This window comes from Gastrolobium bilobum, unplaced genomic scaffold (genome assembly GCF_033153095.1).
Source record: "Gastrolobium bilobum isolate Gb01-03AN ecotype WA unplaced genomic scaffold, APGP_CSIRO_Gbil_v1 utg33098, whole genome shotgun sequence".
NCBI classification, from domain to species: Eukaryota; Viridiplantae; Streptophyta; class Magnoliopsida; order Fabales; family Fabaceae; genus Gastrolobium; species Gastrolobium bilobum.
This window is the reverse complement of record NW_026896300.1, coordinates 1-144,179: the sequence shown is the minus strand read 5'-3', so window position 1 is coordinate 144,179 and position 144,179 is coordinate 1. Positions and strand designations below refer to the sequence as shown.

Genomic DNA, 144,179 nt, shown 5'->3' with positions numbered 1-144,179 from the left:
CCACTACCATCATCGTTACCACCATTATCACTGCCATCGTCACCAACCACCACCATCATCGTAGCCACTGCCATCACCTTCACCACCACGCCACCACTACTACTGTCATCGTCGCCACCACCATTACTACCGTCATCGCCGCCACCACCATGTCATCTCTATCACCATTGTCATAAACACTGCTGTCATCACCACCACCACTATCATCGTCGCCACCGCCACCACTACCATTATCATGCCACTACCACTGCCACCACCACTACACCACCGCCATCACCGTGTCATCATCGCAGCCACTACTGTCACCACCACCACCCACCACAGTCGTCACCACTATGCCACCATTACCACCATTATCGCTGCCACCACTACCATTATCACGACATTATCACCGCCACCACCACTACACCATTGCCACCGCCATCACCACTATGTCATCAACATCATCGTTGCGGCTACTGCTGTCACCACCACCACCTCTACTTCACCGCCACCACCACCATCACTATCATCACCGTCACCACCATTATCACTACCACCTTCGCCGCAACTACTACCTTCACAACCACCACACCACTACCACCATCGTCGTTGTCACCATTACCATCGTCGTTGTCGCCGCTACAGTGCCATCAACACCATCACCACTATTACCACTATCGTCGCCACCACCATGATGCCACCGCTACCGCCACCACCACCACCATACCATGTGAAAGGAAAGTGGTGATCCGAAAAAAAATTATGCTTAATAGGGATATTTTTTATTATATTATTTGTTGCTTTATCAAACACAATTCTCATTCTCGGAATAAAAATAAAACATATTATCAAACACATTTTTTTCTCAGAAATTGTTACATGGCATAGAAATAGAAAAGAATTGTTTCTTTTCAGAAACAGTTGAGGGAACAGAATAGTTGTCATGCACACCCATATATGTCTTTTGAATACATGTTCGATCGGAAATAAAATTAGAATTGTAACTACTTTAAAAAGTATTAAGTATATTTTTTGGAAAAATTTAGGTAGGATTAGACATCGGTATCCCACCGGTATCAAACACTTGCGATTTATTTAACTTTTATATTTTTAATTTCTTTATTAAACATTAAGAACGCTACTTAATAAATTCCTTAAAATTATTTGAAATGATGTTATATTTATTCTCATGCCTTAATTTTTCCCATGTTTTATTATGATTTTTAAAAATTTTACTTTAATAAATGCTTGGTATGTAATTTTCATATTATTATTTAATTATATAATTACATTATTTAATGAGTTTAATTATTTATTTTTTTAAAACATTATAGAAGAAAAAATAACTGCAATAAAAAATCAGTTTTATTAAAAGTAAGTGTAATTTTTTTGTTAATATCAATAATGAATTAAAATAAATTAAATTTTTAAATTATTATCAACCGTATATTTCAAAATTTGCCTTGAATTAAAAAATTATTTTGTTGTGGATATTTAAAGATTATAATTAAAATAATTCATATATATGACATTCATGTACGTACTGATCTTATCCTTTTATATATGAGAATTTTTCGGTTTATAAAAGTCATTTCGGGTATAACGTAAGGATATCAACACCAGCTAACTCAAAAAAAAAATGAAAAAAATGAAAAGACCCATCCATATATCCTTTTTGGGGATAATTAAGATGAAGGAAATTATTTATACATATCAAAGACAATAACGTATCCATGGAAAAATCCATGCTACTTTGTGCGGGAACGTATGTTACAATATCAACGACTTTAAGTCGTTAACGTCAATACACATCTTCATAACTCAAGAAAATGAGAGGGAACATGGTTTTGCAACGTGCTTTTATAACAAATAAAAAACAAAGTGGATGAAAATGACATTAAAATATAATTACATTGATAAATATCTAGTGTACTGAATGAGATATTTTAAATTTAGATAAAACTTGAAAAATATAAAATCAAAAGAGATATATATATAATTAATCAATGCAAGATATAGATTCAAAAAAACTATAAAAATGCATAATTAATTCAAACAAATTCAAATTAAAAAAAAATTATTATTAAATTGTCATTTTTTAAGGAAGAATAAAATAAGAAATTAAATCACTTTTAAATGGGCATATATATTATAATTTAAGATATAACGATTAATAATACATCATTTTTATCTTAATTTGTCCTTGAAAACAATTTTATTCTTTGTAATGTGTATGTTTGTTAGGATAATTGACACTAGTGATCTAGTTACACCCTTATACTTAGATTTATTAATTTGATAAAGAAAAAATAGTAAAGTCTGAAGAAATCAACAAGAGGACTTGAGTTAATTTTAATAAAGAGATAATAATGCTTTATCGTTAACTCTAATTATTATTATTTAATTTTTGATTAGTAGCTTGTATATTAAAATCATGTAATAATATTTGACATATATGATTTTATTTATTAAATAAAAAATGATAAAAAAATTAAATAAAAATAATTCATATATACATGATAATTATGTATTTAACAACGTACTTTTTTGTTTGTTTTCAATAAACTTTTGATCGAATTGTTCTTGAATATTATTTTTTATTTTGAAGTCATTATTTTATATCTTTTAGATAAAACTCAGGTGTATTGTGAATCTCTTGTATTAGGATTGAATCAATTGTATACTAAAATTTAAATAATGTTAACTGCTTCAAAAAAAAATTAAAAAAAAAAGCTTCTTCGTTTTTTTTTTTTTTTTGAGATATTCCAATTGACTCATCACTTCACGACTAGTTCGATTTTGGACAGATCCCAGGATCAAGGTGTTACGATGCGAAAGTCTCATAGAATTAAGAGAAGCTCCACTTGGTTGGATGACTTTGTAGCATAGGGTCATATGATGTAATTAGTTGGTTAGACAGCTGTTAGGAAGTTAGTTGTTATAAAAGACAGATTTTATACATATAGGAATGTACGATTGTTTTTGCATGCATTGAATAATAAACCAGAAATTTTCCTTTCACTTTCGTTCTGTTCTTTTGTTTTCTCTCGTTCCTCTGCCACATTAGGACCTATATTCCTAATATTGGTGCTTTCATCTTGGAACACCCAAGGCTTGGAGATTCATATCGATCGACAATGAGGATTCAGGAGTTAGCAGAGGAAGTCACTTTGTTCCAACAGCGCATGGACAACAACATTACAGGGATTCATCTTCAAGCTACTGATACCCAAAACCATATATCCTTGCTGGTCACCCAAATGCAGCAGATCCAAGAAGCATTCTTAGCACGACCACCGTCGGAAACGAATTCTCTGCCGGTTCCACCAGTGTTTCACAATGAGTCAACGTCCTCACAACAACACACAAATTCGAATAACTTGTTTGAGCATCGTTCATTACTTGAGGAGGTGCATATGAAGATACCCATTTTTAATGGCACAGAACCAAATGTCTAGATTTTTAAGGCTGAGCTTTTCTTTCATCTACAACACATTCCCGAAGAATCCAAAGTCCCTTTGGCTGGAATTCGAATGGAAGGCATGGCAACGACATGGTTCCAATGGATGTATAAGGGTGGTACGATGAACTCTTGGACAACATTCACAATGGCCTTGTGTCAAAGATTCGGCACGTCAGCCTTTGTTAATTTGAAGGGTACACTATCCAAGTTAACCCAGACGTCAACGCTCAGAGATTATGTTCAACGTTTTGAATCCTTGGTTAACCAAGTTCCGGAATTGGATGACGACTTGCTTATGAATTTTTTCATATCGGGTTTGCAAGCAGAATTGAGGAGCGCAGTCCAATTGAGGACACCCACAACCCTTCATCAGGCTGTACAATTGGCTATGGCTTACGATGATCACCATGGGGAACTTAGAGCTTCTTTTTCTGGGGGCTCTGTAATGACCCTCACATTTATTATGAATTTAATATCGAAGGATAATTATAAAGAAAAATAAATAAAGTTACCTTTGGTGAAAAAGGAGTTAAAATTACAGTTAAGGGGTAAAAATGCGGGTAAACAAAGTTACCCGAAAAGTGAAAGTAAAGTTAGAAATATGACTAGAAAAATATTCTAGTCTAGTGGGTAAAGTTTGGTAATGAATGGAAGTGTGTAGATAGATAAACTGTTACCCAGTTAAAGTAACTTAAATTTACACACCGTCAATTCCTTTATATTTCTTTCCTTCCTACGCTGTCTTCCTCGTCTCTCTCTCTCGTGGCAGCGTTGAACTCCATGGAAGAAGCTTAAGAGTTTCATTCCTTTTCCTTTGATATCTCCCTCCACAATCAACCAAATCCATAAGTGCATTACATGAAATTCATAGGAAATCACCCAAGGAATCCATTCCACTATCTATTTTAGGCTGAAATTACTTGCAGAAAGAGCTATCCTCTTCCCCCAATTCGGATTACTATTCATCAAAGAGAAAAATGGTGGTTTTTCATGGAGCTCTGCTTGGAGGTTGTTATCTAGGCTTGGTATAAGGGATTAGAGGTGAGCAATATCTATTTCCATGGTTTAAATTTTGTGATTTATGTTTTGAAATTTTGAAGTATGTTTGGTGGAAATTTTGAGTTTGAAATTGGAAATTTGTGATGAATTAGTGTTGTGTAGTAAGTTGTAATGTAAAATAACCATGAACATGTGTTTAAAAAAATTAAGAAAAATTCCCCTTGAAGCACCCTAGAATTCAGCCATAATAGGGGCTTAGGCTTGATGTGCAAAAAATTTAATTGCATAAATTGTGAAGGTTTGAATATTGGTGTATGTTGAGATTAAGTGTGAAAGTGAGATTACTTTGTGGAAAATCCCTTGGAAACCTACCCTATGCATTTCGGCCTTTAGGGTATTATTGGGAAAATTATGTTAAAATTATTTTAGTGATGCATTTAAGTCCTAATGCATGATTTAAGTATGATTTGGTAGTTAAATGGTTTAAGGCAAAATGAGAGGCACCTTAGCTCCCTTGTATGAGTTGCCATGACTTTGTGAACAAAAATTAAGCAAAGTTAAACTTAAAAAAAATGTTATGAGAATATATGAATAATTTAGGGGCTAAGTGTGGATTCTACGAACCAATGGTTGTGTAAAAAGAGTTGATGAAAATTCCTAGTCTTTCTTGGTATTGGTTTCGGCCATTGCATGAATTGTGGAACTAGGAAATGTTAAAAATTGTAAAGATTATGTTAGAAGCTTGGTTAGGTCATCTAAGGACCCTAGGTAATTATGAAATCGGTGGTTGCTTGTGTTACGAGTAATCATCCGTAAATGTGTTAAATAATGATCTTAAGAAAGGATGGTCTTGACTTGTAGATTGGCATAATGTGAAGAAATGAAAGTAAGCAATAAGATGTATGCCTTGTGTAAATTTCATGACATAGTAACATTTTATTGATTTTGTTTTGAATTCTTTCTCTAGGTGTGCCTAGGGACTGAGCGTGTTTGGATTCCTTTGGAGCTAAATAGATAACTTGTGTTACAAGTGAGCAAATTCGTAAAACTTCAAAAGGTAAGCTCTATGTTTATGGGATTCGTTCCTACTTTGTGTTCCGCCATAGTGTACGGATTGTGGTCAGGTTGTATGATATGTATGAGATATATGATATAGATGCATTCATATAGAGCTATATGATGATGTGATATGATATGTTTTGATGTGTTTAATTTGATATCTTTTGATGTGTTTACTTTGCTATGTTTCGATATGATTTCTGTAATGATTTCTGGACATTGATTTGTTTATACACTGATGTCTGGTTGGGGTCCTCCTTTGGGACTGACTGTGTACATATCTGTTATATGTTGAGTTCCGCTTGGGTCCTCCCTTGGGAACATGTGCACTGATTTTCGCTTGGGGTCCTCCCTTGGAATTGATTGTGTACGCTCTGTTATGTGATGATCTTTGGCCGTTGATCCTATGTGCACTAATGTCTGCTTGGGGTCATCCTTTAGGACTGATAGTGTACATCTCTAATAGGTTTTTGGTTTCGCTTGGGGTCCTCCCTCGGGAACATGTACGTTGATTTCTGCTTGGGGTCATCCCTTGGGAATGACTACGTACATCTCTGACATAATATGCTTTGTTCTGATGTGATTATAGTGATGATTTTTGTATATGATATTTGTTACGTGCGTTGATTTTCGTTTGGGGTCATCCCTTGGGAATGACTGCGTACGTCTCTGATAAGATTTGTGTATATGCTTTGCTTAGTTATGATATTTGATTATATGATATGTTATACGAGATATTTTCAGTATAGTATGATATATGATGTTTTGTATATTATGTATCTAATTGTCATGCAGGAAGTGAGCCCAGGGTATGGAGAGTTCTCTATAAACCTGGAGCTTACTAGAGATTCGTCTCTGACCCCGTTTGGGGATATGATTTCAGGAACACAGTTAATTGAAGAGCCCTTATGGGACAAGGACACTACCCGTGGCTAGAGGTACTAGTATGAGGATATGGAGTTCTGGGTAGCCGGAGGCTACTATTTATTATAGATGTTATTTTTGGAGAACATGTACTATTGTATAGTGTTCTATTCATTTGGTGATCATGATGTCTAATCCTTTATTTTGTATATGGCATGTATATGTTTTGTACATGTCTTTCAGTTAGATGCATGTACATTTAAGTATTCAGGCATGTTGATATGATGATGTAGTATTCAGTTTATGTTTTTGTGTTGGATTGCATGCTGTTAGACATAGTGGCACGGAGCCAAGTTATGCATGCGCCCATGGATGGGTATATGATCCTATATGGATATCTGGTATGTCTGAAAGTATATACTGTATAAATTGTCTATCAGGGTACCTTAAGAGTGGGATTTGCAAATCCCCAATTGTCCGATTTACAGAGGTTACTCTGTCCGATTTTCGTCTCCGTCAAATAAGAATTAAATTAGAAGAAGTATGCAATGGGATATGTCATGTGAAAAAGGATTAAAGAAAAAGAAAAAGTTAGCTCGTATTTTAGTAAGTTAAGTTTTTCGCTGTTTCTGTTTGTATCATATGTATGTTAATTGAACTAGCTCGAGACGGGGATGTTACATTATTTATGGTATCAGAGCAGTTGCTCTAGGGAGTTTCCATGCTATATAGCATAAGATGTTGGAAGTTCTTGAGTGTTTTCTTGAAGTGCTGTATAATGCATGTGTGATCACTAAGTGTGAGCGTAGCTAACTCATTCCTTAGTGTAATATATGCAGAGATATGGTTCCTCCAACGAGGACTCGTAGGACATTTAACAATGATGATCCACCACCGGATCATGTTGTAGCAATTTTGGCTGCACTACAGCAGACTTTGACTGCAACTAGGCACAAAGAGCTTGAATTAATAATGAAGCATTCAATTTGACTGTGTTAAGGATGAAATTCGAATTTTCCGTCAGAGAGAGAAATTGAATTTTCAATTGACTAGTTGACTGGAGTGAGGCCCATGTCTCTAGCTCCATATGAAATGTCACCTCTGGACTTATCTGAGTTAAAGAAGTAGTTTGAAGACTTGTCCAGTAAGGATTTTATTAGACTGAGTGTGTCTCCATGGAGAGTTCTGGTGGTCTTTGTTAAGAAGAAGAATGAGTCTATGAGATTGTGTACAGATTACCGACAGTTGAACAAGGTTACTGTCAAGAATAAGTATCAATTGTCGCGTATAGATGATTTGTTGGATCAGTTGCGTGGTGCAACTTTATTTTCTAAGATTGATCTCCGATCTAGGTATCATCAGATCCGGATAAAGCCGGATGATGTTCCAAAGACAGCTTTCAGGTCCCGATATGGACACTATGAGTACCTGGTTATTCCTTTTGGGCTTACAAATGCACCAGCCATTTTCATGTGTTATATGAATCAGATCTTTAAAGCCTATCTGAATCAGTTTGTGGTTGTCTTTATTGATGACATACTAATATATCCAAAGAGCAAATAAGATCATTCTGAGCATTTGAGAGTTGTTCTGCAGATTCTGAAAAAGCATCAATTGTATGCTAAGCCATCCAAGTGTGATTTATGGCTTTTTGATATACAAGTTCTAGGCCATGCCATCTCATCTGAAGGAGTGGCAGTGGACCCGAGTAAGATTGAAGCAGTGTTAGATTGGGAACGTCCTAAAAATATTACAGAGATCATGATTTTTCTTGGTTTGGCTGGGTATTATAGGCGTTTTATTGAGGGATTCTCACGGATGGTACTACCTTTGACCCGGTTAACCCGTAAAGGAAACCCATTTGCGTGGACTCAAGAATGTGAAGTGAGTTTTCAGGAGTTAAAAAGGAAGTTAACTACCGCTCCGGTATTGATATTGCCTGATCCTACAAGTGAATTTGTGGTATACTGCGATGCTTCTAAGTTTGGGTTAGGTTGTGTATTAATGCAGTTTCGTCAGGTGGTTGCCTATGCTTCTTGGCAGTTAAAACCGCATGAGGAGAATTATCCAACACATGATCTTGAGTTGGCAGCCGTTGTGTTCGTATTAAAAATCTGGCAACACTTTCTATATGGGGTCGATTTCATTGTCTACAGTGACCACACAAGTTTGAAATATCTGTTTGATCAGAAAGAGTTCAATATGAGGCAAAGCAGATTGGTGAAATTTCTGAAGGATTATAATTTTGAATTACAATATCACCTTGGTAAGACCAATGTGGTGGCCGATGCTTTAAGCTGAAAGGCGCTTTGTATAGCTAATATAATGATTTTTCGAGTATGATTTAATTGAGAAGTTTAGGGATTTCAACATTCCTGTGAATGCAGAGGATGTGATTGCAGAGAATAGCCCATATTTGTTGACTACTACGTAGTCCAGAACTCGTTAGTTGAGCGGCTTAAAGAGGCTTAATTGCTTGATAAAGAGATTCAGTCTATGAAAGAACATGACTTTGTGTCCACGGATAAGCTCGGTGTTAAGTATAATAAGATCAGATCATTGTTCTGAAATGTCAGATAGTAGATGAGGTGTTAACTGATGCCCATATGGGTAAGTACACTATCCATCCTATTGCTACCAAGATGTATCAGGCCATGAAACTAAATTTCTGGTGGTCTGGTATGAAGAAAGATATTGCTCAGTTTATGAATAAGTGTTTGATATGATGTATATGTGCATTCATTCATATTCAAATAAATATTATATGATTTTTGATGTTATAATGATGCACTGATGATGTATGTTATGAGAATCATGACCAGTGATCTTAGTATGTAGACTGCCTATGGCTTGACCCTGGGAGTTATTTTCATACTACAGTTTGTGTTGACTGCCTATGGCTTTGACCCTGGGAGTTATTTTCAAACTACAGTTGTGTTGATTGCCTATGGCTTGACCCTGGGAGTCACACTAGGCATGCGAGACATGTCAGTTAGCTATTCTTGGGGAAAGCCCTTGAATAGTTAACCAGAGTATGAGTTATGATGCTATATTTTGCATTTAGTATGTATCAAGGAGATTCCTTGTGTAATTCTTAGAGTGCAGTTTCTTTGGCCAGTAGAATTTGTAAATGGTATTATCAGTGTAAGGACTGATATACAATAAATTGTAAGCTGTATTACCAGTTTAAAGACTTATGTACAATAAATTGTGAATTAGATTATCAGAAAAAGGGCTGATACATTGCTGTTTCAGTGGAATTATATTTTCAGTGAGAAGACTGATATGCAATTAAAAAGGAAAGAGTATTATCAGTAAGAAGATTTATGTAATAAGTATATGGAAGTCCATTATATGCTAAACAAGTCATGTTTAGACCAAAAATGATAAGTTTAGAAGTTTTACAATTTTGCGTGCAAACAGTGCACAGTTTGTAATTCACAGGGCATTTCATTAAAAACGATGCAGAAACCCAACTGTGAATTGTTATTACTGTTCCTTAGGGAATAAAAGTGAACTTAAATGAGCTCAGAGAAATAAAATGACGAATATAAGTTTGAGAATGAGAAGTCCTCTGGATTACTGCACCCTTGAATATTCCGGAATGGAAATTAGTCAGTATTTCTATGGATCTTGTAGTAGCATTGCCGAGAAATCAGGCTGATTTTGATTTCATATGAGTTATGGAAGACAGATTGATTAAGTCTGCACATTTCATTCCAGTCAAGATGAGTTTCTCTATTTAGCAGTTGGCTCGATTATAGGTGAAGGAGATTGTGAAACTTCATGGTGTTCCAGAAAGCGCAAAGCCGCCAAAAGAGTTATTATAATGTAAAACATAAATCCATTGAATTTTGTGAAGGAGATAATGTGTTTATTAGTTTGTCCTTGACTACAAGTGTTGAGTGTGCTCTTGGAATAAGGAAGTTGAGTCCTAGGTTCATTGGGCCCTACCAGATAATAAAGAGGGTCGGACCTGTGGCGTATCAGCTTGCCATATCTCCACATTTGTCTAATTTGCATGATGTTTTTCGCATCAGTTAGTTTCACAGATATGTATCTGATGTGTCCCACATTGTCAAGCAGAACGATAATGAGGTAAATTAAGATTTGAAGTTTGTTGTGGGATCACTGAAAGTTCTTGTTCGTGATGAGAAAGTATTGAGGAACATGGTTATTCTTATGGTTAAGATACAATGGGAAAGTTTGACTTCTGAGGACGCTACTTGAGAGCGAGAGAATGATATTCTCCAGCGTTATCCTGAGTTTGACGTCAGGTATGTGTTATGTTATATGTGTGATTTTGGGGGCAAAATCCTTAAAAGGTGGGGCTCTATAATGACCCTCACATTTATTATGGATTTAATATTGAAGGATAATTATAAAGAAAAAGAAATAAAGTCACATTTGGTGAAAAAAGAGTTAGAATGATAGTTAAGAGGTAAAAATGCGAGTAAACAAAGTTACCTGAAAAGTGAAAGTAAAGTTAGAAATATGACTAGAAAAATATTCTAGTCTAGTGGGTAAAGTTTGTTAATGAATGGAAGTGTGTAGATAGATAAAATGTTACCCAGTTAAAGTAACTTAAATTTACACACCGTCGATTCCTTTATATTTCTTTCCTTCCTACGTTGTCTTCCTCGTCTCTCTCTCTCTCGTGGCAGCGTTGAACTCCATGTAAGAAGCTTAAGGGTTTCATTCCTTTTCCTTTGATATCTCCCTCCACAATCAACCAAATCCATAAGTGTATTACATGAAATTCATAGGAAATCACCAAAGGAATCCATTCCACTATCTATTTTGGGCTAAAATTACTTGCAGAAAGAGCTATCCTCTTCCCCCAATTCAGATTACTATTCATCAAAGAGAAAAATGGTCATTTTTCATGGAGCACCCTAGAACACGTGTTTAAAAAAATTAAGAAAAATTCCCCTTAAAGCACCCTAGAATTCAGCCATAATAGGGACTTAGGCTTGATGTGCAAAACTTTAATTGCATAAATTGTGAAGGTTTGAATATTGATGTATATTGAGATTAAGTGTGAAAGTGAGATTACTTTATGGAAAATCCCTTGGAAACCTACCCTATGCATTTCGACCTTTAGGGTATTATTGGGAAAATTATGTTAAAATTATTTTAGTGATGCATTTAAGTCCTAATGCATGATTTAAGTATGATTTGGTAGTTAAATGGTTTAAGGCAAAATGAGAGGCATCTTAGCTCCCTTGTATGAGTTGCCATGACTTTGTGAACAAAAATTAGGCAAAGTTAAACTTAAAAAAAATGTTATGAGAATATATGAATAATTTAGGGGCTAAGTGTGGATTCTACGAACCAATGATTGTGTAAAAAGAGTTGATGAAAATTCCTAGTCTTTCTTGGTATTGGTTTCGGCCATTGCATGAATTGTGGAACTAGGAAATGTTAAAAATTGTAAAGATTATGTTAGAAGCTTGGTTAGGTCATCTAAGGACCCTAGGTAATTATGAAATTGGGTGGTTGCTTGTGTTACGAGTAATCATCCGTAAATGTGTTAAATAATGATCTTAAGAAAGGATGGTCTTGACTTGTAGATTGGCATAATGTGAAGAAATGAAAGTAAGCAATAAGATGTATGCCTTGTGTAAATTTCATGGCATAGTAACATTTTATTGATTTTGTTTTGAATTCTTTCTCTAGGTGTGCCTAGGGACTGAGCGTGTTTGGATTCCTTTGGAGCTAAATAGGTAACTTGTGTTACAAGTGAGCAAATTTGTAAAGCTTCAAAAGAGAAGCTCTATGTTTATGGGGTTCGCTCCTACTTTGTGTTCCGCCATAGTGTACGGACTGTGGTCCGGTTGTATGATATGTATGAGATATATGATATAGTTGCATTCATATAGAACTATATGATGATGTGATACGATATGTTTTGATGTGTTTAATTTAATATGTTTTGATGTGTTTAATTTGATATCTTTTGATGTGTTTACTTTGATATGTTTCGATATGATTTCTATAATGATTTCTGGACATTGATTTGTTTATACACTGATGTCCGCTTGGGGTCCTCCTTTGGGACTGACTGTGTATATATCTGTTATATGTTGAGTTCCGCTTGGGGTCCTCCCTTGGGAACATGTGCACTGATTTTCCCTTGGGATTGATTGTGTACACTCTGTTATGTGATGATCTTTGGCCATTGATCTTATGTGCACTGATGTCTGCTTGGGGTCATCCCTCAGGACTGATAGTGTACATCTCTGATGTGTTTTTGGTTCCGTTTGGGGTCCTCCCTCGGGAACATGTACGTTGATTTCTGCTTGGGGTCATCCCTTAGGAATGACTACGTACATCTCTGATATAATATGCTTTGTTCTGATGTGATTATTATGATGATTTTTGTATATGATATTTATTACGTGCGTTGATTTTCGCTTGGGGTCATCCCTTGGGAATGACTGTGTACGTCTCTGATAAGATTTGTGTATATGCTTTGCTTAGTTATGATATTTGATTTTATGATATGTTATACGAGATATGTTCAATATAGTATGATATATGATGTTTTGTATATTATGTATCTGACTGTCATGCAGGAAGTGAGCCCAGGGTATGGAGAGTTCTCGATAAACCTGGAGCTTACTAGAGATTTGTCTCAAACTCCGTTTGGGGATATGATTTCAGGAACACAGTTAATTGAAGAGCCCTCATAGGACAAGGACACTACCCGTGGCTAGAGGTACTGTATGAGGATATGGAGTTCTGGGTAGCCGGAGGCTACTATTTATTATAGATGTTATTTTTGGAAAACATGTACTGTTGTATAGTGTTCTATTCATTTGGTGATCATGATGTCTGATCCTTTATTTTGTATATGGCCTGTATATGTTTTGTACATGTCTTTCAGTTAGATGCATGTACATTTGAGTATTCAGGCATGTTGATATGATGATGTAGTATTCAGTTTATGTTTATGTGTTAGATTGCATGCTGTTAGACATAGTGGCACGGAGCCAAGTTATGCATGCGCCCATGGATGGGTATATGATCCTATATGGATATCTGGTAGGTCTGAAAGTATATACTGTATAAATTGTCTATCAGGGTACCTTGAGAGTGGGATTTGCAAATCCCCAGTTGTCCAATTTACAGAGGTTACTCTGTCCGATTTTCGTCTCCGTCAAATAAGAATTAAATTAGAAGAAGTATGCAATGGGATATGTCATGTGAAAAAGGATTAAAGAAAAAGAAAAAGTTAGCTCGTATTTTCGTAAGTTAAGTCTTTCGCTCTTTCTGTTTGTATCATATGTATGTTAATTGAACCGGCTCGAAACGGGGATATTACAGGCTCGAAGAAATTTGTACCTCGCACTTCAATTGCTCTGGAAAATGCCCCTCAAACTGTTCCTCCTGTTACCCACAGTCAACCTTTGGCTTTACCATCTAATGCAAACATCAAGCGTTTCTCCCACGTTGAATTGGCAAAAAAGAGGGAATTGGGTTAGTGTTACACCTGAGATGAGAAGTGGACTAAGCAACATAGGCGCAAAGCCAAGTTTATGTTGCTGATAGATGAAGAATAATTCTTGGAGTCAGACCCTGATGAGGAACAGATTCTTTGGCAAACTGATCAACCTACTACTACACCAAATGATGCCTTCTCTCATTCTTTATGTGCGAAAAAGCATCAACATGCTTTAACATTTTTGACAAAATTAGAAGGTAATCTTGTCTTTGTTTTTGTAGATTCCAAAAGTACTCATAATTTTTTGCAGAAAAGTTTAGCATTGCAACTTAATCTGCCTATGACTCGCACACACAAGCTAAGAGTTTTCTTAGGAAATGGTGAATGTCTCCTCTCTGACCGTAAGTGCCTGCAAGTCCCTATTCAATTACAAGATATTATTTTTCTAGTTGATTTTTGGGTAATTGAATTAGCTGAGCTTAATGTGGTGCTTGGCATGCCGTGGCTTGAATTACTGGGTAGAGTTACTCATGATTATAGCAAACTGACCATGGAGTTTACTTGGAAAGGCTGTGATATTTTGTTGCAAGGGATGCAACCGAAATCTATGGAAGATTCTAAACTAAATTGTGTTCAGGTTGATTATGCTACATGTTGTTCCATGCAAATTTCGAATGATACATTCCACCAACCCAAAATAGATTCTGAAGTTGCATCTCTAGAAAACAAGCTCCATCCAAACCTATGGCAAGTCATTCTAAAGCATCAAGAGGTATTTGTTATTCTTTCTGTCCTTCCTCCTTTTCATGGGTGGGACCATTCCATTCACCTGATGGAAAACAACAAACCTATAAACGTGAAGCCTTACCGTTATGCTTATGCCCAAAAGACAAAAATAGAACGCCAAGTTGCTAAATTGCTCAAAACAGGATTTATTCAACATTCACAGAGTCCCTATTTGTCTCCAGTTTTCTTAGTCAGGAAGCAAGATAACATATGGAGGCTTTGTATTGATTATAGGGCCTTAAATGTAGCTACCATCAAAGATAGGTTTCCAATACCTACAATTGACGAGTTGCTAGATGAATTGGGAGGCTCTTCCATATATTCCAAGCTAGACTTAAGAGCCGGTTACCATCAAATAAGGATGTTGCCTGTTGATGTGCCAAAAACAGCCTTTAGGACTCATGGAGGCCATTATGAGTTCCTAGTTATGCCTTTTGTCTTAACAAACGCACCAGCCACGTTTCAGGCTGTCATGAATCACATTTTCAAGCTTTACCTTCGAAAATTTATAAAAAAATTTTATTACATTCTGATTTTTAGTAGGTCTTATTGGAGCATGTTAACCATGTGGCATTAGCTCTAGAGTGCCTAAAACATAATCAATTCTTTGTGAAGGCTAGTAAGTGTATTTTTGGGGTGGATACTGTTGATTACTTGGGGCATGTGGTTTCCAAGGAAGGTGTCTTTGCTGATCCAAGGAAGATTGATGCCATGTTGCAGTGGCCAGTACCTAAGAATCTCAAACAACTTCGTGATTTCCTTGGCTTAACAGGGTACTACCGTAGGTTTGTGAAGGGGTATGCATCCTTAGAATTACCTTTGACAGATTTGCTTAAAGGATCATAGGCTTTTTGTTGGTCTGAAGCTGCAATGGAGGCGTTCCAAAATCTCAAGAAGACCATGACTTCTACACCTATCATAGCTCTTCCTGATTTTGCACAAAGATTTATAATAGAAACATATGCGCCTAAGACTGGAATTGGTGCAGTGCTGATGCAGAATGACAAGCCCCTGTCATTTTTTAGCAGGAAATTGGGTATCCGGATGTCAAATGCTTCCACACACGTACGTGAACTATTTTCCATTACAGCTGCTGTCAAACGCTGGAGGCAATACTTGCTAGGTTCGAATTTCACCATTCGAACTGATCATCCAAGTATAAAAGAAAATTTGACTCAAACCATACACACTTCAGAACAGCAGAAATATTTGAGTAAACTCATTGGGTACAGTTTTAAAGTTGAGTATAAGGCTGGGCGTTCCAATGTTGTTGCTGATGCACTCTCAAGGGTTTATGAGGAAGGATCCTTTCATGCTATACTATCACTACCCTTTTTTGATATTGTGACAGAAATACAACAACTAAACAAAACTGATCCTTACTTGTTGCAGCTACATCAACAGGTTCGTGATAATACAATTGTTGATAAAGACATATCAGTTAGGGGAGGGATCCTGTTCCATAAAAATAGGTATTTCTTGAGTCTATCTTCATCTCTTATTCCAAATCTGATTCATGAAGCTCACAGCTCTCCCATTCGGGTATACTACGCACTTTTCTAAGATTGTCTTCCACATTTTATTGCCACTCTATGAGAGGGGATGTCAAGAAAATGGTAAGTGAATGTGCCATCTGCCAACAGGTAAAACCCGAGACTACAAAGGCTTCACGACTTCTTCAACCTCTACTTGTTCCAGAATGAGTCTTTGAAGAATTAACCATGGACTTCATTTCTGGTTTGTCTTCATCTAAAAGTTTCACTACAATTATGGTAGTCATTAATAGACTTTCAAAGTTTGCCTATTTTGGTGGCCTTCCTACCCACTATACAGCTGCATCAGTAGCAGCTTTATTTTGTGATTTTACCGTGAGAAATCATGGTTTCCCTCGCTCCATCCTCTCTGATCGTGACAGTATTTTTTAAGCCATTTTTGGACTCAACTATTCACTTTGAGTGGCACCAAACTCCGGACATCATCTTATTTCCATCCACAAACGGACGGCCAAACGGAGGTAACCAATAGATATTTAGAAATATCTTTACGCTCATTTTGTCACAATCGTCCTCATTCTTGGTCCAGTTTTCTTTGTTGGGCTCAATTTCACTATAACTCAGCAGTCCATTCCTCTATTGGCATCACACCATATCAAGCGGTGTTTGGCAAGCCCCCTTTGATGATTCTTTTTTATCCTAAGGGTTTAGTAAAGCTGGAGGCTATAGATTCTCAATTGCAGCAACGAAATGAGGTGCTAACTGAGTTAAAAGTGCAACTGGAACGTGCTAAGAACCGAATGAAGGTTCAACATGATAAAAGTCACAAGGAAAGGTCATTTGTTGTGGGAGATCAGGTGCTAGTCAAGTTACAACCTTATCGTCAAGTGTCAGTAGCCAGACGTTCCAATCATAAGCTAGCTCGAAGATTTTTTGGCCCATTTCCTGTTTCCAAGGTTCTTGGCCCTGTAGCTTATCAGTTGGAGCTGCCTCAAGGGTGTCAGATACATCCTGTATTTCACGTTTCTTTACCGAAACCCTTCAAAGGATCAGCTACATCATTGGGTACTTCCTTACCATTAACTGCTATGGATAACAGACCAATCCAGGATCCTTTGGCAGTTTTAGCGGTTAGACATATTGAGGATGGTGATCAGCAAAAATGGGAATTTCTGATACAATAGTCTGATGTTTTTCCTGAAGATGCATCTTGGGAACCTGAATAACAGTTGTTGTGTGCTTACCCATACCTGAACCTTGAGGACAAGGTTCCTTGTCAAGGAGGAGGGAATGTTACGGTGCGAAAGTCTCATAGAATTAGGAGAAGCTCCACTCGGTTGGATGACTTTGTAGCATAGGGTCATATGATGTAATTAGTTGGTTAGACAGTTGTTAGGAAGTTAGTAGTTAAGGGACAGGTGATATACCAATATTGTGGTAAAAGACATATGTTATACATATAGGAATGTACAATTGTTTTTGCATGCATTAAATAATAAACCAGAAATTTACCTTTCACTTTCGTTCTGTTCTTTCGTTTTCTCTCATTCCTTTGCCACATTAGTGAAAGTAAAATGACCTTGAAGGTCGAGGCATGTGATAGGGAAAAACAAAATTTTTCGCTAGCGGAACACACATGCACATCAAGATACGTTCTTTAAGACGTATATTATACCTTGTTCGTGAAACTTCAGGATGATCAAGGTCAGGTCTGAAGGGTTCAAACCCTCTAACGTTGATCCACACCACCCGCGTCTAGATGCAAGAACTCTTTCTTGTAGAACCACCAATTGATCACCACAATGAGGCTTGCTATGCGCTCAATGTATGAAAGAGGAGGCTAGGCAAATGTGTTTAGAAGAGTGATGTTTTCAGAGAGAAAACCTCACAAGGTGGCGCATGGAAGGAGGAGAGAATGGCTAGGTCTTTTTTTTCTTTTAAAAAAAAACCTAAGGAGGAACACACTTATATATTGCACAAGAGAGTGAAGGAATAAATAAGTGAAATCAGATTTTTCACTTCAAAATCCCATGAAAGTGGCGCACAACAAATGAGGAGATAAATTAGTTGTTGCAATTCAAAACTCCCAACAACCTCTCCATTGAATCCTTATGAGATAAGGTCTTTATCTAATCAAGATTCTGACCTGATGGTCATCACATGACCACTCATACTGTGCGCCTCATTCAGTCCCAAAAGGAGTCCAGATATGTTTGAGTAGTTGCATTCAAACTTGAATCAACTCACTCAAATATTCTCCCAACAGACCGTATCTTTTGGAGCTGATTTTGATGACTAAATGACACTTACCAACAGCCAAAATCAGCGCCCCAATCTTCTTGGATCATGTCCAAAAGATCTCCTCTTGATACTAGTGATTTGTTCCAACAAGATCTTATCTTATCCATTTGTTATGAAACAACTTTTCATAGCCAATTCAAATTTGAATTCAAATATTTAAATTCGAATATTCAAACATTCAAATTCAAACTTTCAAACATTCAAATTCAAAATTCAAATTTCAAAATTCAAATTTCAAAATTCAAATTCAAAATTCAAATTTCAAAATTCAAATTTCAAATTTCAAATTCAAAATTCGAATTTCAAAATTCAAATTCAAATTCCAAATTTCAAAATTTAAATGTTTGATAATAAATTTAACCAATTAAATTAATTAGTAGTATCTTGGACTATCCAAGTCCATTATCCATGCGCCCTCCACCCTCAAGGTGGGCTTCCAAACTACTTCTTGGACTAATGACCATTATTAGGCCCAATACCTTTAATGCTAATTCATCTAGACAATTAGGTGTTAGCGTGTGACCCATTAGGTCCAACATAGCCACTGACATAAATGGGTTTTGGCCCAATAAGCCCACAACCCATCTAATGACAACACAGAGCACTAGCAATGCTTTGTTGCCCCAGAACTAGTTAGATTAATGACTTGATCATCCTATTACACATATTTGGTTGCCGTATGTATTTCCTTTCGTCTCGGTTACCTTCCCATAAAACCTAGGGTAAGGAAACGTATCAACCCTTGCGGTTTAGGGTAAGCTTTATTCGAAATAGGGAATCTTCAATTTACTGACTCTAAAGGCAGATCATCTCATGATCTCTTTTACTATGCATAGATTCCCGAGTCCCTGTAAATGTCATCCCGATTTCTCCGGTTTACAGATAACCTAATCTCTCACAGAGATTTGACGAATTCCTTCAGCTTATCACCCTAGCCCTGTGCTCTTTCAGGACAAGCCGAACAATATACCTATGAGTCTCCATGTTTCAGGCAGACGAGGTATACAGTCAAAGCATGCCTTCTAGAACACAGTCTAGGAAATAACTTCAAGTCTAAGGAAAGACATACCCAAATATAAAGAGACTACTCTAATGATACTCTCTGTGAGATTTCCTCATAGAGTCTCTTTTGTGGGTCTGTTCAGTGCGAGCTATACCCTTATAGGTCCACCCACGACTTAAGCTAAGACATCTCCATATCTGTAGCTCATGAGGTCTTTACCTTGCATCCGAATACAAGTAGATAAGTCGTGCTAGTCTTACCCGAGATCACTGATCCCCATTCTCAGTGTCTCTAGACTAGGAACATAAAATTAGGAATAAACATCCAGTATCCTTGAATCCTCATGATCGTGATCTCATCACAGATACTCAAGAGATACCTATTTTATTCCAAGGGGTTTATCCAGTTACTCATATATAATATTAACAGTAATATCGAGACAAAATATGAAACAGATAAAGAATGCTTTTATTTATTTGCGACAATACAAAGTCCACTTATGTCCTAATCTAATCAAAAGATTGTCTCTAGGACATCCATATACTAACAATTAGGACCCATATTTTTAATACAAGGCTTTAAACTTCTCCCAAAGATAGTATTGGAGAGGATCGAACACATACTCTCACTCTCACCTGCTCGAATAAATCTTGGTGCTACTATTGCACCAAAGATTCAGTGCATCCCATCAATGGAAACATTACATGTCAGCCAAAATTCTCTTTTTTCTGCCAAATTCTTTCTCTCTCCTCTGATGTGTAATACTTCAATTGATGGGATGCACTGAATCTAGATACAACAGATGCACCTAAGATTTATTCCACCTGATCAGTTTCCTGACACCAAGGGAGCTATCATTGGTTGGTTGCTTCTTCGTTCTGTGTGCATACTGCTCTCTACCTCAACTTTATTTAGTGGGCTATCTAGACAGAAAGGCCTAAAATCAACATTTGCTATAAAATGAGGTTAGAAAACATCTTATTACTTAAAAAAAACAATAACAAAAACAAAACAAAAAAAGAAGAAGAAAAACTCTTCATTTTATGCCATGTTTGGTCGTGGAACATTAATATAGTGTATTTAAATTTAGGACACAGTAAAGAATTTGTATTTGTTATTCTCTGCCCACCCATTTGGAAGTAAACTTAAACATGAAGGTAGTAGCTAAGGCGATAGATCCCATTTACTTGCCCTTAATCAACTCATCTTATACCCACCTAGCTAGAGGTGTTGCTGCATTTATGATATCAAAACAATTGATCCATATTGTTCTAATGTTCCACGTCTCAACAAGCAAGTCCATATATACTTAGTAAAAATTTCGGCAACCAGGCCACGTGAAGCTGCGTTCACCCTTCATCCTCTCCTCAAGATTCCTATCAGCTATAACTCATTAACTATTAACTAATATTTAAAACTTTATGAGCAGTAGAACCCTTTAATTTTAACAACACTTACTTTTCTACTTTTTTTTGTATATATTCTACTTTTTTTTACTTTTAGAAATAATAGTTAGTATAAAGTAGGTACATTATTTCTTTTTATTCATAGTTTAAGGAGAAATCTTTGGTAACACATTGTTTGAGACTCTTTTTTCAATGCATTCTTTATATATAATTGGATAAAATTTCATATTAACTCCAATAATTAATCTAGACTCAGTTTCTATTTGGCAGTTCGTGCTGTATGACCCCGGACGCTTTTATAACACTTAAACAAGGTTAATCAATAACATATATGAATAATTTGAATTAAATTTAATTGTTAGAATAGTAATGTATCCAAAAAAATGTTAGAATAGTACAAATCAAGTTTAAAGAATAAATACCTTCGAATAAATAAAGGTTCTATATATTAACTTGTGATTAAGAGTACAGTTAAAGATAAAAATAGAATTTATTATTTTTTATTAAATTATTTTTGTTACTTAAAAAAGAAATTATCAAATAATTTTTAATTATTTTAAAAAATTACTTCCATTTTGAATTTAATATAGTTTTAAGTCTTAAAAGACACACCTTAAAAAACCCAATAAATAACTATTTAAATGGTTGATATTTTCATATATCTAAAAATCTGACGTACTTTAATTTTAAGGTAATTTGGTAGAGTAGAAAATAGTTTTCAATTTATGTAAACCTTAAAAAAAATATGATAAACCCACTTTACAAAGAAAAATAGGAGATCTTAACCATTGTTAAGAAAATCAATGGAATAAATGATAATATACTCATAAATTATCTAAAGTAACATTAGATACTTTATTTTCACTAACCAATAACCATTGATAATTTTTTTATCAACTATTATGAATTTATGATCTCTCACTTTGGCATGAATTGCTCACTTTTTTTTTTGTGTGGATACATGAATTGCTCACTTTAATTTGTTTCAAGCGAACATTGAATTTTATATATGGAAAAATGTTTATTTTTTTAAAGAATATATAATTGGGTCATTTTAAGTGAGAGAAAGATAAAATTTAGTATTTTTTATTTAGGTTTTAAATTTTAAAAAAAATTACTCACTTTCTTTCTTATAATTTTCATTAGTTATATTTTTCTGTCATTTAAAATGACATAATTTTATATTCTTTAAAAACACCAACACTAAACCTTTTATATAATGTTCATTACTTGGGGGAACGAAGGTGGAAAAGAAGAGGCCCAATTGGATTTGGAAGCCCAATAGCCCCCTTAACTAGAAAAACCAATTATCATCGTTAGAAGTTTCAACGAGCCCAATACTAATTAATAGCTTTCGATGAAGATGAGTAGTATCTGACTCTGACTCGGAGTTCGGATCGTCAACATTGCCATGGAGAAGGAAGAGAGTAGCACGAGTAGCATCGATCCTTCTTCCTTCAAGCTTCTAGTGTCGTGTCCTTCTGGTCTTTCACCCGCACAGGTTCTCTCAACTTTGAACTCTTCACGATTCGTTTGAAATGTGCCTCGCTTTAGCGTAATCTAACCAATCATTTTTCGCTTTTTGAAGGTTTCCGTGGCATTTAGCGACGCCTACGATCGGATCCCTCACTCTGACGTCAGCTTAGAGAACACGATCATTGAGGTGGATCGCATTCATTAACATTCGTTTTGTAGTGATATCAATTTATATATATATTCTAGGCGTTAGGTACTTGGATTTATGATTATGTTTATGCTTATCTTCTGTTCCTGTTGTGTAGATATGGGAGCAGAGGAGTCTGAAAAACAAATCGCTGTTCAATGGAAAGAAGTTCAGGGTATGTGAGTCTTATTAATGATATATTCTTACGTAGTCTGAGAATACTATAAAATGTAAAAACATAACAAATGTCAACTCATAACCATATTGTCGTTGAATTGAATATATATTAATATTTAATTAGATATGTCTGGTTGCTGAATTGAATATATGAGTATTTTTCCTTATTGATGTGTGTTTGATTATTTGTTTTCTATAATACTGTTATGGTATGGATCAGATGAACAATTGAGGTTTATTAATCCATAATACTATATGCACAGAGCATATGGGCTTTGGGATCATGACATGTTTTTTTTATCCATAAAACTAATGCAGTGACCTTCAATCTCTTTTTGTAAGTCCTTTCTGTTTTTCTGTAATATCATGCTTCTGGCATATGGGTACTTTGTCAAGGACTATTCCTTACTGAGTGTGTCTATTTTTTTTTTTTTTTGTTGCTGCAAATATCACAGTATGGAGGGTGTGTTTTGCACTCTGGAGGTGGATCTGACCATGAACCCCATTTGTGCCTCCACCTGGGTTTGACAGATTATAGGTCTCTTCTCAATGCCCTTCTTGTAAGTGTTACATTCTGATTTAGCATGGTTAGTGATATTGATAGGATGATAATAATTCTGTAATCTTCAATGATAAATTGTAATTTCACTTTTCACGTGGATGGTTTGGTGATCTTAGTCTGTATCTATTTCAACGTTCATGTTCATGACTTCTAATGTGCATTCATCATTGGTAGGTAAATAAGAATTAAAAAGTCATGTGTGGTAAATTAGTTGGAAACTTTTGAATTTCCAAATTAAATCTTAACATAACAGTGGTCTTTGGCTGAAAAGGCATGTACATGATACATTACAACATTTTTTTAGCAATATATAAATGAGCAATCACCTAACATATCAATTATTTGCTTCAATTTCCATCCATGCTGTATAGCTATCTTTAATGTTTGTCTGAAACCAGTAGAGGATATTTCTCCAATGCCATCTTTAAGCATAGTTTAATCTTATTGCTATTCTTTCCTTTTATTTTTACTTATCAATTCTTCTTTCCCTCTATTTAATAATCATTGGTTAAACTTGCTTCCAGGACTTTTGTGGGTACAAATTTAAGTCCATTGTGGGAAAGGTTCCTAGTTCCATCAGAAGGTAAATCATTACTATTTTTGCACTCTTTTAACTCAAATACTACTATCATGGTGATTCTGTGATCTTATACTGTTATCAGCTGAACACAGGGTAATGTGGCACCTGACTTCCAAACTGAAATTGTATTATATCGCTGTCCAATAATAAATAATGAGGAAGGGAACAAGGGGATTGAGGTTGAGTTAATAAAAATCCGGAGGCAGCAGTAGGGTATCGCTTTCTGTGTTGCCCTGCTTGTAAACAATGGACTTTCCCTTTATGTTTGAAAATATGGTGGTCTCTTCCTCCACTATGTTCCTAAAGTAGATGTGGTATCACTGGATCTAGAAATCATTAGCCAATTGGGTATTGAACTATGGATTGATGAACTTAGCATCAACCTGAACATTTCATCACTGTTTAGCTGTCAAATTCCATAACTACTGTTACTATGATAAGTTGATGACCCAATATCAGATATGTGTCCAAAGTCATATTGCTCCCTCAAACATTGGATTACTGTAGAAATTACAATATTTATCCAAGTCATATCAATTGTAGGTCCTACCCTCCTCCTTTGTGTCTTGTTTGAATTTGATTGTGTTCCATTTGGTCATTATAGAATTGAATAAAAAAGGGAAAAGGATTAGTTGTTGTGTTTTTTCTTTCCTCCTCAATTGTCATATAAGTACATAGAATCATTAAACAAGGGGATGAGAAAGAAGGAGCAATATTACATAATTGTTGCTTCATGAGTTGTTTGTGTTCTGGTGGCCTATAGGCTGACAGAGAAGGAATGAGTAAATTAGTTAGTAGTTAGTTAGGGAACTATTCTAGAAGGTTCTTAGTTGATAGGATAAAAGAGAGGGGAGTGTGTAGTGAGGGAGGGAGGTATTCAGAGAAATAGGAGTGGGAATTTGGGGAAGATCTCTTGAGGCCTAGGTCTTTGGCTTTGAGGGTGAGTTAAGGTCTTGGTTTATCTTGTCTGCGTTGTCAATTAATTAATGTTAATTGTCCTGTTGTTGGAGTCTGTAATTAGCACAAGAGTCAGTGTCTCTGTTTCATTTTCTGCCATGGTTATGTTACTAGCCACTGTTATTGTATTTCTGCTACTAGGATTGTAAGGGGATTGTAAGGAGCGAGTTGCCAATTCCATTTGTCAATACAAAATGTCTTTGCATTCAGAGTTATTTGCTGTGGAAATTTTGGGTTCCATCAATTTGGTATCAAAGCACTATAATCCTAGGAGTGTTCTTTGATCCACAAATCTGAAGAAAAAATAATAATAATAATAATAATAATAATAAAAATATGGGAGGAATCAGTGATTTAGAGCAACATCAACATCTCCTTTATTCTGGTTTGGGATAGGCCATGCATGCAAGCACGCATAGGCGGAGTTAATCAGTGATTTAGGGCGTATGGAAAAATTGAAAAAAAATCTTAAAGGTCTTCGAAGAGGCAATGGAGAACATGGAGAGACAGAAGCTTGAATACAAGAAGAGGAATTCTGAGAGTTTTAAAAAAAAAAATCGAAGGAAAAGAGGAAGAAAAAACAAAAACTGCAGCAGATGAAGGGAATGAAGAAGAAGACGTAGACGTAAATCAAAAAACAGAAAAAGAAGAAGAAGATGGAAGTGCAACAAAAATCAGAAGAAGAAACAGATCAAAAATCAGAAGAAGTCGAAAGTGACGAAGAAGAAGTAGCAAATGAAGAAAAAAAGGGGGAAGAAGAGGCAACAGCAGACCGAGAGAAAAACAATGTGAAAAAGGCTAAACAGAGGGTGGAGGAGAAAGAAACGTTTTCGGTAAGAAACATGTCATATGTGGATAAGATGGGAGCCGGGTCAAGATTTGGATTTGGGTTTTTAGGTTGTCCAGCTCTCACCATCAGAGAGGCCATTAATGGGAGCACAACAAGGATGTAATGGGCCACAGGTATCAACCCAACGCTCAGTGGCAAAAGTGAACCCTAATTGATTCTTTGGGGGAACAGCCGACAAAAGCATTCCCACCTAAGGCAGCGTAACGGCAGCGAGCGGGGCTTGGAACATCGATGGGGAACGCGATGCAGACAGTTGACACGAGGAGTTGGAAAACTGCCGAAGATGCAACCTTCATTTTCGCTGCTACACTCCGTTTGATCGAGGACACGTAGTCCGCATTTGAGTGTGATGCTCCTAAGGGAAGGTGGTGACGAGATTTCAGAAGAAGAGGTGATGCACGAAGTGGGAGGAGCAAAAGCAGAGGTGGTACAGCTGAGGACCTATAGCATGAGGTTTCACTTCTAACAGGTCACTGAAATTGTGAGGAAGGGTTTGTGGACACCACGTGGTCGTTCTAATAGACACAGGGGCCTCACATAACTTTATTGCAGAAGGGGTGGTGCGAGCTTTGGAGTTACCAATGGATGATAGTAGGCAATTTAATGTAGAAGTTGCTTTGGCTGCGTTTGTTGAATGAGCAAAAAGATGAATTCTCTCAATCCATCTTTTGTAAGTGATTCATTGGCTAATTTTGGTAATGGTAAATCATTTGAGAGGTGGATTTGTCTGTTAGTGTACTCACTCACTGTCTACTGCAACGATGTGATACTAAGAGTGGGTCAAGATACGTTGAAGGAGCATATATTTACTGAGTTTGTTGAACTGCATTACGAGTTCTTGGGTGGGCATTCCAATGGTGGTTCTTTTGCTTCAAGTATAACTTGGTCAATAGGCTTTAGACAGTGGGATCCGAGTGGAAGAGTCTCTCACACCTGTGGCTGGATTTGACCTCTTCCTTCACCTTGAGGACAAGGTGAATTTTGGAGGGGGAGTATTGATGGGCCTATGGGCTGAAAGAGAAGGAATGGGTGAATTAGTTAGTTAGTTAGTTAGGAAAATATTCTAGAAGGTTCTTAGTTGATAGGATAAAAGAGAGGGGAATGTGTAGTGAGGGAGGGATGTCTTAAGAGAAATAGGAATGGGAATTTGGGGAAGATCTCTTGGGATCTCCTGAGGCCTAGGCCTTTGGCTTTGAAGGTGAGTTGAGTTCTTGGTTTATCTTATCTGCATTGTCAATTAATTACTGTTAATTGTCTTGTTGTTGGAGTCTGTAATTAGCACAAGAGTCGGTGTCTCTGTTTCATTTTTTTCCATTGTTATGTTACTAGCCACTGTTATTGTATTTCTGTTACTAGGATTGTAAGGAGCGAGTTGCCAATTTCATTTGTCAATACAAAATATCTTTGCATTCAGAGTTATTTGCTGTGGAATTTTTGGGTTCCAACATGTTCATTAAAAGAATAACTTGGTATTTCACAGTTGGCCGATAGAGAAGTTCATTTATAATTAGTAGAAGTTGGCAATAGAGAAGTTCATATATTTACATTTTATCACCACTTTAACGTTTGCATTCTACAAGGACAAAGTAGGCAATGCTTTTGTCAAATATTGTTTAAAAATGTTGACTTCGTCCAAGGGTTAGGTGTATTGATTATTTGATTGATTTAATATCTTTAATTAAAAGTTCTTGAACAATATGGATGGAATCATAACGACCAAAATTTTAAAGCCTTTATGTTCCCTCTGCCTCCTCCACCTTCCTTCTTTTCCTTTGAATTGGTATTGTAATTGATTTGCTTTAATCTTTTGCCCACATATTTCTTTCTCCTCAGATGATTCCGTTCTTTGTCAGCGTACCTCCAGTCCACTAGGAAATGGTGCAGTGGTGGAGACAATTGACAAAAAGATACTTGTATTACAACGAAGTGATAATGTTGGTGAATTTCCTGGACATTTTGTTTTCCCCGGAGGCCATCCTGAGGTATTCAATGGTGAAATTAAAGTTTCGAATACTTTCTATTGCTGCTATATTAGTAGTGCTGTTGTAGATTTTCTATAATAGATATTAAATGGGAATTTAGTTCTGAAAATTGAAATTAGTCTTTGACTTTTTTTGGGGTGCGTGTTGTATTTCTTTGTTTTTATATCTGCTCCTTTCTGCCGTAATGTATTGTCTTCTATTTAATGATTACTAATGAGAAGCAAACAAATTTTCCTGTCTGTATTTTTAGACTCAAAATTTCTGTGTAGACTTGACTATACGTTGAATTTTTAATTTTTAATTTTTAATTTTTGATGATTGACAGCCTCAAGAAATTGGTATAGCGTCCCATCAATACGACAAGGAGTCAATGGAGTCTATTAACATTGAGGTTTCACGGGAGATGTTTGACAGCATTGTTCGTGAAGTAGTTGAAGAAATTGGAGTGCCAGCTTCATCCCTTGTGAGTTTCATTGCAACTTTAATATGACTATGAACACAATATACGTGGTTTTTACCTTTTCGAGAGAGTGAACTTCAGAGCCACCTAGTATAATAACTTTGGTAGATATTGTGATTTATATGTTTTGTTTTTGTTATATACCTTCTGTTGTTTGAGTGGATTGATTGCGGATAATTTTTCTGTTTGGGTTGCTAAACCCCCGTCTTTTTCTCTTTTTAAATTAGGGGTTGGATGGGTTCAAAGACTGAATATTTAATTTTGATCTTTTGTCTTGCAGAGCATCCCGGCTTTCATTGGTATATCTCGCAGGGATTTGAATGTGAGACCGGCTGCCTTTTTCTTTATCAAATGTAGTCTTGACTCAAAGGAGGTTCAACAGTTTTATTCTAGCGCACAAGATGGCTATGAATCAACTCAGCTATATGCTGTTCCAATGGTAATTCTAAAGCTTGTTTTTAATGTGTTCGCATGAAATAAACTCATGATAATAATGTGATTATTTTTATTTTTGGGTATTTCCATTTAAGAATATTTGCATTATTTTGGTAGTGGCATTAATAAGAGGCATGAATGTGGCACCTGGTTGTGGTGGTCTTTTTTTGTTGTGATGTGACAGACGGTCTATCAAAATGATTATGAGTTCAGCCCTTTGTAGAAAATATTTTCGATATTACAGAAATACTAATCACTCGGTACTTCTTTTATCAAATATAGAAAGAAAAAAAAAACATATTTACGCTACCCTTATTATTGTAGTTATTTCCTTCCATGTCCCTTTTTTTTTTCATTTTTGGTAAGGTAGTACCTTCTCCCCTTGCACTAAAATTCTACTCCTCTTGGTGGGTGTGGCTGCAGCGTGATGAATTGGTGATATGATGATATAGCTACTTGTATAGCGCTGAATGCTTAGTGATATTTTTTTCTCTAGGTTACGGTGGGATTTATTGGGGCTCTTAAGCTTTTTATTTCAAAAGCTTAAAAGCTAGCTTATTGTTACTAAAATTTTAAAATCGATCATTTTAATGCCTATTACAACGACGACCAACCTCTAACCTTGAAACCATTACTTATTGATTTTGTACTTTTCAGGTTGAATTAGAAAACATGACTTCTAAGATGCCTGGCTGTCATCGAGGTGGATTTGCTCTGTACAAATTGATGGTTGACACCAGGAAGATTACTTGATGGAAGTTTATAGAGCTCACAGTTGTCAAGCATGGTGTTGTATTACATGGCTTCAAGTCTCTTTCCTGTGTAATGTAGTTTGATGTTGACATTGCTGAGTTGAACCTCGATTTCCCCACCCAATGAAAAGAATCGAGACAGAATTTAACCGAGCTCAAATCTTTCACAGGAATTTTATATAGATGTTCTTTAAAATACATTATAGTAATGCTTCAGTTCAATTCATGCCCAAATAAAATGAATAAGCCAATCCAATGCTGTATTTTTGTTCTATATGCAGTATACCTGGTAAATATTGAATAGCATGACTTTAATTTCTGAGCTCTGACCACTGTTATATATTCGTTAATATCATATTCATATTTGATGTGTGTGTGTGTGAGACTGTGAGTGTGCGTTTTAGGTGGGAGGGGGGGTGTTTGCAAGGAATTGAATCTATGTCCTCTGCCCAAAGTCCACCTATCCTAACAACTTGAGCTAAAGTGGCTCAAACTGCATCTTGATTTCTCCGTTGGGCGTGACGTTTTGTTCATATGTATTTTGGGCATTAGTTTGCAACATTTTCGAGTATTTTGAACCTAATTAAATATCAACTTTCTTCGAATAGTACATGTATTTATGGAAATTCAACTAGGAGCCTATTACGGAATGTGAAAGCAATTATGAAGTTATGTGTCTCTCTAAGTAGTTAGTTGGAAATTGCATAGGTCACATGCTAGAGGAAATACAGTTAGGAGTTGTGGCATGAAATAAGGACGGTTGTTAGGGAGTTGGTTGAGCCTATTATGTTAGGAGTTAGTTACTCAGAAGCCTGGGTAGTGTGTAGGCAGACTTGTGTGTAGTCTGATATAAAGGGGAGCTTGATGTACAAAGAAGAATATCTGAATAATAATACAGTTCTTTGGTTCGTTACTTTCATTTTGTCCTCTCTCTATTAGGTTAACCTAACAATTGGTACTTTCATTCTTGGACACCAATCACGATACCATGATGCAAGTTCAAGATCTCGCTACTGAGTTATCTACGTTCCAGCGGATAGTTGATGCTCGTTTTGAAGCTAATCTCGCTCAGATGTCTCGCATAGAAAAACGATTCAATGATTATCAGAATCAGCTGGCATTGATTGTGACTTAGTTGCAACAGCTTAACACTACTGTTATGGCAATTGCTGCACGCACTTGTGTGCCTCATCTTCATGATCCTAATTTTCGTGGACCTTTGTTTCACTCAAATGTTGATGCTGCATCGTCTCAGAATCCTCAATTGTTGTAGTCCAATTTCATTGTTCAAGATCCAACCTCTTGTTCATTTTCTTTTTCCAAAATAACAGAGCATAGCTCTAACGTTGCACACACTCAACCGATTCATCAGCATGTTGACACCACTTTTTTTAATAATATGTTGTCCATTGAGAGCGTTCCATGCCCAAACATTCATAGGAGAACTGAATCCGCAGATCCGCGTTCTGCATTCATGTTCATTTCCATGGAGATTTCTCCTCTCAAGTGCGACACTGGATCAGCTGCACACAAGGCTGCTAAGCAAAGCTTGGACCTCATTGTTGACATTAAGGGGGTGTTTGGTTCAAGTTTCTGGAGAGGATTACCGGTAATCCTTCTTTGGTAAATGTAATTACCACGTTTGGTAGAAGGAATAAATTACGATTCCCGTATATCCAAGGATTACCGGTAATTTGATTTATAAAGAAAAGTCACTATTCAGATTACCAAAAATAATATGGTAATTCGGAATACCAATCAAAATACCAAGTAAAGGGAAAGTACAATAATAAATTTTGAGACAAAAATACCCCAATACACATAAAAATCTAGACTCAATCTATCAATTACAAAAGTAAAAATAGTTTGGGGTTATTTTTGTAAAATAACCTCATATTCCAAGTCATATTTCGTTCTAAACCAAATATGGAATCAGTAATTTTTACCCAGTATTCCCGGTAATATTTTGGCGAACCAAACACATCTTTCGTAAGATTCCAAGTAAACTCAATTTCTACTGAATTCCCATTAATCATGATTCCCGGTCACCAAAAAATTTCTCCTGTACCAAACACATCGGGAATTGTGGCCGTAAATTTGATTTTTGGTGCATCAACTCAACCAAGAGGTATCCCTGTTTGTGGTGCTATTAGCACCTTTGTTTTTCATTTGTCACAAAGTGCAATTGTAGACTGCTTTTTGCTATCAATGCAACATGCATTTGAGAGTAATTTGAATGTCATTCACCATGTTCTTCTGAGTTTTACTTGGGACCGAGGAGGCGCTGACCATTTAGATTTCCGTATGTTCAGTTACTGGTGCTTCAACACAGGGCTTGACATGCTACCTCCGCTGTGTGGGTATGGCTGAGAGAGTTTTCATTGTTTGGACCTTGAGGACAAGGTCCCTTTTGAAGGGGTGAGTGATGTTACGGAATGGGAAAGCAATTATGGAGTTATATGTCTCTGGAAGTAGTTAGTTGGAAATTGCATAGGTCACATGCTAGAGGAAATACATTTAGAGCTGTGGCATGAAATAAGGAGTGTTGTTAGGGAGTTGGTTGAGCCTATTATGTCAGGAGTTAGTTACTCAGAAGCCTGGGTAGTGTGTAGGTAGACTTGTGTGTAGTCTGATATAAAGAGGAGCTTGATGTACAAAGAAGGATAAATAAATAATAATACAGTTCTTTGGTTCGTTTCTTTCATTTTGTCCTCTCTCTGTTAGGTTAACTTAACAGAGAGCCTCGCTTGAGCCAAAGTCATGTTCTGAGGCATACCATTGTCTGGATTCTGCAATATCATTGTTATTGTTAACCATGGAGAGAATAACGGAACAATAACATTCTACAATATTTATTTGGTTCAGTCCCAGAGTGATTGCCTTGATTGTTAGGGCCAGCGTCTAAAATGCCAGAGGAAGAGTTGCCAGAGTGTCCCGAAGAATGATGTTGCTGAAGAGCATGGAGACGAGAGAGTGCTTCTTGCATTTGGGATTGGGACTCTTGAAGATTGAGATATTGTTGTTCTATTAGTAATTTAGTGGCATCAAATCGCTGTTGCTGTTGTAAGGCATGGAATTTGTCACGCTGATTTAGTGGCATCCACGCGATTTGTCACGTCCTTTAAGCGTGTATTTTCTGCCATGAAATTTGGGAGGAAAGGAGTAGAATGAAAGCACCATAATGTTAGGACAGATTTGAATATTTAGTAGGGGAGCAGAGGAGAAAGAAAGGTAGGGAAGGAAGAGACAAGAAAGAGACAGAATTGTTAAACTTTTCCATGTCTTTCTTCATTACTAACGGTGCTTTAAATATATATCACAATATTCCCAAACCGTTTTCAGGGCTATACTATCCCCTGTGCATACCCACCTTACATAGTATAGATTAGCAACAGCTCACAAAACAGAAAATAAACGGGTCACATAAATGGACCTTTCTTTCAACATTTGTACTGATCCAAATAGGAGGGCCACTTACTAATTTACTTGGGCCTGGTATAGGAACAGTTTGTGACATTGACATTTTTCCATGCCTATTCCATCGAATAACTTGATGACGTTTATGGCTGATCGTTCAAAATTGTAGCTGGGGTGATTGATCTTAATTATTAGTCGGATCACCCACAAGGTACGGCAAATTCTGTTTCATAGCTGGGCCAAATAATCTCGTTTTGTAATTTAATACGTACAATAAGCCTTTCACCTTATGCAAGGGTGGACCTAGCTGTAGGGCTAGGCAAGGGACGCGGTGGCCTCTCAGAGCAATAAAAATTCCTCTGTAAATTGTATTGTTATTTGATTTAATTTAATTTAACTCTTTTCATAGGCTTTCATAAAGTTTAAATTTACCTCACTTAATTTTTTTTTTAAAAATGTAATCTCACCTAATACTTTGTAATTTATGCCTCCCTCTTGAGTAAATTGTCACCGTGACATGGCATGAAACACAGTAACTGACTTACTGCCAAAAGGGATTGTGCGAATGACATGTGCTTGATATGATCATATTCTTAGCAATATTTTCACTACAAAATCCATGGAGCTTCTTTCGTAGGCTTACATAAACCAGAACCTAATCTTGTATATACTGGCACTATAGCAGCATAAAACATATATGTCAGACCGTGTCTAATATTTGTCGAGACGTTATCAATATATTCTTTTTAACATTTTTTTCAATATTTTTTGTTATTGAATAAGATTCCATCATGGTTCCACTAATAGAAAATTAATTTTAGTTATTTAATGAAATTCAAGTGAAATTTTACTTGATAATAAAAAATAATTAAAAATAAAAAACGTTGCTTATATTTTTTATAAAGAATATGTTTTTCTTATATTGCAGGAAACAAATTGTCTCATGCAACACAAAAAAAAAAAGGAAATGATCCATTTGCTTTCTCTCTTTCTTTTTTAGTGAGTTTCACTCGTTTTTTTATATGTTGCATGAGACAATTTATCTCATACAACATAAAAAAACATTTCTCCTTTTATAATTGGTTCAGTCAATGGTCAATAACCGGAAACATAAAAATTGGTCATCTACCAATTGTCAACTTTAATTTCACTGTCAAACCAAATTTTTAATATGCTCTTTTGGACTATACTAAGTATGGTATATACTACTAATGCTGTAAAGCACAATGTGAATGTTTAGTATAATATGCGGCTTGCTACTGTAACTTTGGACTACGGAGTGACAGCAACGTTGTTCAGGAACGACACGATGACCAATGGGTAGACTTCCAAAGTTGTTAATTCACGTGCAGTTGCAGTGCCACGTGCACCGATTGAAATGCTACTGACTCGTTATTTCACTTACCTATTTTGTCTTTGTTTTTTTTATACATTCATTATTTACCTAGGTTCCAAAAAAGAGGTTAACGTTAACTACTTTAAAAAGAGTTATTCGGCGGTTTTTGTTTGGATCCTTGCGCACCATGTCCATGTGGGTTCCCTCCCTGGCTGTAAGGTTTCTTGTTTTCTCAGTTATTTTTTATGACTTTGTTGATTCGTTCTTTTGTTTTTTGTGTTATATTTATGCCTTTCAACTTTCTTGATTTTGTTGATAAGATCGAAATCTAGGCTTCAATTATCGCTTTTTTTGTTTCTTCTCCATTGTTCGTAGTAAGCATATGCTTGTACGCCAAAATGACATGTTTCTCTTTCTTTTCCTTTCCTGTGAGTAACCATGAGTTGACTCTAGCGCGCTGTGCGTGGTTCAGGTCGGGTCAGGTTTTTGTCCAACTCGACCCAACTTGATTTTTATGGATCAGGTTTTTGTCCGACTCGACCCAACTTGATTTTTATAGGTCAGGTATTTTGACCCGACCCGCTTTAATTTAATCCAAGTCAGGTCTGCCTTGGTTTGGATTTTGTTGAACTAGTTCAGAACTGGATCGGATATGACCTGACTTGGTTTCTGAAGTGGGTCAAATCAGACCTGACCCGTTTTTGACTTGGTTTCCTCACAAAATTTCGTCGAAATTTCTACATTGCAAATGACGAGAATTTCGTCACAAAATTATTTTTTCGTCGGAATACTTTTTGACGAAAAGCAACGAAATTTTTTCTCTAATGAAAATTTTTACAAACAAAAATTTTCTATCGAAATTTAGTTTCTGTTAAAAGTTTTGACGAAAATGATTTCTTCCATCAAATGTTTTAAACGAAAAAAAATTCTATCAAAAATTTTGACAATTTTTTCGTTCAAAATTTCGATGGGAATGTGTTCTGACGAAAATTTCAACGGAAATTGTTTCGAGAAAAATGTTTCATTCGAAACTTTCGACGAAATTTAGATTCTCTAAAGAATTTTGACAGAATATTTTTTTCGTCAAAATTTTTTATCGAATTTTTTATTTTACAGAAATGTGTTTCGTAGAAATTTTTGATGGAAATATTTGTTATCAAAAAACTTGACGAAAATATTTAGTTGAAAATTTTCGATGGAAATGTGTTTCGCTAAAAATTTCGACAAAATTTTTTTTTTTGTCAAAAAAATTAACGAAATTTTTTTCGTCGAAAACTTTCGCCGAAACTTGAAATCTATAAAGAATTTTGATGAAATTTTTTTTCGTTAAAATTTTTTGATAGAAATGTGTTTCATCCAAATTTTCGATGGAAATTGTTTTGAGGGAAATGTTTCTTTCGAAACTTTGGACAAAATTTAGATTCTCTAAAGAATTTTGACAGAATATTTTTTCCATCAAAATTTTTTATCGAAATTTTTTTTTGCAGAAATGTGTTCCGTAGAAATTTTTGATGAAAATATTTTTTATCAAAAAACTTGACGAAAATATTTAGTTGAAAATTTTCGATGGAAATGTGTTTTGCTAAAAATTTCGACAAAAATTTTTTTTTTGTCTAAACGTTTAACGAAAATTTTTCCGTCTAAAACTTTCGCCGAAATTTGGAATCTGTAAAGAATTTTGATGAAATTTTTTTCCGTCAAAACTTTTTGATAGAAATGTGTTTCGTCCAAATTTTTGATGGAAATTGTTTTGAGGAAAATGTTTCATTCGAAACTTTCGACGAAATTTAGATTCTCTAAAGAATTTTGACAGAATATTTTTTCCGTCAAAATTTTTATCAAAATATTTTTTGTCAAAAATTTTTACGAAATTATTTTACAGAAATGTGTTCCGTTGAAAATTTTGATAGAAATATTTTTTGACCTTAATTCCAATTGGAGCCTAGCTCCACCACTGATTTAACTTGGGATGGGGAGCGCAATATGCAGGAAAGAGCTACACTATTTTTTTCACGAACCAATACTTGAAATAAATTAAGCATGTGTAATTTTTTAAATAAAAAATGTATCCATATATATGAAGAGAAAAAGATATATTTAAAATAATGATAATAATTAATGTCTTTTTATTTTATTAAAAGTGAAAATAATTTGAAATGAGTTGAAATTTTTAAAATGATAATTATATCAAAGCAAATAATAATAATAAAGGGTATGTTATGTTTATAACTTTTTTATTTACAACTTTTATAACATCAACTATGTACTTCGAGGAGTCCATTCTCAAGTATTTGAAACATAGTTGAAGTTATAAACAAAAAAAAATTGTAAACGTAATCCTTCGCTAATAATAATAATATAATTATAATAATAACAATAGTAGTACTACGTAGTAATTAATTGTCATTATCATTATTATTATTTCGTTTTAGTGTATTTTAGCTTTACTAACTATTTATAATATTTTGGTGCCAACCATGTTAATCCATGGATGGAAGGTGCAAGAAGTAACAACGCTCAAAGTCTGAGTTTACTTTACAGTAATTCACTAGAGATGAAGTTAACCTACATACCAAAACGATGTATTGTTATATAGTTTTTTTGTAAGAGTAAATACTTTTTTTTTGTCCCTGACAATAGCCACGAAGTCCTTATTGGTCCCTAGCAATAAAAAAGGGACATAGTGGTCCCTTAAATTACAAAAAACAGGCCACGTTAGTCCTTCTATTAAATCTCATCCAACGGCCCAACTAACGGTGCACACTTGGCACGTTAGTTTGCTGACGCGAATTTGAGTGGTCCACCGTGGATGTTGAGACAACGATGTTTTGATAATCAGTTGCATCTCCATGGTCGTGTGGACACCTGACCTAGCATCAGTTGCATCTCCAACGCCCTTATTGGTCCCTGACAAAAACTACGAGGCCTTTTTTGGTCCCTAACTAAAGAAAAACAGGGACATGAAATTAGAAGATTTCTATGCAATCAAATTTGTTAAAACTTTGTTGTATACCAAACATAGAAGTATGTCTCTAGCTTAAATGATAAGTCAGCTTAAACAATGCATACAACATTGCTTCTCTACTTTAGACTTCAGAGAAATAGAACTGACTAACATGCATATCTTCTCTATTCACTTTTACTGCCATATTTTTACCAACAAACACATTACTTGTCAATGAGGAGAGTCTGCAACAGTGCAGATACACTAAATAACATAGATGGTTACAATTTTGCAAAAATATCCCCTTCTTTCTTCAACAGAAAAATTTAAAAGTTATTCTATGAGTAGGATAGATAAAGGAGGATATAAAAATGAAACTTACAGAAAGCCAAGAACAAAAAAATAATACCATGAAACCCTCAATTTCTCAGTCAATTCATAATAAAAAAAACCTTCAAGAGCTAAGTCAAGTGAACACTTTCATTTTCACCCCAAATTAAATGTAAATTTAAAATTTAATTTTTAAAAATACTAGCATCCTCTTAAACTTACATATACCCAGATCCAGAAAGCATAGAGCATAGCAACAAAGTTTTGTGTTTATTATTACCACTAACCTCTAATATCAATCAATCATAAAAAGATCCTCAAGACTAGAAGGACAAAGCAAAACCCCTCCTCCCCAGTCCTCACAAATATCAAGCAGTGCATATCATTGCATATATTCAACGGGTGAACCTTTTACCAAAATTGTCTTTACTTCAATAGTTTCATAATTGGCATACAGTAAATAAACAAGAGGAAAGACCCAAGAAAAAGTGAAAGAGGTTTATAAATTAAATTAACCAAAGCAAAATTGAGAACTAGATTACCAATGTCTACTATCTTCAAAACACGTTTTTGGGACAACATAAAAAGCTATCACCCCAGAATCAAACTTCAACTTTCAGTACCCAAAGCAAGTAAAAAATAAAAAATTATATTCCAAATTTCACAAAGGACCAAGTCAAAATTTACCCCGAAAACTAAAATTATAAAAATATTTATGTAGCAAGAAATTAAAAACAAAACCAAAAAATTGGCACTCCAAACTCCAGGAAAAAAAAGAGTGCTTTAAGTTGAAGTGTCACCCAAAACTTCAAAACAAATCCACATCACAGTATAACAGTTAAACGATGACGAATCACTCAAAAGAGTGAAACAATTAAAACAAAAACAACCAAGTCGTGGATGTTCCAACAATGATGTTTCATAGGGTTGATGAATGTTTAACTTTACCTTTTCTGGTTGCATTTAACATATATAGTTGTTTCATACAATAATTTCATAATTTAGAAAGTTGAACTTCATATTGTTGAAGTTCTCTGATTGCATAGAAATCCTCTGATTTCATGTCTCTGTTTTTCTTTAGTTATGGACCAAAAAAGGCCCCGTGATTTTTGTCAGGGACCAATAAGGGCGTTGGAGATGCAATTGATGCTAGGTCAGGTGTCCACACGACCATGGAGATGCAACTGATTATCAAAACATCGTCGTCTCAACATCCACGGTGGACCACTGAAATCCGCGTCAGCAAACTAATGTGCCAAGTGAGCACCGTTAGTTGGGCCGTTGGATGGGATTTAACAGAAAGACTAACATGGCCTATTTTTTGTAATTTAAGGGACCACTATGTCCCTTTTTTATTGCTAAGGACCAATAAGGGCTTCGTGGATACTGTCAGGGACCAAAAAGGGTATTTACTCATTTTATAATTAATTGACGATGCAATTTTAAGTTAGAAGTGATAATATAAAAAATCGATTCATCCCAAAAGCTTAAATTGATAGGTAAGGTTACATTAATGGTTTTATACTTCTCTAACACACCCCTCACATGAAAGTCCAATGGAATTGAAGGGTTAACAATGCACAGACTCACTTATATATGCTTTACAAATTTCACGAGACTTAATTAATTATTAATTAAATAAAGGACGGTGAAGATCAAACTTGTGACATCGAAGCTCTGATATACCATGTAAATAATTGATTCATCCCAAAAGCTTAAATTGGTAGGTGAGATTACATTAATGATTTGATACTGCTCTAACATATAGTTAGATAAATCTTTCATTAAATACTAAATAGTGACCTAATATTTAAAGGGGAAAAAGTATATAATGTTACTTTAGACAATTTTTTCTAATGTTCATCGAAACGATGTCATGTTAGTGTTAGAAAATTAAAAATTAGAATGATAAAGATTATTTTAACCCTGAAATAAATTAAAATTACAAATATATCATAATTTTTGCCCCAAAATAACGTCGTTTCGGTGAACATTAGACAAAATTATTTCAAGTAAATTTAGAAAAAACTAACCCAATATTTAAACTTTTTAACATTTAAAAAAAAAATATTACTTGGAATCCTCTTGTACTGCGCGCGGCCATCTACTATTGAGATAGATGTCTTATACTCTTATTGAATGATGATAGTTGTTTTTTACACAATTGATATAACTACACTTTTATTGGTACATATATAACTACATTTTAATATTACTAATTTAGTGCAACTTTACAATTTTTTATGAAAATCCATAAATTAACATTTTCGCTCACGATTTTCATAGCGAGTTTATTCTTTTAATATAGATTTTACTAAGTCATTACATTTGCACAAGACTTGAGACAATTTAATTTTTTATAAGTGAAAATATGGACAATGACTTATCCTCAAGTCGTGGCCATGGCATTAAGATAGATAACATGTGGTTTAAAGTCGTAATTGCCATTTGATATGTGGGACAAGCCACAACTTCATTGGCTCAAAGCCACAAAATATATATCGTGATCACATGATAAATTTTCGGATAAATTAGAAGAGGAAGATTATATTTATGGGATAGGATATTGTGACAACCAAATAATGTTACTACCAATGTTACTACAACATCTTAACCGTTGATTTCCACCAATCAACGGTTATCATTTATTGCGAATTAATAATTAATTAATGAGTTTGATTGAAAAAATGATAACCATTGATTGGCAGAAATCAACGGTTAAGATGTGGTAGTAACATTATTTGGTTGTCACAATATCCTATCCCTATATTTATAACATGTTTTCATTTACAATATTTTACAATCATATCTTAATCGTTGATTTTTGCCAATCAATAGTTATTATTTTTTCAAATCAAACTCATTAATTAATTATTAATTCATAATAAATGTTAATCGTTGATCGGCAGAAATCAGCGATTAAGATATGATTATAAGAGGTTGTAAACGAAAATATGATATAAGTATAATCTTCCTCAAATTAGAATGTGTCTGACAATTATTTTACTTTCTAGCCCCATTTTTGTATAAAAATATTTATTTATCTTTTGCTTAGAAAGAGTTTCTCGTTATAAATTTGTATATAATAACACATGTTGTATGACGTATCTATTTAATAAATAGTATGCTCGGAAAAAAAAAATATTACCATTTTATGTTCTGAAACAGAAAAATAAATTAATTTTATCAAACAAAATTTCTAATTATTTTTGTTCTCCAGATTAAAAGTTGAAAAAATAAAATAAAATTTTGAACACATTGCCATCCACACTTTTATTGTCCTCATCCACGCCTTTATTAAAATAAATTTAGCTTGACAGGCAATATAATAAAACTAATATTAAAAAATTATATCTTATATTTATGTCGTGTTTGATGTCTATGATTTAGTAAAACAAAAACAAAATAGTTACAATGTCATGGAAAAATATTTACGACTTTTTTTTAAATTAATACCACTTGATAAATGAATTTAAAATTAAGGCACCACTAGGGTTAGCCTAGTGGTGTGGAGTGTGTGTGTTAGGAGTGTGTAGTGTAGGGTGTTGTGTTCAATTCCTTGTAAACCTTCACACAAAAAAATGAATTTAAAATTATAGTAAATTGATAGTAATGTGACATAATTACACGCACACCGATTGAGTCAAAAAAATAGTGATGATAATTGTGTAAATGTATTATCATATATTTTATCTATTCTTATGCAAATTATCAGATAAAAGTAACACCATGATCGTATTGTAATTTTTTTTTGTAAATAATAAAAAAAATTTAAATGGTTTAGATTCGCATATACCTCGCATCGTTCATGTAAATATATTTTTCCGTAACTTATAGGCAATATTAATATAAATATTTGTCATAAAAAGAAGAAGAAGAAGATTTAAAAGAATTCTTCATTCTTATCAGTTGACAGAGTTTTTCTTGCTTTTCTAAAATTAGCAAAAATTTGCTGGGTTAGGGGTTGAAAAAGAGAGGCTGCGATGCACGTTTGTAAGTATTCCATCAGTGAAAATGACCAGTATTTGAGGAATATACTATTGAAATTTTAAACGCATCGTTCATGAAGAAATTAACATAACCCTCCTTTATTAATGTCAACGTTAATAATTTGAGTTGTTGAAAATTTTTCTGGAAAAGAAAATCGATGGTCCAGAGGAAAAGTGGCAAACTAAATGGTTTTTATTTTATTTTATTTTTTCACCCTCTGATCATGGGGTTAGATTGGTTGTTGAACCAATCACGCGTACAAGCGGCACAACACCACTTGAAAATATAATAACTCGGTTTGGACCCTCGCGAGTGCTCACATTTGCAGCTCTGGAACATGGTATCTTATTGGTAGACTCGCTTATTCGAACCGATCCATTTGCTTGCATTGCATATAATAATAAGGAAAAATGTTTGTCCTTTGAAATGACATAACTTATATCACAAAGAGGTGGGACTCACACCTTTATATTTTTTTGTCCACTTTCTCTCCTCATTTATCTATCTCTTTCTCTCACTTAAAATGACACAACTTTATATCATTTAAAATGATACACACTTTTCCCGTAATAATATGTATAACATTGAATATAACACCATGATGTAGTGCCCCACTAAGCAGATCATACCGTATGCACACGGCACACCACATATGTGGCTGACTAACAATTTGGATTCCCGACTACACATGAAACAATAATGTTTTTTTTTTTTTTACACAAATTTAATTACACTTTATTTTAATCAATTAAGTATATTATAATATTAAATAAGCATATTTCATATTATATATTATATAACAATATTTTTTATGTATAATTTTTAATTTAATAGCTATTCATAGCAATTGTTTATTTTAGGTAACGTTTTCCCATAATGAAAATTTACATGCCAAGTGCTCACTTCTCTCTAAATTGACGTAAATGGTCTTTGCTGCATGATGATGAGCCATGATTATAACGGAATGGACCTCCTTATATTAAAATTTCAATTTCATATCAGAGGATCGTGCGAATTTTTTGTGTCTATTTTATTTTTTTATTTTTACATGTTTTAAGTAGGTGGGATCCAATTAACATTAATAGAAAAATATATGGAAAAATTTCATATGATATCTCATGTGAAATTTTAGGCTTTTTGACCCTTGTGTGAAAAAATGAAACATAGCACCAGTTTAGTTTTTTTGATAAACATTTTACCTAACTAATGCGAGTGAAACACATATCGGGAATGTGTGCGTTTAAGTCACGCATAATTCTCATGAGCGACTTGTGTAAAACTCAAAAAGTGTCTCTCACACGTGTCACACTCTACAAGATGTGTATCAGGGGAGCGTGCTCGACTTAAATGCGCATGACCTGGATGCACGTTTTGTGGATTGTGTTGATTTTTGCACAAGTCACGCATGAAATGATATACGACTTAAATGCGCACAAAACCCATGCGTATTTCACTGCATTAGTTTGGTAAATAGTTTGTCAAAAAAATAAACGGGTGCTATGTTTTATTTTCTGCATTAGCATGGTCAAAAAGGCCAAATACTAACTAAGGCCGGCAAAACGAGCTCGGCTCGGCGGGCCGATCAGTCCAGCCTGCCAAATGAAGTAGGAGGGACTGAGTTTTATAGCTCACTCTCAAAAGGAGGTAGGGCGGGCTGATTCATTTTTTAGCTGGTTGATGACCGATCGAGACGGGACGGGACGGGTCAATGTAAAACAATAGTTCGGACTAACAGACTGAAATTTTTACCCCACTTTCAAAAATGAGACAAGATAGGTTGACTTATTTTTTTAACGAGTTAACGTTGTCTCGCCCATTCTGTCACATAAAATGATTGATGCCCGGACTATAACATCCCTATTCTTGCAAAGTCAATGGGCTGAGTCAACCACTAAAGTCTTGAACGGTTACCATATATTTCTGCAGTTTGAAAAGTTTGCTAAACTCTCAAGTCTATATGTCATTAAACAACCTGTTTATTATGCCTATATAACTATTAATTCAACAAGGTTACTCCGGTATTATACAGCTTCTAAAAAAAGTCCTTTAATTTCATAATGTTGTCCATTCTGATTTAAGATTTTCCACCTTTTCTTCTTACATATGTCCACTTACTTTTCTAAATGCTATCCTGTTAAAATGGTAAGAATGTTTCTTTTTCTTGTTTAAATGAGCTTGCGTCGTTTCGGTTATATTTACTTTTCTAAACAAATTATATATTTATTGAGATAATAACTTCTCCTGTTAAGAAGACTCAAAATAATTCCCCCATATTTATTTTGAGTTTCTTTAAATTTATACAAAGTTATATAATTTAAATACAAATCAAATACTTCGAGAGAGAGTGACAAGACATCTCTATCATCCGTTTAATTATTTTTCTCAGGGGTACTTGTTGCGAATAATCGGCAAGTGTACCGATCGTTCCAAGTAATAAAAGGGTAAGTAGAGTATCGTCTCTACGAGAATTGGGGCACCAAATTTATTATAATTATTCCACTCTTGTAGGATGAATAAAAATGGTTTAAGGACAATTGTGGTTTGTGAATTAATGAGAACAATTCAAGGAAATGTAAATAATTCAAAGGTCATTTTAGAAACTCAAAAATAAAAGAGTAAAAGTTGAGAAAATATTGCGGTAAAGAGATGCCAGCACCTTTATGATCCCCACCTTGTAACCTGAGTTAACGTTTACATTCAATTATGCAATCGATCAAACGATTCACTATCTTTTATTTAGTTGGTTAAACCTTAATTCCTTAATGATTTTAACCTTATTAGGATCCCAATCCCTTAGAAATCTCTTTTTAAGTTAAGCCTTCGAATCAGTGAATCTTTCACGTTTGCGATTCATGTAGCTTATCCCTAGTGCATACATGAACAATTATCTTACCTCCTGTCAGGAATTAGAGTTCTAGTATTCCTATTGAAAACTCTAACCCTCGCAATCCTAACAGAGTGATCAATTCTATAAGAATTATAAGATGAAGAACAAGGTAAAATAACTCAATTAACATAGATGAATATAAATTTAACCAAATTACAAGGGGTTCTCATCAAGGGTTGTGACCCTTACCACAATAATAAAACTAGCCAGACATATTCATGTCTGACAAAATCAATACAAAAGAAAATAAAATTCGGAACCTAAAAGAGAGAAAGAAGATGAAGATCTTCCGTCTTGATCGTTCGAATCTTTGAAACTCCAAGAAGCTCCCAAGAATTCTTCCTCTCTTAGTTTTTTTTCTCTTCCTTGTTGTCAAAAAGTACTTACTTCCTCTATTTGTGATCCTTTTATTAGGTTTTGGAAAAACCTCTTTTCAATTGCTCTCCAATATGGCCTCCTTTTTGAGTAATTTGCATCAGATTAAAATTAAAAGTATCGCTCGCGCACTTTGCACCAACTCTGGCCACACTTTGCATGAGAAAACAGAGGAAAAACTGTCAAATGACGCACTTTGCGCCAGGTCCTGCGCAAAGTGCGCCAGCTTCGCGCACAATGCGCCAACTGCCACGCACATTGTTGCGCCAAGGAAACAGAGGCAAACTAGATCAAATGGCGCACTTTGCGCCAAGTCCCGCGCAAAGTGCGCCAGCTGGAAAACTGCACTTCACTCATTCACTTCTTTTTTTAGTGTTTCCTTCTATTAAAACACATAAATTGAGTGGAGAATGATTGAGAAGAAATAATCAATATTTCTTGCATTTATGACTTATTTTCACACATTTATGATTAATTCCTTACTTCTTTTAAGTTAGAAAGCATCATATGCTAGACGCACATCAGTACTTAAACCAAAAATCATAGTCATGCAAGTGATACTTAAATATCTATTTTATTATGAAGTTTTTTTCTTAAAGTATCTTATGTATGTAAGAGGAAGGAATCGTTTAACACATGTGTAAGACAAAGAGAAATTATATTTTTTATCTCAATTGTTGATATTTGTCCATCTAATTATTATAATTTATTGATAAATTATAATCATTAGATGGACGAAAATAATGACTGAGATGGAAAGTAATTTTTTTTTAATTTTACTCTCCTCATATATATAGTACATATATAATTATAATATTAAAGATATTTTTTTCTCTCCTCAATAACTTTTCAGACAGTTGTCAGGTGACTGAGAGAAAAAATAACTTTAATATTATAACTATCCGAAGTGTTGGGAACTCGGTTCCCTCAAGCTCGGGTAAGCAGTCATTGCGGAAGTCAATCAACAAGATCCTCGATCTCGGATCTCGGCAATACCTCAGCCTGAACTTCACCAGGTCGGGCAGCGCAGCGGAAAATCAAAATGCAAACAGGAGAGAGAGAGAGAACACAAACAATTTTAACGTGAGAAAACCTTCTCTAATGAAGAAGTAAAAACTCACGGGACCTAGTCCAGATCAAAAATCCACTATGAAAATAATGGTTACAAAGAATCAAGATTCACCAATGTGGTGGTTAACATAACCTCTCCAACAATGGTGATAATCAAACTCCCCCTAGAGATGTTTCACTCAAACTCTCTCTAGAGATCTCTCAAATACAAAGCATAAAGCTTTGCTCAAACAATTTTCTCTCAAATTTTTAATTTCTCTCTTAATCTCTTAACCTAGCTTCCACCCACAACTAATGAATATATAGAGGAGGTGAGATCTAGGATTAGCGTTTTTACGAAACCCCTCAATAGGCTTGGGCTTAGCATTGAAGGAGGAACCCCAACACGAAGTACATAGTTAAACTCTTGGAAAGAGAAAAAACACAACTTTAATATTATAACTATGTACTATCTGTAATACATAGTTATAATTTTGTGACCATACCAAACCTTAGATCCAGTCTATGAAGCACCGACACTTCAAAAATTCTGACGTGTCGTGTCCGACACTCTCCGACACTCCAACACGCATTGTAGAAACTCAAAAAATGGTTCAAAGGTTGCGTTGCGCTTTTATTTCCAACTATTAGATTTGTTGGATTACGATTACCATTTTATTAAGTTTAGTATAAATATTTGGGATATTTTATGTTTCTTTGCAAAATTGATAGGTATTATAAGTTTAACTTCATTTTTTTATTAAATTATTGAATATTAAATATAATATACACTACATAAATTAAAAATATTATTTAATATCAAAACGTGTCCTAACGTGTCAAAATCTAACATTTTTTAGAATTAACGTGTCGAAGTGTCGTGTTGTGTCGTGTCACGTGTCCCGTGTCGATGCTACATAGGATCCAATCACATGACAAATCATTTTGATATATATATATATATATATATATATATATATGGGGAAAGATATTGTAACAACCAATTAGTGTTACTACCAATATTACTACCAATCAATTTCACCGTTAGATCGATTAGATTGATTCAACAATTAAAAAGTTTGACATCACATCTGAGCTGTTGATTTTCGTCAACCTGACGACGGTAATTTATTAAGAATTAGTAATTAATTAACAGATGTAACTTAATACATTATAATTATCAGATCGACAAAAATCAATGATTCAGAAAAAGTGTCAAAAATTTTATTTTGACATCGGTGTCGAATGATTGGATATATAAATTTTATATATAGGGCAATATCTTCTTACATCCGTGTAAGAATAATAAATTTAATATCAAATATTAACCTTTAATTTTCGTCTATCGAACGGTTATAATTTATTAAATTAAGGAAAAATTATTTATCCTTTTAAATGACTCAACTTATGTCATTTTACTCTCACAAAGAGGTGAGATTCACACCTTTATATTTTTTTGTCAACTCTCTCTCCTCATTTATCTATCTCTTTCTCTCACTTAAAATGACATAACTTTACATCCTTTAAAATGATACATATTTTTCTCTTAAATTAAATTCATTAATTAAGCCGATTTTAGTGAATGTCAAATTGCGTTTTGAAGGTAAATTGAGCGGAAAAAGAAAAAGAAAATATGGAAGAAACCTGTGGGTTACATTATATGAGATAATTATTTTTTCTTTGACTCCTTGGTTTTTAATGGTCAAATTTAATCCTAGTTGATTGCATCTACTACAAATGACCGTCACTTTGGTTCAACTTACACCTTAGTCATATTCCTACTACCATTATTTTTTTCTACAAAATATCGCAAGTCACATCTTCAAGTTTTCATACTGTAACTTAAAAAAAAATCAAATAACAAATTGCAAACACAGTAGGGTTCATTGTTTCTCCTATTACAAGAAACAAAGTTATTTCTCGCAATTTTAAAATTATGTCATTTTGATGGTTAAGAAAATTAATGAAAGATATTTACACAATATTGCTGCTAGTAAAAAAAACAATAGAGTATATAGTTCACCAAAAAAAAAAAATAGAGTAGATAGATCCCACCGGAATTTAATATGAAAAAAATATCTGTCATTTTAAGTGAGAGACAAATTAAGTATTATGAATGAGAGATAAGCTGAAAATCATCAAAACACAATCATTTTACTTAAAATAATATAAAATTATGTCATTCAAAATGATAAATATTTTTTTCATTTAATATTATAACTATGTATTATCCGTAGTACATAATTATAATTTTTTGACCGCACCAAACCTTAGAATCAGTCATTGTATATCCGCTAAACCCATATATATATATATATATATATATATATATATATATATATATAGGGAAAAATGTTTCTGCAGTTAATGCAGAGAAGTTATCTGCATTTATTCCCAAAACGACGTCGTTTTGGTATTGAAATCTTAAAAAATTATAAATATAAAGACTATTATAACCCTAAAATAAATTAAAATTACAAAAATATCATGATTTCCGTTTCAAAACGACGTCGTATTGGCTTACTGCAGATAACTTATCTGCAGTAACTGCAGAAAAAGCGAACCCATATATATATATATATATATAGACAAATAGTTTCTTATGCGGCTGCACAAGAGGATAGCTTGCAGCAGATAGTTCGAAATTCGTGCCAATTTTTTTTTTTTTTTTCTAAAATGTTGTGGGTCCTAGGATTTTGTTTCTATAGCATAAGAGGAGGAATTTTGCTGCAACAGGAGATCCTTTAAACCCTATATATATATATATATATATATATATATATATATATATGAGAAAAATATGTATCTTTTTAAATGACACAAGTTATGTCATTTCTTTGACACAAAGAGGTGAACTCACATATTTATTTATTTTTGTCTTTATTTTTTTCAGCAAAACTCATATTTTTTGTGTCTATAAAATGATATACATTTGTTTTTATTTATATATGAAAAATATTTTCTTATATTGTAGGAGAATATAATTCTCCTATCAGTAATTTTTTTATTTTTATGCAATATATATTTTTTTTTAATAGATGTAAACCTTACGCGAAATATATTTATAGCGTTGAGAAATTTTTTTCTTATGATTAAAACCCTATGTATATATACTAAAATTGACCGGTAAGGAGACAAGAAAGAAAGAATATAACATCTTATCTCCTACTGAAATTCAGAGTAGAGAATAGGCGGAAATTAAGGCCTGAGTTTCTGACATGAAATAGGGGCAAACTCTTAACGTTAGTTTTTGGTCGTTTGAACCGGAAACAGAAGTTGGATCTCTTCCACTTGCATGCATAAAATCATAACGTTTTTTAGCTTTTTTTTCTTTAAAAAAAAAAAAAACCAAACAAACAAATGGAGCATCTTAACGATGCTTCAGTGTCTGTTTGCACGCGATGTTCGATCATGTGCGTTAATACTAAAAATTAAATAGAAAGAAAATTAGGAGGCCATTATTGACCCAATTTTTAAATGAGTATATTAATATTATAAATAATATCATAATAAGTGGGCGTGGGTGCGCCACTTTCCGCGTCCGTCCAAAAACGACCACCGGAAGTTTAATCACGCGGGCCCAATGTTGAGTCGACTCACTGAATCATTGTAATGAATGACAACTGACATTACTTTTCTTTCTCTTCGCTTGAAGAGAGAAAGCGAATTGAGAGGAACAGTATTATACTTAATTAAAGTTTAATCCATTATACTACCAAAAATTATATTAAAAAAACAACAACTAAATATATGTTACTAAGCCTTATGCAAGTGACATTTGTATAAGTATCATGCATACAAATGTATGCATATATTATTATTTGCAGTTGGTTTTTTTAATAAAATTTTCAACTAAATATTTTGTATTAGTATGTTGGTTTACAATTCGAATAAGTACATAGTATATTTTATATTTTACTTCATAAGAAATTTGTTATAGTTCAAATTCTGGAGAATATTTTTTGCGTTATAGCTATATAATTGCAGGGGTAATTGTGTCTCGTCGCTAGAGAAACAATATAATTGTAACATCTTATGATTCAGGATTAGTCTTGTATTTATGAATTATTTTTCATAACCGGGTAATTAAGGCCATAAAATTCAAAATAGTATGTACACAAAATAGATGTGGTATTGATGTTTCATAAGTCATGATTGGTAAGAACTTCCTTTTGGTAATTATTGATTTAAATGGTAAGAATTTTATTTACCTTAATTAGAAGTTTTGAGTTCAAGATATGGGAATATGAAAAATCAAGCTCAAATCAAATTAATTAAATAATCGATAAAATGGTGAAGAAATTCAAAAAGAATTACTCCTTTAACATATATATTATAAGGGTTTGCTTTTTCTGAAGTTACTGCTGATAAGTTATCTGCAGTAAGCCCAATACGACGTCGTTTTGGGGCAAAAATCATGATTTTTTTGTAATTTTAATTTATTTCAGAGTTATAATAGTCTTTATATTTATAATCTTTTAATATTTCAATACCAAAACGATGTTATTTTGGGAATAAATGCAGATAACTTATCTGCATTAACTGCAGAAACATTTTCCCCATATTATAAAGAAATTAAGTTAATTCAAAAGTTTAAATTGTTAGATAAATTTACTTTAATAATTTTATAAATTTTTCTAAGTGCTAATAAATATTATAATATTTAATTATTTATTAATAAAATGAGGAGCAATGAAAATCAAATTCGTAACCGAGACTTTGATATCATGTAAGATAATAAATTCAACCCAATAACTTAAACTGTTTTGTGAATGATGTATTAATAATTTTATATTATATTTTTCTAACATGTAATTGATAAATATCAAATTCCATATCTATCAAACTAAACGCAGATAATTTATTATGAATTAATTTGTGTCAGATATTACAAGTTTTTGTCTATATAAATTCTTGACATAATTTTTGTTTATAAAATTAGTCCATTATAAATGGTATCAAATTACAATAAATGTTCAGTGCATAATACTTACCATCTACATATCTTATATGGTATTAAAATTATTCCCAAATTTATTTGATATCCACTGTAATAGTATAATATTTGATATTACTTCTTAAAATTCAAAATGATGAATAATTTTCAAAGGCAGTACATATAATTTCATTTTATAATGTTATAAAAATTATTCCTTAAACATAATACAATAATATAGACAAATATTAAATTCCATATCTGTCAACCTTGCTAATGCTTTCCCAAATTAATCGTAGTACATGGCACAATCAAAATTAATTTGATACCAAAATTCAGCAGATTTATACAACATAATAAAAAAAAAAAGTTGTCATACTCCCCGATGTAGAAAACACTTAGCCATTTTTTTTTTATTTTAGGTTTTCAATTATTCTTGTTTAATATAAAAGTAATTTAATTTTAAAATAACATAACCCGCAGGTTTATTTAAAAAAAAACTGATAATATTAAATTAATTAATAACAAGTTTAATTTGTGAGCTATAATGGAGCTAGAGCTAGATCTGTGTCCTTCAAGATGTGCAATATCTAGCTATGTAGGTGCTTAACGAGGTATTTGATAGGAAAATATGCAATGGCACTATGACTAAAAAATTTAAGGGAGTAGCAACTCATAAAAGAAAGTAATGAATAAAAGATGTCTCTTCATGTGGTGAATAGAGATATATAGATGAGAATAATATTTCCTAATAATATAAGAGAGAGATTATCTGATTTGCTATTATCTCAATCTCAAACGATGAATTTTTTGAGTTTGAGATTAATTTGCTTTTATACGAATTTTGAGATTAAGACTTCAAATCATTCTTAAAGACGATATTCAAACATATGTTTTCACTCTCGTTTGTTTAATTTTTTGACGTCAATTAAATTATCATTTGTTAAAAAAATATAGATTGTTGATTACCGGTTCATTGACCCTTTTTTCCCGATGAAATTAAAAATAACAATAAAAAATAGATTGTAGCAAAAAAATACGAAGTGGAAAAAAAAAGTGTGGATAATGAGGACTTTAAATTAACAACCGAAGAGTCAACTGGAAAACTGTTCGTTAAAGCGAAAACATTCTCCACTCGCGCCAGTGGAAATCCAAGTGCGCGTGGCTCAGTTATTTCCGTTGTCATCATGGGACGTTTTCGTTTTTGGTTTAATGGTTTTCCTTCATTGCATTTTGGTTTTTGCCACTCTTTTCATTTTTTTGTTCTGTTCCCTTCCTCCTTATTATTTATTCTCTATCATATTCCTAAATACTTTCTCATTTCATCATCACTACTTTTATAGGTGAGTTTGGTGCGTGTATGTATGTATGTATAATAAGCATTAAGCTCTGCCTCTGATTTATATTCACATAAAGTTGTTGCTTACATGTGGGTTTTCGTCTCTTTATTCTTAATCATTGACCTCTATTACCTTTGTTATTATTCCCTTTCTTCTTATCGCTATATTTATTGGCTCTCTGAAATCACTTTTTTTTTTTACTTGCACTCCTTATATATATATGTCTCTATCCTGAAAGTTCCTTTCGTTACAGGGTGTCCTTAAAAGCTACCCTTAAATCTCAATGCTTTCATGGTGGTAGACGAAGGACAACTCAACAAAGTGAGGTTCTTCCTTCAAATTCAGGTCTTTTCTTCCTTTCCACCAATTTGGTTTTCATAGAATGATTTGATGAATGCTTGAACCCAGCTAGGAATTTTTATTTTTCTTTTCTTAAATTCTGCAGCTTTGTGATTGCTTCTTTTCAAATTTTTCATCCCCCTTTCTCTAAAAGACGAAGAAAATGCAATAAAAAATATATCTTGGTTGTGTGGTTTTAACTTATAACCCAGATTTTTTTTTGGTGACCAGTGCAATGATTCTGGAGGCTAGCAGAAGAAGTATAAAAATTTTCTGAATATTTTATTATTATTTTTGGGTAATGATTTGAATGATCCTTTCCTTTGAGTTGCTTCAAGGAGATGACAATTATTTGGTATGAAAGATGCTAGTGTTGATCTGGGTTTTTGCTGGAAGAAAGAAAAGAAGGTTCTGATATACTAATTAGAGTGAAAAAAGAGAGATTTATTAGGTTGGTGAATCCAATGGACACACCTACTGTGCAGCCACAAGCTGCACCTGCAAGCACCCTTAAGAAAAAAATGACCAAACAGTTGACAGGAAAAAGGGATGATACACCTTTACATTCTGCAGCAAGAACTGGAAATCTTGCTGTCCTTAAGGACACACTTAATGGTACTGAAGAGGGTGAACTGCGTGAGTTATTGGCAAAGCAGAACCAAGCTGGAGAAACAGCACTTTATGTTGCTGCAGAATATGGTTATGTTGATATGGTTAGGGAGATGATTGGATATTATGATCTTGCTAATGCTGGAATCAAAGCAAGAAATGGTTTTGATGCACTCCATATTGCTGCCAAACAAGGGGAGTTAGGTATGTCTTCAGTGTTGTTTCTCTTATTGTTCTTTTTGTGGTGTGTGATTTTCAGTGTGAATCTTAAGTTCTGTTTTCCTTGTTGCAGATGTACTGAAGATCCTAATGGAGGCTCATCCTGAATTGTCAATGACTGTTGATCCATCCAACACCACGGCTTTGCACACAGCTGCAACACAAGGGTATATTGAGATAGTGAAGTTTCTATTACAAGCAGGTAGTAGCTTGGTTACCATTGCTAGAAGTAATGGGAAAACAGCTTTGCATTCTGCTGCGAGAAATGGTCATGTGGAGGTTGTGAAAGCACTTCTGGAGAAGGAGCCTGGGGTTGTAACACGGACTGATAAGAAGGGACAGACAGCACTTCACATGGCAGTGAAGGGACAGAGTCTTGAGGTGGTAGAGGAGTTGATAAAAGCAGATCCCACTTCAGTAAACATGCTTGATAATAAGGGTAACGCGGCATTGCATATAGCAACCAGGAAGGGTAGAGCTCAGGTAAATTAGACTATGCCTGCCATAATTCTGCTAATATTTACGCAAAAGCTTTATATATAAGGTTGTGATGACAAGAAGTGGATTGTGATTTAGATCTATATCCATGTGGATAAATGTGTTCTTTTCCATGGTGTGCCTATCTTGCATTGAAAACAAAAATACCATCAGGTTTGATAATAATCCTTGGAATTGATGATAGCAACTAACTTGAATGATTTCTTCCAGATCATGGCAGTTGTTGTATCCTTGTTTTTGTTAGTCTCAAATATGAATCTGTAATCTTTATTAAAATATAAAAACGAATGAAGTGAAAATCCAAAATATTTATATATTGCCTAATTGGTTCCTTGAACTGTTTATGTGTATTCTTCATAGCACAAACTGAGGAGTCAATTTTGACATGATTTTGAATTTGAGCAAATTATCAGCTCCAAGAGTTATGCACACGTACCAGGTCTCCAATTTCTATAATCAAATCTGTTATTCGCCAGGAAATGTTTTTATCTGTGATATTCATAACATTGTTCACGTACAGATCTTGGTTAGCTGTGGTTTCCTTTAAATCATTTTTTTCAATCTTCATACTTTTGAAGGTTTCTTGTGAGCATATTGTTTATGCACCGTGTAGATTATAGGGACTATCTTTAACTGGTTTGTCTATTGGAAAGAATGAAAAAAAAAATGGAAATTTTTAGTGCCTAGAATTTTAAGAAGAATCAATTACCAGAAATAATGATGAAACATTCAAGGCTAGTAATTAGTCTTGTTCCAGTTTCACATTCGTGACAAATGGTAATTCTTAGGGTAAAAGAACAGGATTGACAATTACCAATAACAAAGAGCATGATAATTATTATGAAGGAAACAGCTGCAACTGTAAGGGGGAGCAGTAGATATTAAAAACCATTCTTTTCTGATTACCTATAGCAAGACCCAATGGTAACTCTATGTGGCTTCTCAATTTATCTATCCAATCCAAATTATATTAAATTTGCTTTAATGCAGACGAACTGCTAGCATAAAGTATAAAGGAACAATCTGGTTGGAAAGTTTAATTTAATATCTGTTTCAAAGTTGTTGGATTAATGGTATAGAGGCTGAACTCTTAAATTTCTGTTTTGTGCAGATTGTTAAGTTGCTTCTTGGACAGAAGGAAACAGATACCAAAGCGGTTAATAGATCTGGTGAAACTGCATTAGACACAGCTGAGAAAACTGGGAACTCTGAAGTTAAAGACATTCTACTGGAATATGGTGTTCAAAGTGCCAAAGCCTTAAAGGCTCAGCCAGCAACAGCTACAGCCCGTGAGTTGAAACAAACAGTAAGTGACATAAAACATGAAGTCCATCACCAGTTGGAACACACACGCCAAACTAGAAAAAGTGTTCAAGGCATTGCCAAACGTCTCAACAAAATGCATGCTGAAGGACTTAACAATGCAATAAACTCCACAAATATTGTTGCAGTCCTTATTGCCACAGTTGCATTTGCTGCTATTTTCACAGTCCCTGGCCAATTTGTTGATGATCCAACAGATATCCCAACAGGGAAGTCCCTTGGTGAAGCAAATATAGGCCCACAAGTTCCATTTCTCATTTTCTTTGTCTTTGATTCCATTGCCCTCTTCATTTCTCTTGCTGTGGTGGTGGTGCAAACCTCGCTTGTTGTTATAGAAAGCAAAGCAAAGAAGCAAATGATGGCCATCATTAACAAGCTAATGTGGTTGGCTTGTGTACTTATTTCGGTGGCTTTCTTGGCTTTGTCATTTGTAGTGGTAGGAAAGGATCAGAGGTGGCTTGCAATTGGTGTAACAATTATAGGTGCAACTATAATGGCTACTACCTTGAGCCTTATGTGTTACTGGGTCATTAGGCATCGCATTGAGGCCTCAAATTTGAGAAGCATTCGGAAATCTTCAATGGGAAGCAGGTCAAGGTCTTTTTCAGTGTCTGCTATGTCAGATTCTGAGATACTAAACAACGAGTATAAGAGAATGTATGCTATTTAGAATTACTAAGCCTTGTTCTCTTTTTCACTTAGTCTTTTTTTTTTCCTTCTTCCACTGCTTGATGGATCTATTTCCAACTAAAGTGAAACTTACCAATGTATATCACAGATTCAAAGATTTGCCTTATGTTAAAAATATGCCTAGTAGTCTCCTTACAGCACCGCCTATCTCGCAACATAAATGTTTTTTTTTTTTTTTTTTTTTTAAATATTCCAATCGATTGCTTACTTCGTAACTAATCAGATGTTTTTTGGAATTGTTTATCTTATTTAACATGAGATAAACTTATTTTTTTACACTCACGTATATAGGAGAGAGGAGAGAGAAAAAGTATAAATGGGTTCCACCACTCAATATGTAAGTGTAGGAAAATGAGTTTATAAATGAGAAAACAATTTTCCATATTTTTTTGCAAACTAAAATTCTCAAGAGATAGAATATTATACTTATATTATTTTTATACCTATTTTATCTTTTTTTTTAATATTATTAGATCACAATCTCATGTGATCTTTATTTTTTTTTCTTTTACGATTATGATGCAACAGTATCAAAGAGGAGGAGTAGATAGACTAGAATAAAAAAAATATAGGCATACATGGCAATCTTTACATTATTTGTATATTGCAAGCTATAATTCAATTTTCGAACAACAAGATATATATATAAAGAAGAGGGATGTTCTAACTACCAAAATTTTTCACTACCAACTTACTACTTATCTAATCACCATTAGATTAACATTTTTTCTTTCTTCAAAAACTTTTTAACATTCTCTCTGTTTGATCCAATGGTAATGTGATAGGTAATAAGTTAGTAGTAAGAGTTTTTGGTAGTTAAAATATCTCACTCGTATATAAATTGATTAACGAATTAGTAGTATATTACCATTTTATCATAATAAAAGATTAGCAGCCTAATAACTAAATTATATACTTCATTAATTAATAATTAAGTTATTATTAATCGGTATAAATTTTTTTGGTTCTCACAAATTTTACAACCCCACAAAAAAAAAACAAGGAAAATTATATTCATTGAACCAAGAGAGACAGTTTTCTAGCATGTCGGGTACAATGAAAGTTGCAACGAAAAATCAAAAAGGAAAAGACAAAATGTAAAGAGCAGCTGTGCCAATTTGTTTCTATTTTTCTGCTAAGCGATAAAATGGACATAGAGATATTCCAAAACATGGCACCGGTCAGAGAAATCAAGTGAAAGCTTCTTGCTATAGATTGCATTTAATGTATGCTTGTCCGGATTGAGAAGTTCAGATTTGCTGGATTGAACAACCTTTACCTTTCCTTCCTTCAGCCCAAACATAAAAAAGGTTTTAATTCTATTTGGGTTACGTTGATCTCGTTTTATATGAGATAAACAATTTTCCTACACACACAAAAAGGTATTGGGTCCCATCACTCTTTTTTTTCTCTCATCTTACCTGTGAATCCCACTTATAATTTTATCTCTACAACATAAAATAACTTTTTACCTACAACGTAAGAAAAATATTTCCTTTCTATTTATACTCAAACCAGGTTATCTTTGCATTTAAAAGTTGCTTTTAGAAGTTAATATTAAGCTGTCAAAACTACAATTTACTGACCAATAAATGTTAGGTTTTTTTTCCTTTCCTTTTTCAGGCAAATAAGCAATAAATGTTCGGCTGCTCCTAGAAATTAAAGGAACAAATAAGAATGCGAATGTCATCCTATTACAATTTTGTGAAAATAATAACTATTTTGTGTGTTGAAAAAAGAACACAAGCAGGTAAAAAAAAACATAGGATATTCGTTTAAACAAAATACTTGTTATTTTCGAATTGGATATAATACAAAGAGGAAAAATGGTAATGACTGATAATAAAAAATGACTCAATGACTAAAAAAAAAAATTTCTCTTGATAAAAAAAAATAGCTTGACTTAAAAATAAATACTCTTCCTCTCTGTCCTCTTGATATATATATATATATTATGAAACTTGTGGGATGCTTATAATCTCAGAATAAAAAAGGCATTCTTTCTCTTCAATAAAAGAAAAAAATAGGACATAACCAAATCGGTTGATTGACATTTATTTTATCTCTTTGATGATGTTTTTAGTACTTTTTTTAAGAATAAAAATCAATTATCAGTCGATTTATATTTTGGTCTGATTCCGCAAAATGTCAAAACTCATTCGAGCGCTCCTTGCATCGGTCTGATAGGCCTTAAAAATTGGGCGAGCTTTAGGCCCAATTTGATCGCAGTTATGATTGTATTCTTGTATTTTTGTTCTTAAAATTATTTTATAAAATACTTAATGAAATAGGTATTTTTTTTGTTTTGAAATTTAAAACACAAAATAAAAATAACTCAAATATATTATTTAAATTTAATTTTAAAAATTAAAAAATAATTATAATTTTTAGAATTACTTTTACAAAAACAAGTCTTATCAAACAATTTTTTTATTTTAAAAATTAAAAAACTATTTTTAAAAACGGAATTCAAACAGGTGCTAATCTTCTGTGTCCAATCAATGCTTTTATAAAAAGAATTATTTCAGTTTGATTGCATTCTAAATTTTCTCAAAATATTAAGTTATTTATTTGAAAAAAGTTATAAGATAAAATAATTCTCATTATTACTTATCAATATTAATATTTTTTTGAATAATTAAATATGATTATATGGATATTTTAATAGATAAAAGAGTTGAAAATTTAATAAAACATACCTGAAGCATTTTTTTTAAAAAAAAATTTTAATTGACAGACACTGTTGTATCTGATAATACAACAGTTTAACTATTTAGAATAATATACTCATTTTATTTGCTTGATAAACAATCAGTTTCACACTTATTTGCTCCATAAAATGTAATAATATAAACTAAATAATCAAAAGATTTCTGGAATGATAACAGTTTCAGCCAGCTAAAAAAGACTTGTAAGAAAGAGAATTCTCTGTACTGAGAATAATTATTCTCATACTAAATAATATGAAGAAACATTGTACCGCAAAATTATATATTGTCATAAATTAAGAATTAAAGATTATTTAAATCTTTAAATGAGCATAACGTATACTTACAAATTTATTTTTTATTTTCATCTTTAATTTTTCTTAAATGAATAATTAATAATATAATTTTTTTTTTTTTTTGATAACTAAACCAAAATTAAAACTCTCTTATTCTAAATATAAATGTAGGGTTCGCAGTTACTCCAAATAAGTTATTTGCAGTAATTCCAGTACGACGTTATTTTGGGTAGAAATCATGGTGCTTTTGTAATTTAAATTTATTTCAAGGTTATTATAGTCTTTATAATTATAATTTTCTAATCTTTCAATACCGAAACGACGTCGTTTTGGAAGTAAATACAGATAACTTATTTGCATTAACTTGCAAAAATATTTTTCTAATGATAAATATAATAACATTAATTAAAACTTGTTGATTATTAGTTCCTTATAAGGCAATAAATAACTTGACTTAAAGCATGTTTATGTTAGATTAGTTTTAGGTAAATATTTTTCTATAGTTTTTTTTTTTTTTCGCAAATTTTTACTTGTAAATAATTTTAAATACATAATTTATAATATTATAATTTTAAATGAAAAACGAATGATAATTAAGAGAAAAAAATAAAATAAAATTCAGCCCAACAATTTATCTCTTAATCCAAAAATTTTCTTCAACAAACAGTTAAGGGTGAAACCCACTCCGATTTCAGTCGTCACAAAAAATCGAAGAACAAAACATTTCAGGGATCAAAACGCTCATTTGGATTTGAAAGTTCGGAAGAGCGAAAACGAAACCATAGCAATTTTCTGTGCGTGAGTGAAGATCGAAGAAACATGGATGACGAATTGCTTGAGCTGCAGAGACAATTCGAGTTCGCGCAGCAAGCCAAGTCCAGCATCCGATTATCGGAACGAAACGTCGTCGAATTGATCCAAAAACTGCAGCAACTCCAAATCATCGATTTCGAGCTTCTCCACACTGTCTCTGGCAAAGAGTACATCACTCTCGTAAGCTCTCTGCTTCGCTTTGCGATTAGGTTTCCCCGTTCGCAATTTTATTTTTCGAGGATTTGATCATTGATTATATTCTCTTAATTTTTTCGCTGTATTATGATTGATCTTACTCAAATGATTATTAATGCGTTCGCACGTACTGTTAGGATCAACTGAGGAATGAGATGGTGAGTGAGGTGAAGAAATTAGGGCGTGTTTCTGTGATTGATCTTGCTGATTCTACTGGAGTTGACTTGTATTATGTTGAGAAGCTGGCTCAGAGCATTGTAACGGATCACGGAGAATTTATGTTGACTCAAGGGGAATTCATGTCGGAATCTTACTGGGACTCAATTGCGGAAGAGATTAATGAGAGGCTTCAAGAATGCAGTCAGATTGCACTGACAGAACTGGCCGCACAATTGAACGTTGGTTTGGACTTTATTGCCTCAATGTTGGAGCCGCGCCTTGGCACTATGGTAAGTTTGTGTGTTGGTTTTGTATATGTTTGTGTTGGCTTTGGGATGATGACATTGAAAAGGTGTTTTGATGAGTGTTGATTTTGAAAATAGGTGAAAGGCAGGCTTGAAGGTGGGCAATTGTATACTCCTGCCTATGTGGCTCGTGTTAGTGCCATGGTTCGAGGCGCTGCACGGGGTATCACGATTCCGACAAATTTGACGGTGTTATGGAGCTCGTTGCAGCAGTTACTGCAAGCAATGGATGGAACCAGCGGTGTGGCTGTTGAAGGAGCTTTCTTTCAGTCTTTGTTTAATGGACTTGTGAAGGAAGGGGAGATTCTTGGGTCACTTCGTGCTGGAGTACATTGGACGCCAGCTGTAAGTGACATGTTTTTACACATTGGACATTGTTAAAGTGATACCTGGATTATGGTTTTCATGTTTGTTTTGGGCCTTTGTAGTGGTTCACCTCTTGATCCACCATGTTTAATTGACGAAAATTGGGTGGTTTTCCAAATTCTTTTGAATTATTCTATTTCCAGTTTATTACTATATTATCCTCTGACTGATAGTGCATATGGGTGGCAGTAGTCAACTGCTATGGCATATGCCTTGGTGAAATTAAGTTGGCTCCTATTTCAATCATTAGAAGATATTTATTATGATTTTCACTTCTTATGTCATGTGACAGGTATTTGCCATTGCTCAAAGGGAATCTGTGGATTCATTCTTTTCACAGGTATGAACTCGCACTTTTCTCATCTTTTACTTTTATTCAAGATACGAAATCTTTCTTCTCTATCTATTTTGGGGGGAAACAAGTCTGAGCCGCTGCATTCATTTTGTGCTGCCTTTCTTTGTATGCTCTAGAATTCTTTTATCGGCTATGAGGTTCTGCACAAACTTGGAATTCCCCAGCCCATTCAATTCTTGCAGGTAACTAAATTGTTCCTATGTTGATTCTAGTTCCAAATAGTAATTATTAGGATCATAAATATATGTGAAATAAATACTTTGTACACTGGTTTCCCTAGCTTAGTTAATGAAGCCTAAGTTTGCGCAATCCAATTTAGTCCAGATATCCTGAAGGCAAACCTCTAGTTACAACATTTGTTCACCCATCTATGATTGAGATGCTAGATGCTGCTACTGAGGATGCTCTGGAGCGTGGTAGCTGGTAAGGGTCTTAACATGTTTTTTTCCCCAATATCCCCTTTCTGTTTTTACTCCTTTCTACTTTACTGCATTGAGAAGGTCAATACCAGCAATTGATTCTCACCTTAAAGTTATATATACTAAAAAAATGTAAATTATTGCTATGTATGTGGTGTTAACTTTCTAATATGTTGGATGACTATTTTTAACTTGTGATCTTTCTCTTCCTCATCTACCCCTCTCATTTAATTTAACATAAGTTATATACTTGTGCATCACCTAGATATTGGCTTAGCAAAAATAGAAATCCAATTAGAGTATGAAACATGTTCTTATATAAGCTCTAATTAGCCAGTTGATAGAACCCAAAATTTATACTGTTTATTGTTGTCAATCAATGGAGGCAGAGCCTCTTACAAAAACCAATGGACACTAAAATAGCAACGTAACACAAGATTTTTCAGACCCATCAATACATGCATACCTCACTCCCCACTTTCTCCCTCCTTTTATCCTATCCTCTAAGAATATTCTAGAACTAACTAACTCTCTTCCTTTTTTCTCTCTATAACAACCCCTATACTGTTATTACATTTATATGCCATACTTCAAACCCATCAATACTCCCTCCAAACCTCACGTTGTCCTCAAGATGAAGAAAGAGGACAGGTAATGTGAGAGAATTTCCAACCGGGTCCCATTGTTTGAAGCACCTAAACCAAGTTATGCTTGAAGCCAAAAATTGGCATTGTTGGATCCCATTGCCCCCTTGCCTCCATTTAGCACCTGCGCTCTCTGTCCCATAACATTCTTGACCAAGAAACAGGTTGTAGCTCCCTTCTCCTCATGCTCTGTTTTCTACCTTGTTTGCTGGCCTTCTGCAAAAAGTTCTTTGGGCCACAAGCACTTCTTCTAGAGCCCAAGAATGCCTAGTCCTGTAGCCCTATGATGAAACCGATTGGGTCTGATGCAAATGACCATCTCTCACCTAGAATCATCACACGCCAATGAAGGAATTGACAAAGATGGCAGGAAAAGAAAAAGCATCGCACCTGAAAGAAAAATTGCGCCTTCCTTGATCATCCACCTCCTCTTGTGTTAGGCAGTGAAATCGAGATCCATAATGTCCTCCTTGCTTGCCATCCTCCGTCGTTGCTCCTCCTAGCGCCCCTCGCCCTCCTCCATTGTTGTTTGGGTTGCGGCCATCCATATTCGTGCTCCTTTCAATAGTTGTTGCGGAAACATTTCGTTAGGTTGCTGAAGACTCAGCTTCGCTGCCTTGAGTGGGTGGATTAGTTGGGCTCGATATTGTTGACCCAGTTCGCGATTCAGTGTTTTTAGAGTTGGGCCTATTTTCCCCTTTTCCCCCAATTGCAACCCTGTTGGGAAGGGCTGGTCTAACATGCTATCCCCCTCCCCTAGCTTGACCATTACCCACCCGCCCACAAGGAAGCCCAAATTGGTTGCGAATGGACTCTTTCTCCTCGTCACGTTGAGCCATCGTCATATCCTTCCCAAATTTTGCAAGTCATGTAACCTAGTCACTGCAAGTATCACTTCGCACTTGCCCCGTGAAGAATGTTGTTGCTTTTTCCTCTTCGTTTCTTTCTTCCACTTCTGCTGCTTCTTTTTTTTCCTTCGCCTTCTTTCTCTGTTTCTTCTTATGCAATTTCTTCTGCATCTTCATTTGTTTTCCTTTCTTCAATGTTATCGTCGTCCGCTTTTCCTGTGTTTCAATCTGCTTCTTCTGTCTCTTCTGTGATCTCTTTTTCTTTTTTTTCGTTCTTTTTTTCTGACTGAATGTTATGTTCAAAATTAATCTTCTTCTTGATTTCGAATCTGTCTCTATCTTCTCCATTGCTTCATCTAAAACCTTCACCATTTTTAACAACATTTCCTTGAGCTCTGAATTGATGATTCCTCCTATGGTTGTCATTTCTTCACAAATCTGGACCAAAAGCACCTCTTGACCGAAGATGCTCTGATAACAAAATGATAGAATAAAAAATTTACACTGTTTATTGCTATCAACAATGGAGGCAGAGCCTCTTACAAACACCAATGGACACTAAAATAACGTGACACAAAGATTAATCAGACGCTGAAAGACCTTTCCCAAACTCTCCCTTAGAACCAATAAACCTAGACTCCCAGAGATTCTCAATTCCTCAAAATTCACTCGATACATGCATACCTTAACCCCCACATTTCCCCTCCTTTTATCCTATCATCTACGAATATTCTATAACTAATTAACTCTCTTCCTTTTCTCTTTCTATAACGACCCCTATACTATTATTACATTTATCCCCCATACTTCAGGCCCATGGGGCCCATCATTGCTCAACTTCAGTTAATGATTAATATGCACGAACTTATTTAGGGGTATAGATGAGTGGGTGGGGAAGGGAGGGGTGGGCTTTCACCGAAAACCATCTTTTCGTCGTCCATGTTATTTTAAAATTAGTTTCTTCATATGGATAATGACTGATCTCATTTTCTCTGCTTTGCTGTGCACTCTCTAGTCTTTGGTAGGACCTCTTTAGATACTTCCATATGTTGTGTCCTTGGGTTTTAAAACTCATACGCATGAAAGTTTTGTAAATTTTGTGAGAGGCCTTATGCTATGTGAGATGTGCAATAGATCTCTCAACTTTGTTTCCAAAAGTTATAGCAAGTTATATGTATTCTTTGGAAGACAATTTTTTCAATGCATTGTATCCTGACATAACAATGTTGCAGGAGTGATTCTCTTTCCTTATTGCCCTCATCTTTTACACCTCAAGATGCATCTAAAATGTTGTCTATCTGTCAATCTGTTCAATTGGCTCTTAAGGTGATATTCAACCATCTTGTAAATTGATGCTAAGTTCTGTTGATTCACATGTTGATAAGCTTCATTTTCTTTGCAGTCTAACAATGCACACATTTTTGGGGATTTTTATGTGTTCAGCAGCAGCTTTATGAAGGTGTGGCATTTGATATATATGAGTTAATTTTACAAACCACATTGCCCATTTTGTGGTGCAAATGCAACTAATAAGATCCAGTTTGAAGATTGGTTTAAACAGAGTAGGTTAAAGGACATGTTTTTTCAGTTAGTATCGTCAATGAGAACCAAAAATAAAAAATAAAAAACAGATGCTAGACATATGTTATGAAGTTTGCTTACAATAGGTTCATCAGTTTGCTGAATGAGCAGTTCAGCAAATAATTGCTCAGGTCACCATCACATAGTTATCAATGGGAAGCTGAAAGAAAAAAGTAGTGATATAAAATGTCTGCAATGTCATGTACTTTACAGAACTGAGTTAGATGTTAGATTAATATGTTTGGCATCCCTTGGGGCATAAGATTTCCTTTCTATCATTCATTTCCTTTACTGTATGCAGCTTTTGGTTTCATTATCTTCTCACTTTCTCGCATAGGAATCAAGAATCAAGGAGACAAATTACTGTTGAATAAAAAATGTCCATCTGCAACTTTTTTTTATTATTGGTTTCCTGATGCCTGTATGTTTCTCTCTCCCTCATCTACCAGGAAATCTGTGATCGTGTGATGAAAGAGTTGGAGACATTAGGTTTTTCAGGGTCATCTGGCACTACGATATCTGGTGATTTACAAGTAGCCGGTGAAGCAAAAGTAGGATATGACTCAAGCAGGTTTAATGAGTCCAATGAAATGGCGAGTGATGGTGGTGCCAGCAGGCATGCTGATAAAGGGTCAAAGAAGAAAAAGGGGAAGGGCACTGGAAATGCAGTAGCAAATCTATCAGAAAGTGGTCCAGATAACCAGGAACAAACTTCCACAAAATCTAAGAAAAGCCAGAAAAGGGGTAAGGATACATCTTCGCAAACGGCAGATTCAAAGTCAGGCTGTAGGAAAGAATCACTTAAAATGAAAGAAGATAATCTCAGTACTCCCTCAGAAGAATGGATCATGCAGAAGATTTCAACCTTGATTCCTGATTTTGAAGAACAAGGTCTGTGATTATGACTTTGGATCTGTTCTTTCTTCCTATACATGTTACCCAATGTTCTCAAATGCAGTGCTATAAATTGATAGGTATTGATGATCCTGAAACGATTCTTAGGCCTTTGGCTAACCAATTAAGGCCTACAATAATCAGTTCTTGGATGGAGAAAAAGAAGGCATTACTTACAGATAATGCAGAAAGAATGAGACGTTTGCTTGATAATTTGCAGAAGAAACTTGATGAGGTTTGCCTACTGAAGCTGCATTTTACATCCACTATTTTTCTGTCTTTATTCAACTTTTTTTTTCCCCTTTTCATAAAGGATACTTATCCAGACATGTAAAATTTGTGGCCTTTTATATGTGCAGTTTCCTATGTTGATTATTTGTTTTCTTGCAGTCTTTCTTAAACATGCAGCTGTATGAAAAAGCCTTAGAATTGTTCGAAGATGATCAATCAACCTCAGTAAGTTTGGTTAAGTTTTTAAATTTAAAGATACTATTTTCACTGATGAAACATTAGTTAATTTTATACAATGCCCAGGTTGTTTTGCATAGGCATTTACTAAGGACAGTAGCAGCTCCTATGGTGGATATGCTTCTTCATAACCTGGTATTATATACAGCGAGTTATTTGTTAATGTTTCATGAGGTTTAATAAGGTCTAAGTCTAACACTGGGTTTATCATCTGCAGGATGAGCACAACAAATTAAACAGTGGACTTGACGTGCAGGAAGCTCCAAATTCTGAATCTGTTTCACTTAGTCCTGGAGACAGAGCTGCAATTGTAAGAATAAGACATTATATATTGGGCATAATTATATGCATCATTTTTTCTGTTTTTTATTGTATCAAATTCTTATTTGTCTTGTATGCTTGCTGAAGATCATCATTTGGCAGGAGCACATAAAATGACTTCAAATCTCTCACTTATTCTTATCTTTTGCAGTCTAAGAGTTTTCCAGGAGCTCTTGCAAAGAAGGCTCTTGCCGTTGTAGAAGCATTGGAAGGAAAGGTTAGCATTTTTAATTCTGAAACAAATCTCATTATTGTTAAGGGTTGCTCATGTTAACGTTATGGTTCATTGTATAAGTTTACTCAATGAATTTCCAATTCAGAATTGCAGCTGGCTGGCTGGAAATATCTTTTTATAGCTTCAAACTTATTATTCTGTCTGATTTCTTAGTAGTATAACTAATGTTTGAATATTAATACAACAGAGGGTGGAAATATTCATGGCTGCATTTAGAATGGTAACAGAAGAGAGGTAATGTATCTAATTTTGTTTGTTGAACTTTAGCATTGATTTGACCTCCAGATCTTCTGCCCTGATGTGATCCCTGATACATGTTTTGATCATTAATTTCTGCAGTGGGTTGCCTCTGAAAAAGCTTGACAAGAAACTAGAAAGAACACTTTTACATTCATATCGGAAGGTATTTATGCTTACATTTATGTAAAAAATTAGCGGAATAGGCTAAAATCACGCACAAATATTGTTGATGATGCTGGTTGTGGCATTGAAACTATCAGATTGGTAAAACTTCTGAATAACGAGAAATATTACTGAATAAGTTCTTTTCAACAATGTAAGGGAGAATTCTAATTTAAGAAGTTTTGGTGAACAAATTTTCAATTAAGGAAAATAAGAAATCTAAGAACTATCCAATTAGGGATAAATTGTGTGTCTTGCAAAGTTATCAAATGCGGATTGCGGCATGTCGCGGCCAACCCCGAAAAATGCTATAGTGTTATAGCGGGTTGCGGTTGCGGAAATAGCGGAATAGATATATGACAGAAATAATGACAAAAATAAATATTTTTTAAAGGCAGAGATAGCAGAAGTCACAGAGAGAGAGACGCAGATAAACTAAAAAATCCTTAAAAATTTTCTATTACACATTTAAATTTAGGACAACATTGACATTTTGTCTTATGACAGCAATATGGCCGCAAATGTGATCGCAATGGCCGCTATTACGTTCAGGTGCGGTGCAACGCGGTTTCTTGCGGCGAGGCACCGCAACGCCCATACGGCGCGGCTCGCGGTGCTATTGCGGCACTATTAATTACTATGGTGTCTTGACAGTCCACACAAGGTCTCTCTATATATATGAGTGTTATTATTAATTACAATGATTCATTCCTATTTATACAGATATGTCATCCTAAATTAGTTCCTAAGATTTTTCCTAATTGATTCAACCATATATACATAATATGCCATCATAAATATCAAAGACATTCTAACAAGGGAAAATATTAACTAAATTGGGTTTTATGGTTAATTAATCTCGTTAGTGTTTAGTTTACCATTAACCATTATTTGAACATTGATTTGCTATTCTTTCCAGCTTCAGTTAATTCTTCTTATATTGGATATGTTAGTCAAGATTTCTTAAATTGTAATTCTCCCTAATATTAGTTAGTGACACAACTCCACATAGAACTTTCAGTGAGTTTTGGAATGATACCCTGCTATGCTGATATTTTTGAACTCTCTTCCATCATTGTTATTATCAGGAATTGACATCTCAAGTTTCTGCTGAGACTGACCCTGTATCACTTCTCCCAAAAGTTGTGTCTTTACTTTATATTCAGGTAACTTAAGTACTTCTTTTTGTATATTTTGCCCCCTTTTCCCGTTATGAACATGGATACTTGTATGAATAGGTTCACCACAAAGCTCTTCAAGCCCCTGGAAGGGCCATTTCAGTTGCTATTTCCCTACTGAAGGTATGTACTTTCTGTCAGCTGGTTTAGTTATCCATCAACACAACTAAGAGAAAAAAATTAGTAATATAAATGTCAAATGTAAGTTAATTGGTTTGTATAATGCAAACTAGGGATAAGAAACAATGGCATGGTGCCCAACCTAGGGAATTCATTATTTATTATTTTTATTTATTTAAAGTAAGTAGTAATTTAAGTTGAGTTGAAAGCCTAAAATAGACAGTAATGCCAAATCTGTTTTTGGTGTTATTGGAATGAGACCTGCGGATGATTTTTAACTAAGATATGATATGTAGTTGGAGTATTCCCTCCAAGACTTCTTACAATGGTTGAAATATCTCAGAGCCTAGATCTGAGTAGTCTTTCCTAGTTACAATAGAATGGTTGTATAATGCAAAGCTATTATTCATGACTCTTATGTGTTGGATTTAACCATCTAGGATTTTTACAATTTAAACCTTTATACTATTGTTTGTTCAGTGCTTTTTTTTATTTATTTTTTAAGAGGGGGGATCTCATCTGCTTCAGATATTATTTTATGGTTTCCTATGCTTAGCACTGTTAATGGTTTTCTATGCTCTCTACCGTAATTTTACCAATTAAACATGAAATTTTGAATGTTATTTTGGATTAGTTTGTTTCATAAATTTAACCTAGCATACAACCCAACAAAGTTCTGAGACTTGAATTATTTTGGACCACCAGCTGCCGTGGTGTGACATCCCTTAGTTTATCTTTTTTGATGCACTTGGTTCTTGCTTCTGGGACCACTCAAGCAATTAGAATAGAGTTCAAATTTGATACACTATTAGTATATAGTAGCAAACACTATCATCTTTTTTACTCATGTATTTTGTTGAAAAGGAAAATTGCAACAAATATACTGCTTACATCACATGGGTTATGAATATATTGGGCTCATGTATGCTGTAACTTAGGCAATAATGAATACATAGGATTGAAAAACTCACAATAATCTTATTTAATTTAATCAAATATCAAAAGCTGAATAACATAGGCTACCTAAAGGGCTAAAGGGGTGTTTATAAGTTATAACCCAAAGTAGTCAAAATCCTAGTCAAATCTATTCTGCATGCCGTTTATAATATATTTTACAATGACATTTTTCAGAACGTCTCCCTGATTTTTTTTGCGTGTTTTAATTGTCAGGATAAGCTAGACGAGTCAGCATACAAGGTTTTAACTGATTATCAAACTGCTACAGTGACTGTTTTGGCACTATTATCAGCTGCACCTGGTGATGTGAGTAATTACTGATTATGCATTCTTCCTGCGTACGTGTCATATTAAGTTTGATCTCATAAAACCTGGTTACTGTTTTACATTTTGTACATCAATGGGCAAGTGCTTTGAAATTAAATATTATTGTGCATTTTTTTCCAATGAGAGGGTGAACTTGGAACAGTGGTAAAATTATTCCTTTTTTGTGACCTTAAGTTCGAATTTGGAAAACAGTTTCTTTGCAAATATGTAAGGGTAAGGTTGTATGCAAGAATTGTCATTACCTCTACCCTCGCTAATCGGATTTAATGGAGAGTGGTTTTGTGCAAAAAAAATTTCAATGACTCTTAAATAGATAGGTAAGATTTTTTTTCCAGCTTTTGCATGATCTCTTTTACCGTAAGCTTTTTTAAGATTAAAAGAAGTGCCACCTTATCCAATCAGCAAACAATCAATATGCAATATTTCAAGAGCTACTTTCTCTCAATATTTCGTTGAGGGGGGTGTCATGTTTGTGAATGTTTTGATCATTCAATTCAATATGTAGATTAGTTTGAATAATTGGAACTATGTATAGATTGTAAACTGCCATTTTTACATTTTGTATAGGAAGACGATTGTGCATCTGATAGAATTTTGAGTAAAAGGGAGCTTCTGGATAGCAAAATGGGGGACCTCAAAAGCTTGGTTTTGAGCACGTCTCAATCTTCATAAATACTTTGTAAGCAAATTGACAACCTGTATCGAGCCTCATTGTACGGATGGGCTGATTTCGTAGTTTTTTTATTAGTTGCAAAAGCCTGCGACACATTACACTTTGTTACAGAGTAGATAATTCTGGGGTATTAGATTAGATTTTATTGCAACAATTCATTTTATTCTAATTCACACTGCAAATGTTCGCTAGTTAGTCTTTTCTCAGGAGAACCTAATGCCCTACTTGCCTTCTCTACGTGGTATTACTTCATAATCAGTCTGAGAAATTCTTGAATAGTTGACCTTGTTTATACAAATTTTGTAGAGTAAATCAACAAATATCTTGTACTAAAAAGTAAAATAAAAAATCAACAAATTGATTTGACTACTTAATATTGAATAATTACATAAACTTTTGTCCTACAGAATTATTTTATATTTAAAGTGATACATTAATTAATTTAGTCCACACAACTGTGAAAATAAGGTTTACACCAAGTCTTCTGTAATCAACACAAACAGTATCATGAAAATCTTTCAACATGAGTGCTGTACTTTTAAATGATGAATCAAACACGCTTTTGAAAGTGTTAAATATTACATTTTATAGTATTTAATTTCATTTTTAAGTGTCAAATTAGTGACAAAAATGCCAATTAGCTTGTGACAGCTGACGATTGGCATTTTTGTGATATTTTGAAAAGTTTAATTTGCATGCCAATTAGGTATTCTGTTTTGCTGCGGAGACAACTGTAAGAGTTTTGAAGTCAACCACCTGAGATTATCAAATATTTCTCTTCGGCAATAGCATAATGACGTTATAACCCTGAACGTAGTGATATTTTAGGTCATAAGGCTGTATCTCGCTCGACTGTGAATGACCTCTCACCAGTAATTTGCATGTAGGAATTATCAACGACCATTGGTCGTTGAGCATTCTGTTTCTGACGATTAAATGTTTGGGTCCAATCCTCAAAGACATGGAACGGCCAGGAGTGCATTAGGAAACGGAAAGTTGCAATTACCAATCCTTGGAATCCATTATTCAGAAGGAACGTAAGTAGTTTACCGAATAATCAGTCCAGAACCACGAAAATACTTACTGGATCATTCGTTATTGCATGGCCCACCTCTCGCTGCTTAATTCTTGTCGCAACAAGCCCTACTGTTAGCTAAAAGGAACCGGTTTCAAACTTACCAGCTCCCCTGACTTGGGACAGTTAACCCAGATGGAGAACCTTCAAATGTCAATGGAAGGGCTCGACATGGCAGTGAACATATCAAGCAATTTAAATGTAACATCACCACCCCCGTACTCCATACAACATAGACTTTACAACATTCAACTGCTAGACTTCTGATGGGTCTGGAATCAATATTTGAAGCTACCATACTAGCATGTAATAAATAATACACAAGCTTTCATATATAATCATAATCAGGCTTAACGATACAACGTGACGGGCGGGCCTCACCTACGGCAAAGATAATCATACTTACTCTCGCTTAAAAACGAACTACAATGTGTGTGTTTGAAGTTGTTTATGAGGGGGAAGGTGGCATAAACCTTATTTTTCTTTTTCCAGGCCACAGTCAATCTAGCAGTCCTAACAGATTGAGATAAAGTAATTCAGTACGAGGACAATAACTACAGACACTACATCCAATTTTCATTCAGGTTAATTTATGTGCTCATTTGATCAAGTGGGCTGCAAACCATGAGTGTCAAACAGCTAGGTTATCCTAACACCTATGTATCTCAATTGTTCGTATTAGGGAAGGAAAAAAAATGATACTAGCTTGGGTCACTTAAGCAACAAGATTTTAAGAAACGAGAATCAAGAATTGAAGGAACACTAATGCTGCAAAATGACTTTCTGAGGAATTAAATCCATAATTGAAACTTTACAATAAAGGTTTTGTTTCCTCCTCAATGTTGAGGCAGTAGTGGTCTCTTTTCCAACATTTCATAATGAAGAACAAAATTATCCTGCAAGGAGGTTGTACATTAGAGGCCAAAAATGGAAAAATATATATATCCGGGAAAAGAGCAATACAACTTTGGAAGAAGAGTTTAAGAACACCATTGATATACTATATTTACAAAAACTAACCTTACGGACCGTTTCGAATGTGCTTGGATCAAAACAGTGATAGGATCCTCTCTCGTATGTGTTTGTTTTAACCAGCGGCTCCATGTTGGGAACTCTTGTAAACCAAAAATGATGCTCTTTGTGATAAAACCAACCTCTGTTGTGACTGAGAGCAATAAACCTTACTCGTTAGAAATTATTGACAATGGAAAAAATAATTCAGAGAATTACAATTTAGGAATTCCAATCAAATATTTTTTTAATTTAGGAATACCCTAACTGGACAAGTGGTTAATGCAAATACCATTATTGACTAATCTAACCACTCATCGAGTTAGTTGTTCCCAAATTGTAATAATCCCAAAACAATTTGGAAATAAGCCCAAATAATTTTGGTTTTTTTTTGTTTGTTTTTTTTTGGGAGGGGGGGACCAACTACAAAAAAGGATGGATTTGAGGAAATGTCCATACAGCTCGTTTGCGGCATATAATTGTGCTTCATCTTTGGGCATGCTGCATAAAAGATAAAATTTGATATTTAATTATAATATGAAGCAAGTCAACGTGAAAGCAAGAATCTGATTTTAAAAGCACCTGTAAAATATGTAAAACAACGTATCCACCGAAAACTTTGAAAAATAACCTTGCTGCATCATGCAATAAACAATTAGACAAAGAAAAGGTTTGAAAATAGAGAAATGAAATTATAAAACAATAAAAAATCTCACATGTAGAGGAGATTGCTGTTTAGCGTAATAACATTGTGGCACATTAAACTCTGGATCACCCTTAGCCGGTTCATCAGACCATGGAGACCCAAAAGTCTTGTGAAGATTTTCTGATGAATTCAAATTTAACCCAAGTGTAGTAAGATCAATTCCAAGAGCAAGAGATGTCAGGTCAGGATCACTCATCCTGATCACACTTAACAAGCCAAGCAAACCAAATTGATCTGGTGTAGATTGTGCAGTTTGCATAGACTTCATGCTCTGATCCCTAAAAGACTGATTTACAGCTGACATTTGAAGACGGAACTGGGACTGGTTCTGGTGCTGTTGATATTGCTGGATGAGCTGGTCGTATGAACCCATACCAGAAACTGTATTTGGAGAGTTTAGAGGCCTTAATCCAATGCCAGGAGGTCCACTTGTCTAAACAAGAATCCAGAAGTGATTAGAATGTCAGGAATACTTGCTTCATGGGAAATACATAATTTCAGTATAGGGGGGCACCTCATATTGAAAGACAAGATAAGATAGTTTTTTTATTTATTTCTTTGGTGGAAAAAGATAGAAGTTTATTCATTACAAAAACATGTTCCCCCATTCATGCATACAAAACATGCAGACCTGTGAATGATAGGATGAATGTGAAGATGGAAAAATATCTGATCCATGAAGATGGAGAAGATCCTGGTTGTTTACAGATGAAAAGGAGACACTGCTGTTAGTGACTGAAGGAGCATGCTGTTGTTGCTGTTGTGCACGATGTGATGAATATGTCCCCCCCAAGCCGAAACCAGCAGACCTCCCCATCTGTGCATATTGAAAGCATGGAAAGTTAGAAATGACAACAGTTTTTTATCCATCAAGATTATAGACATGGATCTGAATATAGATAAGATTTCTTAATCTTATATAACATGACTCACAGAGAAATGCGGAGATTGCATCATTGGCATAGCATTCTCATGAAGTTGTTCTTTCTGGTGCATATACATAGCATCATCTGCATTTCCACCTGCACAAATAATAATATGGTCAAAAACAAATACTGAAGTAAATTGAACAACTTTTACTCAAGTAGAGTTCTACAAATGAACACAGGTGACCAAAAATAATAGTCACTAGGTTGCCATTTCCAACAAAGCAATCAAAGATTCATAAGAGAAAACCTAAGAAACAATTGCATCTTCTGCAACGTGTAGAGACATTAAAGCATCCTCACTAGATTTTTAACAGAGAAAACATATGCTTAACTTGACACTGAAACCAGGAGCACATACACCAATCAAAAGAGTAATATGGGAATAAAATAGTAACAAAGCCAAACAACAAATGTAAATGTGCATGAAGATCCAGAAGACCTTCCTAAAGAAAAAGCATAAATTTTATTCTACAACTCATCTCCTAAGAAGACACTATTTAAACTCCAAAACAGAAAACGATTATACAATATAATTATATAATAGAGCAGCCAAAATTCCTAACAAGAAATGCATAGTAATCAATTAGGTCAAATATCTTATACAAACAACAAACTACACCTTTGAATCCTGGTAAAGCTGGGAAATCTTCATTTTGAATGCTAAACTCTTGGTTTTGTTGAACAATGGGACTAACACCAAGACCCTGTTTTCGTAAAGAACCTGAAATATTTTGTTTATATCATTCTTTATTGTATAAGATGAACAATATATCAAGTGAAAGTATAAAACAACATTTTCCTTCACATACCCAACTGTCCTTGAGGCCCTCCTGCAGAACTAGGACGACTTGTTAGTTGAGGGAAGTCATTGATGTCAAAAGGTGAATTGTCATTCGAATTCACATCATTCAACATCCCCATAGAGTTCAAGTTACTTACTGCTTGAACATGGCTTTGGGAAAGCGGACCTCCAGAGTTAGGATAAGAATTTCCTAGCATTGAAATCACCTGTGGAGATCCTGAATCAAGAAGATGATGTCACCACAGAGTAGCACATTATATTACCATAAAATGAACTCAATAATAAAGGAGGGGAAATTTGCATATTCAACACACATCAAACATATAAATGTTTTGATCATCTATATAAATCTCAAACAAGCAGCAGTTCTTTAAAATTTTCAATCACATTTTGCTGCCATATTAGCATATAACATTCACACATCAAATCAACAAACCTTTCCATATTAGTTGACAAAACAATCTGTGTAGCGACAGTGTGACACCCAAGAAACCAAATTTGAAGCAGGTGGACAGGCAGTAGTAAATGCAATCAGAAAGGTTACTCACAATCTAAACCCACATTATCAAGCTTTAAGAAGTGAAAACAAGTACAGACTTCCCACTATTGTTGAAAACAACAGTCAAACAGTCCAACAGTCTTGTCTATGGTGACATGGCTGCACCTAGGCACTCATCATATGCAAAGCACGTGAAAATAGTGACCAAAATAAAGATGGCTTACAGACGAGAATTTCTCTCCCAAACTCCCATTTTCCCTGCCTCAGCCTTTCGGCTTCTTAATTTAAGAGTTTGATTCTCTGTGTTTCACATGATAGAAGCGTATCATTAAAAGAAAAACAGCCCAGAATACTCACAATCGTGCCACTCAGACTCACATCACGAAGAATAACTGAGAAATTGTGGGTTTCTTTTGTTTGGTGGCTGCCTTGTTCAACAAAAAAGCTGCCATGCAATCCACCATTGCACCATGGAAGTTTTGGCACTTGCTGGCCACCTATGAAGCACCGATTCTGACACGACGTTTTCGATACGTTCCCGATACAGGACATCAATACGTTACTTCAAAAATACTAATATTTCGATACGTTCTGATACGTCTTACTATTAAATTGCATATTGGTGCTTCATAGGCTGCCACACATCAATGACAATAATGTAGCCCATTTCTTTTCACAACACAAGAAGAAATAATAATTTTACAATCAATATTTGGAAAGGGGGGGATAGAAATTGCTTAGATTAAGATAAATTTTGTAACCAAATATTCAATAAAAAAAAAAAAACAGGAGGAAGAAAAGCTGGACAAAAAACTTCTTTGTTTCCAATCCATCTTTGATAGGAGAGAAATTAACAAAAATAGATATAACATGTCCATGACATAAAGCAACATCCCTCCCCCATAACAAAAAAAACGAGAGAGGAAGAGATAACAAAGATAAGTTCCCCATTAGGACCCATTTGCAAGGTATGGGACTTGGAATCCCACATTGGTTATATAGGCAACTATGTGGGGTTTATAAAGCCTTGAGCACTCCTAACTATTGAGCTAGCTTTTGGGGTAGTGCATCTCAAGGTTCTTATCATTCCCCAACCAGGACCATGACTGAAGAAACCAAATTATTTTGAGCCGAGCCATCACTGTCGTGACTTGTAAATGACTAACTTCCAAACATACTCAAACCAATTGTCAACTGATGCTATGAAGCAGGCATTATAAAACATCCAAGATATTGAAACAAGTAAGAAGCGAAAAGGTTATCCTTAAAAATGAGTGTAGTAATAAATTCCATTTTATAGGTAAAGGAACTACGTGAACAAAGTTTGCAGCATTTCAGCACACAAAAAAAAAAAAGTTTGCAGCAAAATAATATATAATCTTTTGACAGAGACTGACACTAAATATGAAGATAACCTCAACATAATAAGAATCCCTTGGATGAAAATTTCAATGCACTTGTGACTAAAATGCACACACCTTGTGGAATCACACCACTCATCAATCGATTCTGTCCTTGCATGCCTAAACTGCCAGATCCACTGTTTGCACCCAAATTTAGACGAGAAGCAAGACCAGGCACGGACAACCCTCCACCAGTCCTTCCAATATTCCCCCCTCCAACCATGTTTCCCACAGAACTTGTGATTCGAGGACCTGCATTTCCCAAAATTGGGGATACTCCCAATCCTGGAACAGCATTTCGGTTACCAATTGCAGCAGATGTTGGAAGAATCCCAGGAATAGAACCACCAACTCCATTTGTGTTACTACTAAATCCAGGGTTTCCTACAACACTTATACCTCCTCTACTGGTGACTCCTGAATGTCCATGGGAGCTTCCATGAGATAGCTGCAAATATAATCGAGGCAAATGTAAACCTGGTAAATAACATAACAGAGGAAATAAAATGACAGAAATAAGAGGTAAAAGTACACAAACACATACCTGTGACAATGCAACAGGGAGATTGTTGGACGCAAATCTTCCACTAGAAAGGCTTCCTGTAGGTTGCTGAACACCCCCAGACGGAACACTATTTATTGATGAGTTTCTTGATGTGAGTGTACCAGGCATGTTGGGAACATTAAAGCTCCCGTGAATATTGTGCAACCCTTGAATACCTCCTGTACCAAGAACCTAGCAATTATACATCTAAATGGGAGGAGAAAATGAAGTAAATTCAGCAAAAGCTCCCCACCAGTGTGATGAAAAATTGGGGAGGCTGCACCAGACTGACCAGAGAACGATGTAGCAAAAGACCGCCCGGCACCATCTGGAAGATTTGAAGCAGATCCGTTCAGAGAAGACTGCAAAGGAAACTCGGTTACAATTTACATTTATGATAGACATGCTAAAAGTAATAAAATCTAGAAGTAGGAATCAACATTTTAGGATATTTTAAAAAAATAATACTATAAAAACTTTTAAAAAAATCTCATTTTATGTGATGCATCCAAAAATCACAAGGCATGAAATCTTCACTGTGGGCTCAAAAATTAAACATTAAGAGAGTTTCCTAACAAAATGTAATTTAATAACCATGCATAGACAAAACTGCTGGTAGTAAACAAGCATATAAAAAGAAGATATCAAGAAAAAATTAAAGGTGATGAAAAAATAAGATCAAAGATCCAAGTTGTAGTACTCGTGAATTCCTCCCAACCCGCCCTGAACGTCCCACTATTCTACTCCAACCACATATCCAATTATTTCAATGCTTTTGGGTAGTTTGCCACACATCTCAAGTCTCCAAAGTCGCATTCATCAAAATGTTGGCAAAACATTCAAAAAAACCAGTATACACTCAAAGCATAAAACACAAGTATTATAACAAAAAAGTCATATACATCCAAATATAAGCAATCTAGCAAGAAAAAAGTCAAAATTTTTAATGAAAATAAATCAAAATACTATATTATATCAATTCGGTAGCCATGACAATGCAAAAGAGCGAAGGGAAAGATCAAATAATGAAAATAACCTCTAAAAGACAGGAAAAAATAAGGAAGGGGGGGGGGGGGATGGGGTGAAGCTTTTCAGGACATAAGGAAATACATTAAGTAACCCCGACATTGCATGAATTTCACAAGGTCAAGCCAAAAGTCATCCCTTGCTGAAAACAGTCCTCCGTATTCAGAGTGGTCAGAACAATCCGAAGAGTATGTCCTTGCAACCAACTAACAACCTAAATAGGATAACACGATGTAAAAGACAACATTAGACATGATGCAATACAGTTGTCACTTGTAAGCATCCAAAAATACAACAAACTTAACCAAAATTTAGCAAGCAGCACACTAAAAATGAAAGTGAAAGTCAATTCCAACAGCTTCTCAGATGAGAATTTTGCTCCATTCTCCAAACTCTGAGAGTCATCTAAGTTCTACTATTTAATCCATTGTTAACTAAAACATGCTACTTCATTAAACCAAGTCATATCTCCATATAATTTATGTGAAAACATCCACACAACTTCAGAACAAACAAACGAGAGATACAAGCTGTAAAACACACTAAACACTTAATTTACTTCCTAGAATCACAATAAAATTTAATAGACCTAAATTGCAGTTTTGGCAATGTCTGCAACCGCATGAACCTGCAATTGCAGAGTGATATCCACTTAAACAAAAAAAGCCACAGCATAATCGCAACAGCTGCAGCAGTGACCGCAATGCAACCACAACAGCCGCAATGTTGCAGCTTTAGTTTGAAAATAAAAATTTCATGGCCACAAACTTGACAAACTTTCATGGCCACATCATCTACAACCAGCATGGCAATAATCGCAATGCCAGGAATTACACTAACCATAACGCAAGTGCAATTTTTTGTTTGCGGGAGAATTGTGGCTCCAACTCCAATTCAAAACCATAAAGCAGACTACCGACGCATATTTTGACTCCCTTTTTTGTAAAACCTTGAAGCTGTACTAAGGATGTGCAAACCCTACATTGGTTTTCAAGTATATCTCATTTGTTCATATGAATACCAAGGGGTGGAAAATTTGCGAAGCAGAAACCATTGTCAAAACAAATTGCACACATACGATGGCGTACTGAATAATCAAGAACAAGAACAAGAAGTTATAAACCCTTAGACTCCCTAAAATTACAATTACATATTCCTCATTTCTTATATATTTTAAAGATAACATAAATAAAAATAAAAAAACTACACTACCATTGGCAACAGAGAGGTTTTACTCCGCCAAATCAAATTAGCATTAAAAATATACACCTAAATTCGAAGCTTAAGAACTTGAACAAAAACATGTGAAGCAGTGAGATTATGAGCGACGAAGATCTCTAACAGTGACGCACAACGAAGATCTAAAAGAACGAAATGACGAAGTGGTAACCACAGTAGATCGAAGTCGGAACGAGTCAGGGTCAACTCGGCCTCGAACGCGAAGAGAAAAAGTGAGAGAGAGAGAGTACCTGAGGAGCAGATCGGAGCTAAAGTTCTGAGTCAAAAACCGAGTTCGGTTGCCCTAAATCGGAACCAGAAAACGAAAGCGAAAGCGAAAGCTAGAGAGAGAGAGAAGCTTGGGTAGGGTTGGGTTTGGGACGACAATACAAGCTTTATAAATTTCTGGACTAAAAATGCAAAACGTTCATACTGCGGGGTTTAGCTGCAAATACAGATTCGCCACCACCCACCACATTGGGCATAATTTCATTGATTTGTAAGCTTTATTTTTTTAATTTTTTTTTTCAAACATGTAAGCTTTATTAATTTGTAAGTGAATTTTATCAATGCTAGATTGGATTTAGACCAATGGCTGAAGGATAGAGAAAAACAAAAACTATAATTTGTTGAGAAAAGTAAGGGAGAAGAGAAGACAGCAAAATCTAGAAGGAAAAAATTATTGTATTTAAATCCATTAATTATTTTAAATTTTTAATTATAAAAATTCGTTAGTGCTCTTTTAATAAATAAACTTATCTTATTTTTAACTTTAGATTTAATTATATCGAAAAAAAAATTTAATGTTCATTATTTATATTAAACAATATTTTTTAAAAAAATAAATTCAAAAATACACTTTTAAATACTTTTCATCCGTGGGAACAACTTAACATCTCAAGAAATATTATAAATATTTTATCCACGATATAATATATATAAATATATATATATATGTATATATGTATATATAGGGATTTGATATTCTCATGTTGCATGAGAATTGAATTCTTATGTTGTGACTCAATTAGTGGTGGACCCCACATTTATTAAAAAGAGAAAAAGAAAAGAAAAGTTTTGCACGCAAATCGAAGGTCATAACATGAGAATTGAATTCTTATGCAACATGAGAAAATGTTTTCCCATATATATAAATCGAGTTTCTACATAAAAATCGAAGAGAATAGTAGAAATGTAAATCATAGAAACGACAAGAAACATAAAGTTTTTATTACTCTAGGTTAAGATACAAAATTATACTTATGCGTGTAATGAAAAGGGCTTATTAATCTCATGAAATATGAGAGAAATTCTCTTATGCTAGAGACAATCATGTGTGGGACCTATCCACTTATAAAAAAAATCACGAAAATCGATCTATGTGTAAGAGAGAAAAACACTCTCCTACAACATAAGAATATATTTTTCCAAAAAAAAAAGTCACATAAATCACTACTCAAAATTTAATGAACAATTTCATATTTGAAAAATACGAGATTAACAACTTTTACAACCAAGATCCAAAATAGAAAATGAATAAAATAGCATTGGCATACACTTACTATTATTGTTGTTGCTGATTAGAATGGTTTGGTGGCCACATCACCGGTGTCCTAGGGGGTAGAAGACAAGCGGCACCAAGAGTTGTGGTGAATGTAAGATCACGGAAGAATTTGATTTAAGTTATATAGCTAAAAGAAGATATTCAGAGTTGCTGTACATTCTAATTTGGAGAAAATGAGAAATAGGATTTTTAAAAAAAACTAAAATCAGGTCATGGGTTAAAAGTTAACCCAGTTTAGTTTTTGGGTTTAAGTAAAAATGTAAAAACTTGCGATTCTATCATTTTTATTTTTTTACCCTTTTTTACATTTTTTCTACAATTTTTTTAAACATTTCTATATTTTACGCTATAAAACTCATGCAGAATCAATTTAATTTATTAATTGCTAATAGAAATTAGCAATTAATAAATTAAGCCTAATGGGATTACAAAAAAACTGAGCCTAATGGAAGTATCCACATCAGTGAAGCTATAAATATCCTTATATGATGATCCAATTAGCAGCAGATAATACAACCATAGAGTATCAAAATTCAAAAGAAGCTCATAAGCTACGTGGTTGATCCAAAATAAAATTTTGTTCTTTATTTTCTTTTATTTTAATTTTTTTTCTACCTGGGAGAAATATTCCAAGACTAAAACTGATATTTTCTTTCAATTTAGTAAAGTTATTTACTTTTTTCATAAGCTCAGCTTCGTAAACCCTGCAATGCAATTCCAAACTCAAGAAGAGACAAACATTTAGGGGGTGTTTGGTTGGTGGAATTTGTTGAGAAAGATGGGTAAATTGGAAGTGGGTTTGTTGGAGAACCATGTTTGGTTGAACCAGTTTCTTACTTGGCTACCTAAATCATTTCCCTAGTGAACCCATTTGCAAGGCTATCTGTAACGAAAAAGCAGGCCAAATAATCCCACTTCTTACGTGGTATTGCCTCTTATCTAGCTATTTGTTCTTATTGTCCAAGCGAGCGATGACCAGTGTACCTTCTTAAGCGCGCGAAAGTGAAGACAGTCGTACCAAATGGCAGAGTTGCTTGGATTAGAACTTACCTGGTTACCCATCTTTACAATCCAAACTTCTGCAACCATAGCTGCTGCAACTTTCACCAGTTTCCCTTCAAAATCTGATGCAGATTCAAAATGGGGTGCCAAAATTTAATCACTCTGATTGTTCTATAGCCCCAAAGGTGTTTTCTTTGTGAAGCCTTGAACCCAGAGCAGTGAAAACTCATATGAAGCTCAAACACCAGAATAGGTCTTGTGAGATAAATTAAACAAGACCCATTAAAATGGACAATAATAACAACCCAAAAGCTTACCAAAGTTGCAAACTTTACTGGTCAACTGTGCTTTTAGGAATCAACTTTGCACTTGAATTGTTCGAGGGCATGCTTATAAAAAATGGAAGAGATAGTGGAGAAGTCAAAGAGTGCCCAAGAAAGTTCAAACATACATAGCGGCACAAATTGAGTAGGCGTGGGTAGAAGGAAGATGATGGGTGTAACAAGGGAGAGTATTTAGAATATTAAATTGTGGACTGTGGACTTAAATATCTTCAAAACAGGGTTACTTTGGTAATATCAACTTGTTTTCCAATCTATATTTTACCTCCAACCAAACATACATTTCATAAAAGTTACCTAATTTCTTCGGTAAAGTTTTTCCCAACCAAATAACTTTTTTTTACATTTTCCTGCCTATCTCACTTTCCAACCATTTCCTTATGTATAACATTTCCCTATAATTCATAAAATTTCTCCTCAACCAAACGCCTCCTTACTCAAATGCAACATAAATATTCAGGTCAATGGCAGGCCCCTAGTATTCCATTATGTAAATAGGGGTAAAATTGATAATTTAGTTCAATTACTAATATTGTTAAAGGTGGACTTAAATGGAAAAAAAACTATAGGGGAGGCAATTGATCAGGAAAAAAACATAGGAAATAAGTGATAAAAAAGTAAATCACATGAGGTTTTTGAACTTTTTCCGTAATTATATTAGTTATGATATGTTTATTATCCGTAATTATTGGTGTAAAAATAAGAATTTTTATCACAATATTAGTTATTGATTCATCAATTACACCTAGTTAGTGGTCAGGGGTTGTTCAAATCATGGAATACTATTATTCATGTATCAGGGAATCTACACAATAACATACAATAAGTGAATTTGACAACACATCTCAACTCAAAATCTTAAAACATTAGGGTTCTTTTGGTGGATATGATAGGATAAGGGTAGGATATGATATGGGGCTGATAAGCCTATATCATATCCTGTGTTTGATGAGCACTTGATTATCAATCTAATAAGATTATGTAGAAGGGGAAAGGAAAAAAAAAACAAAATATAATGCAATAAATACAAATATATTGGGTAGCGTGGAAATATATTGGGTAGCGTGAGGATATATTGAGTATTCAATATTGGTATCCTATCCTGTTGAATCCTAACCCAGCTCCCCCATAGGATAAGAAATCATGTATTGGATAGGATAAAATGAGACAATAAGATAAGTTAATCATATCTTATTGACCCACCAAACAAGGGATAAAAGTAGGATATGATAAGTTATCTTATCCTATCTTCTTTATCAGGTGCTCCAAACAGGCCCTGAGTATAATGGGTTCTTTCACTTACATGTTTCATACTTAGCTCATTTCTTTCGGATGCAAGACTTTATCACTCATACTTAAATTCTCAACATAATCAATGACTAAGATAAAAAATAGCTTACAATAATGTAAAATAGGGGCAGGTTATATTTACAAACTTTTTTGTTTACAAACTCTTACAAACTACGCTAAGTACGACCGGTCATACTTTAAACATACAGTGTACGACCGGTCGTACTTAGTGTAATTTGCAAAAAAAGTTTGTAAACGGATCCTATCTCTGTAAAATAATCTTTTTTTTTTAGGTTACAAGGAATTGAACACAACACCCTACACTACACACACTCCTAACACACACACCCCACACCACTAGGCTAACCCTAGTGGTGCATAATCTTATTTCTCTTATTAATGGAATTGAATTCGTTGGAAATATAAAATTACTTTTATCTGAATGCACTAACGGGGGAAATTACTTCTATCAATTTAAATTAATCTTTGGTTTCATATTTCAGCCTCCAAGCTTGTACAACAACCAATATTAAAGGAAAAACCAGAAAGCCACTCTCCCTTCGAACTACATATAAAACCTCCACAAGCCCCTGCTTTGGTATAAAGGTTGACAGCACCATCAACTAGGATTTTGACAGCATCCTTCTACGCAGCATTACTACAGCCAACAAAAGAAATAGGAGAAGATTGCACCTAAGAGAAAGGATCACCATTGCAACTCTTCTTCGTATCCTTCAAATAATTCAGAATCTTCCCCAATGGATCCTCAGGCCAAGAGAACAGATCATCATGTACTACAAGAATTCTCCAATACCATAAGAACCAACAAGTAACAAAGAATATGTCTTTCCAGGAGTGCCACAGCTTAGAAGAGAAGGACTTACAAATATTCAATTTGAACCAGTCTAACCCATCTACTGTGCTGAAACTATCTGGGATTCTCCCTCCAAACCATCTCTCCCACACACTTCTAGCTCTTCTGCAATCTCTAAGCACATGAAGAATTGACTCCTGACTGACAAGGCAACTTGGACATAGAATCTCTCCTCCACTCCAATGGCTAGTGATGCTTCTGACTGGTAGCTTATTCAAACAGGCTAGCCATAAGAAAGTAGCTATTCTAAATGGCCCTTTCCACTTCCAAATACTCGACCAAAGCCTGTCTTTCCCTACCTTCAGATCAGTTAGCTGGCAGTAAGCGTTTCTGACCATAGATCTAGTTGAACTATCTCTAATCCAACAAAGTCTATCATTCGGGCCATTTGGACTTGGAGGCAGTAAGCCTTGCAGCCTCCCAAAAATACTATCATCCAGGAAATTTTTCAGATAATTCAACTTCCAGCCACTTATTTCTTGCTCCACCATATCACAAACTTTTAAATCCAGATCATCAATATGAGGCTTAATGCACGCAAGCTCATATAAGCTATTATTCCACCCATTCCAGCAGTCAGCCCAAAAAAGAACAAATTGTCCATTGCCCACTTCCCAAACCAAATGGGAATCAAGTTTAATTCTGGCTGAGCAGATACTCTTCCATAGAGTCGAATCACTGGACCTAGTAATAAAACCTCTTCTAGGATCAAGTTTTCTACCATATTTACCAAGTAAAACTTTGGACCATAAGCTGTCTTGATCATTAATAATCATCCAAGATAGCTTTTGCATGAAGGCTTCATTTTGGAATCTGAGCTTGATAATACCAAGTTCACCACAATCTTTTGGCTTACATAGCTGATCCCAAGCAACATAATGAGCCTTTTTTTTATCATCCGAATCTCCCCAAATGAACTTGCGCTGCAGCTTCTCAACATCCTGACAGATGTGAATAGGAAGAGAGTTATTTTGCATATGATACATTGGAATAGCTAAAATAACACTCTTGGCTAAAGTAACCCTACCAGATAAAGACAAGCATTTAGCTTTCCATCCTTGGAGCCTATTCTACACTCTAGAAATGACACTGGCATAATGATTTCTTCTAGTCCTCCCATGTCTCATAAGAGCTCCCAGATAGCAACCAAAATTCTTGACAACCTTAAAACCACTAACATCAGAAATAGAGTTTATAATCTCCTGAGGGGTGTTCTTAGAGAAATATATACAAGATTTCTCCATACTCACACATTGTCCTGACATACTAGAAAACTTATCCAAACAATCAGAAATGCAGACCAGCTGGTTAAGGGAAGCTTTAGCAAACAGGATAATGTCATCAGCAAACATTAAATGAGATATCTGAGGCCCTGATCTCCCTGCCTTGATTGGATGCCAATTCTTCCTACCCACCTCATCCATAATTAGGTGAGTAAGTTTTTCCATACAAAGAACGAATAGGTAAGGAGATAGGGGATCCCCTTGCCTTAATCCCCTTTGAGGTTGGAATCCTAGGGTTCTGGCACCATTCCATAAAACTTCAATGGAGGTAGTAGTGACACAACCCATGACAGCCACAATCAAGTCACTCGGAAGCTTCACCTCTTCAAGGACAGATTTAACAAAACCCCAATTAAGTTTGTCATATGCCTTCTCTAGGTCAATATTGATAGAAAAAAAAAAAACTCTTCTTCCCTTTCATCTTATGCATGGAATGAATGAGTTCTTGGACAATTATAATATTGTCCTGGATATTCCTTTTAGGGAAAAAACTAACCTGATTAAGGGAGATAAGATTACCTATAAAAGGTTTGATCTTATTAACCAGAATTTTGCTAAGGCCTTTGTAGACAGTATTGCATAGAGCAATAGGCCTAAATTGCTTCATAAAGCAGTGTCTCTCAACTTTAGGAATCAAAGTAAGGAGAGTATGATTGATCTCCTTAATCTGATCTGGCATGTTAAGGTACTACTTCATGATGTTGAACACTTGATCTTTAATCAAATCCCAATTCCTGTGATAGAACAGAGCAGGAAATCCATCCAATCCTGGAGTTTTTAGAGGGGCCGTTTGGAAAAAGGCCTTTCTGACTTCCTCAACCGAAATATCCAGAGACAGCAGACTCATATCCTCCTCACTGATAGTTGGCCATGAGTAGACAGATTGATGCCATACTGCGTCATTCAGATCTTCCTTGAAAAGATTAACAAAAAAGTTCCTAGCTAAATCAATAAGATTTTCCTCACCAGAAACCCATCCACCTCCACTGTTCTGAAGCTTTAAGACTTTATTTCTCTCCCTTCGAATCAAAGTACTGGTGTGATAGAGCCTTGTGTTTCTGTCACCCCCTTTAATCCACTCCCCCTAGATTTCTGGTGCCAAATCTGTTCTTCTTGGTCCAGAATCTCAGATAATTCTTTGAGTAGCTTAGCTTCCAGATCCTCCAAATGATAGCTATTATGGAAACACATCTGCCTCTGAATTCCTTCTAATCGAGCAAGGACCCTATTCTTTCTAAGCAAGATGAATCCAAAGACATTTTTATTCCAGTCTTTAACCACAAGGATGAAAGAGGATAGACTATTCAGTAAACTGGAATTAGAATCCCAATTCGATTTAAGGAAAGCACAGAACCTTTAGTCATTCTGCCAAGAAGCCATAAACCGAAAGGGCCTCTCCCTCCAACAATACTCACCTTTTTCCATTCTCACCAAAACTGGACAGTGATCAGAAAAAATCCTAGGAAGATTCAGAGCATCAGCATCTTCAAATCTAGTTCTCCACAATTCATTTGAAACTGCTCTGTCAAGCCTTTTGTAAACTCTATCCAAATAAGGGAATTTAGGCCCTTTCCAAGTAAATCTATAACCACCACCTCCCAAGTCCATTACCCCACAAGCATCCAGAACCTCACTAAACAGCTTGCATCTATTGGTATCAACTGGACATCCTCTTTTCTTCTCAGCACCAGAAACTATTTCATTGAAATCACCTGTCAGCATCCAAGGCTCATTCATAGTCCTCCCAATGTGCTTAAGCTCTTCCCACAACAGTCTTCTATTTTCCTCTTGAGGACTAGCATAAACTGCTGTCCAAAAGAAACCAGCCTTACCAGGAAATTCAACCCAAACATGGATGAATTGATTTTGTTTCCTAATAAGAGTAACATTCACATCACCCGGGTCCCAAACAACCCAAATACCACCCGAATACCCAATAGCATCAGAAATAATAAAGTTTGAGAACCCCAATCTCCGAATAATATTCAGAGCTTTATTCCCACTTACTCTAGGCTCCAATATAGCAGCAACCCCAACCCCAAACTTCCTTCGAAACCTGCTGAAGGTACTCTTGAATTGCTTCTTGGCAGCACCTCTGCAGTTCCAGGTTAAGATATTCATGGAGAAATCTGGGGTTGTTGCAAGATTACAAAGTTCTTGCTAATTTTATCTTGGCTCACATCATGGGCCTCCTGTATATCAACATCACCTTCATAGGTTAACTCACCCATACCTTGCATGGTACTATCCATATCTGTATTCAAAGATTGCTCCACTTCCATTCCATCTTGTAAGGCAACTCTCTTGTCATTCTCCCCCATAACTGAATCAGGATGATCAAGGTCCTTTAGACCATTACCATTAATCAGTAACCCAGTCTGACTTTTGCTAACAACATTTTCTACCTGAGCCTCTGCAAAATTAGTTTCAGTCTCCATCACCAAATCCCCCCAAAATCTACCTTTGAGTTGCTCCAGATTAACATGGGAAGACTACTGAGTAGGTTTCTGTGATAAATTACTGCTATCAGCAACCAAGTTAGAAGAAGGTAGGATCAGCACCCATTTCCCTTTAGCTGCTGTAGCCTTAGCAGAATTCTTCTTAGGAGTAAAAGTCTCTTGCTTCACCCCTGAAACCTTCCTAATATTGCTCGATGCCTTTGCTGAAAATTTCATAACCCCCTCATTATTTTGAGGGTTGATAACCGAGGACAAGTTTTCCTTATTAACCTGAATGTTAGCAGCTTCCTCTTCTGACTTCTTGCCAGTTAACTTATTCAAATTACAACTACCATCATTGCCCACAGGCTGAGGCCCCAAACCCTTCTTGGTGTTCGAGATGTCTTCCCCAAACAATCTAGTACCCCTAGGATCATTTCTCTGTGAAGATTGACCTCATTTCTTCCTACGTTGGACCACCATCCATTCCCCAACCCCTTGAGTTCTAGTCTTAGGCACTGGCTGATGAACAGGTTCACAAGAAGACTCCATAGGAGTTGATTTCACAAAATCTGGGCAGGATTCAGAATTGTGAACACAACGGCCACATTTCAAGCAAATTAAAAACAATCCTTCATACTCCACCCTCTTCCTACAACCATCCAAAATAGATTCCCCTCTCAGAGGCTTAGCAAGATCAATCTCAATACATACTATAGCAAACCGAGCTCTATCTCCAGACGAAGTAGTTCTATCAACCTTTAAAACTTTTCCAATTACTGTTCCTAAGTGATTCAGAAATGGAAATTCACAATATTCTTGGAGAATACCTGGAAGTTGAACCCATGCCGCAACCTTATGGATATTAGCCCTATCTAGACCAAAACAAGGCTCCCACTTCCTTGTTGCTAGGTAATGAATGACCCAAGATCACCCAAGGACCACCGGTAATAGCCAAATTCAGGTCTTCCAAGCTGCTGAATCGAACGGAGAAAAACTCATTCCCTAAATCAGCAACCGTAATGCTACCCGCCTTAGCCCAGAGAGCATCTAGCCTTCGTTTCATAAAACCAACTCCGATTCTCTTACCCAGTAGTTTGACTATCAACGCATTCTTCCAGCGCTGCCTCATTCGAGCCTTGGCCTCACCATTACTTCGAATTTCCACCGAACCATCTTCACGAACGATCGTCTGAAATCCTCATTCAGAGATCTCCCCCTGATTCGGATCAAGCGGATCCAGATCCGGTTCTTCTTCCTCCATCAGCCAGGGAATAGATTCCCGAGACACACTGTTCTCCATCCCAGTAACCTCAGCAAAGGATCTTTGTTTCTCCAGAACCACTTCTCCAGCTTGAAATTCCTTCACAACATCTCTCATACGAGCTTCCGTCGGAATCTCGTCACCACTCTTCGTTCGTTTCGTACTCTTCCTCTCCATTGACAAAGAATCATTGAAACTCTCCATTGATTCCCCCATAGAACCAGCAAAAAATCAACAAAAAACCCTAGCAGAAGAAAACTTTTCGCGTGCGTTCTAACACGCACCAGACTAACCCATTTACCTCTCACTTCACTCGGATTAGCGAGTTATGTCATTTTTACAAGATGAGCCTAAAAGGCATTAAGCCTAGCTCGTTTATTTTTGTTTATACTTAAAAAAAATTCAAAGATCATGATGAGTTCACATTGGTAAGCTGACAGGTAGAATTAAGTTCCCGAGTCATGAATGGTTTCATTTATAAGATACACTTGTATCTGTTCAAAACAATATCATACAACATGACATAACATGCTATTTTTTTTGTCTTAAAGAATCTTGATAACATTCTTCTTCATCTGTAAAACCATCAGATGGTTAAAATAATATAGATTGAATTCACACGTTAACGATTCCGAAAAAGATTTTTTTAAAAAAAATTGTTCAGGCCTAAACGAGTTGTTCTTGAACGTTCATGGACATGCGAGAATTTAATTATGAACTGTTATTTTCTTTTTCAGATATATTGAAGAATTAAACACATAATCTATTACATAACTACTCACACTCCTCACCACTAGACTAACCTTAGTAGCTCAACGAGGTTAATATTCTGTTTGATTGTATTCTTATTTTTTTTAAAAAAAATTGTTTTGTAGAATAATTATAAAATAAGTGTTTTATGTTTTTTTTAAAAAAATTAAAGATTAAAATTCAAAATAAAAATAATGTTTTCTAAATTTGATTCTAAAAAAAAATTATAATTTTAAAAAATTTAAAAAACTTTTACAAAACAAATCTTATTCAAAATATTTTTTTATTTTTTGTTCTGAAAAACAAAGACTGTTTTTAGAAACAGTATTCAAACTTAGCCTCAATTTCACATTTTTAAAATAGGTCATGCAGGGAGACTAAACATATTTCGTATCGTAATTCGACCAACAAGGAGATGAAACCATTTGGGATAGAGCTTTCATCTTCTTTCCCTACTATTTCGTAGCTATCCTTCACGAGCATTTGGTACAGGAAGGATTTTTTTAATCTAGAAAATAATTATTACTGGAATATAGTAGAAAATATATTTTACTGAAAAGTTATTAAAAAGCTGTTTGATAGGATCAAATTTAGCCGGGAAATTATGAATAAATTTACTGAGTGTGTGTTTGGTTGGTTGTAATATATTTGTGGAAATATTGGATTATTTTACGAAAATAACCCCAGCATTACTGGAAATTTACAGATCGTACACATTGTGAAGGTCAATTTAATAAACATTTTTGCGCTATAAATTTTGCTTCCTCGGACACTGAATAATTCCACCAATTCTTTGGATCTATAATTTGACAAACAGAGCGAGAGTTAACACACAGATCCATTTTCCCGTAAACATATTGAATTTTATAAGAGTTATGTTGTAGGAAAAGTGATTGTGTAATGTTATAGAGATTCATTTTGTGTGTCGTAATTTTATTTCTTCTTCAAAAAGTATGAGCCTCACAAAATATTGTGTGTGTAGAAAACTTTGTTGTGTCATGATAAATGACAAATGCAAACCCCAAACATATTTGGCTAGAAAGTTTCCATATTTGAGCTATCAAACATAACATTCTTTATTCTCCATTTGTGCTTTCCCGAGTTTTAATATAAAAGTCGCGTACGAAAGGCCTTGTAAAAGTTATCAGAACACACAACACAACCCCAATTGCATTGCCGAGCCTTGTTTATAACTTTGTATCACACAGGGCCTAAGGATTATTCCAATAAAAACTCTACTATTTCGTAGGCATCCTTAAAAATTGGCAGAAAACACTGGTCCACTTGCATTGCCAAACCTGATTTACATCATATAGAGCCTGAGGGAGAAAATTTATTCCAATAAACTCTCCACCTATAAATAGAGTTTTTCTAAATCTCCTCTTTATTTTTGATTCGGATGTCATGGTGATCGTAGAAGTAGGGCTGTGCATGGGTCAGGTCGGGTCAGATTTTTGTCCGACTCGACTCAACTTGGTTTTTATAGGTCAGGTATTTTGACCCGACCCGCTTTAATTTGATCCAAGTCAGGTCTGACTTGGATTGGATTTTGTTGAACTAGTTCAGAACCAGTTTGGATCTGACCTGACTTGGTTTCTGAACTGGGTCAAATCTGACCTGACCCGTTTTTGACTTGGTTTTTTCACAAAATTTTGTCGAAATTTTTACGTTGCAAAATACGAAAATTTCGTTGCAAAATTATTTTTTCGTCGAAATTTTTACAAAAAAAAATTTCTATTCAAATTTAGTTTCCGTCAACAGTTTTGACGAAAATGATTTCTTCCATCAAATGTTTTACACGAAAAAAGAATTTACTCAAAAAATTTGATATAATGTTTTTCGTTCAAAATTTCGATGGGAATGTGTTCTGACGAAAATTTTGACGGAAATTATTTCGAGGGAAATGTTTCATTTGAAAATTTCTACGAAATTTAGATTCTCTAAATAATTTTGACAGAATATTTTTTTCGGCAAAATGTTTTTTTTGTCAAAAAAATTTACGGAAATTTTTTATAGAAATGTGTTTTGTTGAAAATTTTGATGGAAATTTTTTACCAAAAAACTTGACGAAAATTTTTAGTTGAAAATTTTCGATGGAAATGTGTTTCGCTAAAATTTCGACGAAAATTTTTTTTTGTCAAAAAATTTAATGAAAACTTTTTCGACGAAAACTTTCACTGAAATTTGAATTTTGTACAGAATTTTGATGAATTTTTTTGCCGTCAAAATTTTTTGATGACAAAAATATTTCCGTCGAAAACTTTCGCCGAAATTTGAAATCTGTAAAGAATTTTGATGAAATTTTTTTCCGTCGATATTTTTTTATGACGAAAATGTTTTCGTCGAAAACTTTCGCCAAAATTTGAAATCTGTAAAGAATTTTGATGAAATTTTTTGCCGTCGAAATTTTTTGCTGTCAAAATTTTTTGATGACGAAAATATTCCCGTAAAAAACTTTCGCCGAAATTTGAAATCTGTAAAGAATTTTAATGAAATTTTTTTTCGTCGAAATTTTTTGATGGAAATGTGTTTCGAAGAAATTTTCAATGGAAATTGTTTTGAGGAAAATGTTTCATTTGAAACTTTCGATGAAATTTAGATTCTCTAAAGAATTTAGACAAAATATTTTTTCTGTCAAAAGTTCTTATCGAAATATTTTTGTTAAAAAATTTTACGAATTTTTTTTACACAAATGTGTTCCGTTGAAAATTTTGATGGATATATTCTTTATCAAAAAACTTGACGAAAATATTTAGTCGAAATTTTTTTATAGAAATGTGTTTCGCTAAAAATTTGGACGAAATTTTTTTTGTCAAAAAGTTTAACGAAAATGTTTCCGTCGAAAACTTCGTCGAAATTTGAAATCTGTAAAAAATTTTGATGAAATTTTTTTCCGTCAAAGAATTTCGATGAAAATGTGTTTCGTCGAAAGTTTTTATGAATATTTTTTTTTATGAAATATTTTGACGAAATTTAGATTCCGTAAAAAAAATTGACAAAAAAATATTCCGTCAAATTTTTTTACCGATATGTTTTTAGTCACAAATTTTGTTGAAAATATTTTCCATAAAAAATTTTGACGTAATTGTTTTACGTTAAAACTTTTCTTTTAATGTAATTGTGATTTTTTTTTCACATAATGGGTATGGGTCAAGTTTTGGATCAGTGGGTCAATATTAAAACGAGTCAGGTCTAAAACTGACCCAAATAAAAGTGGGTCAGTATTTAAACCAGTTCAAAAAATATGGGTATTTATGTGTCGGGTCAAGGTCGGATCAAGGGCAGGGCAAGTGAACCAATTTTTTTGCAGACCCCTACGTAGAAGTACCCGTTTTTAACTTTCGCCGGGACTAACACCTCATTTTAAAAAAAAAGAAAAATGGAACAATTTGTTTGGATTCTCTCTTTCTTAAGATAAAAGCTACTCATAAGCAGAAGTTAAGCCAAATAGATTTTAAAAAAGGCTCTCGTAATGAAAAAAAAAATTATAGTAAAGAAAAAAAGTTAAAAGTCAAAAGCTCCTATGAAGAGCTTTTTTTAAGCTCTTATCAGCTTTTTTTGTATTTATTTATTTTAAATGAAAAACTATAATAATAGAGAGAGAGTTTTGTGCATTTAAATAATTTTTAAACTAAAAATTATTATGTAATCACTAAATAATTTTTAACTTTTTTTTAAACTCTTTTTTTTAATTTTAATTTTAATTTATAAATAGCTTCTAGTAAAAATCCAAAAAGGCTGGACACAATCTACAAAACAGATTCAAAAAGCGAGATATCAGCTAATGACACCGTATTACTACTCAGAAAACAATTCACAAACTTATATAGATAATACATCTCAAGCCGCTAGATCAATGATCGTGGAAGCTGCATGCGTCATACCATTATATAGCATTTAATTTTTTTTTTAGTACAATATATAGCATTTAATTAGTCGTCACTTACTCACTTTTTATCTGTTCCTTTCTTCTTCTTTTTTCGTGGAACAAGTGGTGCTAGGGGTGAGTGGGTGACAATTCGAACTGACAGAGTCGAATACGAATATACTTTATACGAACACAATAAATTTGTCAAAATCTTTAACACAAATAGGATCTACTTATTTTATGGGTTGATATAACATCATATAAATAACTTATTAACTTAAAAATATATCACTTATTATACCAGATTGACATAATATAATACAACACGAATAATCAGTATATCAAATGTAAGAATCGGACAATTTTGTATTTGTAAAATGATATAAATATGATACAAATTTAAAAACAAATTGCTATATGAGTATAAATTTCTCATGTTAGTATTATAGGAGCGGAGATATAAAAAAATATCATTTTTTTTTATACATCGATGAAAACTGAACATATAACCTACTATAAATTATCCAAATTTCTCATTAATAAACCAATTTTAGTGGCTTGAAAATTATCACCTCTACCTTACAAGATAGGAATTTTTTTTTATGCTGAATTCGGTACTCCCCTTTTCTTAAAAAAATATATTTTATCCACAATTAAACCAACACATTTATTTTTGTTTCTATCTGGATCCCAATCTTTTACCCTTTTGAAGATTTGTTCACAAGATAGATGCTTTTCTGACGCGGCCCAATACATACTTTTATAATTTATTTCTTTATTGCCCAATTTCACTTTTTTATTTGGTAGTGAATTTCACTCTTTTGTAACTTTGTTGAGGTTTAAACAAATTTCTTTAAGAAAAGAAAACAAGTATGGCCTCCACGTGACGCATGCCCACCTCATAACGAGATAATTGCAAGCCACGACATTTTCCATTTCCAACACTATTACGCATTCTATCGTCTCCTTCAACTTGCTTGTCTTTTTTTATTTTCTATTCTTAAATTAAATTTGTTATTTTATTATGTGATATTTGATCATGGGCAAAGAAAAAAATAAATATACTGCACAATTTTTATGTGAAGACTGAAGGATAAGCAATAAGAAAGATCTATGATCCGATTCTTTTTATGCACAAAAAGGTTAAAGGAAAAGAAAGTTATTCTATTTTAAAGTTAAAATATATTGTTAGAAAAATGATGTTAAAATCATTGAGAGGGGATAATTTGTGTTAAAAAAATTATTTCGACTATATTCACAGTTTTATGAAATACCAACAAAAAATTGTAACATACAATAATACAAAGTTAGAGCATACTTTACAAAGATATATAATTGCAACAAGAAAAATTCGAGCCCACATTGCGTCTTTAAGACAATATTGTCCTCTTTGTAATGTCCAAGATTCATGGACAATTATCTTCCATGATAGAATATATTACCTTTATTCTCGTGGTAGTACTTCCACATATAATAGTCCCCTCGAACTCAACCTATGTCTTTGTTTCGACGATGTCACAATCAGAAAAAACAACATCGGCGGACACAACAAACGCTGATCAATCACACAAATGAATCCAAAAGATTTCAAAATATTTTTTTATACAGAGTTTTGGTATATGAGAGAAAACATAGAAGTCTATTGACGATGAAGAGTCGTACCTATTCGGCAATGAAAAGTCATGTCTGTTCACCCGTGAACAATTATGTATGTTCAACATCTTTTTACACGCAACTTCTTATTCGTAACGTTTGAATTCTATAAGAATTCCAACATATATTACAAATTTTAACAAAATTATAATAATGCCTAAACATTTTTAGTTAAAAGGCTATTTGTATTTTAAAATAGGGATTTATTATTCTTATGTTACATAAGAAATAATCTATCTTCTACATATACAAATTCAAGATGGGTCTCACTTTACTTTTTTTCTCTCTTCTCCTGAAAGTGAATCCCACCTATACGAATGAGTCTGTAGGAGATAATAATTATCTCCTACTGCATAAGAAAACTATTACCCTTTAAAATAAAATTAAAACTGATTAGCATTTTATACTTATATATTTTGGAGATCAAATATCTTTACACGTTTAATTTTATTTTATTTTCTTAAAAAGTTAAAACGTTCGAAAATACGTACTCTGTATAAATAGCGCATACCTATAGTAACGATTAACTCTTCACTTTTTCCTTTAGATATTTAACTCTCTCTTTTTAATAACTAAAATCTCTTATGTAAAGGGTCCCATGAGCCATGAGGTGAAAAACTAGGGGTGGCAATACGGGTCAACCCGACACGACACGACACGTTTTCGACCAGTACACTATTTGACACGACCCTAACATGACCCGTTTTGTAAATGGGTCACAAAACACAAACCCTGACACGACCCGTTGCGGGTCACGGGTCGACACGACACGACCCGCAAAATTTAAAATTTAAAAAAAAGTGGGATTTTTTGAAAAATAAATAAATTAAAAACAATAAAAAATAAAAATAAAAATAAAAATAAGATTAGCTTCTGTTTTTTGAGATTTTTAGTTCCTTCTTTTCTTTTCTATACTAAACAATGACTATATATATCAATATATAAATGAATAAAAATAATAATATAATAAAATATTTAATAAAAAAATGACACTGTGCGGGTTGACACGCGAACCCGCGGGTTGACACGTGACCCGAAACAAAAAAAACGGGTCACATTTACACAACCCTGACACGACACGCTCTGACCCGCGGGTTGTCACGACACGTGATTTGGCGGGTCGGGTCACGGGTCAACCCGCGGGTCAATACCTGTATCGCCACCCCTATGAAAAACTAGTGGAATCTCCAAACTTAAATTGCTATCATTAATATCGTGCTAACAAAAAAGATTTTGTCACCTTATATTTTTAAAATAAAAATCAGCAAAAAAATACAAATAAAATAAAATATTTAAATTTTAAAAAAATCAGTATCTTTCTTTAAATAATTAGAAAAAGTAACAAATACTAGAGCACATATTAACAATTAAAACAAATTCTTCTGATCAAAAAAAGACAAATTCTTCTACCACAAGCACATAGATCAATTAATAATGAGCTGTTCTAGCTTAACCGGTCGAGTTTAAGTCACTTTAAAGTATTTTTTTTACTCATGAATCGAGGATATTATGAAAAAAAAAATATTAAAAAAAATTCTTTTCAATGAAATTAAGTATTAAGACTTTCTTAGTGTAAAAAAAGCTTTGAAAACTTATGCATTTGATGTTTGGATTCTATTTTTTCCATGTTATTAAAAATAAATATTTCTTATCATATATAAATGATATGAAGGGACCACCACCCATTAAAAAATATAATGACTTTATATAAGAGAAACATGAGATAATAGTTATCTCGTAGTGAAATGAGACAATGATTTCACTTTGATGTTTTACGGTAAACTTATAAATTTTGTTTCTACTCTCTAAAACTTGAGGAATTTTCAGTTTTACGATATTTTGATTACATTTGATTTTATGCGTCAGTTTCTTACAGTTACCTTCGTCCAGAAGCATGTACATTTAACTCTCTTGCTCAAGGGTCATTTAAGAATGGTTGTTGGTGGTTAATTAAACTTGAGTTTCAGTCTTTGAGTAGATCAATATATGAAAAGAATAAAAAATCTTGATATATAAACTATTACAGTACCTGCACCACTTTACCAAACTTTTCAGGTTCATTCATTCTTTGAGCCAGCAAAAGCGAGTCCACAAGCACATGGTATAACCATTCATCTGTTACTCTGCTTGCCAATATCATTACATAACAGTATCATTAACTCTTGTTTTTATTGCTTTCAACAAGTTACCAACTCACCTGTTGATAATTTATTTCCTTTATTCATTTTTATATTTTTTTCCTTCAGTGACATGAGATCAAGGTTCCACTTCCACCTCAAAAACCAGTTTCTAGCTTGTACAAAACCCTTTTGACCCTTTTTTTTTTCTTCTCTTTCTTTTTCTACATCTTTTTCTCAGTAAATAAATAAAAGTATTGCATAAAAAAATCTAGGACAATATCAATTACTAAGGTTGTCATTAGAGGTTTATACCAGGTTGTCCTGAGCTAGATTTGTGCTGAACATGAGTTTGATCTTCTCCTTTCATCATTTGCATTCAATCCGTTTCAATATAACAAAAGGGTAGTTCAGATTTTTCTTATGCTCTATGGTTTGGGTCTTCCTGGTTCTGGTGGAGCTTTGAAGGTAGTAAATTTAAAGGTGCAATCTTTGGTCTTCATTCTTATTCTATTCTTTTTGTGTTTTTTACCTCTTAATTGCTTGTGTGATTGACAAGTAGAAGTTCATTGCTTTCTTTTCTTGGCATGTACCAGCGTTCTTCCCAAGGCTGCAAAGAGAAAAATTGAAAGAGAAAAGAAAAATACATCATAATCAGTGGTTTTCTTTGAATAACTAGACATGTGGGATTGTAGAGAACTTGGCTTATTTATCTTTGCCTTATCAATCTTTCCCTTGGTATGTTTTTCTGCCAGCTTTGTTCCTATAGACAATTACCTTATAGATTGTGGAGCATCTTCCAATACTTCAATAGGTAGCAGCAATTTCACAGCTGATAGTTTCTTCAAGAATTTCCTTTCCACTAAACAAGATATTCTTGCCAATACTACTTCCTCTAATGATTTGCCACTCTATCAAACGGCAAGAATTTTCACTGCATCCTCAAAGTACACATTTCCTATTAACAAAAAGGGGAGACATTGGATCCGTCTTTATTTCTTTCCATTTGCATATGAAAATTACAATTTGGGTGCTGCAAATTTTGCTGTTACCACCCAAAACAACATCCTTCTCAGTAACTTCAGTGTGCAGAAAAATCCTGTAATGAAGGAGTATTCTGTTAATGTGACCTCAGATACACTTGTGATCACCTTTACCCCTTCCAGCAGCAATTCCATTGCTTTTGTGAATGCCATTGAAGTTGTTTCAGTCCCTGATGACCTCATTATTGATGGTGCTAACACCGTAAATCCACCAGCAAGCTACTCTGGGTTGTTGACACAGGCATTGGAGACAGTTTTCAGGGTTAACATGGGTGGTCCAACTGTGTCCTCTGGCAATGACACCCTTCATCGAAATTGGGTTCCAGATCAAAGCTTCCTTATACAACCTAACCTTGCCAGTTATGTTTCCAACATTGGTGCTGTTAAATATGTAGGTGTTTTAACAGAAAATACTGCTCCACCTACTGTCTATGGTACTCTAACACAGATGAACTCAAGTGGTGATCCCCGTAGTAATTTCAATGTGTCCTGGGAGTTTGATGTGGAACGTGGATTTCAGTACCTTGTTCGACTTCACTTCTGTGACGTAGTTAGTAAAGCTCTTAATGAACTCTACTTCAATGTTTACATTAACTCTTGGTTGGCTACTAAGGATCTTGATCTTAGTATAAAAAATAATAATGTTTTGGCTGCTCCATATTACATGGATTTGGTTACATCCCCATCTGTCAGAAATAAGATTCTTGTGAGTATTGGCCCTTCTACTCTGGATGGTGATTATCCTAATGCTATTTTGAATGGTCTTGAGATAATGAAAATGAACAACTCTATGAGCAGTCTCAGTGCATCAACAGTTGTGCCTGTGACAAGTACTTCTGGTTCGAATTCTAAGAAAGTTGGCATGATTGTGGGTGTGAGTCTTGGGGCATTTAGTGCAGTGGTCTTGCTTGGAGTTTTCTTTGTACTATGCAGGAAAAAAAGAAGGTTGGCACGACAAGCGCATTCAAAGACATGGATTCCCTTATCAGACAATGATGGAACTTCTCACAGTATGGGAAGTAAATATTCTAATGGCACAACAGCAAGTGCTGCTTCAAACTCTGGATATCGCATCCCTTTTGTGGCTGTTCAGGAGGCTACAAACAATTTTGATGAGAGTTGGGTTATTGGCATTGGTGGTTTTGGTAAAGTATACAAAGGAGAATTAAATGATGGCACTAAAGTTGCAGTTAAGAGGGGAAATCCGCGGTCACAGCAAGGGCTTGCAGAATTCAGAACTGAAATTGAAATGCTGTCTCAGTTCCGCCATCGCCATCTGGTATCATTGATTGGATATTGTGATGAAAAGAATGAAATGATCTTGATATATGAATATATGGAGAAGGGAACTCTCAAGAGTCATCTTTATGGTTCAGGTCTCCCAAGCTTGAGTTGGAAGGAGAGACTTGAGATATGCATTGGAGCAGCTAGAGGACTTCATTACCTTCACACTGGCTATGCTAAAGCAGTTATTCACCGCGATGTTAAGTCTGCAAATATCTTGCTTGATGAGAACCTAATGGCCAAAGTTGCTGATTTTGGACTATCAAAGACTGGTCCTGAAATTGATCAGACTCATGTGAGCACTGCTGTCAAAGGGAGTTTTGGTTACCTTGATCCTGAGTATTTCAGGAGGCAACAGTTAACAGAAAAGTCAGATGTGTATTCATTTGGGGTAGTTCTGTTTGAGGTTCTTTGTGCAAGACCTGTTATAGATCCATCCCTTCCTAGAGAAATGGTGAACTTGGCTGAATGGACAATGAAATGGCAGAAAAGAGGGCAATTGGAGCAAATCATAGATCCAACACTTGCAGGGAAAATAAGACCAGATTCTCTTAGGAAGTTTGGAGAAACTGCTGAAAAATGCTTGGCTGATTTTGGTGTTGATAGGCCTTCTATGGGAGATGTCTTGTGGAATTTGGAGTATGCTCTCCAACTTCAAGAGGCTGTTGTTCAAGGTGATCCTGAAGAAAACAGTACCAATATGATTGGTGAACTCTCTCCACAGATCAACAATTTCAACCATGAAGCAAGTGTTTCTGCAGCACAATTTGAAGCTTCAAGTCTAGATGATCTGTCTGGTGTTTCTATGAGTAAGGTATTCTCACAGCTGGTGAAATCTGAAGGGAGGTGACTTTGAATATTATATCTTCTAAATTTTGCATTACATTACTCTTCTTTTATGAATTTTGTGGTTTGTGTTATGAACAGTAGTTCTCTGCTCCCTCATAGAGGGTTGAGGCACTTTATAGACTTGTAAAGAAAGGCCAAGTTAATAGAACATGTTTGCTTAATTTTGGTAAACCAACAATACATTTGCTTGTTAAATCTCTGATTTGTGAGGTATGGACTGGATTATCTTGAAAAGTGAATGCAAGTTGTGCAAATATATTCTTTAGATACTTTACCACTTATCAGCCAGAGAAACTTCTGAATCTTAAAATTTGGCCAAGTTCTTATAAATACACAAAGAGGAATAAATCTTTGGTGCTACTGTTGCACCAAAGATTCAGAACATCTCACCAATGGAAATATTACATGTCAGTTTTTTTTTTTTTGTCAAATTTTTTCTCTCTCTTATGATGTGTAATGCTTTCATTGGTGGGATGCACTAAATTTTGATGCAACAGTAGCACCAAAAATTTATTCCACAAAGAGATATATTTGCGGTAAAATTTGGCCAAGTTCTTACAAAAAAAAAGAAACCCATATCTATTTGGAAGTTTTATAAGAACTTGGTCAAATTTTATAAATACACAAAGAGATACATGGTGACACAAGAGTTTTTTTTTTTGGTAAATACACAGTTATTTTTAGCCAATTGCCAAACATGTAGTTTCTCAGAAATGGTCGTTCAGTATGCGGTAATTTGTTATTCTTTTACATGGTTTGTTTTATATGCTTCCAAATACTCGAGTCTTATGTTCCTCTATAAGTAGCAAAAATTTATATGCATGTTATGCTCATGTACCACGTCAAATTTCTGCGACAAATTTTATGGTGAGAAATAACAAGTAATTAAAATGATTTGATAAGCACAAGAGATATTAGTCAGCCTTTGACACCTTAGTTCTTGATCTAGAATCTTGATTCCTCTATAATCCAAGTATTATAAGGGGATCTATGGGTGCAGATTTCAGCAAAACGCTCAGAAGACTTGCCATGGGATCTATTATAAAGGCTATAGAGAAACTAATAAATTTCTGAAATTACAAAATATAAAGAAATAATTGTTAGAAAATACATTAGTTACGGGGGGTTGCATTGCAGTTATACCTAAATGATAGGGGTTTGATTTTAGAAAATCAAAACTCTTGGTGAAGGCTGAAAGACTTAAACTCGGGGTCGGAATAGTCGGACCTTAGACATCGGTTGCTTTTATATTTGAGAAATATATTTTTTATATTGCATGAGCAAAAAAATAAATAGATCTCGTTTTTTTCTTTCTATCTTTCTTCAGTGAGTTCTACCTATTTTTTTTGTATGTTATATTAGACAAAATTGTTGAAAGTAACATACTTTCATTTATATTTTTTATCTTTTTTAAAAAAAAGGAGTATGTACAATTTAAAATTTGACTCAAAAATTAGTTTGAAATTTAAAAATTTAAAAAAGAAATTATAATAATCAACTTGGTTTGATTCAAAAACAAGTCGGTTTGATTTAAAATAGTTCAATTTTTAAACTGATTTTAAAAATCAATTTGATTCATAAATTGATTCTTTAAAAATCGATTATTTTAAGAAATCAGTTCAATTTTTTATTTATTTTGCACACACATACAAACAATGCGGATATAAATAAACAGGAAACAAACATGGGCTGGGCTTAAAAGCCCACTATCAACAACACAACTCTAGGAGGCAAAGACTCTTAACTAAAAGGGTTGAAGTACACTAAACCCACAGCAACCCAATTTCTCTACTACTTGAATAGAGAACGCAAAACATTATAAACAACACACGATATACGAATCAAAACTCCTCAAATGTAAAATTCGCAGTAGAAAGTTAATGAAGTAATAAACCGAAAACCAAATGGTTCTAACAATTTGGAACATTGTAATTAGATTACATAATTGCCAACAAAAGCACATTACATTACAATACAATACTCCCTACTCATATATTTATCATCATCGCCCCTTCTCCTAACTAACACACCACTAGCAAGGCTTTACCTCAGCCACATTAAACTCAACAGAAAATAATAAAAAACCCTAACCCCCAAATCCATATAGAGTCCTTCCCTGTCTCTTGAGAGCATAGACCACATCCATAGCAGTAACGGTCTTCCTCCTCGCGTGCTCAGTGTAGGTCACAGCGTCGCGAATCACGTTCTCCAAAAAGATCTTGAGCACGCCACGTGTCTCTTCGTAGATGAGACCGCTGATTCGCTTCACGCCACCTCTACGAGCCAAACGACGAATCGCTGGCTTAGTGATTCCTTGAATGTTATCGCGCAACACCTTACGGTGACGTTTTGCTCCACCCTTTCCCAAACCCTTACCACCTTTTCCACGCCCAGACATCTTGCTCACCAATCACAATCTGCACCTACACACACACAAAACAATTAGAACGAAAATCAAATTAAGCTAAACAAGATTAAGAACAATATAAAGATAACTTCATGCGAATTTATAAAAATATATTACCAACTGAGAGAGAAGATAAGGTATACGATATGTGACGGTAGATGACTGATATGGGTTGTTTATGGTGTGGGTTGTATTTATAGGTGGTCTTGGTTATTGAGGAGAGTTCGTGGATCCGTGGGATGGGTTTTTATGAGGCGTTTTCGACGGTTGATGAATTGTTAACGAACGGTTTAGATGTGACCTGGGACTGCGCACGGATTGGTGACGTGGATGAGGGAGGTTAATGACTCATTTCCATTTTGATTGAACTGTTTAAAAATAAAAAAAGTGGCTCGTGACTTTGGCGCCTTGCAGTTTGGACTCAAACTTTTAACGGTGTAGTATGTATGGACTATGGATTTTACATTAATCCTGTGTTTGGTACAAGTATTTTAAAAGGATTATTGGTTGATTTTTTTTGGTAAACGTAATTATCATATTTGGTAGAAAGAATAAAAATTAGTTCTCGGATATTCAAGAATTACCGATAATTTGATTTATAAAGTAAAGTCACTATTTAGATTAACAAAAATAATATATTAATTCAAAATACCAAGTAAAGGAAAAGCACAAAAATAATTTTTGAGACAAAAATATTTCAACACACATAAAATCTAGACCCAATCTATCAATTATAAAAGTTAAAAATAGTTTAGAGTTATTTTTGTAAAGTAACCTCATATTCCAAGTTATATTTCGTTCTAAACCAAACATGAAATCAGTAATTTTTACTCAATATTCCTGTTAATATTTTGACTAACCAAACACATTTTTCGTAAGATTCCAAGTAAACTCAATTTTTATTGTATTTTCATTAATCGTGATTTTCGGATACCAAAAAATTTCTCTTGTACCAAACACACCTTAATATTTTTCAATGGCATACAATCAACTTGGAGGAGATACTTGGTAGAGAGAAAAAAAAATTGTGCACGTAAATAATGATTACAAAGAATATGAAAAAAATAAAATTTTTGAAAATGTGATAAAAAAAATTGTTTTGTAAATCAAAATATTAGACTAAGTTTATTGATTATATGTTTAGTTGATTATCAAATTTTTGTTGAGAGCGTGAGGTAATTTTATAAGCCTTGTGTAAAAGGACAACCCACATTTATGAAATTTTACAACCCATCTTCCAGTAAATATGCTACTGGGGTACCCAAAATATAATTAATAGTGTCGAAAGTTGAATCAATTCAATGGGACCTCATTTTCTCTTGTTTCCACCGCCAGCAAATGGCTAGGTTGGTGACCGCCGTCTGGATTCAATCTATCTCTGACAAGAACTATACTTTTTACTCTGTTGCTCTCAAATCCCTCATGCATCTCACCCAAGTGGAGCTTAATAGTCTCTCTGTCACCAAAGATGTCCGCAAGGCCTTTAGCTGGACTTGCCTCTGATGGTTTCCCTACATGGGCGATTCTTCTCATTGGCTCCGTTGAAGGCCTCATTGACTATGGGGTTCAGTGGCTCGTCGTTAGCCATAGGTAATTTTGTTGCTGAAAAATTATAAATTATTCTCATGAGATGGGATTTTCAAAATATCACCTATTTGATGGTATTTTAAGTTGATATTTTTCTTTATAAAAATAAATCCTGTGAATTCGATTTTCCGGGACAAATTTTACAATCTTTATACCAAATATAGTTAAATAGAGTTCCTCATTTCAATTTTCCGGGAATCTAAAAAAAAATATTATAACCAAACATCTTTGAAGGGATGTTTGGTAGAGGATAAAAAAAAATTTATCTAGGAATCACGATTTTTAAGAATATGATGAGAAGATGAATTTTTTGAGAATGTTACCAAAAAGTTGTGTTACCAAATATTATAGGCATGTAGCACTTTACTATAAGCAATACTCAGTTCCTGCTGCCACGATATCATTGGAATCCGTTCCCGAACTTCAAAAATGTAATTTCTTTTTTAGAATATTACCAAGCAATTAGTTCCCGATAAGGTGGTTTCCAAATGGCATATGTTTATAATGGAAAAAATGTTTATTCTTTTAAATGACATAATTTATATCATTTCACTCTCACAAAGAGGTGGGACTCATACCTTTATTTTGTTTGTCAACTCTCTCTCCTCTTTTATCTATCTCTTTCTCTCTCTTAAGATGATATAACTTTACATCCTTTAAAATGATACACATTTTTCCCGTTTATAATTTATATAAGAGACTTCTCGAGATCAAACCATAGAAAAATCATCACAAAAATGGGCTATTAAACCCAAACGAACATCTTGAGCAATGAAGTAAACAAACAGAGAAGCCCAACAAAATCATAACTTTATCTTACAAAATCTTATACCATTAATCTTTTTCTTAGCAACCTTTTGAGAAGCTGATCAAATTTTATTTTTATTTTTTGATAGAAATCAATCGGTGGCTGAAGTATTGTGCATGACAACCTTTCCGAAATCATTTTTTTTTAATTTATGTTCCCGGGAACAGAAATAAATAGAAAACTTGTTTGGAAAAATCAATTTATTTTTTTGTTCTCGGGATGAACCGGTTTAATTTTTGTGTTGGAGAACAGAAAAAAGAATCAAAATATTTTTGTTTTTTTGTTCCTGTACACAAAACGAGAAACACTTATCTCTCTCAATTACTCTTCACCACTACCATCATCACCACTAGGGTTGGCAAAACGGCCCAACCCGCATTCAACCCGTAAAAAAGCGGGTCGGGTTAGGGTTGGCCCGAAAAAATAAACGAGCCAGAAAACTCAACTCAGCCCGACCCGAGCCGGGTTAGGGTTGGCTTGATAATCAGCTCGCGGGTTGGCTCAGAATAAAGCTCACAGGTTGGCTCAAAAAAAGCTCGCGGGTTAGCTCTAAACGATGTCAGTGGGTTGGCTCGCGGGTTGGTTAGCTCGAAATATTGGCTCGCGGGTTGGCTAAAAATAATTGATTTTTGTGGAACTAGTATTATTTGTTCTCCAACACTGCTAAAATTATCAACACTGCCAAAAGGTTCCAACTTTGATCTCTTCAAAGGTACCCAGATTGGAAAAAGAAAAAAGATTGAAGTAACAAATCTTATAACGTCAACAACATAGAAGAAGAACAATGAATCCATTTTCATATATATATTTTGGGGAAAAATAAAAAAGAAAGATAAGAAATATAGAGAAAAAGGTATTGCACCTTGGAGTAGTGGATTGCGTTTGTCAAGAGAATAGGCCAAATAGACCCGAAGATGCAAGGTTAATGGTAACAAGGTGAACAAGCTATCCAAGGGGGCAGAAGAATCTTAGGGTTAAGGAAAGTGACGAGTGACGACGATGTGAGCGTATGACAATTTTGGAGTTTTCATATTATTTTTTTTATTTTTTTTAATACAGTCATTTTTTTTTTTGAATTAAAAAAAAATACCCAACCCGCGAGCTGGCCCGTTTGACCCGCGGGCTGGCTCGTTTGGGTCTGGGTTGTATTGGGTCAGGTTGGCAGCTCATTTAGGCCAACCCAACCCGACTCATTTAGCATGGGTTGCGAGCCAACCCGACGGGTTGGCTCATTTTTGCCATCTTTAATCACCACTACCACCACCATCCCGACACGACCACCGCTACTATCGTCGTACCATCACCATCTCCACGTCACCACCATCGTCATTACAACCACCACCATCATCGTCACCACCATTATGACTACCACCACCACCACCATCGTAACCACTGCCATCAGCACCACCACTACTACTGTCAGCGTCGCCGCCACCACCATGTCATCTCCATTACCATCGTCGCAGACACTGATGTCACCACCACCACTACCACCTATTATAACTACTAAGTTGCTTCCATTTATAAATTATTCAAATCCTTTATTTTGTCTCCCTATTTTAATACTTTTACAAAAGTCTTCTATAGGTAATGTCGTATTAGGAGTACAGTAAAAGAGTCATATATCACTATTTAAATCTACTTCAGTTAACGATATTAATGATCTCTGTACGTCTTTTCCCCATCTTTTATCAAAAAGAGTTACTAATACTTTGCATCATGTTCTACTTCTTACTAACCCTTTTACCCCAATAATGAATAATCCTGTATGTATATAATTTTTATGAGATTTCTTTAATTGTTCTTTAGCTTTTTTGCTCATACAATCTAGAATTACTACTTGATCTCCTACACATGATACTTGTTCTTTTGAATAGTTTCTAAAAAATCATGTGTTCATAGTAAATCTTCCTACTTCATATAATCTTTTAGGCTCCAATATTTTTAAAGCAGATTCTCTACATTGCTCTATATTCTTATCTATGTCTATTTCTTCTTCTAATTTTATTTTATCCTTATTTTTAATATTAAATATCGCAAGAGATGATCTAAAACTAGTACTTTTCCTAGGTTGATCTATAATGGTTCTACTAGTACCAGGAAAAGATGTAATATTCATTTTCATAGACAAAAAAATTATAAGATTGTTTTTTTGTTTTTTAGGTTTTGGTTGTATAGGTTTTGATTTTTTATCAAATTCTTCTACAAGATTATCTATATCTATTTCTTCATTTTTTAACTAAATTATTTTCTAAATTTGTTATTCTTTGATGTAAAGTAAGTAATACTTGTATTATTAAATTGTGTGTGAAGGAGATTTGTGGGAAAAAGAGTGAGAATCTCATCTTGGCTCTTTGGAGAGAAGTGATCCTCGTGTGAAGGTGCATCAATTGACTGGTGCATTGTTGGAAGATGTTGTCAACAGTGAACGAAGGTGAAGCTTGGAGGCATTCCTAGCTGGTGAAGTCTGGTCCATGGAGTTGCGCAGAGCTGAAGACACAGATCCATTGGTGTTTGCTCTCTGATTCGGTGATACCTTTCTTTTGTTCTTACTTCTGTTGATATTTCTTTCTTTTGTTTCGTGTGTACTTTCTAGTCTTGGAGGTTCTTTTCTCTGTTATTTTGAGTAGTGCTGCTTTTACATGTTTAGTGTATATTGTGTTAGCTGCTGGTGTATGCAAATTGCTGAACATATTTATACCTATTTATGTTCTGAATAAAAGTGCATGCTAGAGGGCGTTTGACCCTCGTAGTCTAACTTGGACACAGAAAACTCTCTCACGAAGAGTTTCTAAACCAAGTATAAATTTCTGGTGTTCTTTTCTTTATGTTTTCTGCTTCCGCAAGTCTGTTTTCTAGGATGATCCTTGGTAGCTCTATATCAAGAATTGTAACAGTTGTGTTTGTTCCTCTATTAGAAAATCAATAATGGAAGAAGTCGTGAAGCTAATCTTCTAAATGTATAGGAGAAAGAATTGCTCTGTAAAGATAGTCTATCTCACAATTGTTGCAACAATATTGTTGTACAGTGTGTCAATTATTGAAGATGCCGATCTGGAAGGTGTTTTATACATCTTCGCGAAGCACACCTTCCAAATAGAATATTCTTTTAACATTGTTATCACGATTCAATTATGGGTTATATTTCTCTCATTTCACATGAGAGAAGTTAAATTCTTACACACACAAATCGAAGTGGGTCCCATCTCTATTTTTTTTCTTTTCTCTTGTTTTGTGGGTCCCATCTATAATATTGTCTCTGCTACATGAGATAATTCTCTCATGCAGCATAAGAAAATGATTTCCCTTCAATTATTGTACAATATTGGGTTTTATTTTTATTTTTTTATACTAAGAGAACAAATACTCAATAAGATAAGATACCCTGCCTAAGTTGGCGCTCAAATAAAAAGGCTTGAGAATACCACATAAATTTGAGCATGGCATGCATGGATTGTAAAAAAAAATGCACAGTAAATGATTATAATAATAAGTTATTGAGGATGTTGTTATTTTTTTTTTCTTTTATTATCATACTAGAATAATCACAGTGATTATTTTGTTCTTTTGGGAGCACTGTGCTCTTACCGTAGGTTATAAGTTTGAACTAATTTGATTTAGTTTATTTTCGTATTCAAACTATATATTAGAATTGTTTGAAAAATAAATAAGTTTAATAATATTTATTTCAATTTATAAGCGAGTTTAATCACTATTAATATATTTGAAAAAATCACGATTGAGTTCTTGTAAACATGATTTTGGAACATAAATTATGAAAATAAAAAATTTAAGAAGCTTATGAATTTAAGAAGACCATTTCAAGTAAGTTCTTTAAAAAAATTTTAAGAAGCATATAAAATTATAATTAACAAGATAAATTAATGAATCATCAAGATTTCATCTAGATTTCACTTGTGACAGTTGTTAAAAAAAATTGTTTGAATACAGATAAACTATTGTGTGTTTATTTGTTTGTTGGACAATGTTGTGTGATTTATTATTTTTCATATTATAATATTTGAAATTGATAAAAAAATTTACTGGTATTTGAGTATGTTTATAATTTTTTAATATCAATTATAAATTTGCATATAATTACCGGTTCATGCGGTTCAACCAATAATCCACTAATTGAATATTAGGTAGTATAGTTCAAATTTTCAGAATCATTCCGAGAAAACGATTCACTTAGTTTTCTTTTGTATTCAATTCCTAAATTCTTGAATTTTAAGTAATCAAGCTTTCAAACTAAGAAAAGACTAAATGAATTGAAATTGTATTCAGATTTGTATTAACATAAGTAATAGAGCTATTTATTCAATTAAGAACAGCATTTATAAAATCCTGGAATTCTCAGTTCATAGATTTCCCTTAGCAATTCACATTCCTGCGTGCGTTTTACCACTGATAAAACACTTTTACCACATAATTTGAAGTACTAAAGCATGTTTACTGGAATTTCCCAATTTCAGTTTTAATCCCCAAAAGGATCCTTTCCCAAGGTCTTTTGAATCTTTATACAAAAAATGTCAAATTCCTCCTCTAATTATCCCTAACCTAAAGGTTCAATTAGCAAGAATGCATTCACTTCATTTCCCAATCATAACACATGCAAGAATGTTCAAGAATCATTCCCAAGATTTCTTGAAATTAAAAAAATTGCTAATCAAATGAGATGAAAAGATGCATAATAATATTCAATAAAAACTTAAAATCTCTCAATTGCATAAAGAAGAACTAAAGAAAAACTTCAATCTGGTCTCTCTTTTCTGGTTTCTACTACACAACTAATATATCTACTAACTAAAGAACTAAAAACATATCCTAAGTGCTAACTGTCCATCATACCTGCAGCAAGCCCAATTGGGGCTTCTTCTCATGATCCACACTCCCTAGTGAATGTTACTAAGCGGGCCACAAGAGTTTCATGCCAGCCCAAACACTTTAGTGATTTCATCATGGGTTAATATATGTGGGTTATTGGGCTGACTATTTTGTAATGACACGTTATTAGTTACATGTGTAATTGAGACACCAGAATATATACAGAAAAGCAAAAGAAGAGAAAACATAGAAAATTGTTGGACAATTCTTCTTCTCCTAATTTTCTCTCTCTTCTAACTACCTTCTTCTTTATTTCATCCTCTTCTTCCTTACAATTTGGTGCTTTCATTGCTGTATCTCCTCCTATGGCTGATAACACTAGGATGAGAGACCTACAAAATCAAGTCAATGAACTTAGGCAACAACTATTGAACGCAGAAAATCGTTTACAAGCAACGGAGACCATAACCACCCAGCAATTCACAGCGTGGGAAGTTGCTCATGACCGCCGATTCAATGCTATGGAAAACCAACAGAATGAGAGATTTGAGGATCTGAGAACAGACCTAGACATACAAATACAACAGCACCACAACCAGGGTGTGGGTAATCACCCTGGACGTCAACCTGGCATCCTTGGTCCAGGTCCTGGAGGACGCTCTACTCGGTTAGACCTTCCTCGATTTTCTTCCGGTGATCCTACTAAATGGCTTTTTGCGGTTGAAAGGTATTTCCTATATTACCAAACCCTTGAACCTGATAAGTTACTCTTGGCCTCCTTTCATCTGGAAGATCCAGCTGCTAGTTGGTTTCAAGGACTGTCCCGTGATGGCCTTATTCCAACTTGGAATGTTTTTGTGCTGGCTATCAATCAGAGATTTGGCCCTACTGAATTTGAAGATCCAGCTTCTCTCCTTGCTAAACTCCAACAAACATCCTCTGTGCAAGATTATCAGACAGCTTTTGAGCGTTTGTCTAGTCGCGTCCCCGGATTATCACCAGCTATCACCAAGAGTGTATTTCTTTCTGGTTTAAAACCCAGAATTCGATGCTCCATCCTTCCTCACAGACCGGTGGATGTCCATCAAGCCTTTGCACTCGCTCGAGTGTATGAAGACCAGATTAATCAGGAAAGAATTCCCAAACCATGGATCTCTCGTTCTCATTCCACTGTTCCACCTGCAGCTGTTTCCACACCACCTCTGAATCATAATGTTACTCCTATCCCTGCCATCCCAATCAAAAGATTATCACAAGAAGAGATTCGAATTAAAAGAGAGAAAAATATTTGTTTCAATTGTGACGAGAGGTATACCTTTGGTCATAAATGCAAGTCCAAACCAGCTCTCTTATATATGGAGGGCAATGACACTGAACTATTGGATGAGGAACCCACTGATTGTTCCCCACCTCCTATCGAGATTGTTGACTCCACCCTTTCAACACCAGAGATTAGCTTCCATGCTCTATTCGGACATCACAATTCGCGCTCATTTAGGCTGCAAGGCACAATTGCAGGTCATCCACTTCAAGTCCTCATTGATGGAGGCAGCACCCATAATTTTGTTACTCCAAGAATGGCTTCTTTTCTACATTTGACATTACAGTCCATTAACCCGTTCACTGTACAAGTTGGAAATGGTGACACATTACTTTGCTCTGCTAAGTGTTTCCATGTTCCCTTATTACTCCAGGCTGAACTTTTCTCATTGGAACTTTTTGTCCTAGACCTCAAAGGTGCTGACATTGTACTTGGGGTACAATGGTTAGCCACATTAGGACCAATTATCACAGATTACAAACAGCTTACCATGTCCTTCACACGTGGAAATTCCCAGGTTCTACTACAAGGTGCTATTACCTTGGATCCTGCTGCCATTTCCCCAGCTCAACTACATAGGTTGGTAGCCCTCAAATCGGTTTCTTCCTGTCACATGTGTTTCACAACTGTAGCTGCCACCAATCATTCACAGCTGTCTGTTAGTACTCTTTAGCATTCAGATACACACTTCCCTGATCCATCCATTCAGACACTACTCCAAGACTTTGCTGATGTCTTCGAGTCACCTCCATCACTGCCACCTAACCGACCTTACAACCATAAGATTGTACTCCAACCAAACACTAAGCCTATCCAAGTTCGGCCATATCGGTACCCTCATTTCCAAAAGAATGAAATTGAGAGGCTAGTCAAGGAAATGTTAGCTGGAGGATTGATAAGAGCCAGCCAATCCTCATTTAGCTCACCGGTTCTGTTGGTTAAAAAAAGGATGGAACATGGCGTTTTTGTGTAGACTATAGAGCCTTAAATGTTGTGACTGTGAAGGACAAATTTCCCATACCAACAATTGATGAGCTTTTCGATGAGTTACATGGAGCCACCATTTTCTCAAAGTTAGACTTACGTTCGGGGTATCATCAGATTTTGATGGATCCTCCCGACATCCACAAGACAGCATTTAGGACTCACCAAGGTCATTATGAGTTTGTCGTAATGCCCTTCGGGTTTTCCAATGCCCCTTCAACTTTTCAGGCTACTATGAACGAGGTTTTTTCTGAATTTCTTCGCCGTTTTGTAGTCATTTTCTTTGACGATATTTTGGTGTATAGTTCTTCCGTACAGGATCATGCTCATCACTTATGCCAAGTTCTGCAAATTCTGCGAAGCAACTCCCTTTATGCCAAAATGTCCAAGTGCTCTTTTGCATTGCCCTCCATCCATTTCCTTGGACACATTATTTCGGGTGTTGGAGTTGCCCCTGATCCACAGAAGGTGCAAGCCATTGTGGACTGGCCTTTGCCTTCTTCACAAACACACATCAGGGCCTTTCTGGGCCTCTCCGGCTACTATAGACGCTTCATCAAAAATTATGCCTTAGTAGCAGCCCCCTTATCTGATTTATTGAGCAAGTCAGGTTTTCATTGGTCCCCAGAGGCATCTGAGGCGTCTCAGAAATTGAAGACTTTAATTACAGTGGCTCCTATTTTGGCCCTTCCAAATTTCTCACTCCCTTTCATTGTTGAAACGGACGCATCTGGCAGTGGTATAGGTGCTGTTTTACTCCAGAACAACCACCCTATCGGTTTTTTTAGCAAGAAACTGTCTGCCACCATGAAGAACAAGTCCACTTATGTGAGGGAAATGTTTGCTATTTCAGCCGCTGTGGCAAAATGGAGACAATACTTACTGGGTTCGGAATTCATTATTCGAACTGATCACCGCAGTTTACATCATCTCATGTCGCAAGTAGTACAAACTCCCGAAAAACAGCTCTTTCTCGCCAAATTGCTAGGCTTCAACTTCACCATTCAGTATAAGTCAGGCAAAGCCAACATTGTGGCTGATGCACTTTCCAGGCAACCTGAATGTGACCATGTTTCACCAGCACCCCACTTCACTGTGCTCTCCGGTCCCACTTCCAATTACTCATCCATTTTACATTCTGATCTGCTGAAGGATCCATATACTGCACACATATGGCAGGACATTCACACCAACCCGAATTCATGGCCTGACTGGCGTGTTCAAGGCTCCTTGCTCCTCTACCATAACCGTATTTTTGTGCCATCCGGGTCAAGCTTAACTCGTCAGCTGCTACAGGACATGCACCCCTCCGTCCAAGGTGGCCATTCTGGGGTGCATACCACTCTTCAACGCATTTCACGTTCTTTCACCTGGAAAGGAATCAAGAAAGATGTTAAGGATTTTGTGAAAAATTGCTCTGTATGCCAAAAGATTAAACCTCAGAACCACGCACCTTATGGCTTGCTTCAGCCTATTACACCACCTGACTCTCTTTGGACGAATTTAGCTATGGACTTCATCACCCACCTTCCACAGTCCAACGGTTTTACAGCCATTTTCGTTGTAGTTGATCGATTTTCTAAAGGTGGTCACTTCACAGCATTACCCACTAATTACACAGCTGCTCATGTCGCAAAGGTCTTTTGGGATTCAGTTGGTAAACTCCATGGTTTTCCCCGCACTATCATCTCTGACCGTGACCCCCTCTTTTTGAGTAATTTTTGGCAGACCCTGTTCCAATTACAGGGCACATCCTTGCGATATAGCACCGCATACCACCCCCAATCCGATGGACAAACGGAAAGGGTCAACAGATGTTTACAACAATACCTCAGAGCCTTTACCCATAACCATCCCAAAATATGGTCCAAATACCTCAGCTATGCTGAATTCCACTTCAACACCTCCTTCAACCGATTCACGGGTATGACTCCTTTTGAGATTACCTTTGGCCGAAAACCACCTAACATCCTTGCCTACACCATGGGGTCCTCTTCATTAGATGCCATTGATTCTGACCTCTCCACTAGATCACTGATTTTAACGACCTTGAAAGAAAATTTGTTCAAATCTCAAACCACAATGAAAGCGTATGCTGACCGCAAGCGAAAAGAGAAAACCTTTACCGTAGGTGATTGGGTCTTGCTGCGCCTACAACCCCACAGGCAACTGTCCTTAGCTCGTCGTTCTTCACAGAAGCTGGCTCAACGTTACTATGGGCCTTACCAAGTGCAAGAAAAGATCGGCCAAGTCTCTTATCGTCTACTGTTGCCAGATGATGCGAAGATACACAATATTTTTCATGTCTCTCTCCTTCGTCCTTTTCATGCCGATCATAAAACACCACAGCAACCGCTACCTCTTCCCAGCTCCGATGGACCACTGCTTCACCACCCACAAGCTCTGGTCGGAAATCGTTCCATATGGCGTCAAGGACGAGAGGTCCCTCAAGTGTTAGTTCAATGGGCAGGCTTGCCCCTCGACGATTGTACGTGGGAGGATGAGTTTACCGTGGCGTCGACGCTCGAGCCAGGACAGTATTCTCGGCGGAAGGAAACCCCCCAAAGGCGTGATCTTTTTCACAGATTACACACCCCTGCCCTTTCCTCTCCGGAGACGTCGTCCTCGCCAAACTCGTTGTTGAACGACTTGGACACTTCCCTCAAATCGACTGAGACAGCCCACCTACCAGAACTGAACACTCCACTTAATCCCCAACACGTGGATATATCCACGACACCTGTTCCCTTGTCTGATACCACCTGTTCCCCTGTGCATGAAACCATCCCTGTGGCTTTCCCTCCATCTGACAGCCCAATGCACATCGTGGACGATGCTGCCTCTCATGGACGGACGATTGTAGCAAGCCCAATTGGGGCTTCTTCTCATGATCCACACTCCCTAGTGAATGTTACTAAGCGGGCCACAAGAGTTTCATGCCAGCCCAAACACTTTAGTGATTTCATCATGGGTTAATATATGTGGGTTATTGGGCTGACTATTTTGTAATGACACGTTATTAGTTACATGTGTAATTAAGACACCAGAATATATACAGAAAAGCAAAAGAAGAGAAAACATAGAAAATTGTTGGACAATTCTTCTTCTCCTAATTTTCTCTCTCTTCTAACTACCTTCTTCTTGATTTCATCCTCTTCTTCCTTACAATACCTTAGTACAATGGTCTAAATTTGTCTCTTGCTTGCTATCTTTTTAACATTTGCAGTAAAAATAGTAAAAGAAATCAGTAATTTATCAATTGTTTCTTTTTCTTTCTTTTTACCTTACTGGACAGTATTGATGCTCAATTGACCCATTATCCTGCACTTATAACCATTCTTTAGCCCAAATGTTATAAAGATAAGTCCATTAAAATAAACATAATTCATTGCTAACAAATGAATTTGCATATAATTATCGGGTCATGCGGTTCAACCAGTGACCCACTAGTTGAACTAGTGACCCAATACCTCGACTGGGTCAATGATCGAGTCGAGTTTAATAACATTGGTCCAAACCATGGATAGCCTAAGTTACATGAGTTCGGGTTAATCTAGAAACTTAAGTCTTGTATCAAATTTTAACTGTTAATTTTCATGCATTAAATGATTATAATTTATTGGGTCATATATATTTATTATTTATTAATTTTTAATAAATTATAATCATTGAATGTATGGAAATCAACAATTAAGATTTGATTTAGATTTTATTATTTTTGTACTAATTTTAGTTGATCTACTCCTTTTTCAATACTTAATAATAAAATTTCAAATTGATAAAAGTATTGTTTTGGTCAGCCTCTTGCCAATACATTGGGCCAAGTGGCAAAGGCTCAATAAAATGACCTTTCAGATAACATCTCATGATGAACAATAGAATCTTGGTAAAGAGAATTTTTCTCTCCCTACACTGCTCGCCATTGTACACAAATGGAAAGGAAATGCCACATTGCGATCATGAAGGCAATGCTAACGGTTTTTTACTCACATTTTTTCCTATTTCTTTCATCATTAAGGAATATCAATTCTCTTATATAAACCCTACATTTCCAATAAAGAAGACTCTTGATTTTCGCATTTTTATAATCTGTTACTCTGTTTAATTCTAGAGCCACCTTAGCCAATATACTGCCCTTTCTCGTTGTAGCTCCGTGGTGATTCCTTTAGTGCTTTAGTCTATATAATTACTGCTTTGAGCACCTCCATATTGACAAGTTACACTCTTGAGGGATACAAATTGGTTCTAAATCCACAACAGTTCAAGTATATATTAACTAATAAATTTTACATATTTAATAAAGATAGTTTTTTTATTATTCAATTTGTAACTTTTTATTATTTAAATGTTTTTCTTTGAAAATAATACTGAAGTAAATCTCGACTCTTTTTTCGAGTAATTAAATATGGACTTTTGAATTTGTTCAATATGAGTTTTATTGACAAATAATAATGATTTATCCTCCGAAAAAGATAATCATGATTTAGTCTAATATAATAAAAAGACAGAAACACAAAAACAGGACGTATCAAATGATAGCACAGAAGATGAGAAGAGCCAATATTGACCATTTTAATTGCATTGTTCTGATATATTTATTTTTCATTTTGTATCTTGCATAAAATATATTTATAACAAGGCTTTAATGTTTCTACAGTGAATGTAGATAAGTTATTTACATTTGCTCTCAAAACATCATCGTTTTGGGTTAAAAAATAAAAAAATAATAAAGAAAGAAACTATTACAACGCTAAAATAAATCATAATTACAAAAATATCTTGATTCCCACATCAAAACGACGTCATTTTAGTCTCAATATAGATAAATTATATACTTTAACCGTAAAAAAAGCGATCCCTTGCAACAAAAAGTGTTAACGTGTTATTTGCTTATATTTCAAATACATTAAAATATAAATGTTTCGTAAAGTGAAATAAATATATTTAAATATCTAAAAATTAGTTCGACATGCTGTAAATATATCCGGCAGATTGATGGGTTTGAACGCTGATGTGTGCTCCGCAATTAGTTCGAGTTTAGCGGAGAATCAAACATGCAATTTTTTTTTATATGAATGAGAATTAAATACATAAACTAATATAAATTACCTAAATCTCTTACCACTAAATCAATACTAATGACTTAATCAAACATGCAATTAACTCATATGAAACGGCAGAATTTGGTACAAAATGGGTTGAGGCGGGTGTGGTGTGACATTGACATGGGTGAGGAATTTGGTGGGCTTTTTTTTCTAACTTTTTGTGGTGCTTTCTCTTTGTTACTTGGGCTTTTTCTAATGCCGTGTTAAATTATCACCTTCTTATAATGGTCATTTTTCAAGTCAAGATCTATAATGGGCATTTTTCAAGTCAAGATTTCTTACTGAAACTTTCAATTCCAATTAGGCAACGGTGTTTTTAAAGGGCTTCATTTGCTGATAAATTGCAGAATGGGGTAGTTCTGGCTCATAATTTTTATTTTATTTTTTTCCCCTTTGATGTTTGTGTTTTCTTTTCACGTTAAAAAGGATAAATTTTTCTTCTAATTCTATGTAATTATCTTTTCTTATTCTTAAGGAATTTCTTTTTTATATCTTTTTATAAAATTCTGAATTACTTCCTGCAAGCTTAATAACAATTGTCCCTTAAAAATGTCATTGTTTTTTTATTTTTTAAGATACTAGTATATTACCGGTGCAATGCACGGGGAAAAGATAAAAAAAATCGTCGTTCGCCGTGGTTGGTTAATCGCACTGTAAACCTTATACTTACAAAAAACTGTGTTGCTATTTTGTTCTATATTTCAAGTGAAAAAAATTATAGCATTGACAGAGAACTTTGCAAATATCAACACCAAACAAAAATCTGCTATTTAGAGAGATAATTAATTTTGCATACAACTACATCATAATACACCACAATACGTTATAATACACCATGTTAACATGAGGAAGGGATATAAAAAAAATGCATACAAATCATTGTTAACTATAACATTCATCAACAAAATCAACATAACAATAACACTAAGCAAATATGGAGTTAAAAGATCAGCTTTTAACTATAATATGAAAACACTATTTATTCAGTGTCATTTCGCACCAATTATTGGAGGGATGAGTTCAACACTTACTAAATATGTCATTTCCTGTGTGATTTTCGTTACTTGTGCCTACGATACAGAAGGCAAAAACTCATTAAATAAGTAACACTAATATGTTAACACCCAAAAGTAATAGTATCAGCAAAAAAGAAGATTGGATTAAATGATTTTAAGGACCAAAAAAAATGTTGTCTAAACGGGATTTGAATGCAACTTAACCAAATAAGCATGTATGAGTCATATTTTTTGCTTGCATTGCAACAAATGCATATAAACAGAATCAAATCAACTACACTAATCCTTCAGATAAACTTTCATTTATTGCAATCACATTTAAAAAATAATAATAATTAATTATTTTTTGCAAGGATTTGTGTCGTTAGTATTTGGAATTTTACAAATTTGTATTTACAAAAATTAAAATCAGATTTAGGAATTCAATTATAAAAGAAGAACGATGAAATTTTAATTATAAAAATGTGTTGGTAGGCCGGCCCTCCGAGCTGAGCCCAGTTTTCCACCTCTAACTATTAGCACGTAAAATTTTTTTATATTTATTCACAAAAAAATGGTTTTTATAGTTGCGTCTAGGTTTTAATATTTTATCTCAGAGATGAACTTTCATTTACTACAATCAGATTTATAAAATAATAATAAATAATTATTTTTTTTGCAAGGATTAGTGTCGTTAGTCTTTGGAATTTCACAAATTTGTATTTACAAAAATTAAAATCAGATTTAGTAATTTACTTATAAAAAAAGAAGGATAAAATTTCAATTGAATTATAAAAATATATTGGTGAGCCGGCCCTCCGGGCCGAGCCCAGTTTTCCACCTCTAACTGTCAGCATTTTATAGAAATAATTATTTTTTGCAAGTATTTATGTTAATTACACTCTTGCATTAAAAAAATGAAAGTTTAATTTCTTTCTTATGTACTAAATTACAATTTTCATTTTTGTAGTTCTTAAATTTTAATAATTTTTTTTTACAGAATGACAAACCTCATTTTTTATTTAAAATTTAAATTTAAATTTTTTTATATTAATTATACATATTTTTTATATAATTTTTTATATTATAATTTATGATTTTTATATATATATTTTAATTGGTTATACATGTATATTTAAAGCGTTTATGTTAAATATTTGTTTAAAAAAATACATGTATATTTTTTAATTGGTTATACATGTATATTTAAAATTTTTATCTTAAAATTTTAATTTATTTTTTGTCAAGTATAAATTATGTCATTTCTTATTTTTTCATTTAAATTTGAAATAATTTTTATCGACTATAAATGTATTTTTATAATTTTAAACATTTTATTGTTTAATCTATAATTTTATATTAAATTCAAATTCATTATATATATCTTTTCCCACTGCAAAATATTAAATGTTGAACTCTTTTCTCACATATCAAGTTCAAAATTTAAATTTAAAAAGGTTAAATTTTAAATATTTTTTCATCCAATAGATATAATAATTAATATTATTAATAGGCTTAACAATTTTTCATACAGAAAGTAGTGAGAAACATGCATATATCAAGTTTAAAATTCAAATTTTAAAAAAATAGTGGGATATTAATTAGGGGTGGCAATTTGGGTTGACCCGCCCCGACCCGCCCCGCCAAAAACGGAGCGGGGCGGGTTGACCCACCAAAAAATATGGGTTGTAAAAATGAACCCACCCCGTTTTATGGTGGGTTGGCGGGTCAACCCACCAACCCGTCAATTAAAAAAAATTTAATTAAAATTCAAAAATAAATTATATTTTATGAATTTTTCTAATATTATTTTATTTTATTTCACACTTCTCTATATTTTTTTAAGTCTCAATCTTAAATGTATACTAATATTTGTCAAACATTCTTTAGGAATTTATAAATAGATAACATTTGTCATAAATAAAATTGTTATTCTTTATTTTTTCTAGAAAGTACTAAGATAAAAAAAAATTGAATATCACAAAAATTTAAGTACTAATGAAATACTACCTAATTGTAAAAAAATAAAAAAAATAATAATAAAATTTACAACCAGGCGGGTTGAACCGGTTTTGACCCACTTCTAGGCGGGGCGGGTTGAGGTGGGTTGGTGGGTTGAAAATCTCAACCCAACCCGCCCCGTTTTGGCGGGTTGGCAGGTTGACCCGCCGGGCTCAACCCATATTGCCACCCCTAATATTAATACAGATATCTGCCAACAATGAATGCTGAACTTATTTCCCACCTAATGAAGTTTAAATTTCGAATTGTGCAAATTTACTAAAGGAGGAAGGATTTTAAATGGTTTATAGTGTAAACACAAACTTGAAATTGATGGAGAAAGTGACACGTCAGGAAACTTCCAAAGAATGACATTTCTTTTTAATATATAGATTAATGAGAATAAATAATTATCTTTTTGCAAGGGTTTGTGTCCTTAATATTTGAGATTTTACAAATTTATATTTACAACAATTGAAATCAGATTTAAGAATTTAATTATAAAATAAGAATGGTGGAATTTTAATTTAATTATAAATCAAATTTGTGTTATGAGTATTTATTTTTAATTTATGTTTAAGAATAATTTATATTAGAAACTTTAAGAAATAAGTTTAAAAATAGATATATCGAAACACACATGCAAGCAAAAAATGAAGTTAAAAATAATAAGTTATGCCTAATTTATATTTTAAAGTCACATGTAACTTTTTTTAAAAGAACCATTTTAAAACATAATAAATTTTATTTTTCTTTTACCAAAAAAAAAATTACTTTTCCTTATTTTTCAATTATTTTAACCAATTGATTTAGACATTCATAAAAAATATTATAAATTACTTACTTGGTGATCTTGCAATCTTAAATTATTTACGTTCACACTTGGCCAAAGTGTGATATTGCAATCTTAAATACATAAGCATATACTTAGTGAACTCAAAGACACGATATGATGGCTTTAAGGATGTAATATTAATATTCATTACATCCAAATCTTTATAAATATCTTAAATCTTAATTTGGTTAAAATAATTTTGAGTGATGAACCGAGAAGTAATGAACCAATACTCTAAATAAATTGAAGTATTTTATTTTCCTTTTCCAAATACCATAAGGTTGGGATTCCACTTTACCGAACTTAACACAAAATATTGTTGTTGAGAGATAGAAAAACCAAGTCTATGCCTTGAAAGTGTTAATCAATCTTTATATGTTTTCCCACATAATCATCATAATCAACTTAATCTAATTTGAAATACGTTGAAAAATTGGCATATGCTACGAAGTTATCTTTCTTTTGAAATTAGTTAGAGGATAATATCCTTTAAGTAAATACGCTTCAATCTCAAAAAAAGTTGAATGGGGATACCTCATGGCAATGTATATAAAAAAAAAAATACGGTTCAATCTCAAACTTAACTCCTCCCTGCAGCATGAGTTTAGCTCCACCCTTCATTAGCAACATTAAAAGAAGACACACAATTTACAATCTCAATCCAGTTAAAAAAATGACAAATGTCAGGAAACGTAATTGATTATTACCTTCATCGTGGAACCTCCATTTGCAGGTAGCATCTAAGCAACACGACTTCAACTTTTCTCTTGTCTTGAAAGAATATTGAAGACACAATATTCATTAGTTCATATATGTAAATACGTCAATCTGAATAATAACTTTTAGTAAGCCGCAAAAATCTGTTAGAAAAAAAATGCATAATGTAAAACAAAAAGATATGACTTTAAAGAATAATAACTTAGGGACGTGAAAATGATTTTTCACACCTTTTAGTAGGAATATTTGGGTAGCCTCTTCCTTGTAAGAAGATAGAATTCAAAATCATTACGTCGACTTTGCTCTACAACTGACCTGCAAAAAAAAAAACGAAAAATATTACATGTTCATCTAATAGAAGAACAACTTGAGAAGATGAAGAAGATAAACAGACAGAGAAGAGAAAAATATGTGCACAGAAGCTGATTACCAAATTACCAAATAAAAAGACCGAGCAACACATTCTATTTATACACAAAATAATTTTGTTATTTTACAATATTTTTTTAATGTTTTTGTTTTTTTATGCAGCATTAATAGGGCTAACAATTACCCATGCAAAAAGTAGTGAGATATACACCAAAAGAAAAGTAGAGGTCTTTTTTAATCATAACAACAAAAGAAAAGTAGTGGGACATTAAATGAGTTGTCTGTCACAAATTTTTTTCCAAAAGTTTTCCCACCATGACAAAGTTAAAAATTCCAAATTCCAAATTTAAATTTAAACATAAAATCAAAATTTAAAAGAGTTGAGTTATTATTAATTTAGATATTCAATGTAGAAAGCAGTGGGATATTAAATGAGTTGTCTGCCACAAAAAATTATTCACATAATTTTCCATTTAATTTATTTCCAAATTTCGAATTTATTTTACAATATAAATAATTTTGTTATTTTACAATATATTTTTAATGTTTTTGTTTTTTTATGCAACATTAATAGGGCTAACAATTACCCATGCAAAAAATAGTGGGATATACAACAAAAGAAAAGTATAGGTCTTTTTTACTCATAATATACAACAACAAAAGTAGTGGACATTAAATGAGGTGTCTGTCCCAAAAATTTTTCCAAAAGTTTTCCTACCATTACAAAGTTAAAAATTCAAATTCAAAATTTAAATTTAAACATAAATTCAAAATTTAGAAGGGTTGAGTTATTATTAATTTGGAAATTTCAATGTAGAAAGCAGGACATCGAATGAGTTATCTGCCACAAAAAATTGTTCACATAATTTTTCATTTAATTTATTTTCAAATTTTGAATTCATTTTAAAATATAAATAATTTTGTTATTTTACAATATTTTTTAATGTTTTTGTTTTTTTATGCAACATTAATAGGGCTAACAATTACCCATAAAAAATAGTGGGATATACGACAAAAGAAAAGTAGAGGTCTTTTTTACTCATAATATACAACAAAAGAAAAGTAGTGAGACATTAAATAAACTGTGTGCCACAAAAATATTTCCAAAAATTTTCCCACTATTACAAATTTAAAAATTCATATTCAAAATTCAAATTTAAACATAAATTCAAAATTTAAAAGAGTTGAGTTATTATTAATTTAGAAATTCCAATATAAAAAGTAGTGGAAAATTAAATGAGTTGTCTGCCACAAAAAATTGTTCACATAATTTTTCATTTAATTTATTTCCAAATTTCAAATTTATTTTACAATATAAATATTTTTTTATTTTACAATATTTTTTTAATGTTTTTGTTTTTTTTATGCAACATTAATATGGCTAACAATTACCTATGCAAAAAATAGTGGGATATATAACAAAAGAAAATTAGAGTTCTTTTTTACTCATAATATACAACAAAAGAAAATTAGAGTTCTTTTTTACTCATAATATACAACAAAAGAAAAGTAGTGGGACATTAAATGAGCTGTCTGCCACAAAAAAAATTTCAAAAGTTTTCCCACCATTAAAAAGTTAAAAATTCAAACATAAATTCGAAATTTAAACATAAATTCAAAATTTAAACAAATTCAAAATTTAAAAGAGTTGAGTTATTATTGATTTAGAAATTCCAATATAAAAAGCGGTGGAAAATTAAATGAGTTGTTTGCCACAAAAAATTGTTCACATAATTTTCCATTTAATTTATTTCTAAATTTGGAATTTATTTTACAATATAAATAATTTTTTTATTTTACAATATTTTTTTAATGTTTTTGTTTTTGTTATGCAACATTAATAGGGCTAACAATTACCCATGCAAAAAATAGTGAGATATATAACAAAAAAAAAGTAGAGGTCTTTTTTACTCATAATATACAACAAAAGAAAAGTAGTGAGATATTAAATGAGCTGTCTGCCACAAAAAATTTTGCAAAATTTTTTCTACCATTACAAAGTTAAAAATTTAAATTCAAAATTCAAATTTAAACATAAATTCGAAATTTAGAAAAGTTGAGTTATTATTAATTTGAAAATTTCAATGCAGAAAGCAGTGAGACATTGAATGAGTTGTTTGGCACCACAAAATGGTTAACTTAATTTTCCATTGATTTTTATTTCGATTTTTAAATTAAATTGATTATTTAATTTACACATTTTACTGAAGAAGGAAAGTTTTCAAATGACATGTACTGTGAACACAAATTTGAGACTTAAGGAGGGAGTGACACATCATCAGACTTTCCAACAAATGAGTTTCCTTTATATATATATATATAGATGTCATCAACGATATTGAGGATCTCTCCTCGAGATTTCTTTTTACCCTAAAAACACTCAGAAAGAAAAATCAGAAAATACGGTGGGGGCTAAACACTATTAAAAAATAATAATCATTATTTTATTAAAGGGTTTATTATTTTTCATACGGTAGAAAATAAATTTAACATAAAAGTGTGTAGGACCCATATTTTATCTTTCTCTCTCCTCTTCTTACATGGGTTCATATGGGCCACACACACTTTTTATATGTGTGTAACAAATAAAATTTATTTCTTAACATGAAAAACATTAACCTCTAAATTAAAAAAAATATCACTATTAAAAAAGTGGGAAAAAATGAATGACATTCCTGTAATTTCTAATTATGGGGTTGGTTATATTGCCTAACACTTTAATTTTTCTATCTTTAAATCTTTTCCTGTTTTTTTTTTCACAGTTAGATTATTAAATTCGAATCAATGATCTCAAACACATTAAATTCAATATACATACACTTTGGGTTTCATACCTTTAATTTATTTCACTTGGTTCAATATTGATAGATTGAATTTAAATCAACACTTCAAACACCACAAAGAGGTTTGCTGATAATACTTGTAGGACTTTATCGGTGAGCTATTTGTAATCCCTTTCAGAAATTCTTAATGAGATTGGAGGGTTTGCCCTATCTCTGGTGGGATACTGGAGTCTAACCCCATCTAAACTTTCATGTACTAAAAATAATAATAGTAATTACAACGACAGTTCACACCTCTATCTCTCTATTCCTCTCTTAGGTGATACCTCTTGCTTACCGCTCTCTCATTCTCACCATCTCTTTCATTTCTCAACAAATTAAGGTATTAATTTCAATGTAATCTTAAGATTTAAGTGGTTTAATCATATCACAAAATTGAAATGGCCGATATTTTCCTGGAAAAGGAAATCGTAGATGGAATATATATCTCTTTCTCTCTCTATGTGTGTGTCTCCATCTCTGTGTGTGTGTGTGTGTTGGGAGAAGGGGGTTGAACCCGAATCCCTGGTTGGGCCTACATTTAAGCCATGTACCCTATTCAGGTCTCTTGCTTATATTGAGTTGTTATCCAGCCTAGGCCTAATGTTCTAGCTAAGACCAAACTCAAGAACCCGGATCGTGGGGTCAACCCCATGGTCACCATTACCCAGTGCAACAGCCTGCAATTGCCATGATCACCTCCAAGATAACTACCTTCAATCCACGATTCTCCCTTCATAACCATCCATAATAGCTACTATAAATACATAAATAGTATCAAATGGACCACCTCAGATGAAAAATTACACAACAGGATTCACACTAGACCCTTATCCATATTCTTCCTTACACTTGAAGTGATACCTTACCTATCCCAGACCATATCTAACCTCATATAATCCAAACACTTATCTAATTACCCTAGCCGGTGTTCACTCAGAACATCTGGCGTCGTCTGTGGGTACATAAATTTCTAATCCCACCTTTAACCATGGCTAGTAACGGCAGTCATTGACACATACTTGACAATGGACCACTTCCTGCTGATGACGAAGGGAATTCTTTTTGATCTGATTCTAGGAGTGGACCCCTCAATACCATTGGACGCGCATTGCTCCAATTGGTAGAAGATCAAAGAGCATTTTTCAGAGAAAGGCACCATGATCGAAGGAGAAGAGGAAGGCCTCGTTCTAAGGAGAGTCCACGACGTGCAAACACACTCCAGCGGGGTAACCGAGCTAGAGCCTCGAGATCCCCTGCTCCAAGTTACATCCCATTTTCTCCACCTCGGGGGCAAGACGATACCCGCCGTGAAGACAACCAACAAAATCGCTAGCATCATTCGCAGGAATCTAGAAGTCTGCCAGAAAGATAAATTACCAGGAGTAGAGGTCATGACGCTAGCAGGGGGAACCAGGAGCGAGTACATGCAGAATATACTCATGAGTCAAAGCGGACAATATACCATCATACCCGCCAGACGGAGAACTAATATTATGAGTACGGGCATCATCATGCCCGCCATCTGGAGAATCACTATTAGATCAGAATCTTAAGAGGAGAGAGGAATAATAAAATTTAGTTGAGATTCTGAGCTAACAATATTGAAAATGATAGGGAAGGTAGGCATAAAAAAAATATAGATAAAATAATATATCCCTTAAAATAATAGGTAATGTAATCGGCCCCACTAACTAGATCTTTACTCACCTTAACTACATGAGTAAAACCCAGGCGGAGAAGGTGACTTTCTTTATTGTTTATTGGTGAGGAATCACATCCTCTGTCCTTCTAAAAATTGAACTTCATGCCTAATAAAAGTAGAATTATACCTGTAATTTTTTTTTAATATAAAACTTTCAATGTTTAAAACAATAGTTTGCTAACGGAAGCAATGGATAGTGATGTTACCATTTACGTTTGAGCTCAATCCTAATCCTACAGTAGGCTGCTCCTAACAATAGTGACCTTCGAACGTACAACTCGTGAAAGTGGCTGCTCTCTGCCTGTCTGTGATCGGGGATGACAAAAGAATGAGGGAAAATTATTTTTGTTTTTGTTGCATAATTTTTTTTGGTCATATTCATATAAAAATGAGTGAATTTTTATTAATTTTTTTAAATTTCTCATTATAATGGGATTCAGTCTTTTTTTTATGAGTGTGACTGAAAAAAGTTACAATAAAAGTAAAAATACTAAACCCAAAGAATAATATACTTAGTTTGAGGTAAGGATATTCTTAAAAATTAAGAGAAAATACACAAAATTATTAATTTCTTTTTGCTTCATTCTATTGGGAAAGTATTACATATAGCAATCACATTTTAGAATATTCTTTCTAAGGATATCATAAGAAACAACAACTCTCTAAGGATATTCTTTCATAGGAGAATTCATATTTCTGTTGGGCTGGGTAATGCTACTCCAATCAAAATATCCGGGAAAGAGAAAAGGGAAGCTTCCAAGTTCCAACTAGTGTTAGTGCCTATTGCACCGGCAGACAGGTATTCCTCACCATGTGTTTTTAATTGTTTTTAATTGTTATTACTATATCACTTTCATGGTCCTTTCTTAGGCTACATTTGTGCTTTAACATTGTTATAGTAGTAACAGTACTGCTTTTGGAAGCGGCCCCCCCTTCTCACATGGTCTTTTTGGGTGTTATTAACAGCTTGAATCATCATGATTAAGAAAAGCCTTTTCCAACATTGTATAAGTGTTGCATTCATAGCTCGTAGCTATGGATTATGGCATCCATTATCCATATATTATGCACTTGTTTATTATTTCTAGTATAGGAGGTGGGGTTCCTATGATTGAGCATCAATCCTGTGAGAGCTGAGCGTACAAAATGGGAAGCAAAGTCCTTTTGGGAATGATCTTAAACCTTTTTGGTTGGGTGGTTCATGCAATGTTCTATAATGTGATGCTATATGTGAATTTCTAATGACCAACATTGCCTCCCTATTGTGTATACATGTAGAAATAGGTAGTGGTAGCTACACTTACAAAACTATTAACAAATCCAAGTGAGTGGATAAAGTCTTACATTGGTTAAGAATGGGCTGAATGAGCACCGTATAAGTAAAAGAACATATGCATCTAATATCTTAAGGTTTTGGATTTGATTGTGGTGTCTAAATCAACTTAATGTCGTTGCTCACTCAGCCTATGAATGATAGTCTCTCCCCGCCATGAGCTCCCATTGCCGGCCCAATAAGTGGTATCAGAGCCAATGGTGGATTGACATATGATTATTCGAGTATTTGAAGATATAGAAAACCAAGGTCTTGATGAGTGTAATCAAGCCTTGATGGAAGAGTCAATATCTCGATGAAAAGTCAAGCATTGATGAACCTTATAAACACTCGAAGAAGCTTCTCCTTGAGAGGAAAATAATGTGGGCCTATGACTCACACTTGAGGGAATAGACTAAGTGAACATCGTATAGCGAAACTTGTCCTTGTCATACGCTAACTTTTTAGGGATGAATTCTTTTACCTACCTTTTTTACATGCTTACGGTTTGCCTACCAATCTCCAACATCGTTGGATCAGAATCTCAAGAAGAAAGAGAGAAATAATAAATGTTAGTTAAGATTATGATTTAACGATATTGAAGAGTGGTAGGAATGAAAAAAATGTATGCAGAATAATCTATCCCAACTTTTTAATAGGAAATCAAGAATTTTCCATTTTAATAAAAAATAAAACTACATTTGAGAGTAGGGGTGTAAATGGGCCAGGCTGGCCCAGCCCAGCCTACGGCCCGGCCTACATTAAGCCCAACCCAGGCTCGGCCTTTCAGAAAAGTAGAGTAGGCTTAGGCTTATAAAATTTTTTTTTTAATAAATAGGCCATAGGCCAATTTTGTCAAGCCCGGCCTACAGCCTTGTAGGCTGGCCTATTTAATTTATGAAAATAAAATAATAAAATAATATTTATTTTATGTGGCAAAGACACAAAGTACTAAATACCAATATCTCTTACTTTTTGTGCTATTTTATTTTATGAAAGAAAAACTTGTCTAATGTCTCCAAATTTTACATGCTGTTGCAACTTAATACCATGGAGCAATGGGTACCTTGCTGGATTATGATGTTACTGATGAAGATCTTTCAATAATACTCTTCTTTCCCTTGTCTTGATGGTGGTTTAAAGATTTTTAAATAAATGACATTCTCTTGTAGACTTTATTTCAGCATCCAGTAATTGTATTTTTTCTTATTTTTCTCATTTCTTTGACTTTATTCCTCTATGATTTCTAGAGCTGAGGTATTATGTTGACTCTTTCTTGTTTGTCATCTTTTTCTTATGAGAAGTACTAGTGCATGGATGAATGAAACTTTTTTTGCTCTATACAATTTATTTTTTTTGCTTAGTATATATAGTGGGAAGCCTACAAGGCCTGTAGGCCATGTCAGGCTTTCTTATTTTTGAAAATGGGCCGGGCTTGACCTACAAATAAAGTCTTTAATAGGCCAGTAGGCCAGATAGGCTAGATTTTTTTTTACGTAGGCTTGGGCCAGGATGGCCAAAGCCCAGCCCAGCCCAGCCCATTTACACCCCTATTTGAGAGGTTCCAAATCTGAACTTCAAATCTCTAATGAGATGGATGTCAAAATTGTCAAAACTAACATTTGAAAGAATAATTAGCCAAAAGACTAGTTAGCTCATCTAGTGCAGTTAAAAAACATATACAAAAAAATGTATATATTCATTGGTTAGTCATTTATAATAATCATTGTAAGTCTTCAATGAGGCTTATAACAAGTTCTGACCATAACATATGTTTGGATGGGTGACACGATTGGGAATGGTATGACAAATTTTTTTATTTGTGTATATTTGGGCGTCTTTTAAACAATAAAATAAAATAAAAAGGAAGAAAGGGAATCACAATGGAAAGACTCCAAGGCGAATGAAAATCTCAAAATTTTGTTCTTCCAAATTGAGGGGGTCAACGTGATGATATGGATATTGGGAGGACCTCATTTTCAGAATATCAGGAGTACATATTTCTTTATCAAAAATGAAAAAAATATGATATATGGGTGAAAATGATTATAAAGGCTGATTATAAAGGCAATGATAATATAAAAGTGCTATTTTTTATTATATTTGATAAAAGATGTACCGAGTATTTAATACAACGGGAGCACCAAAAATAATTTCTCTCAGGAGAGTCGCTTCTTTATTTCATTAAAGTTCAAACAAGTAAACAAGACAATAACGTGTACTTTTTCTTTTTCATTTTATTCTATTGTGAGTCATTTCCTTCCATTCTATTCAAATCTCTCAAACAACTTATCCTTTCCTTAAAACTTCGAATAATAAAAAAAAAAAAAAGGACATTTGAAATAAATAATCGCAGACCAAATAAAAGGCTAACAATGATGGGATTTCAATTTTATCCTTGTCTGCATTTTTTGGATATTAAAACGCCGCCCATAAACGTAGTGGCTAACACACCGCCGGCTGACAAAAATGAATAGGGCCGTCCTCTTTCCACCTTTGGATGTTAGCCTATAAACTCTAGTCTTTATTTTATTTTTTTTGGTAGAAATAAACTCTAGTCTTTAACTTTGAGAGGAACATGGTTTCAAAACTTCACCATACTTAAAGATTATATAATATAATCCTGGGTGAGCCCTTAATTTCACAACGTGCTCGGCTAATGTGTACGACTCCCTAATTAATGACTTAGTGAAAAAGTATAAAACATATCCGATTCTGAATTTTAATTAATCATTCTCAAAGAAAGCGAGGGCAATATAAAAGTGGGAGTTTGCTTTACATGCTATAACTTAAAAGATAATACAACCGATATTATATATTTTAGAAAACTTAAGATTGGGAAAAGATCTTTACACATTAATTTTTCCACATCTCTGGTCTACAGCTACTTGTTTAGAAAAAATAAATAAAAATAAATAGAGAAAGTGTTTATTAAGAAATATATTTCTCTTACTTTATTATCTTAAAAAAGAAGTGATGTAAAAATAATGTAAACAAAGTGACACGTAAATATCATCACCCCAAAAGATTTTTTTTTAGTGACCCAAAAAGATTTTTGGATACGCTGAAAATTTTTTATTTTCTAAAAAGCCCTACATTTAGTAGGGCCTGGTAGCGAATGTTCAATTGAAAAAGTAATCCATGAGTTTTTACTTATGCATGAATTTTATTTGCGTATTCGTGGGTTGGCTATATAAATAAAAATTTTCAGCTTTACATAATGTAAATGGCGATGGCGTGATTTTAAGCGTTAATGCTAGAAGTATATATTAATTTGTCTGCATTATTTGTGTTTATTTTTAATTTTCCAGTGCATTAAAAAGATACACGTTAGCAAAACAATAATGTAATGTAAAATAAGAGCAGAAAGATCAAGTACAAAAATTTTAATTGCAAAATCAGCTTTATCATTACTGAAGTTTTTTTAATATTAATTATAGTTAATACAAAATTTAAAATGTTTCATTGGTGATAAATTGATCCGTTCATGTCATAAGAAAGTTTTTCCTTCAATAAACTCGAGCTGATCATGAGCTTAGCAAAATTCAAAATTGACATTAAAATATCCCATGCTTGTTGATTGAAATAGCTGCGTAGAATTTATTAATACTATGCAACTATATATATATATATATATATATATATATATATATATATATATATATATATGTGTGTGTGTGTGTGATAGGGTATTGTGACACCCAAGTTATGTTACACCCATGTGACACCCAGTCAATCTCACCGTTAGATCGCTAATGTTGATCCAACGGTTATATTTATTTCCATCTTTGTATGGTCATGATTTCCCAAATTTAAAGTGAAAGCATTAAATATGGGAAATCATAACCATACAAAGGTAGAAATAAATATAAAATATTAAATTTGGGAAATCATGACCATACAAAGATGGAAATAAATATAACCATTGGATCAACATTAGCGATCTAACGGTGAGATTGACTGGGTGTCACATGGATGTAACATAACTTCCTATCCTTATATATATATATGACTTATCGTTTATCAAGATGCTTGAGATAATTTTATCTCCGGCTACTAAATCATAATCGTACAAAGATGGATCAATGGTAACGAAGAAAGAGAGAGAAAAAGAGAATCATAACCATTCAAAGGTGAATCAATTAACATAAGGAAATAAATAAACAAAACGACGTAGTTTTAGGGGTGGCCGGAGATATACTTATCTCAAGTTGCAGGAGAAATATTTTTCCCATATATATATATATATATATATATATATATATATATATATAGGGCTTATCGTTTCTCAAGCAGCTTGAGATAATTTTATCTCCGGCAACTAAATCATAACCGTACAAAAATGGATCAATGGTGATAAAGGAAGAGAGAGAAAAATAGAATCATAACCATTCAAAGGTGAATCAATTAATATAAGAAAATAAATAAATAAAACCGACGTAGTTTTTGGGTGGCCGGAGATAAACTTATTTCAAACGGCTTGAGAAATGTTTTCCCCATATATATATGGGGTTTGCATCTATCATGCCACATGACACAACAAAATTTCCTACACACACAATATTTTGTGGGGCCCGCACTTTTTGAAGCAAAAAAAAAAAAAAACCAAGGCACGCAAAACGAATCTCTATAACATTACACAATCATTTTTCCTACAACATAACTCTTATAAAACCCTATATATATATATATATATATATATATATATATATATATATATATATATGAGAAAAACATTTCTCAAGCTGCCGAAGATAATTTTATCTCTGGCTACTAAATCATAATCGTACAAAGATAGATCAATGTGTTAGGAAATTATATTTTCTAATAATCATTGTGGGTCACATATTATATTAATAATTATATTGTGCTATTTAGATATATTGGGTAAATTAAAGTGATCAGTTAAATATATCCAAATAGATTCCTAAGTGAGTATGGCTGAATGAGTGGATATCGGTGTTGGGCCAACTAGGTATAATGGGAGCTTATTGGCCCAACAATAAAGATAAAAACACTATAAGGGTTATGGTCCCCAAGACGTCAGATAACAACCATAGTTTCTCTTCGCTATCAAGAGAGAGACGGCACACTAAGAAATTTGGTTTTAGGGTGATTTGACTGAGGAAAATTACAAACCCCAAGAGACAAGATCAAAATTATTCCGCTGCAATGGAGACATGTATGCCTCCACCATTATGTTCTTATTTCTTTATGATTTGGTATGATGGAGTTTGGCTTGTAGGTGATAGTTATCACCAAAAGGTTTAGAGGAATTAAATTTTTTTTCTAACAATTGGTATCAGAGCCATAATCATACTGAATCATGAGGGAATTAAGTTTTGTGATTTTTATATATGATGAATCGTGAAAAGTTTTGTTTTATTGTCTTTTGGCATAAAGTTTACTGTTTCTTTAATGTGGGTTCCATTTCATGTATTTTGTATTAGCTATATAGTGTTATTTTTGTTCCCTGACGGTAATTTTTGGTTTTGGAACAAAAGTTACAATCTTTTGAAAATCTAGAATTCGTAGTTTAATAAGGGTTTATTATTTAAACTTTTGAATCTTCTTAAAGATGAAATGTTTGGAAAATTTTTGGCTTTATAATTAGGGTTTGTTGTTTGAATTGCAAATTTAAATGAAAAATTAATTCTCATAGAATGTTTTGGACTTATAGTTTGAAAGAAATCGAATGTTTAAGGTCTTTGGTTTTGAGATTTTTTTTTCTTAGATTTGATATTCTTTGTCAAAAGTCAAATTTAAATTTTTGGGTATTGTGTGCATCATTTTCAAGCTTTCATTTGAAAAGGCTTACATGTGCGTCGATTGTGCATTAATTTTTAAGCCTTATAATGAAAAGGTATTTATTGTGTGCATCATTTTCAAGCTTTCATTTGAAAAGGCTTACATGTGCGTCGATTGTGCATTAATTTTTTAAACCTTATAATGAAAAGGTATTTATTGTTATTGATATAATGATATAATGATACAATACGTGTATATATATATATATATATATATATATATATATATATATATATATATATATATATATACTTTGAGAATTGATAAAGAATAATTTTTTTATTGTTGTTATTTTATTTTTAAATGTGTTTATTATCCCTAAAGGTTTCTATTTGAAATTGAATATGATAGATTTGTTAGCAGCCAAAGTGGCCAAATTTCTAAAGGTTAATTTGATTTCAAATAAGTTGGTCATATAAATATATTTTATTTATGCAAATAATAATCGGCCCACAGGAAGGTTATTGTTTGGCCAAATAACATATGTTGTGTGATCATGTGTGTGTTTATTGCTTAAGCGGATAGTTATCGGCCCACAGAAAGGTTATTATTTGGCCAAGTAACAAACATACATGTGGTAATAAATATGTGACAATTATCAAGAATTCTCCATGTAATTCATAGTCGGTCCACAAGAAGGCTATGATTTGACCGAACTTATTGTCAATGTTTGATTACTACATTAAGAGTACCACTTACAAGTTGATATTTTTGTCCACATACTAAATGTTAATGTTGTGCTAGGTATCTTATAATAAACTCATTTTACTTCGGATTATTTGTCTATATTGTGTATGAATATATATGATATGACATGTTATTAGTATGTTATCTTTTTTGGTTCTCTGTATAGTTTCTGCTACCGCTGCCAATTATGTTACTCAAATGAATATGCTTCCAATGCTTAATGGGGCAAATTTCAAGCTGTGGAAAGAGAATGTGGAAATTGTTCTCGGCTGCATGGATCTCGACAATGCGCTAAGGACTAAGAAACCCACTTCCACTCAAGAAAATCAAAACACAGATAAAATTGAGAAGTGGGAACGCTCAAATCGCATGTGTCTGATGATCATGAAACGTTGCGTTCCGGAGGCGTTTATGGGCTCGATTGTTGAGACTACTGATGCCAAGTTGTTTCTGAAGGAACTCGAGCAAGACTTTGCTCGAAATGAAAAGGCTGAAATTGGTCAAACCTTGTCCACACTCATAAATATGAGGTACAAAGGAAAGGGAAACATAAGGGAGTACATTATGAAAATGTCTAATCTTGCTGAAAAACTAAAGGAATTAAAGTTAGAGCTGCCCTCTGAGTTGCTCATGTACTTAGTTATTATCTCTCTTCCTGCACAATACGGTCAATTTGTGGTGAGTTATAACACTCAAAAGGAAAAATGAACTCTTAATGAGCTCATTTCTCACTGCCTGCAAAAGGAAGAGAGGTTACAGCGAGAGAAGACTGATAGTGCTCACTTGGCATCAACCTCTCAAGACAAGAAAAGAAAGAGAGCTAAGGATAATGCGGATGCTTTGCCAAAGAAGCAAAAGAAGCAGGACCAGGAATTCACCTGCTTCTTTTGTAAGAAATCTGGACACATGAAGAAAGAGTGTTCCAAATACAAGGCATGATGCGAAAAGAAGGGTATGACTCTCACTTTAGTTTATTGGTACTGGTTCTGTGGCACAAGCGTTTTAGGTCATATCTCTAAACAGAGAATTCAGAGCTGATGGAATTCTTGAACCCCTTGATCTGGATGATTTTGAGGTGTGCATTGAATGCATAAAGGGGAAACAGACAAACATAAGGAAAATAGGTTCCAACAGAGCTTCAGACGTCTTAGAATTGATTCATACGGATATTTGTGGACCATTTCCTATAGCCTCTTGGAATGGTCAACAATACTTTATCACATTCATAGATGACTATTCAAGATTTGGATACCTATATTTGATTAGAGAGAAGTCACAATCATTGGATGTGTTCAAAGAATTTAAAGCTGAAGTTGAACTTCAGTTAGGCAAGAAAATTAAGGCCATTAGATCTGATCGTAGTGGTGAATACTATGGTAGATCTGATGGATCAGGTGAACAACGTTCAGGGCCCTTTGCGATCTTACTAAAGGAGTGTGGAATCGTCCCGCAATACATAATGCCAGGTAAACCTAGCATGAATGGTGTTGCGGAAAGGCGAAATCGGACTCTTGAAGACATGGTGAGGAGTATGCTTAGTCATTCTTCATTGGCAGAATCACTTTGGGGAGAAGCACTAAAGACTGCAGTTTATATCCTTAATAGGGTTCCCAGCAAAGCAGTGACAAAAACCCCTTATGAGCTATGGAATGGAAAGAAACCTAGCATAAGGCATTTACACATTTGGGGTTGTCCAACAGAAGCGAGGCCTTATAGGCCAAATGAAAGAAAGTTGGACTCAAGAACAATCAGCTGCTATTTTGTTGTATATGCTGAACGCTCTCGGGGCTTTAAGTTTTATAATCCCACTACAAGATCCTTTTTTTGAGACAGGAAATGCCAGATTCCTTGAGGATGTTGAGTTTGGGGGGGAAGATAAAATAAGGAATGTTGTCTTTGATGAGGAAGAAAATTAATTTCTCTTCCTAATATTGTCATCATACAAGATGCAATTACGGAACAAGAAATTAATGATTAGGTCCCTGTTCATGACATTGTTATGGAACAGGCTTTGGTCCCTGACATTGCTTTGGGTCAAGACAATAATGAACCACCCCCTATGCCACCTATAGAACAAACTCAACAAACTCAAGAAGTGCCATTAAGGAGATCCACTAGAGAAAGGAGAAATGCAATTCCGGATGATTATATTGTGTTTCTTCAAGAGCATGAAAATATTTTAAGCTTGAAGGAAGATGATCCAATCAACTTCCAACAAGTCTTAGAAAGCTCTAATGCTCGTAAATGGATTGATGCCATGAAAGATGAGATGCAATCTATGAAAGACAACGACGTTTGGGATCTTATTGAGTTGCCTAAAGGTGCGAAACCCATTGGTTGTAAATGGATATTTAAAACCAAAAGGGATTCAAATGGCAACATCAAAAGATATAAGGCACGTCTAATTGCTAGAGGTTTCACTCAGAAAGAAGGCATAGACTATAAAGAGACTTTCTCTCTGATTTCTACGAAGGACTCTTTTAGGACAATAATGGCGCTTGTGGCTCGTTTGGATTTGGAGCTACATCAGATGGACGTAAAGACAACGTTTTTCAATGGTAAAATTGATCAGACAATTTATATGGTGCAACCAAAAAACTTTGTATTGGGAGATTCAAAGTCTATGGTTTGCAAATTGAAAAAGTTCATCTATGGCCTTAAGCAAGCTTCTCGTCAATGGTACCACAAATTCCATCAGGTTATTATCTCCTATGGCTTTGAGGTGAACTTAGTGGAAGATTGTGTGTATCACAAGTTCAGTGGGAGTAAATTCATATTCCTGATACTATATGTTGATGATATCTTACTTGCAGTAGCGATATAGGCTTATTGCATGAAACCAAGAAACTTCGCACTAAAATTTTTGAGATGAAGGACCTTGGTGATGCATATTTTGTCTTAGGAATACAGATACTTCGAGATCGTGCTCAAGGTATCCTATGGTTATCACAAAAGGCCTACATTGAAAAGATTTTGGATAGATTTAGCATAAAGGTTTGTACGTCAGGAGATACGCCCATATCTAGGGGAGACAAGTTTAGTCTCGCCCAATGCCCTAAAGGTAAGCTTGAGATGATATAAATGACAAAGGTACCTTATGCTTCGATAGTAGGAAGCCTTATGTATGCCTAGGTTTGTACTCGCCCTGATATAGCATTTATAGTGGGAATGTTAGGAAGATACTTGAGCAATCCAGGAATGGATCATTGGAAAGCAGCCAAGAGGGTTATGCGGTATTTAAAGAGAATAAAAGATTATATGCTTACATATCGGAGGTCAGATGAATTAGAGATCATCGGATATACTGACTCTGATTTTGCTGGATGCCAAGATAGTAAAAGATCCACGTCAGGTTATGTCTACATGTTGGCTGGAGGAGCTATTTCTTGGAAGAGTGTTAAACAGACATTCATAGTTTCCTCTACTATGGCCGCTGAATTTGTAGCTTGTTTTGAGGCATCCAACCATGGGGTATGGCTGCGAAACTTTGTCACAGGGCTGCATATAGTGAGTGGTGTTGAAAGGCCACTGAAGATTTATTGTGACAACAGGTCAGCAGTGTTGTACTCCAACAACAACAGAAGCTCTTCAAAATCGAAGCATATCAATATAAAGTTTCTGGTTGTTAAAGAAAGAGTTCAGAGTGGTCAGATTTCCACAGAACACATAGGGACAAACTCCATGCTTGCGTATCTGCTTACTAAAGGCTTAGTGCCTAAGTTCTTTCACGAGCATACTGCTCATATGGGTGTTGTTTTGTTCGATGACACTACGGTTTAGTGGGAGTTCTTTATGTTGGTGTTCTATGTAAATAAATAATTAAAATAGTCTTATGTTTGTTTTCTGCAGAATAAAGAATTCAATGTTATTTTTCCTCTGAATGTATTATATTTTGTGCTTGTGTTTCTGCTTTGTGTATGCAGAAAATTTAGGATTGATCTCATAAAGATTAAAGTAGGACCAGTTGAAAATAAGCATGGTAAGATCACATTGCATGTAATTTCCATGCCACTCATCCATACTTGATCTATGTCATTGAATATATTGGTGCGATGACCATGGAAGGTTTAGTTACGCTTTAAAGTGACAAAAGCCTTCATTATCTCATATTGATATAGGAGGTGGACCAGATTGTATCTAAGGAGGAATCTAAAGAAAAATAGCATACAGTTGCGCACTAAAGATATATGATATAATTATCTCAAGTTAATATGTGGCCCAAGTGGGAGATTGTTAGAAAATTATATTTTCTAATAATCATTGTAGGTCACATATTATATTAATAATTATATTGTGCTATTTAGATATATTGGGTAAATTAAAGTGATCAGTTAAATATTCCCAAATAGATTCCTAAGTGAGTATGGGCTGAATGAGTGGATATCGGTGTTGGGCCAACTAGGTATAATGGGAGCTTATTGGCCCAACAATAAAGATAAAAACACTATAAGGGTTATGGTCCCCAAGACGTCAAATAACAATCCTAGTTTCTCTTCCCCATCAAGAGAGAGACAACACACTAAGGAATTTGGTTTTAGGGTGATTTGACTGAGGAAGACTACAAACCCCAAGAGACAAGATCAAAATTATTCCGCTGCAATGGAGACATGTATGCCTCCACCTTTATGTTCTTATTTCTTTATGATTTGGTATGATGGAGTTTGACTTGTAGGTGATAGTTATCACCAAAAGGTTTAGAGGAATTAATTTTTTTTTCTAACACAATGGTAATGAAGGAAGAGAGAGAAAAAGGGAATAATAACCATTCAAAGGAGAATCAATTAATATAGGAAAATAAATAAACAAAACGACGTAGTTTTGGGGTGGCTGGAGATAAACTTATCTCAAGTTGCCGAAGAAATATTTTTCATATATATATATATATATATTTAATATCAACCTCAATTAACTATTTGAGTCAAGTTGATGCCAAATATTCTCATAAATTTCAATTTTTTGAACTAGTTATAACACTAATATCGAGTTGAGCTCAATCACAGTTAAAATTTACTGCATCTCCTTAAAAATATATTTGTCCGGGTTCGTATGCAACTATTTTTGAGAGTGTTAATCCAAAGACATAATTGAACCTTGAAGTTATGCTTGATCATATCCAAATTGAATGATATTATATCTTCTTGTGACTTTTTTGGGATAGCTGCTTGCCGTTTTAATTATAATCCCACTTAAGTTCTTGCAATTGTGATCAATATCTGCCGTTTTAGACCTTAAATAACACGAAGCACTATCACGAGAAGATTTGATTTTGACTCTTGGCTTCACTGCTTCAGCGAAAGTGCAGTGTCCTAAGCTCAAACCTGCTGAGGACTTTGCTCGTGCCATGACTGCCATCAACTTCAGTGCTTTTTGACTATTTTTGTAGCATTAGTAGCATCCCAACCCAAACGTTCTAGTTATGTATCTTCATAGTTGCAATAGAATCATCCAGTATCCTCCACCAAAAGAATATAAAGGTTGACAGCAAAGCAAAGAGGCTATTGCAATTTTTATGGAATCGAAATTAATTTTACTATGGGAGAGGCATTTATCTACATGTAAATGCATTAATATAACTTGATGCATGCATTTAATCTAAATAATTAACAAATAAAAGAATATATATTTTTTTACTTAATCCAAAAAGGATTTAGCGTGTGTCATTTAAAAGGACATAATTTGTGTGCTTTTAATGACTTACACAAAGTATTTACCAACTTTGTGTAAATCTGAAAAGTTTTTTTTTTTTTTTTTCTTTCAACTTTACCCGTCTAAAACGGATATATGTAGTTAAAATGGTCAAGAAGCCAATTGTTTATCCCTTTGCTCTGTTTTTGTCAAGTGGAAAGCTTCTATGGCGAAACTTGAAGACAAATTCAGAGCACTCCATTGTTGTCCTGAATTTCACTGTAAAGAAGTGATTGGTACATCTCCTCCATAGCGCAAGTGACTGTCCCATCAATTTTTACCTCCCACTTAGCTTTGTTATCATCCCTCATGATATCAATTTTCACTGTTTCTTTCTTTCTTTCCTTTATTTAATTGTTTACATAAACCATCAACAAAAAGATTATATCATATAATATTACAAATACATCATTATGGGAATCAAACCCCAAGTACATCTTGTTAAAGCCGTTATCCATTTATACAAATGGTGCTACTGAAGTACTTAGGTTCTAGTCTATAAAAAGATAAAGGGCACTAAAAAACTTCACCCTAGATTGAAGTCTAAAATTGCACATGGTCACATCCATGATACAAATAAGTATATTTACATTATATTCTTTGATCACAAGCGCAACACAATACATAAAAAATGAAAAGCAAACAAATTAATTAACTAGACATACTAATAAAACATACAATTATTTTAATAGAACACACCAAAGGAGGAACTTCCTTCAGGCTCCTGAGCAAGTTTTGCAGGAACTAAGGAATCAAAGAAATTGTTCCAATTTTCATCTTCCTCATCTTCTTCCTCTCCAGTACTAATATGACTCCACTGAACTTGAGGGTTCATTACAAGTTCATCATTCCTCGCAAATCGTCCTCTGATACGGGGCCTGCTGTCTGCCAATGTCTTCCTACAAGCATACTGATTCATAGAAAAAAAAAACAAGTTAATATTGGTAAGGAATAAGTTATATTTACAAACTTTTTGTTTACAAAGTATAGGTAGTACTCCGGGGAGTACATTCCCTAAGTGAGTGTACTTCCCAAAATACAGAATGTAATTTGTAAGAATTTATAAACAAAAATTTATAAATATAATACTTGCCTATTTTTACCGTGATTGCATCATGAATAAATAGTATCGTGGGGGGACCAATAGAGCAACATATATAGTACACTCTGTTGGAGAGTAACATAACATGCCTAATTGATTTTCTCCTTTTATTTATCGAAGAAGACAAGTATGTGACAAGATTTTCATGCTTCATAAATCACAAATTGGAGGACCTGTTGCTATACACTAACACTATAACATACCCCTGAAATCACAATTATGTATAATCTTTGATATGTTTTGTGTGGCCAGCAATTTGATCGAATCTAATCCTCCTATTAAAGTGTCACTACTTTTTTGTTTTTTGTTTTTTTTCAAGCAGGATTTTCAAACTTTTTAACTGTTTCCCTTAACTTTCAATCCTCAATATCATTTTAGCATGATATGATGCAAAATTCGAAAAGGCAACATGGTTTTCCTTTTCATATAGTTTTGTCCATTATATTGGAGTTTTTTTTTTTTAACTCATTTAATTATTATGATGGAAAATATATTTTATTCTATAAAGTTTAATTGGTTCAACGCAAGTTTTTATTGAAAAAAATGGTAAATAGAAAGCTTCTATACATAAACCTTAATTTTCTTGGTGAAGTTCCTCTGGTTTCTCTTGCTTCTGTATCTCTCAATCCTCACCTTCTTCTCCTCTGGGCTATAAGGACTGGTTCTGTTCATTCCTTCTATGATCATACTACTTTCACTTGACAAAGGACTATCTGACTGATGATAATGTTGCATTCCATTAATCCTCTGTACAAAACAAAAAATCATGATTCAATAATTAATTTATGGGAATTATACTTATTATGTTGCAAGAAAAACCAAATTCATTCCTGCACTAACAAAAGCTTGTAGGTCCTATTAACTAAAAAAAATAAGGAAGCACAACCATTGAAGTGTCAGCAGGAAGGGTGTTGTTTTTTCCTACAAAGTAAAACAGCACCCTTAATTTATATGAAACCAAACTATAAATAAAAGGGTTTTTCTTTTATCCTTTAACATAACACAACAAATTTTCCTACTCTCACAATATTTTGTGGGGCCCACACTTTTTAAAACAAAAAAATAAATAAAAAATTAAGGCACGCAAAACGAATCTCTATAACATTACACAATCACTTTTCCTACAACATAACTCTTATAAAACCCTAAATAAAAAGACAATAAACCATACAAAGCATAACATAATTCCCGCAATCAAATGTGTAACATATATCAATATTGTAATACACATGTCTTTTTTTCTTTTTTTCTGTTTAACATATACAATTTTCTTTAATTTTTTTTCCACCAATTCATTAATTAATAGACTAATCTAATCAAACCAGATAAAAATTATACAAAATTCTCCCTATTAAATTTTTAACATAGTTATATATTTAAGATTCAAATTCGAATTTACTAATTAAGCCGGAACATTTTTTTATTTTTCAATATCCAATAAAAACAGATTTTGATTTAAACTCTTATAATTTTTTAAGAACAATTTGATAATGAATAGAAAGCTCGTTAATATATTTAATGACTTTAATGTTTCTAGAGTGAATGTAGATAAATTATCTACATTCGTTCCAAAAACGACATCGTTTTGAGTTGAAAAATTAAAAATTTATAATAAAAAAGACTATTATAATCTTAAAATAAATTATAATTATAAAAATATCTTGTTTTCCGCCCCAAAATACTAATGTAGATAAATTATCTATAGAAAAAACTTACAAAAAACGAATCCATATTTAATATATTGACTCGTATAAAAGTATGTTTAGAGGAGTAACAGGAGGGGACCTGCAGATCACCAGTACTGTAAACTCTGCGAACCGGACCGTTCTCCGAGTCGAGCAACTCAGCAAACAGAGGAGAAAAGGGATGGTGGACCCCATTATTCTTCTGCAGCGAATGGCTGCTAACGCTCCTCTGCATTAAGCTGGCTCGTTGACTCTCGTAACTCGCCAGCGAACTCGGGGACCCCATGTAGCTGGTGCAACCACTGCTATAACCATTATTTACATTGCAACTAACCTCCGAGTTGAGTTGCCAGATAGACTCGCTCAGCTGAGGAGTGATGAAATGGCCGTGGGAGTTGGCGGCGCGTGAGAATTCGGTGTTACAGTTTGTATCCATGGCGCGTGGTGGCCGTGGGATTGAAAGGAAAGGAAAGGAAAGAAGCTGTTACTACGGTTACTAGAAGAAGCAGAGGAGTGAGTGAATGAATGAATGTGAAAGGTCGAGCGTTAAGTATTTAATATTTTTCAGTGTGTGAGTCACACACTACAAAACAAAACAAAAAAAGACAAAAAAAAAAAAACTTGAAATTTCTTTTCTTTTTGAAAAAGAAAAAGCCAGATGGGACGCGAGACCTGGATGATGACGTGTCATATACGGCAAGAGTTGACTTGTTTTGATTCTAGAAATTAAAATTCACAAATATTAAATTCTAATAGCTGAAGTTTAGTTTAAAATTCATTAAAAATATTTTAAATTTAAAATAACAGGTATGTATA

At 34.1% G+C, this 144,179-nt stretch overlaps 9 protein-coding genes and 1 non-coding gene across 19 annotated transcripts; 5 read left to right on the top strand and 5 right to left on the bottom strand.

Annotated features, from left to right (window-relative positions):
* The first annotated feature begins 22,167 nt into the window (after positions 1-22,167).
* LOC133298756 (nudix hydrolase 9) lies at positions 22,168-29,495 on the top strand. Its single transcript, XM_061498096.1, has 9 exons — positions 22,168-22,304; positions 22,392-22,466; positions 22,585-22,641; positions 23,099-23,181; positions 23,730-23,788; positions 27,426-27,574; positions 27,900-28,037; positions 28,315-28,473; positions 29,127-29,495. Exons 1-9 carry the CDS (start codon positions 22,215-22,217, stop codon positions 29,220-29,222), a joined length of 906 nt encoding a protein of 301 aa, XP_061354080.1. The 5' UTR covers positions 22,168-22,214; the 3' UTR covers positions 29,223-29,495.
* Positions 29,496-52,043: 22,548 nt separating this feature from the next.
* Positions 52,044-55,632, top strand: LOC133298755 (ankyrin repeat-containing protein At5g02620-like). The gene is made up of 4 exons (XM_061498095.1): positions 52,044-52,171; positions 52,397-52,978; positions 53,067-53,476; positions 54,603-55,632. The coding sequence occupies exons 2-4, from the start codon at positions 52,630-52,632 to the stop codon at positions 55,482-55,484; spliced, it is 1,641 nt and encodes a 546-aa protein (XP_061354079.1). The 5' UTR covers positions 52,044-52,171; positions 52,397-52,629; the 3' UTR covers positions 55,485-55,632.
* Positions 55,633-59,185: 3,553 nt separating this feature from the next.
* On the top strand, positions 59,186-70,015 carry LOC133298749 (E3 UFM1-protein ligase 1 homolog). 2 transcript variants are annotated; one of them, XM_061498085.1, is made up of 20 exons: positions 59,186-59,501; positions 59,654-59,965; positions 60,059-60,325; positions 60,639-60,686; positions 60,818-60,883; positions 61,021-61,124; positions 63,845-63,938; positions 64,015-64,071; positions 64,643-65,084; positions 65,168-65,322; positions 65,478-65,543; positions 65,622-65,690; positions 65,773-65,865; positions 66,028-66,093; positions 66,299-66,345; positions 66,451-66,514; positions 67,602-67,679; positions 67,752-67,814; positions 68,982-69,074; positions 69,663-70,015. In XM_061498085.1, exons 1-20 carry the CDS (start codon positions 59,328-59,330, stop codon positions 69,765-69,767), a joined length of 2,463 nt encoding a protein of 820 aa, XP_061354069.1. In that variant the 5' UTR covers positions 59,186-59,327; the 3' UTR covers positions 69,768-70,015. The 2 variants fall into 2 exon arrangements, with proteins under 2 accessions (XP_061354069.1, XP_061354070.1); XM_061498086.1 differs by lacking the exon at positions 60,639-60,686.
* A 1,265-nt stretch (positions 70,016-71,280) lies between these two features.
* LOC133298747 (probable NOT transcription complex subunit VIP2) lies at positions 71,281-79,418 on the bottom strand. Of its 5 annotated transcripts, XM_061498079.1 has the most exons (15): positions 79,233-79,418; positions 77,848-77,977; positions 76,991-77,099; positions 76,738-76,916; positions 76,593-76,641; positions 76,269-76,478; positions 74,299-74,508; positions 74,109-74,210; positions 73,494-73,582; positions 73,192-73,377; positions 72,571-72,993; positions 72,437-72,489; positions 72,314-72,355; positions 71,864-72,008; positions 71,281-71,739 (listed from the first exon to the last, which is right to left on the bottom strand). In XM_061498079.1, the coding sequence occupies exons 2-15, from the start codon at positions 77,863-77,865 to the stop codon at positions 71,680-71,682; spliced, it is 1,875 nt and encodes a 624-aa protein (XP_061354063.1). In that variant the 5' UTR covers positions 77,866-77,977; positions 79,233-79,418; the 3' UTR covers positions 71,281-71,679. The 5 variants fall into 5 exon arrangements, with proteins under 5 accessions (XP_061354063.1, XP_061354062.1, XP_061354061.1 ...); XM_061498078.1 differs by having other exon boundaries at positions 71,282-71,739; positions 76,269-76,641; positions 77,030-77,099; XM_061498077.1 differs by having other exon boundaries at positions 71,283-71,739; positions 76,269-76,641; positions 79,233-79,417.
* On the top strand, positions 76,991-77,071 carry LOC133298761 (small nucleolar RNA snoR35). The gene has a single exon (XR_009749857.1). It is a non-coding gene; the product is annotated as a small nucleolar RNA snoR35 (small nucleolar RNA).
* A 6,605-nt stretch (positions 79,419-86,023) lies between the features above and the next one.
* Positions 86,024-87,773, bottom strand: LOC133298753 (uncharacterized). The gene is made up of 4 exons (XM_061498092.1): positions 87,569-87,773; positions 86,751-87,464; positions 86,371-86,606; positions 86,024-86,248 (listed from the first exon to the last, which is right to left on the bottom strand). Exons 1-4 carry the CDS (start codon positions 87,771-87,773, stop codon positions 86,024-86,026), a joined length of 1,380 nt encoding a protein of 459 aa, XP_061354076.1.
* Positions 87,774-87,827: 54 nt separating this feature from the next.
* On the bottom strand, positions 87,828-88,905 carry LOC133298752 (uncharacterized). Its single transcript, XM_061498091.1, has 3 exons — positions 88,698-88,905; positions 88,254-88,603; positions 87,828-88,106 (listed from the first exon to the last, which is right to left on the bottom strand). Exons 1-3 carry the CDS (start codon positions 88,903-88,905, stop codon positions 87,828-87,830), a joined length of 837 nt encoding a protein of 278 aa, XP_061354075.1.
* An 8,461-nt stretch (positions 88,906-97,366) lies between these two features.
* Positions 97,367-100,773, top strand: LOC133298748 (receptor-like protein kinase HERK 1). 3 transcript variants are annotated; one of them, XM_061498084.1, is made up of 2 exons: positions 97,367-97,409; positions 98,022-100,773. In XM_061498084.1, exon 2 carries the CDS (start codon positions 98,107-98,109, stop codon positions 100,600-100,602), a length of 2,496 nt encoding a protein of 831 aa, XP_061354068.1. In that variant the 5' UTR covers positions 97,367-97,409; positions 98,022-98,106; the 3' UTR covers positions 100,603-100,773. The 3 variants fall into 3 exon arrangements, with proteins under 3 accessions (XP_061354068.1, XP_061354067.1, XP_061354066.1); XM_061498083.1 differs by having other exon boundaries at positions 97,370-97,893; XM_061498082.1 differs by having other exon boundaries at positions 97,370-97,908.
* Positions 100,774-102,440: 1,667 nt separating this feature from the next.
* LOC133298751 (histone H4) lies at positions 102,441-103,240 on the bottom strand. 3 transcript variants are annotated; one of them, XM_061498087.1, is made up of 2 exons: positions 103,126-103,240; positions 102,441-103,024 (listed from the first exon to the last, which is right to left on the bottom strand). In XM_061498087.1, the coding sequence occupies exon 2, from the start codon at positions 102,997-102,999 to the stop codon at positions 102,688-102,690; it is 312 nt and encodes a 103-aa protein (XP_061354071.1). In that variant the 5' UTR covers positions 103,000-103,024; positions 103,126-103,240; the 3' UTR covers positions 102,441-102,687. The 3 variants fall into 3 exon arrangements, with proteins under 3 accessions (XP_061354071.1, XP_061354072.1, XP_061354073.1); XM_061498088.1 differs by having other exon boundaries at positions 102,441-103,018; positions 103,126-103,195; XM_061498089.1 differs by lacking the exon at positions 103,126-103,240 and having other exon boundaries at positions 102,441-102,903; positions 102,955-102,999.
* A 37,992-nt stretch (positions 103,241-141,232) lies between these two features.
* LOC133298746 (two-component response regulator-like APRR1) lies at positions 141,233-143,782 on the bottom strand. The gene is made up of 3 exons (XM_061498076.1): positions 143,464-143,782; positions 142,252-142,425; positions 141,233-141,486 (listed from the first exon to the last, which is right to left on the bottom strand). The coding sequence occupies exons 1-3, from the start codon at positions 143,647-143,649 to the stop codon at positions 141,262-141,264; spliced, it is 585 nt and encodes a 194-aa protein (XP_061354060.1). The 5' UTR covers positions 143,650-143,782; the 3' UTR covers positions 141,233-141,261.
* Positions 143,783-144,179: the final 397 nt, after the last annotated feature.

Excerpts from the sequence above, each read along its gene's own strand:
- LOC133298756 (XM_061498096.1), top strand. The coding sequence starts at position 22,215 with ATGGAGAAGGAAGAGAGTAGCACGAGTAGCATCGATCCTTCTTCCTTC. Across the intron at positions 23,789-27,425 it reads GTTCCTAGTTCCATCAGAAG|ATGATTCCGTTCTTTGTCAG; the intron begins GTAAATCATTAC and ends CTTTCTCCTCAG. Across the intron at positions 28,474-29,126 it reads AGCTATATGCTGTTCCAATG|GTTGAATTAGAAAACATGAC; the intron begins GTAATTCTAAAG and ends TGTACTTTTCAG.
- LOC133298755 (XM_061498095.1), top strand. The coding sequence starts at position 52,630 with ATGGACACACCTACTGTGCAGCCACAAGCTGCACCTGCAAGCACCCTT. Across the intron at positions 52,979-53,066 it reads TGCCAAACAAGGGGAGTTAG|ATGTACTGAAGATCCTAATG; the intron begins GTATGTCTTCAG and ends TCCTTGTTGCAG. Across the intron at positions 53,477-54,602 it reads CCAGGAAGGGTAGAGCTCAG|ATTGTTAAGTTGCTTCTTGG; the intron begins GTAAATTAGACT and ends TGTTTTGTGCAG.
- LOC133298749 (XM_061498085.1), top strand. The coding sequence starts at position 59,328 with ATGGATGACGAATTGCTTGAGCTGCAGAGACAATTCGAGTTCGCGCAG. Across the intron at positions 63,939-64,014 it reads CTGTTCAATTGGCTCTTAAG|TCTAACAATGCACACATTTT; the intron begins GTGATATTCAAC and ends TTTTCTTTGCAG. Across the intron at positions 65,691-65,772 it reads ATATGCTTCTTCATAACCTG|GATGAGCACAACAAATTAAA; the intron begins GTATTATATACA and ends TATCATCTGCAG.
- LOC133298747 (XM_061498077.1), bottom strand. Across the intron at positions 74,509-76,268 it reads GAGTGGTGTGATTCCACAAG|GATCTCCACAGGTGATTTCA; the intron begins GTGTGTGCATTT and ends TTCTTGATTCAG. Across the intron at positions 74,211-74,298 it reads AGGGCCTCAAGGACAGTTGG|GTTCTTTACGAAAACAGGGT; the intron begins GTATGTGAAGGA and ends AAAATATTTCAG.
- LOC133298753 (XM_061498092.1), bottom strand. The coding sequence starts at position 87,773 with ATGGAGACTGAAACTAATTTTGCAGAGGCTCAGGTAGAAAATGTTGTT. Across the intron at positions 86,607-86,750 it reads TTTGGTGAGAATGGAAAAAG|ACTGGAATAAAAATGTCTTT; the intron begins GTGAGTATTGTT and ends TTGTGGTTAAAG. Across the intron at positions 86,249-86,370 it reads CACAAGGCTCTATCACACCA|GAAGATCTGAATGACGCAGT; the intron begins GTACTTTGATTC and ends AATCTTTTCAAG.
- LOC133298752 (XM_061498091.1), bottom strand. The coding sequence starts at position 88,905 with ATGAGGCAGCGCTGGAAGAATGCGTTGATAGTCAAACTACTGGGTAAG. Across the intron at positions 88,604-88,697 it reads TGGTCCTTGGGTGATCTTGG|GTATTCTCCAAGAATATTGT; the intron begins GTCATTCATTAC and ends TTCAACTTCCAG. Across the intron at positions 88,107-88,253 it reads AAGGGGTTGGGGAATGGATG|TTAACTGGCAAGAAGTCAGA; the intron begins GTGGTCCAACGT and ends AATTTGAATAAG.
- LOC133298748 (XM_061498084.1), top strand. The coding sequence starts at position 98,107 with ATGTGGGATTGTAGAGAACTTGGCTTATTTATCTTTGCCTTATCAATC.
- LOC133298751 (XM_061498087.1), bottom strand. The coding sequence starts at position 102,999 with ATGTCTGGGCGTGGAAAAGGTGGTAAGGGTTTGGGAAAGGGTGGAGCA.
- LOC133298746 (XM_061498076.1), bottom strand. The coding sequence starts at position 143,649 with ATGGGGTCCCCGAGTTCGCTGGCGAGTTACGAGAGTCAACGAGCCAGC. Across the intron at positions 142,426-143,463 it reads ACAGTACTGGTGATCTGCAG|AGGATTAATGGAATGCAACA; the intron begins GTCCCCTCCTGT and ends TGTTTTGTACAG. Across the intron at positions 141,487-142,251 it reads ACTTCACCAAGAAAATTAAG|TATGCTTGTAGGAAGACATT; the intron begins GTTTATGTATAG and ends TCTATGAATCAG.